This window comes from Cucurbita pepo, chromosome 10 (genome assembly GCF_057944985.1).
Source record: "Cucurbita pepo subsp. pepo isolate OVF chromosome 10, ASM5794498v1, whole genome shotgun sequence".
Lineage (NCBI taxonomy): Eukaryota > Viridiplantae > Streptophyta > Magnoliopsida > Cucurbitales > Cucurbitaceae > Cucurbita > Cucurbita pepo.
This window is the reverse complement of record NC_141807.1, coordinates 10070789-10214967: the sequence shown is the minus strand read 5'-3', so window position 1 is coordinate 10214967 and position 144179 is coordinate 10070789. Positions and strand designations below refer to the sequence as shown.

General features: G+C 35.8%; 1 protein-coding gene, 8 non-coding genes and 1 pseudogene across 9 annotated transcripts; 6 read left to right on the top strand and 4 right to left on the bottom strand.

Moving 5' to 3' along the window:
• Positions 1–7377: 7377 nt before the first annotated feature.
• On the top strand, positions 7378–8415 carry LOC147790663 (uncharacterized; annotated as a pseudogene).
• Positions 8416–13197: 4782 nt separating this feature from the next.
• TRNAQ-UUG (transfer RNA glutamine (anticodon UUG)) lies at positions 13198–13269 on the bottom strand. The gene has a single exon. It is a non-coding gene; the product is annotated as a tRNA-Gln (tRNA).
• Positions 13270–28835: 15566 nt separating this feature from the next.
• On the bottom strand, positions 28836–28908 carry TRNAF-GAA (transfer RNA phenylalanine (anticodon GAA)). The gene has a single exon. It is a non-coding gene; the product is annotated as a tRNA-Phe (tRNA).
• Positions 28909–56106: 27198 nt separating this feature from the next.
• Positions 56107–110350, top strand: LOC147790657 (uncharacterized). Its single transcript, XM_087127639.1, has 2 exons — positions 56107–56895; positions 110183–110350. The coding sequence occupies exons 1-2, from the start codon at positions 56107–56109 to the stop codon at positions 110348–110350; spliced, it is 957 nt and encodes a 318-aa protein (XP_086983765.1).
• TRNAF-GAA (transfer RNA phenylalanine (anticodon GAA)) lies at positions 76644–76716 on the bottom strand. Its single transcript has one exon. It is a non-coding gene; the product is annotated as a tRNA-Phe (tRNA).
• Positions 101690–101762, top strand: TRNAA-AGC (transfer RNA alanine (anticodon AGC)). The gene has a single exon. It is a non-coding gene; the product is annotated as a tRNA-Ala (tRNA).
• Positions 106631–106702, top strand: TRNAE-UUC (transfer RNA glutamic acid (anticodon UUC)). The gene has a single exon. It is a non-coding gene; the product is annotated as a tRNA-Glu (tRNA).
• Positions 110351–115068: 4718 nt separating the features above from the next.
• TRNAF-GAA (transfer RNA phenylalanine (anticodon GAA)) lies at positions 115069–115141 on the bottom strand. The gene has a single exon. It is a non-coding gene; the product is annotated as a tRNA-Phe (tRNA).
• A 22817-nt stretch (positions 115142–137958) lies between these two features.
• On the top strand, positions 137959–138031 carry TRNAA-AGC (transfer RNA alanine (anticodon AGC)). The gene has a single exon. It is a non-coding gene; the product is annotated as a tRNA-Ala (tRNA).
• A 4825-nt stretch (positions 138032–142856) lies between these two features.
• TRNAE-UUC (transfer RNA glutamic acid (anticodon UUC)) lies at positions 142857–142928 on the top strand. Its single transcript has one exon. It is a non-coding gene; the product is annotated as a tRNA-Glu (tRNA).
• The last annotated feature ends 1251 nt before the right edge of the window (positions 142929–144179 follow it).

The following is a 144179-nucleotide window of genomic DNA, read 5'->3' as shown; positions in this document are numbered from 1 at the left end:
GAGTGTTCATCCATTGGGTGGATCCATTTGCTCCGAGGGGGTGAGACGAGGTGTAGCGCAGTCTGGTCAGCGCATCTATTTTGGGTATGTTGTCCGCTAAAGGTTTTAAGAAATGGGGTACAAATTTTCTACATAGGTCATCTGTGGTCACAATCCTTTTAAGGAAGATGCTCACAAATAATCGGTGAACAATAGCCTTTAAAGAAGTTTCAGAGAGCAAGAAGAGGCAGAACAGAGAATAGGAGTGAGTCGTGCAAGGAAGAAGGAACTAGTAGGTTTAATTTGGGTTCGTTTGAACTAAAAAACGAACCAAAATTTAAGACTCACTAGCCCAAAGTCCATATGTGGTAAAAAAAAAAAACCTTCCGTGGTTCAACCCTTATTCGCAATCCGCATCCAACCATTTCTTTTTCAACCTACACATATGCTCCAGGCCAAACTAACTAGTCAGAAGATGCGGCCCACAACTGAACGGAAGACAAGTGTCACAATCGCACTCTTGCAGTAGTGAGACAATGATTATGTGACATTTGTTCTAATCCAATGAACAAGTCAACCATGCAAAATTTAGACTGAACGAACAATAGCAGTGTATGCTCGAATCACATTTAGAAGAAATATTTTAGAAAACGTGAGTGAGAAAATACATTAAAAACAATTTCAAATAAAGCAATGTTATAAGCTAAAAGTGAAGAAACAACAACTGGTCACGTTCTCCTATAGTACATTTTGGGACATTTTAGTCCTGATGGGTGTAGATATGATTTCGAGGACTAATCATACACCCCGTATTGGCACAACAATAATAGTAAAAGCCTATCTAAGATGAAAGCAAGTAAAAGGTGTTTGGAATGAGCATGCCATCATGAACCACAAATCGTTTACAAGAATAGCTGAGACATCTAACATGCAGCCACAGGCAACATGCCTCGGCCAATCATGACCGCGACATCTACCCTTACACAATTTGTCAATATCTCTATCAACCGGCTCTTCATAAACTCAACGTTGTAGGATGAGGCTGACTTTAGGTCTCGCGATGCACTTCTAGCTGATCTCAGTATTGAGGAGTCTTTTCCAACCAACTAGGAGCTATTGAAAATCACTTCTCGGTTTGTTAACTCTTCAAGCCTTCTCTGTTGTTGTTTATTCTACTTTCTTCGCTTTAAACAATTTCTTCTTTGCATAACGTCATACCACCTGCGTTTACTTGATGTTTTCTTGGTCGGAATAATAACGTTTCAAGTTACTGACGTGGACAACAGGGTTAGTCTGTATCTATAGGAGCAATTGGATCCTATATGATGTCTTCCTAATCTTGTGGATAACTTCGACTAGTCCATAGAATTTTCGCACACGTCTTTGGTTCTTGTTGCTTTGAACTCAAAGTTGATCTGACCTTAACTTATCATAACTCTCTATTTGCTTTGAAATTATCGTGGTCGACCCTTCTCTACATCCGTCTGGATGGTATTTTTGTGTGAACATGTGTTGCTTTAGTGGTTTGTTTTTGTCTCCCTTCTTCAGTAGAGGTGTTGGCTTGGTGGCTTTGCTAAGCATTTGAGTGATCACTGACAAGAGCCTTTGCAGGTCAAATAAACCCGACTGTGAACATGCCATTTTGCTATTTGTAGAATTCAACTAGCTTAGGCTGAGCCGCATGACATCTATTTGTGGTAGGCGACATAAAACTAATCTTGTGATGTATCTCTCTTGGTGGGGTTAAAACCCAATATCTGACCTTCTTGTTTTGGGTCGTGGTGTTCATGTAGTGGCAATAAAGTTTTTGTTGAGGTTGGCACACTTGAGCTCCCCCTTTATCTGACCTTCTTGTTTTGGGTCGTGGTGTTCATGTAGTGGCAATAAAGTTTTTGTTGAGGTTGGCACACTTGAGCTCCCCCTTTTTAAATACAACAATGGCAGCAAGTGTAGATTCATCATGGCTAAGATTCTTTCTCAACTGTACTATCGTAATCATTTTCACCCCTCTTGGTTGATGGATGTTTGTCTGAATGATCGTTGGGTTAGACTGCGTTACTACTAGGCATTTTTCTAGGGGCATGTATATGACTTTGTGTTCTAGCAGGATGTCAATCCCTGACTATTTGGGCTCTAGAAGGTTGAATATGAAGGCTGACTATTTATATAAAAATCTGATAGAGATATATATACTAAATAATTATATATAGTAGGCGGTTACATATAGTGAAGCTATATATAATAAACTGAAATCATAGGTATACCCATTAGTCAGTGCTTCCTTAATGTATATTTCTCATTCTCCATATCCCCTCTTTGCATAACAGAAGTCATTAATACAAAATCATTAGTCAATATTTCTTCTTACATTTTCTCTATCATGTTCTTTGTGTTCATTTAGATCAAGTGTGTGCGTTGTTGTGTGATTCTAATAACTCGTATCAGAGCGAGGAGAGATTCACCACGATCTGTGAAGATGGAAAGTTCAAAAACTGAAATTGAAAAGTTTGATGGATTCGATATCAGTTTCTAGAAGATGCAGATTGAAGATTATCTGTACGAAAAAGATATTCAGGAACCCATTTTGGGGGTGAAGCTGGACACCATGACCACGGAGGAGTGGAAGCTCAAGGATTGTCACGCCGTAGGGTTAATCTGGTTGACGCTGCCAGGGAACCAAAGAAAGTGCGATTGGAAATGGTCCATACAGACGTTTGGGGACCATCTCCAGTTTCTTCATTTCTAGTACAAAAATTTCATGGATTAGAGGTCTCGCCCTGTGCAACGACAATTACTCTATGAAATAATGAGCGAAGATATTTTTCATTTTCACAATTACTGATGACGGGAGGTTTATGATTTTTTAATTTAAGAATCGTGGGGATGTAGCTCAGATGGTAGAGCGCTCGCTTCTGATGTGGAAAGTACGGAGATCGATATCTTGCATCTCCAAATGAATCGATCACTAAATATATTATTTCTTTTCAATTTTTTCTTATTTACGACATAATGAGCAGGGATGGTTTTTCATGTCACTATTATTGATGACGAGACGTTTAGGATTTTGTGACGTGAGAATCGTGGGGATGTAGCTTAAATGGTAGACTGCTTGCTTTGCATGCGAGTGGTACGGGGATAGATACCACACGCATCTCCAAAATAAAACTATCTATTATTAAATATATTGTTGAAAATTATTTCTTTTCAATTTTTCCTTATTCATGACAGGTTGAGTAGCGATATTTCTTCATTTTCACTATTATTGATGATGAAAAATTTAGGGTTTTGTGATGCAAGAATTGTGGGGATGTATCTTCGCTTAGCATAAGAGAGGTACGACTTAGCATATGAGAGGTACGAGGATCAATACCTCGCATCTCCAAAAGAAACTATTTATTATTAATATTTTATTTCTATTCAATATTTTCTTATTTATGACATAATATGCAGAGGATGTAGTTCAAATGGTAGAGCGTTAATTTCCCATGTGGAAAGTACGGGGATCAATATCTTCAATACCTTGCATCTCAATTGAATTGATTACTAAATATATTATTTCTTTTCAAATTTTTCTTATTTAGGACTTAATGAGCTGGGTTAGTTTTTCATTTTCACTATTACTCATGTCGAGATGTTTAGGACTTTGTCACATAATAATTCTGGGGATATAGCTTAGATGGTAGAGCACTCGCTTTGCATGCGGAAGGTATGGGGATCAATACCTTGCATCTCTCTAGATTTTCTTCATTTTCACTATTATTGATGATGGGTAATTTAGGGTCTTATGATGTAAGAATTGTAGGGATGTAGCTTAGATGGTAGAGCTCATTTAGCATGTTAGAGGTAAAGGATATCCCGCATTTATGACATAATTAGTGGAGATATTTTTTCATATTTTTTCATTTTCACTAGAATTGATGACGGGACATTTAGGGTTTTTTGATATAAGTATTGTGGGAATGTAGCTTAGATGGTAGATTGCTTGCTTAGCATGCAAGAGGTACGGGGATCGGATCGATACCCCATATCTCCTAAAGAAACTATTCGTTATTACTATTTTATTTCTATTCAATTTTTTCTTATTTATGACATAATGAATAGCGTTATTTTTTTATTTTCACTATTATTGATGACGAGATGTTTAGGATTTTGTGACGTAAGAATCTTGAGGATATAACTTAGATGTAGAGCGTTTGCATCCCATGTGAGAAGTACTGGGATCAATACCATGCATCAACAAAGGAAACGATTACTAAATATATTAGTTCTTTTAAATTTTTCCTTATTAATGACATAATGAGCAGGGATAGTTTTTCATTTCAATATCATTGATGACGGGAAGTTTAGAGTTTTTTGATGTAAAATCGTGGGATTGTAGCATGCGAGAGATACGGGGATCGATACCTCGCATCTCCAAAAGAAACTATTCGTTATTACTATTTTATTTCTATTCAATATGTCCTTGTTTATGACATAATGAGTAGCGATATTTTTCATTTTCACTATTATTCATGACGAGACGTTTAGGGTTTTGTGACGTAAAAATTGTGGAGATGTAGCTTAGATGGTAGAGCGCTCGCTTTGCATGCGAGTTGTACGGGGATTGATAACCCGCATCTCCAAAAGAAAGTATTTAATTTGTTAATATATTTTTTCATTTTCACAATTATCGATGCCCCCGCATCACCAAACCAAACTATTTGTTATTAATATTTTGATATTTTTTTTATTTTCACTATTATTGATGATGGGACATTTAGGTTTATGATGTAAAAATCATGGGGATGTAGTTCAGATTGTCGAGCGCTCGCTTTGCATGCGAGCCGTACGGGGATCGATACCCCGCACCTCCAAAAAATAAGACTATTTATTATTAAATATATTGTTTCTTTTCAATTTTTCCTTATTCATGACATGTTGGGTAGCAATATTTCTTCATTTTCACTATTATTGATGATGGGAAATTTAGGATTTTGTGATGCAAAAATTGTGGGGATGTAGCTCAGATGGTAGAGCGCTCGCTTAGCATGCGAGAGGTGCGGGGATCGATAAGTATGAGTTAATTTAACATGTTATGTATCCGTGGGTACGAGAGAAAAAGAAAAGATACTTATATAAGGATTATTATATCATTATGGCTATGCCATTTTTATAGATAAAAGAGAGTAATGTCCCACAAGCACATATAGAGAAAGGAAAGATACTTATATAAGAATTATTATATCATTATGGCTATGCCATTTTTATAGATAAAAGAGAGTAATGTCCCACAAGCACGTATAGAGAGAGGACTTATTGTAAGTAAAGAAAGCAATCTAGTAGTTATACTGCTACTTCTGAAGAGGGAATTTGATGAATTCCTCAAAAGATAAGAGCTTATAGGATGACGGTAGCGTCCGATGCATATGACGAAACTTCTTCACAATTGCAATATCTGACCAATTTATATTATTGTCATTTATAGCTTTTATCACAATACTATAAAATTTGGGGTCAAAGCCTATATGGGACTGAAAAGACCATTCACCACACGCTCGTAAATTAAATTATATCTACCACCTCTGAAATTTTCCACGGCAAACCTTCCAACAGCTTTCACTTCTTCATCATTGACATCCTTAATTGGAACTAGATTTTAAGGCAAATCTTCTCCACAACTCACTTTGGAACACTTTTATAGATAGTTTCAACAAACTTACTTTGCTCGTGAATACTTTGGAGTTCAATATTTATAGTTGGAGAACGCTATTCAAATTGATATGGTCGAATCTTACAACAAAGTCTAATTGAGCCTCACTATATTAGGAGATAGCCTCAAATCAAATTCTTTAGTTTGGACAATGGTTGCATTGTTTTAGTCAAACAACCGTGACTAGTGTATTACCAATAGTATAAACATTTTGTACGTGTATTTTCTTACATATTAACAATTGTATACAAATAATAATTAAATTTATGAGTAGAAGTTTGGATGGAGTTTTATTAAATAGGTACTTAAATTATATCTAAAATATAAAATTTTTATTTTTTATTTTTTTTATATACATTTAGGAGAACAAAACAAAGATACAAAGATTCAAGAAGATGTCATTCCTGCCATGTTTTAAGTTTTATTCTTTTTTATTTCTCCAAGATTAAAAAAAAAAAAAAAAAGTTATCCTCTCTCAAATATGGTTCGTTATTTGATTATTTTCTCTTGAGTGAATTTTAAGTGAAACACATTCTCTACCCAAGTAATTGCAAGATGCAAGCTTCACACCAAGAGGAATCAAAGTCCCAAGTATCAACGTTCTTAAGTGTCGATTTTTATTCTCCATCTCAACATAAATTAAACTTATTTTCGTGAAAATATCTATTTATAAAAGCAAAATATCTCAGAGTCACAAAAATAAAAATGAGATAGAGATACGAGACATAAATATGATACCAAATAGATATGATAAATGTAAGGATTAGATTTGATCGAGTTATTTGGATTAGATTTTATCTAGTTATTTGAATTAGATTTGATTTAGTCATTCTTCAATTGGATGAGAGATCTCTCCCGATTCTTCTGATCTTTCCAGTTTTCTTTTTCTGTTCCTAACATTTTGGTATCAGAGTCATGCCCTAAACTAGTTAAAACTAGAAGCAGCAGTCTTCTACGTGTGTCATAATAAAAGTATGTCGATGGAGAGTCCACTTGTGCAGTCTGCTGGAGGAAGAAGTCAAGGTCGTGGAAGCTTTAGAGGCAAAGGAAGGGGACGAGGCAGACAAACCTTCAACAAGGTCATAGTGGAGTGCTATAACTATCACAAGCTAGGACATTTTCAATGGGAATGTCAAAGCAATACCAGACGAGGCAGACAAACCTTCACAAGGCCATAGTGGAGTGCTATAACTGTCACAAGCTAGAACATTTTCAATGGAAATGTCAAAGCAATACCAGACGAGGCAGACAAACCTTCAACAAAGCCACAGTGGAGTACTATAGCTGTCACAAGCTAGGACATTTTCAATGGGAATGTGAAAGCAAGGAGAAGGAGACAAACTATGCAGAGAGTCAAGAAGAGATGTCGCTGAGGCTTACGTGAATATGAATAAGGCCAATAGAGAAGATATGTGGTTCCTTGACTCGGGATGTAGCAATCATATGTGTGGGAAGAAGGAATATTTTTCAGATTTTGATGGAAGTTTCAGAGATTCAGTGAAGCTGGGCAACAACTCAAGCATGGTTGTAACCGGAAAGGGTAATGTACTGCTAGAAGTGAATGGAATCATAATGATAATCACAAGAGTGTTCTATGTGCCAGACCTGAGGAACAATTTGTTGAGTATTGGTAAATTGCAAGCAAAGGGGTTACCTTTTTGTTTCAAAATGGAACATGCAAGGAGTTTCATCCTGAGAGAGGCTTAATCATGGAGACAAAGATGTCTTTGAATCGAATGTTCGTATTGCATGCTATATCTCAGCCTGTAGCAGCCGTTCGAACTCAATTGAAACATATGGGGAGAAGTGGTTCAAGGTCTCTGTCGTACACTCACCGCTCCAATTCCTATCGCCATAGTCAGAGAAGCATAAGGGACCCAAGTTCTTCCCCCTATCATTCCACTACCAATTCCAGGAGAAGCAGCCGTTCAAGTTCCCTCAGCCGCCAACGCAGAAGTAGGTCTTCCTCGTTATCTCCTTTCCCCAAATCGTCTAGTTCTAGTCCTAGTCGTGCATCCATTGATCGGAATCATTCCATAGAGAAGCTTAAGAAAGAGGAAGAAGAGAAGAAAAGGCGTGAAACAGAGTTGAAGAAGTTAGAAGAAGATGCAGCTAGGAGGATGGAAGAACTAATTCAGAAGAATGTTGAAGAAAGGCTAAACTCTGAAGAGACTAAATTAGAAATACAGAGATGAATAGAGGAAGGTCGCACGAAGTTGTTTGATGATGTTGATGTGCAGCTTGAGAAAGAGAAAGAAGCCGCTCTTACTGCTACAAGACAAAAAGAAAAACAAGCACGAAAAGAGAGAGAAGAGCTAGATAAAATGCTAGAAGAGAATAGAAGAAGGGTAGAAAAACCACAGCGACGATTAGTTCTGGAGCTGCAGCGGAAGGAAGAATAACAATATTGTGGGCTCGAGTTGATTCAGAGACAAAAAGAGGAGGCAGCTCCGAGAACTAAGCTAGATGATAAGAGTTTGAGTTATGTTTTGCTGGGAGTTAGTGAAGAGTCAAAAGCTTACAGACTTTATGATATAGTAACGACAGATGAAAATAAGGATATAAAAGCGGCAGATGAAAATACTGCAGAGAAAAATATTTCATCTGGCTCTTTTGCTGAAGCAAGCTCTCCTAGCTCGAATAAGGCAAGGAATAAGAGACCACCAGTCTTGATGAGAGACTATGTAATAGGAGAAGTTTTTTTTGAAAAGAAGATGATGAAGCTCAGCCATGTTTACCCCTACTGAACCTGCAAACTGTGAACTTTAGAGAAGTATTGAAGAGTGAGAAATGGAGGCAAGCAAGGGATCTAGAGCAATAAACAGAAATGGCACATGGGAATTGATGAAGTTACCTGGTGGAAGTTTTGTCTGAGATCGTAGATATAAACTGATTACTATTCGTGTTCAGTTTAAGGGAGGGATTGTTAGGATTAGATTTGATTGAGTTATTTGGATTAGATTTGATCTAGTTATTTGAATTAGATTTGATTTAGTCATTCTTCAATTGGATGAGAGATTTCTCCCCATTCTTATGATATTAGAATTTTCTTTTTCTGTTCCTAACAGTAACATGCCATTCTTACTAGGACATCGATGTGACAATGATACATTAATTAAAAAGAATTATTTCAAAAAATTTATATATTTGTATACTTACAAAAAAGCTTAATGTATGTTTCACTCTCAAAATATATTCAAAGTCAAGTGTCTGATACGATGGATTATAAATTTGTAATGTATCCATCGTATTAACAAGTGTTCAGTACATGCCCAACACGTGTCAGATTAGTGAAACTAAGTTATTCTCATGCTCTCTTTACACCCATTTAAAGTAGTTTGAAAACTAGCACGTCAAATATTATAATTGACTAACTACAATTTCAATTTTGTGCTTTAAGGATGGTTTTGACCCAAGAGAAATAAAATCCTTAATTTAGTATATGGTAGCAAAGATGGACATGAGAATGAGTTATTCTCAGATGGAGAGACATTTAACCTTAAGTTATATCTCATATCCTCTCTTGACCAATTATTTAGTTTTATTTAGTATGTTTTAGAAAGATACGTCCATCAATAGCAAAAAAATAAAATAAAATAAAATAAATAGAATAGATTAAATTAGCAAAAAGTAATGACTAACATAATTAAAAAAAGAAAGAAACATAAAGGATGAATTGATTATTGGCTAATTTCTAACATAATTAAAAAAAATGTAACAAACACAAAGTAAGATTAGGAACACAAGTTAAAAAAAAAAAAAAAAAAAAAAAAAAAAAAAAAAAAAAAGCACAAACATCCAAAAAAATCAAGATTTGGAAAGTGTTAAACAGTTTTGATATATAGACATTTCAAGACCTTACTCGTGCAATTTTCCCATGAAATCTAACACTAGAGCATCATAAAATTTAGAGAAATGATTGAAATTGATGTCATGTTCATATAGGTTGACGTTAATACAAAAGACAAATCGAACTTTCTTAAGGATAAATTGGGGACACCAGCCTAAGCTAATCAGGTAGGTGGCCTTACCATCCGTATGGTTATATTTGATGTTGACTGTGCTCGTTGTTCTGCAAGTGACATATATATTGATATGTGTGAAATGTTTGTGAATTGATATGCTTATGATATGTTATAATATGTGAATTGTATGATAATACTTACGGTACCATGTGTTCGATGGTATATTTGAGATAGGATACGAGAAGGATGCACTAAACGTAATGTAACGATAGGAGTAAGACATGTTCATGAAACGTTATGGTTTGGTTACGTATCGAAGTGCTATGGGTATGACAGATTGATAACAACAATATGGTCACGATGGATTCATAAAACAATACGTTCCTGTAACGTTATGGGTAGAAAGGGATAGGATTATGATAGATTGATAGAACGATAGCGTTAGGATACGTTCCTGTAACGTTAAGACTAAGGTACGTTCAGGTAACGACACAACTATGATATGTCTAAGGACGTTAAGGCTATGATAAATTAGGGAAGGATATAATCACGAAGTTTTTATGACATGATATGATTATGATACGACATGTGAAGGACGGATATATATCCAACAAGTGTCTAAGAGGGACGTGAGAATAAATTATTCTCGAGCTTTCTTTACATCAGTAAAAGAGTATTTGATAAGCTTTCAAAATGAAGGGTTTTCTCTTTTCTTCTTCCTTCTTTCTCCCTTTTCACGTTTATTTTTTTTTAAATAAAAAAAAGTTTAATGTGAGAATGAAGAAGTTAGAAAGGAGAAAGAAATGAATGTAATAAAACTTTTCCGTAGGTAGGAATGGAAATGGTGAATTGGTCCTTGACGATAGTCGACCGCTATACTCTTTTTTTGGATGTAAGTGATGGAAATGGTGAAACCATGTCTATACTTCTTTGCTTTAATCACAGGTAACTAAAGATATATAAGTACAACAGAATATGGCATGGCCAGTCAAAACATAAAAAATTTCTTGCCATGTTATAGTTAATGAATATGGTATGCACAAAGATCCGATGTCACACTTCGTGATTGGAGACCAATACAGTGACCTATGGTCATCCATAACGTCCTTTGGTCCAATTATGTCAAGCAAATGTTGTAGCAAGCAAAGAGTTTTTAATAAGTTTGCTATTGCATTGAGCTCGGTTTAAGGCACAAATGTCTCTGATGTGAAAGGCGCACCAATTCAACGAGATTTAAGTAACCATGAATAAGACACATGATGTAGCTTGTAAACAAAACGATGTCCATGACTCTTGTTATTTTCTTCCACTACAAACCTTCTAGCCTCTTGCACTTTTTTGTCATTGACATCCTTAATTGAAATTAGAATTGAAGGAAACACTTCTCCACAACTCATTATGGAACACCTTTGATAGATAGTTTCAACAGATTTACTTTGCCGCGGAATACTTTAAAATTCGATATTTATAGTTGAACGCTACTTAAATTGATGAAGTGAAATTTTAATAAATCGTTAACAAATGTTAATAAATCGTTTCAACATATGTTAATAAATCGTTTCAACAGATGTTAATAAATCGTTTGTCTATTAGAAGAGAGCTTGGAATTAAATTCTTTATGGTTGGGATAAGGGATGTTTTAGTCAAATTAAGTATACTTTTTAGTTTTAAAATAAATTAATTTTTTAGTTTAAAATAAATTGATTTTTTAGTGTTTAAAAAAAAAGATAGATAGGGAGAAAATTCTTTATATTTAATTTTTTACGCTAATTAAATTTTACGCTAAGATAGATGGGGAGGTTAATAAATTTTACGCTAATTAAATTCTTTATATTTATTTATTTTTTGTTTTTTTTTTGTTTTTTTTGTTTTTTTTGTTTTTTTTTTTTTTTTTTAAAAAAAGCTTCAAAACTACTAGTTAACTTTCAAAAGTGTTTTAAAAAAAAAAGATAGATAGGGAGAAAATTGTGTTCATGGGGAGAAAATTGAAGGTTATTTTAGGAGAAGGTTTTGAAGATCAGTATAAGATCCTGAAAACATAACAAGAAGTAATATCCTAGCTTAAGGTCGCCATTAAGAACCTACTAGTAGGCTACTTACTAAGTTTTACTCACTCCATGTTTATCAATTTTTTTTCAAGTAACTAAGAGTTGGTCGTGGATGAGAGCGGACTTTGGAGTGTGGGCCATGGACTAACCTCTGTTTTTAATCTAGTATTTTTTGTTCTTCTTTTAAGTCTGCTTATTATTTTGTGTTTGTAAGGAGTATGTATATGTAACACCCAAAAAATGAAGGAAATTATCTCCCATGGATAGAAAGGAAAAAAATTAAAGGATTAAGCAAGAACAAAGGACTTAGTCAAGTCACTCGTGTACCCTAACAAGTGATTTCAAGGAGTTAAAGGCCTTTTAAAAAGGATTGGAAAAGAAAAAGTAAATCAAAAGGACAAAAAAGTCATTTTATCAATTATAAAAAATCTTTCCGGATTTGTAATTCCTTATCTAGAAGGAATCTCAAGATTTAAAAAAAAAAAAAGAAGGGAAAAATGATAAAAAAGCCATGAGAAATTTGTAGAAATTTTTTGGATTTTTCAAGAAAAAATAATAATAAAATATTCGGAAAGTGGCAAATTACCAAAATACCCCTAGAAGATTGGATTATTACAGAAATGCCACTCTAATTAGAATCAGAGCATCTACCGTGACCATCCGAGCAAAATCTTTGGAACTCAAATCTCAACCATCGGATCTCCTCCAAAATTTGATATGATCTAGAACGAACACGCACGGATCATCACATCCAACGACTAGTATGCAAAGCCAAGGTCGATAAGGCCCTGATCAGAGTTGATATCACCAAAAAATTATCCAGAAAGATCGATCTCTAAATAACGAAGATTCTGAATCTCTCAATGTTGGTTTAAGCACCTCCTATAAAGTCGGAAGTAGGAGCAACAATACGGAATAAGAATTGAGAAAGGTCAATCCCCCAATTGAAGGCAATAAACGTTTAGATTGTGTTTGTCCTACTCTCAGATTTCTTCCAAATTCGAGAGCAATCCTCCACCATTTCTCTTCAAACTTCTAAATAACGAAGAATCTGGAGCTCTCATTGTCGGTTTAAGCTCCTCCTATAAAGTCTAAAGTAGGAGCAACAATATGGAATAAGATTCGAGAAAGGTCGATCCCCCAATCGAAGGCAATAAGCGTTTAGATTATGGGTCTCCTACTCTCAGATTTCTTCCAAATTCGAGAGCAATCCTCCACCATTTCTCTTCAAACTTATTCCTACCGTTTCTCAACAAGATCCATTCCCCCAATTCAATACATACCATTCCCCCAATTCAATCTGCCATTGAAGAACTTTAAGAAAGAGGATACATGATGACTCGTTGAGCAAGAATGATTCCAATCAGTTTCTGTACCTCCACGATTTGCTAGCAGGATGCCACGAGTATGACAACGCCACCTATGCACTCAATGAAGGTGGTAACACCGTTTTGTTTTAAAATGTCTTGCGTTGTCGTTCCTTATTCTGTGTTTTCACATCAAGGTCATTTCATAAAGGTCCTACCGGGAGTTGAACCCAGGTCGTTGGATTCAAAGTCCAAAGTGCTAACCACTACACCATAGAACCCCTTGTAAAAATTTATTTTGGAATGGTTTTCCTATTTTATGCCGATTCCACAAGAAGGGAGATCCTATCATGAGTCAAACTCAAGTTATTGGATTCAAAGTTCTAGAGCTGTTTTATCTAACTCGTTGTGATCTTGAGCACCTTTAGAGTGGTTGCAGAAGTAACCCTCCGGTGTTGATTGAAGCTCGTGGAGAACATGTAATTTTATATATTTCTTATAGTTAATTTATATATTGTTGTATATTACAAAAAAATTGAAATAATACTTTACATCCCCGTCTTTCTTTCTTCCGTGCAAAACTTAACATGAAAACTATATTATTTCAATATTCACTCGAGAAACAAGGGGTGAAAACTATATTATTTCAAACCCTCCATTATTGCTTCTACTTTGCGTGAAAATGCTTCCTCTAAATCATGCTAACTACTTGGTTTGGTTCAATTCTTGGGTCCACTAGATTGAATTGACGTAGCTCAATTAAACTCTTGATAATATAAAAATCAAAAGTTTCTTAAATTAAGTTAACTTAAAAGTTTAACCCCTAATCTTTTTTAGAATGTTTAGCTTTGTGTCTAGTTGATCTCTAAATTCTTAGAAGTATCTAATAAGACTTCTATTTAAGGAACTTTTCACTATAAAAGAGGTAAGACTTCAGGCTTATTATTAAGGAATTTCAAATGAGTGATTTGATATATCATAGAGGACAAAATATTCATTTGTTTCAAATATCTTACGTTGACCATTCTTTTTTGTCAAGTATTTTGAATATTATCATTGTGAATTACTAATGGCATTAGATTGAATCTCATTAATAACAATATAGCAAAACTCAGGTAAAGATGGCATCAAAATTAATACTTTAATTTCATCTTCAAAATTTATTTCCACTTAACTCAGTTGACTAATAATCATAATAGTCACCGGTGCACAAATATTTACAACCTTAAAAGGTAAAATTATAAGGAGTAGAAGAAAAAAGTGTTTAAAATAGTTTCAAAATATAGAAAAAAAATAGTAGGAATTGGTCAAAGTCAACATCCATTGATCACTTATGGCACAGCACAACACAGATGTGGGTAACATTTTTTTATTTCTCTACTATATTAGGCCCTTTGGTTTATTCGCTTTACAAGATGGAGACATGAAGTTTTGTATGTTCGAAATAAATTTGGTTGATTGTTTTCTGGTTAGCATTGGTACCATCAAAACTTATTTATTTCTTTGAAATGTTACAATTTACATGTTTTCATTTTTCTACTTTGTCTGCTTGCATTTAGAAATGAAGCAAAATTAGTCTGAGGGTTTTACGCAGATTGTTATAATTCTAATTTTTAACTAAAAAAAAAAAATTAGTCTCGTTGTCACGCTTAAAACTACTCTATAGGTATAATCGACCTATTATCCTTCCACCAATAGGAGCAAAAGGCAACGTTACTATGTGAAACTAGTTTCATGTCATTTATTCAACAATAAGGGTGTTAGCATGCATTTGGAAATGAACCCATATTTAAAAAATTTATATAAAATTGAAAAGAATTGTTATATCAAAGACAATGAGAAAACCAACGGTTCCTTCACCCAAGACCCATGGCCCGACTCCCAACATGGAAGGGATAATCTAGAGAATCATTCCAAGAACCCTAACGGATGGGTTACAAACTCACATTTCGGTGGGTTCTCCAAGCACGATTGCAAGTTAAAAGAAAGAGGTTGAAAACAAAGTAAAATGATAAAAGGGCCCAACCAAATTCGAACGGGTGACCTCTTGATCTGCATGCTTTACCACTGAGCTATGGACCCATTTTGCATGATTTCAACCTGAGTGATCCCTTCTACAGAGTGTCAGTCTAAAAGTGTAAAAAGTGTCTCTCCAAAATAAAAGGGCCCAACCAAGTTCAAACGGGTGACCGGTCAAATTCTCTACCACTGAGCCATGGATCCATTTTGTAGGATTTTAACCTTAGTGACCCCTTAGACATAGTGTCGGTCCAAAAAGTGTAACAAATTTCTATCCAAGATAGAAGAGCCTGATAGGATCGCACAACAACGCACACGCTCAATCTAGATGAACACAAAGAACAGGATAGAGAAAAGTGCAAGGAGAACTCTGGCTAAAAGAATTTTTCTATTGATGACTTCACGTATGTACAGTAAGAGAGAATTACAGAGAATAGAAAGTACTCTTCAAAGCTATAGGGAACGAGATATATATATAGTTCAGTTTACTATATATATGGGTTTACCAGATTTAACCATTTACTATATATAGTCATTTACTATATATAGCTTTACCCGATTTAACCATCTACTATATATAGCTATTTACCATATATAGGTTTACCGGATATAGTTTTACCAAATATAGCTTTACTAAATATAGCTTTACCGAATATAACCGTTGACCAAGCTATAAATAAGCCGCAGTCTCCATAACCTAACAATTCTCCCACCTGGAGACTGATCTAGTCAACCAAGAATTTCATTCTCAAATGACTATGAGCATCTTCATGGTCGTCATGGCACCATATCAATTGAGGCTTTGCACAACCTCAATATTCCAACATCAACACATTTTGTCAACATGTTTGCTGGATTCTTTGCACCCTCTATCTTCTCCAAACACATCACCATCTTTCACTAACCTGCAAGTGAAATGGTATCGTCTTATGTGTTTTCTCTTTAAATGATAGACCGGGTTCCTTCGCCAACTGTATGACACTCTGACTATTTCTGTTAAGAATCTTCGTGCTGCTTCTTGCCCATTCTTCCAGATAGTCAGTCATCCATATCGTCATCTTTCCAGCTTCAACTATTGCCACGTACTCAATCTCAGTACAACGCATTTTTGAAGCCTAGACGTCCCATCATCCATGGCTTGCTTCTACTTGGTTGTATCCTCCAACTGTAGGGTCTCATCAAAGGGTTGTGGTTCCCTTTCATCAGCAATAGATAGTGTAATGAAGGTACATACATATCTGGTACTCTGATAGTACAGGATGATCTTCTCAACACCAGTTCAGGTGTCCTCCAACTGTAGGGTCTCATCAAAGGGTTGTGGTTCCCTTTCATCAGCAATAGATAGTGTAATGAAGGTACATACATATCTGGTACTCTGATAGTACAGGATGATCTTCTCAACACCAGTTCAGGTGTCAGTTGCTCCACTGCTGTTTCCTCCGCAACAACCTCAGGAGTTTGTTGAGTATCTGCTACAAGATCACTTGGTGATTTTCTCCGCAACTCAACCTCAACTCCCACTTGCTTTGTTGTCTTGGAACCTTGCTCCACATTTGGTTCCTCAGCAGTAGTCTCAGGAGTTTCTTGAGTATCTGCTACAACATCACTAGGTGAGTTTCCCTGCAACTCAAGTTCAACTCCCACTTGCTTCGTGGTCTTGAAACCTTGCTCCACATCTAGTTCCATTTCCAATCGCACTTTCTTCAATTCTCTAGTGGTTCTTGTGAAGCTAACTCGTTTCTGCTTGCTCATAACGTAGTTCTCACAACGACCCACATCAACAAGTTTCAGACCCTTTAAAACTCCTTTCGCAGCCAGCCTCTTCATTTCTTTCGCCCTCATAGGTTCAAGTTTATTGTGTTGTAGACTTGAATTCAAAGCTTTAGTGGATGGTATATATATATAGTTCAGTTCACTATATATAGGTTTACCAGATTTAATCATCTACTATATATAGCAATTTACTATATATAGCTTTACCCGATTTAACCATCTACTATATATAGCTATTTATCATATATAGTTTTACAAGATATAGCTCTACAAAATATAACTTTACAAAATATAGTTTTACCGGATATAGCTTTACCAAATATAGCTTTATCGGATATAACCGTTGACCAAGCTATAAATAAGCAGCAGACTCCATAACCTAACAGGGCCCAACTAGGTTCGAATTGGTGACCTCTTGATCTGCAATCAAATGCTCTAACATTGAGCTATGGTCCCATTTTGTATGATCTCAACCTTAGTGACCCCTTCTACAGATTATCGGTCTAAAAGTGACCCTACTGAATCGGCTATGGACCAATTTTGTATAAATTGGTGGATTACCTATCGGAAATTAAACACAGGTCGTTAGATTCAAAGTCGAAAGTGCTAACCACTACACCATAGAACCACTTGTTAAACTTTATTTTGGCAGCGATTTTGATAAGCGCCAACAACGTTGGATTTTGCAAAGCTAGAGGTCGTAGTATCCTTAGATACTTTCACAAGGTGTTTTCAACTTCTTTTATAGGTAATTGAACTTTTGAGTCCATGTAAATGATTGGTTGTTTTAGTATCAGTTTAAGAAGACAAAGGAGAGAAGAGAGACTTTGTTAGAAATTCTCCCATACGTAATCCCCCAAGATGTTTTCAACTTCTTTTATAGGTCGAATTTTAAAATCAAACCACACCAAAATTTACTTCTATCTAGCAAAATTATCTTTTTCTTAAACTAAATTTGACTGTGGAATAGATTTTAATAGTTTTGTTAATTAAATTTTCTTTAAAATAATATATATATATATATATATATATATATATATTTTTTTTTACTATTTTGTAATTTGTATGGTATTATTGGAGGCTTTTGAATGAAATATGATAATTGATTCTCTGTCCTCTTTGACAATTTTAGATACCTCCATATCCGATATTTGATGCGTCACGTTTCATTATGAGATCTGCCCTTGGGTCAATAAGACTTAAGCAGAGAGTTTATTTGACTAATGAATTTATTTTTTTGGGTTGTAGAGATATCCCTTACAAATCAAGACTTTGTATTATTTTGAAGACACTCATCAAGACACTCATCAAGACACGTAATTGAGAGAACCTAAATTTTTTTTAAAGTTTGCTTTTCTAGGATACGTCATCACCAAAGTTTGAGACAAAGACCATTGGATGGGTTTTAATAAGGCTCAAATAAATTTAAAATCCAAGAAAACGTATATGAGTTTGATATTATTTGATTTTAGGTATGGACACAACTAGCTGATTTCTTTTGATTACATTAATGAATGTATGTAGATGTTTAAAGTGTTGATCTTAATGGATTTAGAAAATATCAACACATCATCGATATAAACTTTCGATTTTTTTTTAAAGGATTTAAAATATCATTCATAATCTTCTGAAATTCGGATTGAGCGTTATTTAGCCTAAGTGGCATGACGTACCTCTCATATTTTCTAAATTGGACATTAAATGCTATTTTATATTTGTCCTTTTAGGAAATTAAAATTTTCCGAAATCCCAATTTCATGTCGAATTTTATAAAAACATTTGACTCTAAATTCTTTTTATCAAATCATTTTTGTTTTTGATTGGATATCTTATTTATTCTAAAACCTTATTCAAAGGTTTGTAGTTTATTACCAGTATTAGAATTTCTGGTTTCTTTTCACAATGTTGCTAACCTAAAATGCCAGACATGACTACATGCTCTTTGAAGACCTTATCAGCTTCCTCGGCAAAATATCATCTAAAATGTCACAGTATTTAGTGTTCGATGCTTTTTGACTTAAACTAGGGTTCTATTTAAAGTGAACTTGTGATAATTTTTGTCAAATTATATATTTGAATACCTAATACATTAAGATATAATATCTTATTTCAATAATATTAAAATGTCGTAGAATATCATAATATATGTTTAATTAATATGAATCTCATTCAAATTTCAAATATATATTTTTATTTAATGTTTATAATACACATCAATTATTTTAATATTTAACATATCAAATACGTTAATATGTTTTGATATTATACTTCAAGACTATAGGAACTTGCTCAGAGGACCTGAGAGTTACATTGGCCTATAATGCATCTCATGGACGATGCAAAACTATGGTGGCGCTTGAAGGTGAATTGTATAAAAAACTGGTCATGCACCAAAAAATCATGGGAAGACCATTGATGGAATTGAAGCAATCGACGCTCCCCTGTATGGGTTTCCAATTAAAAACCTAATGTTTGATGTTGACTCTTTTGAAGAAAGAGCCACATGATCAAACAACAAAAAACGTGGCGGTATCTCTGAGAACTCTATCACACACATAAAAAAAACGTGGCGGTATCTCTGAGAACTCTATCACACACATAAAAAAAACGTGTCGAAGAGTTAGACATTACATAGAAGATCTAGCTTTCATCAAGGAGACCCGAGTTCGATTCTCGAAAATGAAATTTTATTTTCTTATTTCGTTTATTTTATAGTTCATCTTTTGTCACCAATTATATTTAAACTTTACCTAGGTTTGAGAAACACTATAATGGATGAGTTCAATAGTATCTTAAATTCAAAAGACTTTTATGAACTTGGTTTGAGAGGCACTATAATGGTCAAGTTCAATAGTATCTTAGATTAAAAGGACTTTTATGGACTTTGAACCTTTAATAGTGTTATGTCATAGATATTTGGTTCAATTTCAACAAGTGAGGTTGAGGTCATTCAAATGATTAATGTGATAATCCGGTCATTTTCAAGGTCTCTTTTGTTGAACGCCATCATGGCTGAGATGACTGAGATGAGCACCAAAGTGAGTTTGACAAGGAGGGTCGTAGAGAACCACACCCCAAGCCAAACTCATGTTGGGCTTAACAAACTGAAAATCCAAAAACACAAACCCTTAAATGGCCACCAGGATGTAAGGAATTAAAAAAACTTTATTTTTGACCTAGAACAATACTTGAGGGTTACAGGAACTTGCTCATAGGTTACGTTGGCCACAATGCATCTCATGGACGGTGGCGCTCGAAGGTGGATGATATAAAAAATGGGTCATGCACCATAAACTCATGGGAAGACCGTTGATGGAATCGATGCAATCGACACTCCCCTTGTTGGGTTGCCAATTAAAGACCTGACGTTTGATGTTGACTCTTTTGAAGAAAAAGCCACACGATCGAATATCTCGAAATGTCGCGGTAGCTCTAAGAACTCTATCATACGACCTGAGAGTTGAGGGCTACAGAAACTTTCTCATACGACCTGAGAGTTACGTTAGCCGCAATGCATCTCATGGACAATGCAAAACTATGGTAGTTCTCGAAGGTGAATGGTATAAAAAATGGGTCATGAACCATAAACTCATGGGAAGATCGTTGATGGAATCGATGCAATCGACACTCCCCTGGATGGGTTGCCAATCAAAGACCTAACATTTTATATTGACTCTTTTGAAGAAAGAGCCACACAATCGAACAGCTGGAAACGTCGCGGTAGCCTTGAGAACTCTAACACACACAGAGAAGGACGTGTCGAAGAGTTAGAAATTGAGCAAAAGATCATGCTAAAACTCTTCAGCGATCTGACAAAAGTCTTCAGGACATCTACACCAAAAATCCATTGTCGTCCAGCGGTAAGGATATATGGCTTTCACCCAGGAGACCCGGGTTCAATTCCTGGCAATGGAATATTATTTTCTTATATCATTTTATTTTACAGTTTCTATCTTAGACTAAAAAGACTTTTATGATCTTCGTACCTTTGTTAGAGTTATGTTATAGATATTTTGTTCAATTTCAAATGGTTAATGCGATAATCCAGTCGTTTTTGAGGTCTCTCTTGTTGAACGACATCATGGTTGAGATGAGAAGGTAATTCAAATGGTTAATGCGATAATCCAGTCATTTTCGAGGTCTCTCTTGTTGAACGACGTCATGGTTGAGATGAGCAGGTGATTCAAATGGTTAATGCGATAATCTAGTCGTTTTCGAGGTCTCTCTTGTTGAACGACATCATGGTTGATGAGCACCCGAGTGAGTTTGACAAGTTGGGCTGTAAAGTACCACACCTCAAGCCAAGTTCATGTGGGCTTAACAAACTTAAAATCCAAGAACACAACCCCTTAAATGAAAACCGGGATGCTAAGGAATTAAAAAGCTTTATTTTTTATGTAGAACAATACTTGAAGGTTACTTGAACTTGCTCATAGGACCTAAGAGTTACGTTGGTCGCAATGCATCTCATGAACGATGCAAAACTATGGTGGCGCTCGAAGGTGAATGGTATAAAAAATGGGTCATGCACCATAAACTCATGGGAAGACTGTTCATGGAATCAATACAATCGACGCTCCTTCTTATACAAAATTTGGATCAACCAAGAGATAAAACTAGAATTAGATTATGGAACCTTTTTCTAAATTGAGTCACTCCACAATCAAACTTGATCAAGACTTGATTGAATGACTCAGATGCAATCTACCACAAGAATGGCATAAAACTTAGAAATGACAAAGATATGCTCAAATTTCTACACAGGGGATCATCTCAACTTGAGAGATCAATTTCATTGATCACAAATATGCTTTTACATAATAATGTGTGGGTATTTATAGTCTCCCCACAAAAGAAGTCAGTGGCCGTGATTTAATCTTGATCCCTTTAGATCTCCACAGAAGACGAAGTGAATTTGAGCATTACAAACTTTATGAAATTAAAATAAGAAATAAAGTTTTCTAACCACTCATGAAATGATGCTTGCAACTTCATTCGCTACTTCAACCATGCAAATATTTACTTTTGAATCTCCAAATGGTCTTGACTCAAACGAATCAGCTTGTCACACATGAAATGATGGTTGAACCTAGCCTATCCAATTTTGTAGATGAAGTATGAATGCTTGTTGAATCTTCTTGGCCTTGGGTTGTGTAATAGGTCCAGTTGAAACACCGTGATTCTTATCATCATCCCCCTCTTCAAAAGGATTCGTCCTCGAATCAGAAAAATCATCACCTACATCAAAAGGACTTAACTCAGCAACATTGAAAGTAGAATGTACACTGTGATTCTTATCATCATCCCCCTCTTTAGGATTTGTCCTCGAATAAGAAAAATCATCACCTACATCAGAAGAACTCAACTTAGCAACATTGAAAGTAGAATGTATTGAAAATTCTAAGGGAAGATCAATTTTATTGTTCCATGCAATAAAATGAGTCATTTTACTAAATGTCTTATAGAGCATTTATAGTCAAATAAAGAATTAGGAATCCACGCTATGTACAAACGCACTCTCAATTGAGCTATCCACGCTAACATTAAAATTAAAATTCATCATTAAAATTATTTACACTAACTCATTGAAATTTTAAAAAGAAATCATCTCTAAGATAGTAAGTTATATTACTTGAATCAAGTGTGGTGAAGGTCGAATAACACCTGACCTTCAAATCTTCAATATTAAGTTCTCCCAACCAAGCTATCCCTTGTAACATTGAAAATGAAAATTCTCGAATTTTAAAAAGAAATAATCACTAAATTTAGATTAAATAGTCAAGTAGTTTTAAAAAGAAATAATCACTAATTTTAGATTGAATATTTAGGTTATGCAAGTTAGTCAACTTGAATTAGGTGCAGTGAGCGTGGATCAAACACATGACTTTCAGATCTTCAGTGATGCTCTCACGTGACTTTCAGATCTTCAGTGACGCTCTCCAAACTGAGCTATCCCCGCTAACATTAAAAATAAAAATTCATCGATTAATAAGATATTTTCACTACTTCATTGAGATTTTAAAAAGAAATAATAACTAATTTTAGATTGAATAGCGAGGTTATGCAACTTAGTCAACTTGAATTAGGTGCAGTGAACCACGATCAAACACATGACCTAATCACTAATTTTAGATTGAATATTTAGGTTATGCAAGTTAGTCAACTTAAATTAGGTGCGGTGTGAACGTGGATCAAACATGTGACTTTCAGATCTTCAGTGATGCTCTCACGTGACTTTCAGATCTTCAGTGACGCTCTCCAAACTGAGCTATCCCCGCTAACATTAAAAATAAAAATTCATCGGTTAAGATATTTTCACTACTTCATTGAGATTTTAAAAAGAAATAATCACTAATTTTAGATTGAATATTAAGGTTATGCAACTTAGTCAACTTGAATCAGGTGAAGGGAACGTGGATCAAACACGTGACCTTGAGATCTTCAGTGACGCTCTCCCAACTAAGCTATCCCGGCTAACATTAAAAATGAAAACTCATTAGTAAAGTATTTAGCTAATTCATTGATATTTTAAAAGGAAATAATCACTAATTTTAAATTGAATAGTCACGAGTGAAGTTATGTGACTTGAATCAGGTGCGGTGAACGTGGATCGAACACGTGACCTTCACATTTCCAGTCTGACGCTCTCAAAACTAAGTTATCTTCGCTAATATTTGAAAAAAAAAATCATAAGTAAAGGTATTTCCGCTAATTCATTATATTTTAAAAAGAAATAATCACTAATTTTAGATTGAATAAAGTTATGCAACTTAATGAACTTATGCAACGTAAACCTAAGTGCGGTGAACGTGGATTAAACATGTAACCTTCAGATATTCAGTCCGAACTAAGCTATCCCCGCTAACATTAAAAATCAAAATTCATGTGTAAAGGTATTTCCGCTAATTCATTATTCGTTGAAATTTTAAAAATAAATAATAACTAGTTTATTTTTTATGCAACGTAAACCAAGTGCGGTGAACGTGGATTAATATTAAGAGGATATTTTGGAGATATATTTTAATAATTAGTTAGAATATATCTGAGATATTTAGGAAGTTGCTAGTATAGATTTGATTTACGGTATATTTTATTTATTTACAAGATTTAGTTAGTTATATATTCTTTTTCTATTTTTAGGTATTAGTTGATAGTTTGTATCGTATTTAAACGTGGTAAACCTGAATGAAGATCATACTTTCGATCCCAATTCTATTTCTATTTCTCATTCTTAACATGGTATCAGAGCACCGATTTTGGTGTTCTTAAATATCAAAATTTCCTTCATGGCGGAATCAGCCAAATCCAGCTTCAAAATTTTGGATGTTGATTTAACACATCCTTACTATATTCATCACTCTGATCAGCCAGGATATTCACTTGTTCCAATCAAATTAAATGGAGCAAATTACCAATCCTGGAGTAAATCAGTTATGCATGCTCTTATTGCCAAGAAGAAAATTGGCTTCATTGATGGCACAATTGAGGAACCGTCCCAAGATGCAAATTCAACCGAATTCGAACTATGGAATTAGTGCAACAGTATGATAATATCTTGGTTAACTCATTCCGTTGAAGCAGATATTGCTAAAGGCATTATTCATGCCAAGACAGCTCATCAAGTGTGGGTTGATCTTCACGATCAATTCTCACAAAAGAATGCTCCAGCAATTTTTCAAATACAAAACTCGATAGCAACGATGTCACAAGGAACCATGGCACTGTCAACATATTTCACCAATCTCAAAGCACTCTGGGATGAGCTGGAAGCGTACCGCACACCATTTACCTGTAATCAACGTCAAATATATATTGATCAACGCGAAGAAGACAAGTTGATGCAATTGCTCATGGGGCTCAATGAGTCTTATAAAACGGTGAGATCTAACATATTGATGATGTCTCCATTACCTAATGTGAGGCAAGCCTATTCATTACTTGTACAAGAAGAGATGCAGCGTCAGGTAACTTCTAAACCTACTGAGAATTTCTCGATTGCATCAGCAGTGCAGAAGAAAACAATATATTCAAAATTCGCCAAGGACAAATCGTGTGAACACTGTAATAAAAGTGGTCATACAATCAATGAGTGTCAAATTCTTAAGTTTCACTGTAAGTTTTGTGATAGAAGGGGCCATACAGAAGATCGGTGTCGATAGAAAAATAATTCTGGAAGGACAAAACAAGTCAATCAACACAATAATCGTGGATATCGATCATCTGCAAATATGACCGATGTTTCACAGTTGAATACAGAAGAACAGTCACCTAATTCCATTCCAAATTTTTCTTCTGAGCAATTACGACAGATAGCACAAGCCTTATCTGCAATCAATCATCACCCTTCTGGTAATTCTGACAATCACATCAATGTTGCAGGTTTGTTTCCCATATCTACATTATCTATTAACTCTACGAGTTCTAATTCATGGATTCTCGATAGTGGAGCTACGGATCATATAGTATCAAAATCTTCTGTTATAACTGAACCAAAGGCTGCCATCATGTCTACAATAAATTTGCCTAATGGAGAGACAGCACGTGTGTCACATACTGGCAATATTTCCCTTAGCCCTAACCTTAAATTAAACAACGTTTTATGTGTGCCTTCATTCAATTTAAATCTAATTTCGATCAGCAAACTTACCAATAACTTGAATTGTTATGTCACCTTCTATCCTGATTCTTGTGTTATGCAGGACTTGGCTACAGGGAAGATGATTGGCTCGAGTAAACAATTTGGAGGTCTCTATCATATTTCTTCATCTCCAATCAAATCTTCAGCTCATCAAGTATCTCAGTCATCTGATTTGTGGCATTTACGCCTAGGTCATCCTTGTGTTTTCGTAGGATATCCTTGTGGTCATAAAGGTTACAAGTTGTATGACATGCAATCTCACAAATTCTTTATCAGCCGTGATGTTAAATTTTGTGAAGATGATTTTCCTTTTTCATCAGCTTCACAAACTTCGACATTAGCTCCTTCGACTCCTGTTGTACCACTTCATGATCCATCCTACTCAAACATCCATCCTCCACCTTCTATTCCTTCACCTCCTATTCCTCCTTCACCTCCTATCCCTTCACCTACTACTTCGTCGTCTCCTCCACCATCTTCAGATTCACCCACTAATTCCAATCCTATCCCACCTAATATATCAGCTCCACTCCGACGTTCTACTCGTACTAAACAACCTCCAGCTTGGCATAAGAATTATGAGATGTCTTCTGGAGCCAATCATTTAACCTCTAGCTCAAGTCCCGGCACTGGCACTAGGTATCCCCTTCATCATTACCTTTCATTCTCTCGTTTTTCTCTACTCAACGTGCTTTTCTAGCTCTTATTACATCCCAGATAAAACCTAAAACCTATGACGAGGCAGTTGGCGACCTGTTATGGCAGTAGGCTATGAATGATGAAATTGCAGCTTTGGAAGTAATCATACATGGTCTCTCGTTCCTCTACCACCTGGTCATATAGCTATTGGTTGTCGTTGGGTGTACAAAATTAAATACAACTCTGATGGTTCTGTTGAACGTTATAAAGCTCGACTTGTAGCAAAGGGATACACTCAGGTTGAAGGTATTGATTACACAGAAACATTTTCCCCTACAGCGAAACTTACTACACTTCGTTGCTTACTCACTATTGCTGCTGCTCGAAAATGGTTCACCCATCAGTTGGATGTTCAAAATGCCTTTCTCCATGGTAATCTAGACGAGGAAGTTTATATGTCTTTACCACCAGGTCTTCGCCGACAGGGGGAGAATACAGTATGTCGGCTCCATAAATCTCTTTATGGATTAAAACAGGCTTCTCGTAATTGGTTCTCCATATTTTCTACAACTATACAAAATGCAGGCTACACTCAGTCAAAAGCAGATTACTCCTTGTTTACTAAGAGTAAAGGTACTTCTTTCACTGCAGTTCTAATCTATGTTGATGATATTCTGTTGACAGGCAATGATCTCAAAGAAATTCAATATCTCAAGACTAGTTTACTCCAGAAATTTCTTATCATAGATTTAGGAAATTTGAAATATTTTCTAGGCATTGAATTTTCTCGATCTAGAAAAGGAATTTTTATGTCTCAAAGGAAGTATTCTCTAGACATTCTTCAAGACACAGGTCTTACAGGAGCACGTCCAGAAAAATTTCCTATGGAGCAAAATCTGAAACTTTCTTTAACTGAAGGAGAGAAGTTGAATGATCCAAGTAAATATAGACGGTTGATTGGCAGATTAATATATTTGACCGTTACTAGGCCTGACATAGCTTATTCAGTTCGTATGCTTAGCCAATTTATGCATGAACCAAGAAAACCACATTGGGAGGCAGCTCTTCGAGTTCTAAGGTACATCAAAGGCACTCCTGGTCAAGGACTCTTACTGCCATCTGGAAACAATTTAAGATTACAAGCATATTGCGATTCTAACTGGGGTGGTTGTCAAACTTCCAGACGGTCTATTTCTGGGTTCTGCATTTTCCTCAGAAATTCAATTATTTCTTGGAAGTCTAAAAAGCAGACTAATGTGTCCAGATCATCAGCAGAAGCCGAGTATAGAGCTATGACAAAAACTTGTTTAGAGTTAACTTGATTAAGATACATTCTTCAAGACTTGAATGTTCCACTGTCCGAACCAGCATTATTATATTGTGATAATCAAGCAGCATTACATATAGCAGTCAATCCAGTTTTTCACGAACGTACGAAATACATTGAAATAGATTGTCATATAGTTCGAGAAAAGTTACAATCTGGAATCATCAAACCGTGTTATGTTTCGACCAAAATACAATTGGCAGATGTTTTTACTAAAGCTTTGGGAATACAGCAGTTTGACTTTTTGAAGGACAAGTTGGGTGTGATCGACATACACTCTCCAACTTGAGGGGGAGTATTAGGAGGATATTTTGAAGATATATTTTAATAATCAGTTAGAATATATCTTAGATATTTAGGAAGTTGTTAGTATAGATTTGATTGACCGTATATTTTATTTATTTACAAGATTTAGTTAGTTATATATTCTTTTTCTATTTTTAGGTATTAGTTGATACTTTGTATCCTATCTAAACGTGGTAAATCTGAATGAAGATCATACTTTCGATCCCAATTCTATTTCTATTTCTCATTCTTAACAATTAAACATGTAACCTTCAGATATTCAGTCCGAACTAAGCTATCCCCGCTAACATTAAAAATCAAAATTCACGTGTAAAGGTATTTCCGCTAATTCATTATTCATTGAAATTTTAAAAATAAATAATAACTAGTTTATTTTTTATTGAATAGTCAGCTTATGCAAATGGAAACAGGTGCGGTGAACGTGGAGATTAAACATGCGACCTTCAAATCTTTAATTTGACACTCTCCCAACTGAGCTATCCCCGCTAACATTAAAAATAAAAATGCATAAAACTATAAGGTGCGATGAATGCAGATTGAACATAATACCTTCCAATATTCAATTTGATGCTCTCCCAACTAAGCCATCCTAGATAACATAAAAAATAAATAATCACATGTTTTAGATTGAATAGTAAAGTTATGCAACTTAGTCAACTTATGCCAGTTGGATAAAAAACGTGACAGATCTTATGCTAATTCATTGAGATTTTAAAAAGAAATAATCGATCTTCTGCTAATTCATTGGGATTGAGATTTTAAAAAGAAATAATCGCTAATGTAGTGAACCTGGATCAAACGTTACCTTTAAATCTTCCTTCTACTAATTAATTGAGATTGAGATTTTAAAAAGAAATAATTGCTAATGCAGTGAACGTGGATTTACCTTTAAATCTTCAATATGACGCTCTCAATTAAATCTTCAATATGACGCTCTCAATTAAATCTTCAATATGACGCTCTCAATTAAATCTTCAATATGACGTGGATTTACCTTTAAATCTTCAATATGACGCTCTCCTTGAGACGCTAATATTAAAATTGAAAATTCATAAGTAAAGGTATTTCCACTAATTCATTATATTTTAAACATAAATAATCACTAATTTTAGAAAGAATAGTCAAATTATGCAACATGAACAAAGTGCGGTGAACGTGGATCGAACACATGACCTTCAGATCTTCAGTCTGACGCTCTCCCACCTGAGCTATCCCCACAATCATTGGAAATTAAAATTTATCATTAAAGGTATTTTCGCTGATTCATTGAGATTTTAAAAAGAAATAATGACTAATTTTTTATTGAATAGTCAGGTTATGCAAAAAGAAACAGGTGCGGTGAACGTGGAGATCAAACACGTGACCTTCAAATCTTAAATCTGACGCTCTCCAAACTGAGCTATCCCCGCTAACATTAAAAATGAAAGTTTTTAAGTTTTAAGTAAATAATTACTAATTTTAGATTGAATAGTCAAATTATGCACCGTGAACCATGTGTGGTGAACATGGATCGAACATGGTGAACATGGATCGAACACAAGACCTTCAGATCTTCAATCTAACGCTATCTCAACTGATCTATTCACACTAACATTAAAAATGAAAATTCATTAGTAAAGGTATTTTCGCTAATTCATTGAAATTTTAAATAGAAATAATCACTAATTTTTAATATGATATTCAAGTTATCCAACTTGTATAAGGTGCGGTGAACTAGAACACGTTAGGTATTTCCGATAATTCATTGAGATTTCAGAAAGGAATAATGACTAATTTTAGATTGAATAGTCGGGTTATGCAACTAGAATTAGGTGCGGTGAACGTGGAGATCAAACACGTGACCTTCAAATCTTCAGTCTGACGCTCTCCCAATAGAGTTATCCCTGCTAATATTAAAAATGAAAATTCATAAGTAAAGGTATTTCCGCTAATTCATTATATTTAAAAAAGAAATATCACTAATTTTAGATTGAATGAGCAAGTTATGATTTTAGATTGTATAGCCTGGTAATAAACTTGTATTAGGTGCGTTGAACGTGGATAAAACACGTGTGACCTTCAAATCTTCAGTCTAACAATCTCCCAACTGAGCTACTCTTGCTAACATTAAAAATGAATATTTATCCGTAAAGGTATTGGGTACGCTTCTGGAAATTCAACAAAAGGTAATAGTATTAGACCGAGATGCAAGATTTAAATCTCGCTTCTGGAAAATTCAACTAAGGCATTGGGTACGCAGTTATAGTACGACATTCCACCCATAAACAGATGGTCAAACAGAAGTGCTCAAGCAAATATTGGAAGACATGTTGAGGGTATATGTGATGGATTCTGCAGGAAGCTCGGATAAGTACCTACCCCTTATGAAATTCACTTATAATAATACGTGCCAAGCCACCATACAAATGGCCACATACGAGGTTCTCTATGGACGAAGATTTCGATCCCTTATCTTTTGGGAAGAAGGGGGGCAAACGACAACTATTGGGCCAGAGTTGGTGCAAAGTACCAACGCCGCAGTCCAGAAGATTAAAGCTAGGATACAAACCGCACAAAGCCGAGAGAAAAGCTATGCAGACCTAAGGCGCAAGGACATGGAATTGTAGGTAGGGGATCATATATTCCTAAAGGTAGCACCCCATGAGAGGGGTGCTCAGGTAGGGTAAAAAGGGGAAGCTAAGCCCTAGGTTTAATCGTCCCTTTGAGATATTAGAAAGGATTGGATCTGTGGCCTATAGAATCGGGCAATGCCCAAACTTGTCTGCAGTACATAATATCTTTCATGTATCCATACTACGGAAGTATACCCTAGATCGTTCGCACGTACTAGCTCATGAAACTCTCTTCTTGAGAGATGACCCAACGTATAAAGAAGACCCGATTCAAATAATAGACAAGAAAGTCAAATGATTGAGAAACAAGGGAATCTCTCTTGTTAAGATCCTATGGAAGAATTATAGAGTAAAAGAAACCACTTGGGAAACAGAAGGCAAATAAGAACCTTGTACCTTGACCTATTTTCGAATAAGCACTTTCGATGACTGAAAGTTTTCAAAGGGGAGGAGAATTTGCAACACTCAAGGTCTCCAATAAGAGACAGTGTATAATCCCTACTAGGTTGTATCTAGAAGTAAAGAACAAGTAAAATTGAAAAAACATTGAGAAAATGGTACTTTTTCTAATTTGTATAAACTTCCCCGATCATTAAATTTTTTATAGAATAAGAATTACAAGTTGCTTAAAAAAGGAAGGCTCCGATTGGAGAAGACTTTTCTGGCAGAAGATTCATAAAAATGAAGAATGAAATTATAGAAATTCTAGATGTTTCAATGGTAGTGGAAAATCCGTCTATAAATTATGAATAAGGGTAGACTATTAGGGGCAAGAAGCAAGCTTAATCGAGTACCCAATCGAGAGATACAAGTTTTTTGTTTTGGGGTATCGTGTTCATGGGTTTACCTAGAATTCGAGAACTATAGTCCACTATTCATTTACAAACTTGTTCCTGCACCTTCAAAATAAGTTTACCCATAAGTTTGGTGAAGGAAAGAGGTCCTCAAAGTGCTAGTAGGTTTTCACACGAATTAGTCCACGTTAGGTTACCTTCTAATGTTTTCCTAAGCTAAAACCTCAACTCCTAAAGCCTAACCCATGACATTATGTATAAACCTAGGTTCATCAATAATCCATGTACCAAGTACCTAGAACTATGTGAATAACATGCTAAATAAGTTGCTAGGATCCATACCCATAAGTAACCATTATCTGCATTACGATGTGTACTAAAAGGCCCCTATTCCTCTTTAGGTAGGATGTCCTGCAATATGTATCATGATTTGGATGTTATGATAGGCCTACCTTTCCCATCAGCTAAACGAGATGTCCTGCACCACGATTTACCAGTAGGATTACATGATTATTACGACACCACTCATGTGTTCATGGGGAGAAAATTGAAGGTTATTTTAGCGGAAGGTTTTCAAGATCAGTATATGATACATGACACGATGACCTCTAAGTTCTAAGATCCTGAAAACATAACAAGAAGTAATATCCTAGCTTAAGGTCGCGATTAAGAACCTACGAGTAGGCTACTTACTAAGTTTTACTCACTCCATGTTTATCATTTTTTTTTTCAAGTAACTAAGAGTTGGTCGTGGATGAGAGTGGACTTTGGAGTGTGGGCCAATGACTAACCTCTATTTTTAATCTAGTATTTTTTTGTTCTTTTGAGTCTACTTCTTATTTTATGTTTGTAACGAGTATGTATATGTAACACTCCAAAAAAATGAAGGAAATTAGCTCCCATAAGAATAAGCCACTCATGAAAGACCCAAAGGATAGAAAGGAAAAAAATTAAAGGATTAAGCAAGAACAAAGGACTTAGTCAAGTCACTCGTGTACCCTAACAAGTGATTTCAAGGAGTTAAAGTTCTTTTTTAAAAGGATTGGAAAGGAAAAAGTAATTATCAAGAATCTTTCTGGATTTGTAATTCCTTATTTAGAAGGAATCTCTAGATTCAAAATAAGCAAAAAATGATAAAAAAGGATGAGAAATTAGAAAAATTATGGATTTTTCGAGAAAAATAATAATAAAATATTCGAAAAGTGGCAAATTACCAAAATACCCCTATAAGAATAGATTATTACAGAAATGCCACTCTAATTAGAATCAGAGCATCTACCGTGACCATCCGAGCAAAATCCTTCGAACACAAATTTTAATCATCGGATCTCCTCCAAAATTTGATATGATCTAGAACGAACACGCACGAATCATCACATCCAACGACTAGTATTCAAAGCCAAGGTCGGTAAGGCTATGATCGGAGTTGATATCTCCGAAAAACTATCAAGAAAGTTCGATCTCTAAATAACGAAAATTCTGGAGCTGTCAATGTCGATTTAAGCTCCTCCTATAAAGTCTGAAGTAGGAGCAACAATACGGAATAAGAATCGAGAAAGGTTGATCCCCCAATCGAAGGCAATAAGCGTTTAGATTGTGGGTCTCCTACTCTCAGATTTCTTCCTAATTCGAGAGCAATCCTCCACCATTTCTCTTCAAACTTCTAAATAACGAAGAATCTGAAGCTCTCAATGTCGGTTTAAGCTCCTCCTATAAAGACTTAAGTAGGAGCAACAATACGGAATAAGAATCGAGAAAGGTCGATCCCCCAATCGAGGGCAATAAGCGTTTAGATTATTGGTCTCCTACTCTCAGATTTCTTCGAAATTTGAGAGCAATCCTCCACCATTTCTCTTCAAACTTATTCCTACCATTTCTCAACAAGATTACCCACAAGTTCTATGAAGGAATATAGTGCTGAAAGAGCCTAGAAACCATTCCCCCAATTCAATCAACCATTGAAGAACTTCAAGAAAAACTTGAAAATCCAATCCGAGGATACATGATGATTCGTCGAGCAAGAAAGATTCCAATAAGTTTCTACACCTCCAAGGAATGCTTCCATAGAAGACCACAAAGAAAAGTAACCTCGAGAGCGTGTCGAATTGAAGGAAATAGGTTTCGAAATTAAATTGGGGATAAGAGTCGAATTCCTATCTACGATCTCTTTTCCTTCAAATTAAGGATCCTCCAGCTTCAGAGGAAGAAGTTGAGTAAACTTGATGAAGGAATCGAGAGAGGAAACATCTTAAAACAAGCTACCCAAGAGATCGAAATATCTGGCGTTTCGAGTGAGTTGCATACCGAGAATGATTTTTGGAAATTAACGTCTTACATTCAAAGACGTTCCTCCAAACCAATTCCTTTAGCCTAAAGAAAGGATATGGAAGAGGTTCGATGAAGAAATAGGGCCTTGAAACCCCTAGAATCGGCTACCCAATAAGAAATCCTTTGTTTTATCTCCAGCGATAAATCAGATTTTGGATGAACTTTGGAAGCGAATATCTTAGGCTACGATCCACGAGAAGGTATCAAATCAATCACTAGCCCTTCCTTGTAATACCCATCTTTAAGTTTCACGAAGAAATCGAGGAGAGAAACGCTGTAAATGTGGCTGTACAGGCCGAGTTTCAGATGGCGGCGACGCGAAAAATGCGCATCTTCTTCCTGTTCAGAGGAAGAAAACGATGATATGGCCAGTTCAACTGAACTGTCCAAGTCAACTCAAAATTTGACCTTTTCTCGGATTTTCTCAATTTTAACCCCATTCCAGACCGATTCTCATAGAAAATCTTATGGTTTCAGGAACTAGACACAATAAGGAGTACGTGGAAGGAAATTTTGAAGTAATTTAGATACTGGAAGCTCAAGAATGGACGTCCCAAACGTCGACGACGAGGCAAGTAGCCACCTTGGACTTTTTGTTAAGAAATACTTGTAGAAATTGCTTGGATTTTCATATGAACTCTAAACCAAGTATGAATTAAGGATATATGAAAGAAAAACCCAAAGAACTGTGAGTTAAGACCCTGAACCAATCAAATAGCTCGAGATTTAAGTAACGTTAAAATAACCCACTATATGAGCTCCGCTGCCTATCAAATTTTAATACTGAGTATATTATAGTATGTTGAGGTTAGATATGAAATTTGGTGGTCATTAGATAAGGATAAGTAGGTAAACCAAGAAACAGTGTAAAATGACTATAGTGCCCCTAAGGTAATTTACCTTTGGTTCATGACCTAGATGACCTTTAAATGCTATGAAATTCATCGGTAGATCTTATTTTATGAAATGTTATATGAATCTTTATCCCAAGAAGTTATATAAGGTAATGAAGTTTGGGAGTTATTGGAAAACTTTAGCGAAACCAAGATATGGGAGAAAATGCTCATCACGATCCATATGACCTTTGCCATGAACCACGATGTTTATAAGTTTTGTAGTCAATGTTGCCAATGTTTGCTGCACACAAAAAAAGATAGGGATGTTAAATTTTTAAGTCACTTTTGAAATATTAAGTCATAAATTGGGTAACAAAATATTAGGAGCATTGCTTAGAGCTATTATTTATAAGAATATTAAGTCATAAATTGGGTAACAAATTATTGTTTTCAACTACATGTCATCTTCAGATTAACGAGCAAACTAAGGTGGTTAATAGAACGTTAGGAGCATTGCTTAGGGCTATTAACAACAACTCTTTAATAAACTAAAATCATACCGTCAACATACTTAAACTATATAAAACTCTCTCGCCTCCCCTATTAAGTTTAGCTCTCCATACAAACTGAATTAAACAGAGAAATCCACATCTTCATCATGTAAAATTGATGGAATAAGGAAATAGAATAAGGAAATAGAGAGTTATCCTGGTTTGTTGCCGTTCGTCAATGGAAGTTCCCTTCTCTTGAGCTCTCACGTCCACCTCTTTGCCCTAATCAATCCTTGTTGGTCTCCTTTTCTTTCTGCTGTCAACAGCTGCTAGATTAGTGTTTTCTTCTTCTTCTCTGGTTTCACAGCAGAGGCTGCTGCTGTGTAATTCGATTTTCTCCCCAAAATGTGGCTTCTCTTCGTCTTCCTTTTCCTTTTATATTGAGCATGGGTTCCCCTTTAGGGCTGAAAAGGAATAAGTAGTCCACATACGATGTTTCTCATTGGGTAGTCAATGACCCACTTGGACTGATGATATGGATTTAAAATTTTCATGTCATCCCCCATTTGTTTCCAAATTTGCTACTCCTACATGGTTTAGCATAAATGTCTGAAATTTTACCATATAACTCAACTAAATATACAATTAAGATCGATTTATGCCAAACCATATTTTTTTTCATGTTAGACCGCAATAAACGATTTCATGCTCACTAGGTAGAATAAATGGGTAATAAATGAGAAAATTGTGAATAAGGGTGCAATATTAATTATAAAAAGATTTGATATAACTCTACTTTTAGAGAGTTATCAATATTATAATGGCTACTACCTAAATTATAACCTAAAGTTGATAATTGATGTCCAATTAGCCAACCCTAAATTTGTAATCATTGTGGAGTGATTGAAATTACAATGGAAGTAGTTTAAACTCCTAGTACCTTAACTGAAGTTGGTCTCTTCTAATAAAACACGAATTTCTCTTTAATATCATTAATACAATTATGCTTCATCTTGAACCTACTAAACATGAAACTAAAATTGCGTTCAATTTAACTCAATTGTATTGTCATCTTGAATGACGTGTAGGATATATTCTTGATTTACCTCGATATTTCATATTAGTTAAGCTTTTTGCAAAATCACAATTAGACAACAACAAAGATGAACTTGGGTCTATTTATTATTTTAAAGAAAATTTCTTTCTCCATCTTATTCCTAAAAACTTTGCAACTAAATTCATATTATGCGAAGAAACAAATTTTTTACTCGCAAGAAGTAAAATATGCAACTTTAACTAAAATTTCATCTAAACAAATTTTATTGCCATACAACATAGATGACAATTATAGCCTTCAAACAAAAACTAGAATAGTTGTGGTGAACGGGATAGAAACTCTAGTGTTCATCCATAATATACAACCACTACCTAAATTATGACCTAAAAATTTGAAAACATAAGTTGTAGTTGAAAATTACATAAAACAATCCCCTAAATCCAAGAACTCTGTCCAATTAGTAAATCCTAAAGATAGTAGCTAACATAGAGTAATTGAAGCTCCACATGAAGTAATTTAAAGTTCCAGTTACTTAACTAAAGTTTATCTCGTCTTTAATGAAGCATGAGTTGCACTTAAGTTCATGAAATGTTTATAGACTCCAACTCTTAGTACTATTAATGCAATTATATTTCATATGAGTTTGTCATAAATCAAACTATGGTACATTCAATACAACTTCATTTTCTTGTCATACGAAGCAAAATAGAATAATTAAACCAAACAAACTGATGAACTGAGCCGAATAAATCCAACCCAACCCAAAGTGATTAGTTTGATTCATTTGTTGGGTTGTAGTTTATTTGATAACACTTGCATATTAGAACAATTCAATATTACAAGCCTTACCAGTAAAATACTAGACCATGAACTTTTTGTTTTATAGTCCCACAACCGCTCAAGAAAATAGATTTCAAACTTGAGAGAAAAAAATATATTGAGTAGGAGTTAAAAATGTTGCATTTTTTTTAGAAAGGGCATTTTGTCTAGTGGTATGATTCTCGCTTAGGGTGCGAGAGGTCCCGAGTTGAATTCTCGGAATGCCCCTATGTTCATGTCATCAAAAGATGAGCCAACCTTGTTTATTATCATTTAATGATAATTCTCTTTTTTAATATCATTTACTTGTGTACTCCACGATATATGTCTCAACCTAGTATATTATCATTTAATGATAATGCTCTTAATATCATTTACTTGTGTAATATATGTCTATGATAATGCTCTTAATATCATTTACTTGTGTAATATATGTCTCAAATGGAACTATCAAACTAAAACTTACACGAGAAAATAAAAAATAAGAACTCCAAAATACTTGTGTACTCCACGATATATGTCTCAACCTAGTATATTATCATTTAATGATAATGCTCTTAATATCATTTACTTATGTAATATATGTCTCAAATGGAACTATCAAACTATTAACTTCTATTCTTTAAATAACTTCTATTCTTTTATTCTTTAATTAACTTATATTCTTTTATTCTTTAATTAACTTCTATTCTTTAAATAACTTCTATTCTTTTTTCTTCTCTCTACAGTAATTATCGCAAACCCTACGTAAATAATTTAACAGCGGTCTAGATCTAAAAGATATAATAATAATTGCTCATGGATTTCATTAACAAAGAAAATAAATGAAATAATGATGATACATTCCATAAACAACTTAATATATAGTCATTAATAAGGGCATTTGGTCTGGTGGTATGATTCTTGCATTGGGTGCAAGAGGTCTCAAGTTTCGATAATCGAAATGCCCCTCCAAAAGAAAAAAATCACAATTTTGAAAGAAAAAAAAAACAAAAAAAAAACAAAATAGTTATCAATGGGACCTAACCCAAAGGAATGCGTGGCAATGCACCTTCAACTTCTATAAATTTTTCATATATTGAGGCACGGAAAATATATAGACTAACAAATAAGAATTATAAATCTTCTACAAAGTTATTTGGTCTAAGTGGTATGATTATCATTTTGGGTGTGAGAGGTCTGAAGTTCGATTCTCAAAATGCCCCCAACAATATTATATCAAAATGAATTATGCAAGATAATATGATTTAAAATGTGGTTTTTAAACATTGAACCAAGAAGAAGAGAATACAAAATGAAACATATTCTTGGAAGGGTCGGACTTTAAAAAGAGCATTACACAAATTGTTCTATTGTATTCTTTCTAGGAACTTTTCATTATGTTGTCCGCTGTCGTCAAATAGATCATCTGTTGTCACAATCCTTTTATGGAAGATGCGCCCAAATAATCGATAAAAAATTTTCAGAGAGTCATAGGTTTGAATCCTGTCACCTTGATGTGGTATTCTCAGGGGCCGAAGTGCAAAGCTCCATAGTCTATCCGTGGTCAGGAAGGCAGACATGTTGTCCGCTGTCGTCACATAGGTTATCTGTTGTGACAATCCTTTTAAGAAAGATGCGCCCAAATAACCGATGAAGAAGTTTCAGAGAGCCATAGGTTCGAATCCTGTCACCTTGATGTGGTATTCTCAGGGGCCGAAATGCAAAGCCCCGTAGTCCATCCGTGGTCAGGAAGGCAGACATGTTGTCCGCTGTCGTCACATAGGTCATCTGTCGTCACAATCCTTTCAAGAAAGATGCGCCCAAATAACCGATGAAGAAGTTTTAGAGAGCCATAGGTTCGAATCTTGTCACCTTGATGTGATATTCTCAGGGGTCGACGTGCAAAGCCCCGTAGTCTATCCGTGGTAAGGAAGGCATGCATGTTGTCCGCTGTTGTCACATAGGTCATCTGTCGTCACAATCTATTTAAGAAAGATGCACCCAAATAACCGATGAAGAAGATTCAGAGAGCCATAGGTTCGAATCCTGTCACCTTGATGTGGTATTCTAAGGGGCCGAAGTGCAAATCCCCAAAGCCTATCAGTGGTCAGGAAGGCAGGCGAGCCACGTGTCACGGTCATGCTCGTCCAGGGCATGTTGCCCATGGCCGCATGCCCATGACAAGCCAACCCTTGTCATGTCTTTTCATTCTAGTGTTTTTCCTTTTGTAATTCTAGGGCGTATGACGCCTCAAAAATATCATGTCTAGGCTTGCCAGACTTAAAATGGCTCAGAATGTACTATAGGGGGATATGACTAGTTGTCAACTTCTCCCTACCCAAGGTTATATATGCTAAGCCGTTGTTATCTTTCTCTTGCTTGCTTATATAACGTCTCTTTCCAAAATCTCTCTTTCTAAAATCTCTCTCTCTCCTCATTTTCTAAAACCTTCTTTTAAAATCGAGGCTAGAGGCTCGATCGTACGTCGCTTGGCCGTAGGCGATGCAAGAACAAATTGGCTTAAGCTCACTTGTCGCTGGAAAGTGAGTGCCGCACAATCGCTAGTCCGCTGCCTTCGAAAGCGCGATTGTGTCAAGTGGTATCAGAGCTTTGTTAGCTCCGTAACGTCATAAAGACCAAGATCATGTCAACGTCAAAGTCGACACCCAAAGCACAAGCCGACCGGCTTACGCTAATAGAGGAGGAAATGCTGTTCCTCAAAGAAGTCCCTGACACGCTCCGGTTCCTGGAAAAGCGGGTGACCGAACTGAGCGCGAAAGTCGTAGAAGTCGATGCAATGGGCAACCGCCTGGATGGGTTGCCAATCGCAGAACTGATGTTTCGAGAGACCTCGCTCGAAGAAAGAGTTGCTCCTACGAGCAGCCCAAAACCGTCTGGTAGTCCAGATAGCTCTGTCGCGCACAAAGAGGGACGTGGCGAAGAGTTCGACGTACTACAAAATACAATGATGAGTTTGTTCAATGGATTAGCTGATGAATTCAGAACAACAATCGACGACCTCCAAGACAGGATGGCCGCCATGAGCACTCGAATTGAAGTGACCATGAAAGCCATGGAGGGCGTCACGGCTGGGCAAACTAATGCAGGATCCAACAAACTAAGGTTCCCAGACCCTAGAGCCTTCAAAGGGAATCGGGACGCCCAAGAGTTGGAAAACTTCATCTTTGATGTCGAATAGTACTTCAAAGCCACGACGGCTTGTACCGACGACAAGAAGGTGACCGTAGCCGCGATGTATCTCATAGACTACGCCAAACTGTGGTGGCGTACGAAGGTGCAAGACGTCGAGGATGGATTGTGCACCATCGACTCATGGGAGGACCTCAAGAGAGAGTTGAGGGAACAATTCCTCCCCGAAAATGCAGAACATATAGCAATGGAGAAAATAGTAGCCCTAAAACACACTGGAAACATACGGGACTATGTCTGACAGTTCTCAACCATGATGCTAGATATCAGGGGCACAGCAGAGAAGGACAATGTGTTCTTCTTTATAAATGGGCTACAGCCATGGGCCAAAACAAAGATACATGAGAATAGGGTCCAAACCCTAGCTGCCGCAATGACCTGCGCCGAGAGACTCGTAGACTGTGGGAACGAAGCAGGATCCCAAAGAAGAATGACACCGGCCCCAAACAATGGGGGCAAAACATACAGGCCACTAGGTCATCGAAATGGAAGCCCCAACAGATCGAGCGGATGGACGGATAGACCTCCTCAGAACAACCAAGCGGGGACATCTCGAGGGCCTTACCATCAAAAGAACCACCCGACGACGCGTTTGCAATGCATACTGTGTAAAGGCCCCCACAAGGTATCCTACTGTCCTCATCAGGCCTCTCTCACTGCGCTCCAAGTGTCCATTCAAGAGTGCAACAAGGCAAGGGTCGAGACTATGCTAGACAAGAAAGAAGATCACGACAACCCCCAAATGGGCGCACTCAAATTCTTGTCAGCCCTCCAACGGAAAGTCAAACCGAAGGAGATAATAGAGAAAGGGCTCATGTTCGTAGACGCAACAATAAATTCTCGACTGAGCAAGAGCACTCTGATAGACTCTGGAGCAACCCACAACTTCATTGCCGATCAAGAAGCCCGAAGATTGGAACTCACCATAGGAAAGGACCCGGGGAAGATGAAAGCTGTCAACTCCGAGGCCTTGCCTATTGTGGGAGTTTCCAAAGGAGTCCCCTTCAAAATAGGGGATTGGACTGGAGAGCTAGACCTTGTCGTGGTTCGCATGGACGACTTCGACGTGGTACTTGGGATGAAGTTCCTCCTAGAACATAAGGTCATCCCAATGCCACTGGCCAAATGCTTGGTGATCACCGACCGCAACCCCACAGTAATACCTGCAAGCATCAAGCAATCGGGTAATCTTTGAATGATCTCGGCCATACAGCTGAAAAGGGGACTCACACGAGAGGAACCTACATTCATGGTCATACCACTGATGGAAGAAGCAACCACCGAAGAGATTGTCCCAGAGGAAATCAAGGAAGTACTAAACAGCTATACCGACATAATGCCAGAGAGTCTACCCCAAACACTACCACCTCGTCGAGGCATTGACCATGAAATCGAACTTCTCCCCGGGAGGCGGGATTCATTCGCCTGGCAAAGGCACCTTATGGAGCCCCCGTACTGTTCCAGAAGAAGAAGGATGGGACGTTGCGTCTGTGCATAGATTATAGAGCCTTACACAAGGTGACTGTACGCAACAAATATCCTCTGCCAATAATATCCGACTTCTTCGACCAACTTCACGGGGCCAAGTACTTCACGAAGTTGGACTTACGATCAGGGTATTATCAAGTACGTATTGCTGAAGGGGACGAACCCAAAACGACGTGCGTGACAAGATATGGGGCCTTTGAATTCCTGGTAATGCCCTTTGGCTTGACGAACGCCCCAGCTACCTTCTGCACGTTGATGAACTAGGTTTTCTACGAATACCTAGATCAGTTCGTCATAGTATACCTCGACGACATCGTTGTTTACAGCACAACCCTCGAGGAACACAAAGTGCACTTGAAGCTAGTGTTTGTCAAGCTACGGCAGAACCAACTGTATGTGAAGAAAGAGAAATGTGCATTCGCACAAACATGCATCAACTTCCTTGGACATGTCGCAAGCTGTGGACAAATTAGTATGGATAGCGACAAGATAAAAGCTATCCAAGACTGGAAGGTTCCTACTTCCGTATCTGAGTTGCGGTCCTTCTTAGAATTAGCCAACTACTATAGGCGGTTTGTCGAAGGGTGTTCACGATGAGCCGCCCCATTGACAGAGCTGTTGAAGAAAGACCACCCTTGGTCGTGGTCGAATGATTATCAAATGACCTTTGAAAATCTGAAATCAACCATGACGAGGGGTCCTGTCCTCGGGTTGGTAGATGTCACAAAGCCATTTGAAATAGAAACCGATGCTTCCGACTTTGCTCTAGGTGGGGTCCTTATTCAAGAAGGTCACCCCATCGCTTACGAAAGTCGAAAGCTCAACGATACCGAACGAAGATACACTGTCTCCGAGAAAGAAATGCTGGCTGTAGTCCATTGCCTTCGAGTCTGGAGACAGTATCTCTTGGGATCACAGTTCGTAGTGAAGACGGATAACAGCGCCACTTGCCACTTTTTTGATCAATCAAAATTAACAGCAAAACAAGCCCGGTGGTAGGAGTCGTTGGCCGAATTCGACTTCAAGTTCGAACACAAAGCAGGAAAGAGTAATCAAGCAGCCAACGCACTGAGTCGGAAGGGCGAACATGCGGCCCTGTGCATGTTAGCCCATATTCACTCAAGTAGAATCGATGGATCGATGTGCAACATCATCAAGAAACATTTACACAAAGACCCATCGGCCAAAGCCGTCGTCGAACTAGCTAAAGCTGGAAAAACACGACAGTTTTGGGTTGAGGGAGACCTCCTGTTGACCAAAGGATACGGATTGTATGTCCCAAGAACGGGGGAACTGAGGAAGAAGCTCATTCAAGAATGTCACGATACCTTATGGGCCGAACACCCTTGGTGGCAAAGAACGTACACCCTAATAAAGAAGGGGTACTTCTGGCCAAACATGCGAGACAACATCATGCAATACACCAAGACGTGCCTCATCTGTCAACAAGACAAAGTCGAGAAAGCCAAAGTCTCTGGACTCTTGGAACCTCTACCTGTGCCGACAAGACCTTGGGAAAGTGTATCTCTGGACTTCATAACACACCTCCCAAAAGTCGGGGAATATGACGCCATCTTGGTTATTGTAGACCGATTCTCAAAATATGCGACATTCATCCCCACTCCAAAATTATGCTCGGCAGAACTCACAGCCCAACTGTTTTTCAAACACGTTGTAAAGCTATGGGGCATTCCGTCAAGCATCATCAGTGATAGAGATGGCAGATTCATTGGGACATTCTGGACTGAGTTATTCGCCTTCTTGGGAACAACCTTAAACATCTCCTTGAGTTATCACCCTCAAACCGATGGACAGACAGAACGGTTCAATTGCTTGCTCGAACAATACTTACGTCACTTCGTCGACGCTCGCCAGAAGAACTGGATACAACTGTTAGATGTCGCCCAATTTTGCTTCAATTGCCAAACAAGCTCGTCTACAGGGAAGAGTCCCTTCGAAATTGTAAGTGGACGACAACCAGCCTTACCCCATATTATTGATCATTCTTATGCAGGGAAAAATCCTCAAGCTCACAACTTTACAAGAGAATGGAAGCAGACGATAGATATAGCCCGGGCATATTTAGAAAAGGCTTCCAAGCATATGAAAAAAATGGGCGGACAAGAAGCGTCGCCCCCTTCAATTCCGAGCAGGAGATCAAGTTCTTATCAAGCTGAGACCAGAACAGATCAGATTTCGCAGCCGAAAGAACCAGAGACTAGTTCAAAAATATGAAGGCCCGATTGAAGTTCTTAAAAAGATCGAGGCTACCTCCTACCGAGTTGCACTACCCGCATGGATGAAAATCAACCCAGTAATTCATGTGAGCAACTTGAAGCCCTATCACCCTGACCAAGACGACGACCAATAGAATGACCACAAGATCGAGCATCGATCTGAAGCAAAAAGAAACGAAAGAAGTAGAAGAGATCCTAGCCGATAGGGTTAGGAAGATAGGAAGACCTGTACGGACGATTCGTGAATTCCTTGTCAAATGAAAGAATCTCCCTACAGAGGAAACAAGCTGGGAACACGCCGAAGATCTGGACTCCGCCGCCACCCACATCGCAAGGTTTGAAAGTAGTCGGTTGATGGGGTCATCAACCAATTAGGTGGGGGAGGATGTCACGGTCATGCTCGTCCAGGGCATGTTGCCCATGGCCGCATGCCCATGACAAGCCAACCCTTGTCATGTCTTTTCATTCTAATGTTTTTCCTTTTGTAATTCTAGGGCGTATGACGCCTCAAAAATATCATGTCTAGACCTGCTAGACTTAAAATGGCTCAGAATGTACTATAGGGGGATATGACTAGTTGTCAACTTCTCCCTACCCAAGGTTATATATGCTAAGCCCTTGTTATCTTTCTCTTGCTTGCTTATATAACGTCTCTTTCCAAAATCTCTCTTTCTAAAATCTCTCTCTCTTCTTGTTTTCTAAAACCTTCTTTTAAAATCGAGGCTAGAGGCTCGATCGTACGTCGCTTGGCCGTAGGCAACGCAAGAACAAATTAGCTTAAGCTCACTTGTCGCTGGAAAGTGAGTGCCGCACAATCGCTAGTCCGCTGCCTTCGAAAGCGCGATTGTGTCACCACGCACACTGAAAAAAAAAAAAGATCTCATTTTCTATCACACGTAGAATTGTCATTCTTTTGTCTTTTGAAACCCCTTACCTTATCAGTCATCAGGCAGGTTTTTGGTATCATATATCGAGATAATTATTATGAAAAATCTATTCCACTAGTGTGACTTAGATACCCTTTCTTTGTGGTATCAGCCATGCTATTTGAATAGCCTGAAGTCATCATAGCCTCTCCACCGGTTCCGAAGACTCCTTCGGCATCAATGTGCTCCAATGAAAGAGATGAGACCCTTTCTTGAACCAGAACCGGGCATAAAATGCCGAGGAGAAAGTCGAAAGCGAACTCTTTTCGCGTATACGCAATCTCGAAACCCAATTAGCTCACGGACTGTCTCCTCAACCCTGGTGAGTATGAGTGCTTGGTAAGAGAGAATGTCGAATGAGAAAGACATTCGATTACGGCAACATTCGCAACTACCAAAGTGCACTAAACCTAGTAGAGATCTTCGACCTAACGACAATGGAACTTCAAGCCCATTTTATCAATCCGCTTTGTACCTTATTGTTGACCGAATCGGATGTATGCCAGGCCTAAATTCTCTCTTAGTCACCCAGAGACGAAAGGATGATCAGATCCAAAGTTTACGAATCGAAGAGAAAGTGGATCTGAGTTCTACACGCTTTCATTTTCTAAAGCTTCGCTTGCCTACGGTACTTTATTCAGGATGTGCAAAAATATGGTCATCTCTCAGCCGTGTATAGAGAATTCCTTGATCATTTCCTTGGCGGATAACACAAATGAAATCGTTTCCCTGACCGCCCATCTTATGAGTCCATTCTTGTCTTGTTGGTTTGTTGTACTATTCTATACCTCTCTCGATTGATAGAAAGACGTTCGGGAGCTGGGAGGGCCTATCGTGAGGGAACTTTCCTTTTCACGGTAGGCAAAGGTAAAGCGGGAGCTGCATATATCCACGGTGATCAAGGCAGAGCGACTCCTTCTTTAAAAGAGGTTGGTTTTATCGAAACTGTTAGATCCGCTTTCGTTAAAGAAAAATAGTAGCTCTTGGTTTGGCCGATGTTGATTCGTATGGCAATGTGGACTCGACTCAGGATGAGGATTTCGCTTTTCATACTGCTACTATGAGCCAAAAGAGCTGGTAAGCTATCTCGCTAAACGAAAGAAAGAAGCACGTATGCGTTGACCTCTTCAGGACCTGCTAAGCCTGCCTTTCTTACCAGGTGTGATTCAATCTTTCAGCTCAAACTTTTCTATCGTCCGACGGAAAAGGTAGAAGTACGACTACCTTTTCCTTTTCTTGCCCGAGCCAAGGGATCATTCAGTTTCTACCAAAAAGTTTGCTATCTATTAGTTGCCGTAATCGAATGTATTTCTCATTTCATGTTAGCTCCTCCAAGAGCTTCCTGGTCCGTAGTAGACGAAATCTTGGACTTCTATCAGACTTATAGCATTGCCTGGTGAGCTCGCCGTTGAGGGTGTGTCTTACAGGAGATCGAGCAGCCATTCTTTTCCTACCTGGTATGCTTTTCCACTTATCATGCAACTAGCCAACTAGCCAAAGAGAGAGGGAGAGGAATCATGTCAATCAATTTGTATGTGCATTTTTTCCGTCCTGTACTTGCTTGCTTAGCTTTCTTAACCAACATCTCCGGTTTTCCTCAAACCAAGAGGTCCTGCTTATCTATACCCAACAGTCACACTTTCAGCCGAAAGACTGATTTTTTCATAAAGTCGGTTCATAGATCAAGAAAGAATGAAGCTGCTTATAGGGACGGTTATGCGATACGTCTTTTCATACTCGCCTTTCCTTTAACCCTGCTATCAACCTAGCCATTCTCGCTTGTTGCTTTAAGGGGTCTCCCCACTGTAGATTACTCGGATTGGTTCTCGCGTCCATGTGCCAAAAAGAATGGGCGAGTTTGGTTTGAGTGTTCATCAATTGGGTGGATCCATTTGCTCCGGGGGGGGGGGGGGGGAGGGTGAGACGAGGTGTAGCGCAGTCTGGTCAGCGCATCTGTTTTGGGTATGTTGTCCGCTAAAGGTTTTAAAAAAGGGGGTACATATTTTCTACATAGGTCATCTATGGTCACAATCTTTTTAAGGAAGATGCTCCCAAATAATCGGTGAACAATAGCCTTTAAAGAAGTTTCAGAGAGCAAGAAGTGGCAGAACAGAGAATAGGAGTGAGTCGTGCAAGGAAGAAGGAACTAGTAGGTTTAATTTGGGTTCGTTTGAACTAAAAAACAAACCAAATTTTTTCAAACGAACCCAAATTCAAGACTCACTAGCTCATAGTCCATATGTGGTAAAAAAAAAACCTTCCGTGGCCCAACCCTTATTTGCAATCAGCATCCAACCATTTCTTTTTCAACCTACACGTATGCTCCAGGCCAAACTCACGTAACTAGTCAGAAGATGCGGCCCACAACTGAACGGAAGACAAGTGTCACAATCGCACTCTTGCAGTAGTGAGACAATGATTATGTGACATTTGTTCTAATCCAATGAACAAGTCAACCATGCAAAATTTAGACTGAACGAACAATAGCAGTGTATGCTCGAATCACGTTTAGAAGAAATATTTTAGAAAACTTGAGCGAGGAAATACGTTAAAAACAATTTCAAATAAAGCAATGTTATAAGCTAAAAGTGAAGAAACAACAACTGGTCACGTTCTTCTATAGTAAATTTTGGGACATTTTAGTCCTGATGGGTGTAGATATGATTTTGAGGACTAATTATACACCCCGTATTGGTACAACAATAATAGTAAAGACCTATCTAAGATGAAACCAAGTAAAACATGTTTGGAATGAGCATGCCACCATGAACCACAAATCGTTTACAAGAATAGCTGAGACATCTAACATGCAGCCACAGGCAACATGCCTCGGCCAATCATGACCGCAACTTCTGCCCTTACACAATTTGTCAATATCTCTCTCAACCGGCTCTTCATAAACTCAACGTTGTAGAATGAGGCTGACTTTAGGTCTCGCGATGCGCTTCTAAATGATCTTAGTATTAAGGAGTCTTTTCCAACCTACTAGGAGCTATTGAAAATCACTTCTCGGTTTGTTAACTTTTCAAGTCTTCTCTGTTGGTGTTTATCCTACTTTCTTCACTTGAAACAATTTCTTCTTTGCATGATGTCATCCACCTGCTTTTACTTGATGTTTTCTTGGTCGGAATAATAACGTTTCAAGTTACTGACGTGGACAACAAGGTTAGTCTGTATCGATAGGAGCAATTGGATCCTATATGATGTGTTCCTAATCTTGTGGATAACATCGACTAGTCCATAGAATTTTCGCACCAGTCTTTGGTTCTTGTTGCTTTGAACTCAAAGTTGATCTGACCTTAACTTATCATAACTCTCTATTTGCTTTGAAATTATCGTGGTCGACCCTTCTCTAAGTTGATGGTATTTTTGCGTGAACATGTGTTGCTTTAGTGGTTTGTTTTTGTCTCCCTTCTTCAGTAGAGGTGTTGGCTTGGTGGCTTTGCCAAGCATTTGAGTGATCACTGACAAGAGCCTTTGCAGGTCAAATAAACCCGACTGTGAACATGCCATTTTGCTATTTGTAGAATTCAACTAGCTCAGGCTGAGCCGCATGACATCTATTTGTGGTAGGCGACGTAAAACTAACCTTGTGATTTATCTCTCTTGGTGGGGTTAAACCCAATATCTGACCTTCTTGTTTTGGGACGTGGTGTTCATGTAGTGGCAATAAAGTTTTTGTTGAGGTTGGCACACTTGAGCTCCCATTTTCAAATACAACAATCGCAGCAAGTGTAGATTCATCATGGCTAAGATTCTTTCTCAACTGTACTATCGTCATCATTTTCACCCCTCTTGGTTGATGGATGTTTGTCTGAATGATCGTTGGGTTAGACTCCGTTACTACTAGACATTTTTCTAGGGGCATGTACATGACTTTGTGTTCTAGCAGGATGTCAATCCCTGACTATTTGGGCTCTAGATTGGATATGAAGGCTGACTATTTATAGTAAAAATCTGATAGAGATATATATACTAAATAATTATATATAGTAGGCGGTTACATATAGTGAAGCTATATATAATAAACTGAAATCATATGTATACCCATTAGTCAGTGCTTTCTAAATGTACATTTCTCATTCTCCATATCCTCTCTTTGCATACCAGAAGTCATTAATACAAAACCATTAGTCAATATTTCTTCTTACATTTTCTCTATCACGTTCTTTGTGTTCATTTAGATCAAGTGTGTGCGTTGTTGTGTGATTGTAATAACTGGTATCAGAGCGAGGAGAGATTCACCACGATCTGTGAAGATGAAAAGTTCAAAGACTTGAATTGAAAAGTTTGATGGATTCGATATCAGTTTCTAGAAGATGCAGATTGAAGATTATCTGTACGAGAAAGATATTCAGGAACCCATTTTGGGGGTGAAGCTGAATACCATGACCACGGAGGAGTGGAAGCTCAAGGATTGTCACGCCGTAGGGTTAATCTGGTTGACGCTGCTAGGGAACAAAAGAAAGTGCTATTGGAAATGGTCCATACAGACGTTTGGGGACCATCTCCAGTTTCTTCATTTCTAGTACCAAAATTTCATGGATTAGAGGTCTCGCCCTGTGCAACGACAACTCTCTGTTTTCCTAAGGCTAGCCAGATATCTCATGACCACTCTTTTCCTCCTCACCATATCTTGACACTATAACGTTGATCCAGTATTGTCTTATATAGTTAACGTTCACTCTTTAACGTCCAAGGACATTTTATAACTACCACGAAAATCAAAACATACAATAAATACATACAAGTTTTACAACATATCATATACTGCTTACTTGGTCGCAGAGAAACGTGTCATCGAGCTGAGTCATAGAGATATACGACTCTTTATCCTAAGAAAAAATCTATATAATTTAAAATCTGGCTGCTCTGATACCAATCTGTCACAACCCAACTTTTAAGGTTTCAAAACTCAAATAGAAACTAAAATTGAGAGTGAAAACAAATAAAAATAAAAGTAAATTAATATAAAATAAAAAAATGTTGTAAAATTAAAATGAGATTGAGAAAACAACACAACATTAAATATAAAATTAAATTAAATTATAAGAAGGTGTTGTTCAAATTTATCCCAACAAAAAAAAAGTGTTTGGGATACAATTACAAAAAATAAAAATAAAAAAGTACAAAAAAACTCAAACGCAAAGACAGACTAACGCTACATAACAACCCCATCTGTGAGTGAACAACCTTTGAAGGCTCCCTCATCTCACGGTAAGTTCTATTACGAACCCATCCAAAATAATCACACCTGTGATCGCATCTCCTAACTTTAAACTGCTAGTCTAAACATGGTTTCGTGACGAAAGCTTTAGAGATAAATCTACCTTTACAAAAACTTTCAAATCTTACTGTTCCTTAACCAGATTCAAATTCAGATTCTTGAACTCCTAGTACCATAAATAAAGTTGGTATCCTCTCATAAAACAGTAATTTCTCTTAAGATCATTAAATTCTTATAGACTCCAGGCTCAATATCATTAATAGAATTATGTTTTATCTTGAACACGCCAAACATGAAACTAAAGTGCGTTCAATTTAACTCCATTTTATTGCCATCTTGAATGATGTGTAGGGTATATTCTTGATTTACCTTAAAGTTCTTGGGACATGACAGTTCATATTAGTTAAGCTTTTTGCAAAATCACAAGTTAAAAGACAACAACGATGAACCTAGGTCTATTAGTCAATTCAAAGACAATTTCTTTCTCCATCTTATGGATAATAATAGTTCAACTAAATTCATTTTATACAAAGAAACAAGTTTACGACTCATAAAAACAACAACCTAAATTATGTCCTAAAAATTTGAAAACATAAGTTGTAGTTGATAATTACACAAAAATTTCCTTAAATCCATGAATTCGTGTCCAATTAGTCAATCCTAAAGATTGTAACTAGCATATAGTAATTGAAGCTCCACATGAAGTAATTTAAAGTTCTCCTTACCTAACTAAAGTTTATCTCCTCTTTAATGAAGCATGAATTGCGCTGAAATTCATGAAATGCTTATAGACTCCAACTCTGAGTACTATTAATGCAATTATGTTTCATATGAGTTTGTCATAAATGAAACTAAGGTGCATTCAATACAACTTTATTTTCTTGTCATACGAGGCAAAATAGAAAAATTAAATCAAACAAACTAATGAACTGAACCGAATCAATCCAACCAAAATTGATTAGTTTGTTTCTTTTGTTGGGTTGTTTGTTTATTTGATAACCCTTGTATATTATAACGATTCAACTTTTCGTTTTCTAGCCCTCCAACTACTAAGAGAAAAATATATTTGAGTAGAAGCTAAAAATATTGGGTATTTAAGAAAAGGCATTTGATTTAGTGGTATGATTCTCACTTGGGGTGCAAGAGGTTTTGAGTTCAATTCTTGAAATGCCCCTATGTCTAAATCTTTTCTTATCTAAAGACTTCATATTCGAAATCAACTTAACTTCATATTCGACATTTTACACTTACCATCATGCTCTTAATACTCATAGTCTTTCTTTACATCCCATCCCAAGGCTTTATTCTCCAAGACAAATTCTACATCCGAGGACTTCATGTGTTTCCTGCAATACGACCTTAATACCTAGGCCTAAGGCTTCATACATACGTTTCAAGTGGTATAATACCTAGGCCTAAGGCTTCATACATACGTTTCAAGTGGTATAACAACAAGGGCATTTGGTCTAGTGCTATGAAAATTAAATTCTCAAAATGCCCCTTCAAGAGATTGTAGTATGAAAGACATTTACCAAGTAAATAAATACATTAAAATAACACAAGTGACACATATGTACACTATGTTATTAGTATTTTATTTCTATTACATCTTTCCTTATTTATGAAATAATGAGCGGAGATATTTTTCATTTTCACAATTACTGATGACGGGAGGTTTAGGATTTTTTAATGTAAGAATCGTGGGGATGTAGCTCAGATGGTAGAGCGCACGCTTCGGATGTGGAAAGTACGGAGATCGATACCTTGCATCTCCAAATGAATCGATCACTAAATATATTATTTCTTTTCAATTTTTTCTTATTTAGGACATAATGAGCCGGGATAGTTTTTCATTTTCACTATTACTGATGACGAGATGTTTATGACTTTGTGACATGAGAATTGTGGGGATATAGCTTAGATGGTAGAGCACTCGCTTTGCATGCGAGAGGTTTGGGGATCAATACCTTGCATCTTTAGATTTTCTTCATTTTCACTATTATTGATGAGCGTTTTATGATGCAACAATTGTGGCATGTAGCTTATGATGGGAATTGTGGGATGTAGCTTATGATGGGAATTGTGGGATGTAGCTTATGATGGGAATTGTGGGATGTAGGTTATGATGGGAAATTTAGGGTTGGGGATCGATACCCCTCCATCTCTAGATTTTCTTCATTTTCACTATTATTGATGATGGGAATTTGAGGGTTTTATGATGCAACAATTGTGAGGATGTAGCTTATGATTGGAAATTTAGGGTCTTATTATGCAAGAATGGTGGGATGTAACTTATGATCGGAAATTTAGGGTTTTATGATGCAAGAATTATGGGGATGTAGCTTAGATGGTAGAGCTCATTTAGCATGTTAGAGGTAAGGAGATATCTCGCATCTCCAAAAGAAACTATTTGTTATTAATATTTTACTTCTATTCAACATTTCCTTATTTATGAGATAATTAGCAGAGATATTTTTTCATTTTCACTAGAATTGATGACAGGACATTTAGGGTTTTTTGATATAAGTATTGTGGGAATGTAGCTTAGATGGTAGATTGCTTGTTTAGCATGCAAGAGGTACGGGGATCGGATCGATACCCCATATCTCCAAAAGAAACTATTCGTTATTTCTATTCAATTTTTCCTTATTTATGACATAATAAATAGCGTTATTTTTTTATTTTCACTATTATTGATGACGAGATGTTTAGGATTTTGTGACGTAAGAATCATGAGGATATAGCTTAGATAGTAGAGCGTTTGCATCCCATGTGAGAATTACTGGGATCGATACCATGCATCAACAAAGGAAACGATTACTAAATATATTAGTTCGTTTAAATTTTTCTTTATAAATGACATAATGAGCAGGGATAGTTTTTCATTTTCAATATCATTGATGACGGGAAGTTTAGAGTTTTTTGATGTAAAATCGTGGGATTGTAGCATGCGAGAGATACGGAGATCGATACCTCGCATCTCCAAAAGAAACTATTCGTTATTACTATTTTATTTCTATTCAATATTTCCTTCTTTATGACATAATGAGTAGCGATATTTTTCATTTTCACTATTATTCATGACGAGACGTTTAGGGTTTTGTGACGTAAAAATTGTGGAAATGTAGCTTAGATGGTAGAGCGCTCGCTTTGCATGCGAGTTGTACGGGGATTGATAACCCGCATCTCCAAAAGAAAGTATTTAATTTGTTATTATATTTTTTCATTTTCACAATTATCGATGCCCTGCATCACCAAACCAAACTATTTGTTATTAATATTTTGATATTTTTTTTTATTTTCACTATTACTAATGATGGGACATTTAGGGTTTATGATGTAAAAATCATGGGGATGTAGCTCAGATGGTCGAGCGCTCGCTTTGCATGCGAGAGGTACATGGGGATTGATACCCCGCACCTCCAAAAATAAGACTATCTATTATTAAATATATTATTTCTTTTCAAATTTTCCTTATTCATGACATGTTGGGTAGCAATATTTCTTTATTTTCACTATTATTGATGACGGGAAATTTAGGATTTTGTGATGCAAAAATTGTGGGGATGTAGCTCAGATGGTAGAGCGCTTGCTTAGCATGCAAGAGGTACGGGGAACGATACCCCACATCTCCAAAAGAGAGAAATTATTTTTTTAAGTATGAGTTAATTTAACATGTTATGTATCCGTGGGTACGAGAGAAAAAGAAACCGCATCTCAAAAAGAGAGAAATTATTTTTTTAAGTATGAGTTAATTTAACATGTTATGTATCTGTGGGTATGAGAGAAAAAGAAACCGCATCTCCAAAAGAGAGAAATTATTTTTTTAAGTATGAGTTAATTTAACATGTTATGTATCCGTGGGTACGAGAGAAAAAGAAAAGATACTTATATAAGGATTATTATCATTATGGCTATGCCATTTTTATAGATAAAAGAGAGTAATGTCCCACAAGCACATATAGAGAGAGGACTTATTGTAAGTAAAGAAAGCAATTTGTAGTTATACTGCTACTTGTGAAGATACTTGTGAAGAGGGAATTTGATGAATTCCTAAAAGATAAGAGCTTTGATGAATTCCTAAAAGATAAGAGCTTATAGGATGACGATAGCGTCCGATGCATATGACGGAACTTCTTCACAATTGCAATATCTGACCAATTTATATTATTGTCATTTATAGCTTCTATCACAATACTATAAAATTTGGGGTCAAGGCCTATATGGGACTGAAAAGACCATTCACCACACGCTTGTAAATTAAATTATATCTACCACCCTTGAAATTTTCCACGGCAAACCTTCCAACAGCTTGCACTTCTTCATCATTGACATCCTTAATTGGAACTAGATTTTAAGGCAAATCTTCTCCACGACTCACTTTGGAACACTTTTATAGCTAGTTTCAACAAACTTACTTTGCTCGTGAATACTTTGGAGTTCAATATTTATAGTTGGAGAACGCTATTCAAATTGATATGGTCGAATCTTACAACAAAGTCTAATTGAGCTTCACTCTATTAGGAGATAGCCTCGAATCAAATTCTTTAGTTTGGACAATGGTTGCATTGTTTTAGTGAAACAATCGAGACTAATGTATTACCAATAGTATAAACATTTTGTACGTGTATTTTCTTACATATTAACAATTGTATACAAATAAAAATTAAATTTATGAGTAGAAGTTTGGATGGAGTTTTATTAAATTATATCTAAAAATATATAAGATTTTTATTTTTTATTTTTTTATATACATTTAGGAGAACAAAACAAAGATTAAAGAAGATGTCATTCCTGCCATGTTTAATTTTTATTCTTTCTTATTTTTCGAAGATTTAAAAAAAAAAAAAGTTATCCTCTCTCAAATATGGCAGATTGCAAAAGAGGGGAAATCGGCTACATTCAAATTACACCTTCTCTTCTGGGGAGATACGTTTGATATCCGAAAATGGCTGGCTCAGCAATAGTTGGACAAGTGGGGAATGCTGGGGTAACCCAGAAAAGTGTGGGTTGGGAAGAGCCTGATCTAAATGTTGGCTAGGTAAGCATCCTGTAGTAAGAGGAGTAGTTATGAACCCTGTAGACGAGAACCCCATGGCGGTGGTGAAGGGAGGGCCCCAATTGGTTGAAAAAGAAAGAATAGTAACTTGGTCCGGACGGAGCATCTACCATTATACCCACATGGGGCATACTATTTTTATTCATAAGGGCCCATTTGCCTATTTATATAACGGATCGCCTGGTAGGTCATAAATTCGTAGAATTGGCACCCACTGGGCAGTTATTTGATTATTTTCTCTTTGAGTGAATTTTAAGTGAAACACATTCTCTACCCAAGTAATTGCAAGATGCAAGCTTCACAGCAAGAGGAATCAAAGTCCCAAGTATCAACGTCCCTAAGTGTCAATTTTTATTCTCCATCTCAACATAAATTAAACTTATTTTCGTGAAGATATCTATTTATAAAAGCAAAATATCTTAGAGTCAAAAATAAAAATGAGATATAGATACGAGACATAAATATGATACCAAATAGATATGATAACTGTAAGGATTAGATTTGATCGAGTTATTTGGATTAGATTTTATCTAGTTATTTGAATTAGATTTGATTTAGTCATTCTTCAATTGGATGAGAGATTTCTCCCGATTCTTCTGATCTTTCCAATTTTCTTTTTTTGTTCCTAACATTTTGGTATCAGAGTCATGCCCTAAACTAGTTAAAACTAGAAGCAACTGTCTTCTACGTGTGTCATAATAAAAATATGTCGATGGAGAGTCCACTTGTGTAGTTTGCTGGAGGAAGGAGTCAAGGTCGTGGAAGCTTTAGAGGCAGAGGAAGGGGACGAGGCAGACAAACCTTCAACAAGGTCATAGTGGAGTGCTATAACTGTCACAAGCTAGGACATTTTCAATGGGAATGTCAAAGCAATACCAGACGAGGCAGACAAACCTTCACAAGGTCATAGTGGAGTGCTATAACTGTCACAAGCTAGGACATTTTCAATGGGAATGTCAAAGCAATACCAGACGAGGCAGACAAACCTTCAACAAGGCCACAGTGGAGTGTTATAACTGTCACAAGCTAGGACATTTTCAATGGAGAAGATATGTGGTTCCTTGACTCGAGATGTAGCAATCATATGTGTGGGAAGAAGGAATATTTTTCAGATTTTGATGGAAGTTTCAGAGATTCAGTGAAGCTGGGCAACAACTCAAGCATGGTTGTAACTGGAAAGGGTAATGTACTGCTGGAAGTGAATGGAATCATAATGATAATCATAGGAGTGTTCTTTGTGCCAGATTTGAGGAACAATTTGTTGAGTATTGGTAAATTGCAAGCAAAGGCGTTACCTTTTTGTTTCAAAATGAAACATGCAAGGTGTTTCATCCTGAGAGAAGCTTAATCATGGAGACAAAGATGTCTTTGAATCGAATGTTCGTATTGCATGCTATATCTCAGCCTGTAGCAGCCGTTCAAACTCAATTGAAACTTATGGGGAAAAGTGGTTCAAGGTCTCTATCGTACACTCACCGCTCCAATTCCTATCGCCATAGTCAGAGAAGTAGAAGGGACCCAAGTTGTTCCCCCTATCATTCCACTACCAATTCTAGGAGAAGCAGCCGTTCAAGTTCCCTCAGCCGCCAACGCAGAAGTAGGTCTTCCTCGTTATCTCCTTTCCCCAAATCGTCCAGTTCCAGTCCTAGTCGTGCATCCACTGATCGGAATCATTCCATAGAGAAGCTTAAGAAAGAGTTAGAAGAGAAGAAAAGGCAGGAAACAGAGTTGAAGAAGTTAGAAGAAGATGTAGCTAGGAGGATGGAAGAACTAATTCAGAAGAATGTTGAAGAAAGGCTAAACTCAGAAGAGACTAAATTAGAAATACAGAGGCGAATAGAGGAAGGTCGCACGAAGTTGTTTGATGATGTTGATGTGCAGCTTGAGAAAGAGAAAGAAGCCGCTCTTACTGCTACAAGACAAAAAGAAGAACAAGCACGAAAAGAGAGAGAAGAGCTAGATAAAATGCTGGAAGAGAATAGAAGAAGGGTAGAAAAAGCACAGCGACGATTAGTTCTGGAGCTGCAGCGGAAGAAAGAAGAACAATATTGTGACCTCGAGTTGATTCAGAGACAAAAAGAGGAGGCAGCTCAGAGAACTAAGCTAGATGATAAGAGTTTGAGTTATGTTTTGCTGGGAGTTAGTGAAGAGTCAAAAGCTTACAAACTCTATGATATAGAAACGGCAGATGAAAATAAGGATATAGAAGCGGCAGATGAAAATACTGCAGAGGAAAATATTTCATCTGGCTCTTTGGCTTAAGCAAGCTTGCCTAGCTTGAATAAGGCAAGGAATAAGAGACCACCAGTCTAGATAAGAGACTATGAAATAAGAGAAGTTTTTGTTTGTAAAGAAGATGATGAAGCACAGCCATGTTTACCCCTACTGAACCTGCAAACTTTGTAAACTTTAGAGAAGTATTGAAGAGTGAGAAATGGAGGCAAGCCAGGGATCTGTTGCAATAAACAGAAATGACACATGGGAATTGATGAAGTTACCTGGTGGAAGTTTGGTATGAGGTCGTAGATATAAACTGATTACTATTCGTGTTCAGTTTTAGGGAGGGATTGTTAGGATTAGATTTGATTGAGTTATTTGGATTAGATTTGATCTAGTTATTTGAATTAGATTTGATTTAGTCATTCTTCAATTGAATGAGAGATTTCTCCCAATTCTTCTAATCTTACCGTTTTCTTTTTCTGTTACTAACAGTAACATGTCATTCTTAAAAAACTAGAATACCGATGTGACAATGATACATTAATTAAAAAGAATAATTTCAAAAAATTTATCAATTTTATATTAGAAATAAATTCATATAAATAAGTTTATATATTTGTATACTTAAAAAAAAGCTTAATGTATGTTTCACTCTCAAAATATATTCAAAGTCAAGTGTCTGATACGATGGATTATAAATTTGTAATGTATCCATCGTATTAACAAGTGTTCAGTACATGCCCAACACGTGTCAGATTAGTGAAACTAAGTTATTCTCATGCTCTCTTTACACCCATTTAAAGTAGTTTGAAAACTACCACGTCAAATATTATAATTGACTAACTACAACTTCAATTTTGTGCTTTAAGGATGGTTTTGACCCAAGAGAAATAAAATCCTTCATTTAGTATATGGTAGCAAAGATGGACATGAGAATGAGTTATTCTCATATGGAAAGAGATTTAACCTTAAGTTATATCTCATATCCTCTCTTGACCAATTATTTAGTTTTATTTAGTATGTTTTAGAAATATACGTCCATCAATAGAAAAAAAAAAAATAAATAAATAGAATAGATTAAATTAGCGAAGAGTAATGACTAACATAATTAAAAAAAAACATAAAGGATGAATTGATTAAATTGTGTAACAAACACACCGAAGTAAGATTAGGAACACAAGTAAAAAAAAAAAAAGAAGAAAACACAAACAACCAAAAAATCAAGATTTGGAAAGTGTTAAACAATTTTGATATATAGACATTTCAAGACCTTACTCGTGCAATTTTTCCATGAAATCTAACACTAGAGCATCATAAAATTTAGAGAAATGATTGAAATTAATGTCATGTTCATATAGGTTGACTTTAATACAAAAGACAAATCGAACTTTCTTAAGGATAAATTGGGGACACCAGCATAAGCTAATCAGGTAGGTGGCCTTACCATCCGTATGGTTATATTTGATTTTGACTGTGCTCGTGGTTATGCAAGTGTCATATATATTGATATGTGTGAAATTTTTTTGAATCGATATGCTTATGATATGTTATAATATGTGAATTGTATGATAATACTTACGGTACCATGTGTTCAATGGTATATTTGAGATAGGATACGAGAAGGATGCACTAAATGTAATGTAACGATAGGAGTAAGACATGTTCATGAAACGTTATGGTTTGGTTACGTATCGAAGTGCTATGGGTATGACAGATTGATAACAACGATATGGTCACGATGGATTCATAAAACAATACGATTAGGTTATGGGTAGAAAGGGATAGGATTATGATAGATTGATAGAACGATAGCGTTAGGATACGTTCCTGTAACGTTAAGACTAAGGTACGTTCAGGTAATGACAGACCTATGATATGTCTAAGGACGTTAAGGCTATGATAAATTAGGGAAGGATATAATCACGAAGATTTTATGACATGATATGATTATGGTACGACATGTGAAGGACGGATATATATCCAACAAGTGTCTAAGAGGGACGTGAGAATAAATTATTCTCGAGCTTTCTTTACATCGGTCAAAGAGTATTTGATAAGCTTTCAAAATGAAGGGTTTTCTTTTTTCTTCTTCCTTCTTTCTCCCTTTTCACGTTTATTTTTTTTTTAAATAAAAAAAAGTTTAATGTGAGAATGAAGAAGTTAGAAAGAAGAAAGAAATGAATGTAATAAAACTTTTCCGTCGGTAGGAATGGAAATTGTGAATGAGTCCTTAACGATAGTCGACCGCTATACTCTTGCTTTGGCTGTAAGTGATGATTATTAGCAATATGAGTTGTGTCAATACCACACCGTTATCAAGAGGAAGTAAAGTAGAGTAGAATAGATCAAGCGATCCATTTATTGAGAGTACCGTAAGAGACACACAATTAAGAATATTTAATAACTAATCATTTTAATATTTATACTCAAATATACTAATAGTACTAGTAACACTAGTCTCGATGACTTAAAGAATACAACTATTATCTCAAACTATAAAGAATTTAATTCCAACCTATTCTAATGGACAAACTCTTTATTAGACTCTATTGTAAGATTTCACTTCATCAATTTAAGTAGCGTTCAACTACAACTATAAATATCAAATTCTTAAGTATTCATGAACAAAATCGGCCTAACAATGTCTCTTGGAACTATTTACCAAAGGTGTTAGAATGAGCTGTGTGGAAGGGTTGCCTTTAGATGCTTTAGTACCGATTAAGGATTTCAATATCCTAGTAGTGCAGAATGCAGGAAGGTTCGTAGTTGAAAAGAATAACGAGAATAGTGGACATCGTTTCATCTACAAGCGTGTGGTGAACGGTCTGGTTGGAATGACTAGAGAACGTCGTCCTCGCAGAATTTATATTATTGTGATAGAAGTTATAAATAACGATGATATTTCTTGGTCTTTTATTACAAAGGTGCAGAACTTTTAAAGAAGTTCTCGAGTTCCTTGTCCCCAAGTAGAAATACAACTACTAGAATGCTATCTCTACTTATAATAAAGCCCTCTCTCTCTCGAAATATATGTGTGTGTGTTTGTGGATGTATTACTCTCTTTTATTAATGAAATATGGCATAGTCGTAATGATATTATGAGTATCTTTTCTATCCCTCCCTTCCTTATCGCTATATAAAGAATATGAAGATTATAAGTAAAAGATGTACAAGTAATATGAAGATTATAAAGAATATGAAGAATATGAAGATTAATGAAATATGGCATGTCTCCAAAAAAAAATGGAATGAGGAGTTTCGTCTTAGTTTACCGTTCAATCTGGTTAATCAGTATCAGTAATAGCCTAGGGGAGAAAGAAGAAATAGGAATCGGATCATGAATCGGACAGAAAGAGTCCGGGACTTCCTTGAGGAACCACATCTTTCCAACCCAGTTCATCGGATTCATTCGGCCCAGCTTCTTCTTCTTCTTTTCATATTGGGTTTCGGACTCAGCCACTGACTTCTCTTCCATTTTCTCAAAAGGCAGGGTCTGACAGCGAGGACTAAATAAGACCCCAACCAACCAAAACCAAATTCGCGCAAGGTGCCCGGTCTAGCTGTCTGTCTGAGGTCGATGGTGCATCCGGTAAGCTCTTTCGGTATTCATCTCCAGAGCCCAGGGTCAGATGCTTCAATCCTTCATTCATATTCTGTCTCCTTCTTATTTTGATGTATATATTGCAAGTTTACAGGAGTTTCCTTTGTAATAAGGACCCCCTACGGATCATGGACTGGATCCATCCGGCCCGGAATCCAATGAACTGATGGTATAATGCTTATAATTCAATATATCTTTGTTATCAACAATAATTATCAAACGGTATATAATTTTGTCCAAGTAAGGTCGCTTCTCATTTCCTGTATGATATCATAACACAAAATCGAGCGGAAGGGTTAACGATAAAATGATAACAAAAACCCATTCGTTGAACTAACTATAAAGGAAGGGTTGGTTGGAAACCATGTCTATACTTCTTTGCTTTAATCACAGGTAACTAAAGATATATAAGAACAACAGAATATGGCATGCCTAGTCAAAACATAAAAACTTTCTTGCCATGTTATAGTTAATAAATATGGTATGCACAAAGATCCGATGTCACACTTCATGATTGGAGACCAATACAGTGAGCTATGGTCGTCCATAACGTCCTTTGGTCCAATTATGTCAAGCAAATGTTGTAGCAAGCAAAGAGTTTTTAATAAGTTTGCTATTGCAAAGAGCTCGGTTTAAGGCACAAATGTCTCTGATGTGAAAGGCGCACCAATTCAACGAGATTTAAGTAACCATGAATAAGACACATGATACAGCTTGTAAACAAAACGATGTCCATGACTCTTGTTATTTTCTTCCACTACAAACCTTCTAGCCTCTTGCACTTTTTTGTCATTGACATCCTTAATTGAAATTAGAATTGAAGGAAACACTTCTCCACAACTCATTATGGAACACCTTTGATAGATAGTTTCAACAGATTTACTTTGCCGAGGAATACTTTAAAATTCGATATTTATAGTTGAACGCTACTTAAATTGATGAAGTGAAATTTTACAACAGATGTTAATAAATCGTTTGTCTATTAGAAGAGAGCTTGAAATTAAATTCTTTATAGTTGGTATAAGGGATGTTTTAGTCAAATTAAGTATACTTTTTAGTTTTAAAATAAATTATTTTTTTAGTTTAAAATAAATTAATTTTTTAGTTTTAATTTTATTCCTAATAAATTAATTTTGATGTGGTGTTATTTATTTTAATAAAATTAATATTAACTTAATCAACAAAAAATTTGTATTTTTTTTTTAAATTATAAGCTAAATTAATAAAAATACCATTGAACTTTGCACTTTATCTAAAAAATACTCATAATTTTTTTAGAAGTTTCAATAATACACTTAATCTTTAAAAAAAAAAAAAAAAAAAAAAAATCTATAGAAACTATTAATTTGTTTTTTAAGAAAATACGGTTGAATTTTCAAAAAAAAAAAAAAAAAAGCTTCAAAACTACTCGTTAACTTTCAAAAGTGTTTAAAAAAAGATAGATGTGGAGAAAATTGTGTTCACGGGGAGAAAATTGAAGGTTATTTTAGGAGAAGGTTTTCAAGATCAGTATAAGATCCTCAAAACATAATAAGAAGTAATATCCTAGCTTAAGGTCCCATTAAAAACCTACTAGTATGCTACTTACTAAGTTTTACTCACTCCATGTTTATCATTTTTTTTCAAGTAACTAAGAGTTGGTCGTGGATGAGAGCGGACTTTGGAGTGTGAGCCATGGACTAACCTCTGTTTTTAATCTAGTATTTTTTGTTCTTCTTTTAAGTCTGCTTCTTATTTTGTGTTTGTAACGAGTATGTATATGTAACACCCAAAATATGAAGGAAATTATCTCCCATAACAATAAGCCACTCATGAAAGACCCAATGGATAGAAAGGAAAAAAATTAAAGGATTAAGCAAGAACAAATGACTTAGTTAAGTCACTCGTGTACCCTAACAAGTGATTTCACGGAGTTAAAGGCCTTTTGAAAAGGATTGGAAACGAAAAAGTAAATCAAAAGGGCAAAAAAGTCATTTTATCAATTATAAAAAATCTTTTCGGATTTGTAATTCCTAATCTAGAAGGAATCTCAAGATTAAAAAAAAAAAGGAATAATGATAAAAAAGCTATGAGAAATTTGTAGAAAATTTTTGGATTTTTCAAGAAAAATAATAATAAAATATTCATAAATTGGTAAATTACCAAAATACCCCTAGAAGAATGGATAATTACAGAAATGTCACTCTAATTAGAATCAGAGCATCTACCGTGACCATCCAGCAAAATCTTTCGAACTCAAATCTCAACCGTCGGATGTCTTCCAAAATTTGATATGATCTAGAACGAACACGCATGGATCATCACATCCAACGACTAGTATGCAAAGCCAAGGTCGATAAGGCCATGATCGGAGTTGATATAACCAAAAAATTATCGAGAAAGATCGATCTCTAAATAATGAAGATTCTAGAGCACTCAATGTCGGTTTAAGCTCCTCCTATAAAGTGGGAAGTAGGAGCAACAATACGGAATAAGAATCGAGAAAGGTCGATCCCCCAATTGAAGGCAATAAACGTTTAGATTGTGTTTCTCCTACTCTCAGATTTCTTCCAAATTCCAGAGCAATCCTCCACCATTTCACTTCAAACTTCAAAATAACGAAGAATCTGGAGCTCTCAATGTCGGTTTAAGCTCCTCCTATAAAGTCTAAAGTAGGACCAACAATATGGAATAAGAATCGAGAAAGGTCGATCCCCCAATCGAAGGCAATAAGCGTTTAGATTATGAGTCTCCTACTCTCAGATTTCTTCCAAATTCGAGAGCAATCCTCCACCATTTCTCTTCAAACTTATTCCTACCGTTTCTCAACAAGATTACCCACAAGTTCTATGAAGGAATAGAGTGCTGAAAGTGCCTAGAAACCATTCCCCCAATTCAATCCGCCATTGAAGAACTTCAAGAAAAACTTGAAAATCCAACCCGAGGATACATGATGACTCGTCGAGCAAGAATGATTCCAATCAGTTTTTGTACCTCCAAGGAATGCTTCCATAGAAGACCACGAAGAAAAATAACCTCGAGAGCATGCCAAATGGAAGGAAATAGGTTTCAAAATTAAATTGGGGATGAGAGTCAAAATTCCTATCTACGATCTCTTTTCCTTCAAATTAAGGATTCCTCTAGCTTCAGAGGAAGAAGTTGAGTAAACTTGATGAAGGAATCCAGAGCTAAAACGTCGTAGAATAAGCTACCCACGAGATCAAAAATCTGGCGTTTCGAGTGAGTTGCATACCGAGAACGATTTCTAGAAATTAAGGTCCTACACTCAAAGACGTTCCTCCAAACAAATTCCTTTAGTCTGAAGATAGGATATGGAAGAGGTTCAATGAAGAAATAGGGCCTTGAAACCCCTAGAATCGGCTACCCAATAAGAAATTCTTTGTTTTATCTCCAGCGATAAATCAGATTTTGGATGAACTTTGGTAGCGAATATCTTAGGCTACGATCCACGTTCTTCCTGTTCAGAGGAAGAAAACGATGATACGGCCAATTCAACTGAACTGTCCAAGTCAACTCAAAAGTTGACCTTTTCTCGGGTTTTCTCAGTAGATCTTATTTTATGAAATGTTGTATGAATCCTTTTCCCGAGAGGTTATATAAGGTAATGAAGTTTGGGAGTTATTTGTAAACTTTAGTTAGCGAAACCAAGATATGGGAGAAAATGCTCATCACGATCCATATGACTTTACCTCCTAGGATAACTAAGTTATCCCTAAAGTAATAGATTCCCCGGGCTCCTAGGATAACTAAAGTGATATCCCTAAAGTAATAGATTCCCCAGATGTACCCTTGGTCTATACTACGTGCACAATATCATGCTTGGCTATTCCTAAGAACTTATAAGTTCCAAGCTTGACCCAAAACATTATGCATAGAGGCCGCTATTTCTCTTTAGGTGGGATGCTATGGTATATGTACCATGAGCAGCCTGCACCACGTTTTGCTAGCAGGATGCCACGATTATGACAACACCACCTATGCACTCATGGGAAGTGGTAACACTGTTTTGTTTTAAAATGTCTTGTGTTGTCAAAAGGATGCCACGACTATGACAACACCACCTATGCACTCATGGGAAGTGGTAACACTGTTTTGTTTTAAAATGTCTTGTGTTGTCAAAGGTCCTACCGGGAGTAGAACCACAGTGGTTGGATTCAAAGTCCAAAGTGCTAACCACTACACCATAGAACCCCTTGTAAAAATTTATTTTGGAATGGTTTTCCTATTTTATGCAGATTCCACAAGAAGGGAGATCCTATCATGAGTCAAACTCAAGTTATTGGATTCAAAGTTCTAGAACTGTTTTATCTAACTCGTTGTGATCTTGAGCACCTTTAGAGTGGTTGCAGAAGCAACCCTCCGATGTTGATTGAAGCTCTTGGAGAACATGTAATTTTATATATTTCTTATAGTTAATTTATATATTGTTGTATATTACAAACAAATTGAAATAATACTTTACATCCCCGTCTTTCTTTCTTCTGTGCAAAATTAACATGAAAACTATATTATTTCAATATTCACTCGAGAAACAAGGGGTGAAAACTATATTATTTCAAACCCTCCATTATTGCTTCTACTTTGCGTGAAAATGCTTCCACTAAATCATGTTACTAACTAGTTGGTTTGGTTTGGTTCAATTCTTGGGTCCACTAGATTGAATTGACGTAGCTCAATTAAACTCTTGATAATATTAAAATCATAAGTTTCTTAAATTAAGTTAACTTAAAAGTTTAACCCCTAATCTTTTTTAGAATGTTTAGCTTTGTGTCTAGTTGATCTCTAAATGCTTAGAAGTATCTAATAAGACTTCTATTTAAGGAACTTTTCACTATAAAAGATGTAAGACTTGACGCTTATTATTAAGGAATTTCAAATGAGTGATTTGATATATCATAGAGGACAAAATATTTATTTGTTTCAAATATCTTACGTTGACTGTTCTTTTTTGTCAAGTATTTTGAATATTATCATTGTGAATTAGTAATGGCATTAGATTGAATCTCATTAATAACAATATCCCAAAACTCAGGTAAAGATGACATCAAAATTAATACTTTAATTTCATCTTCAAAATTTATTTCCACTTAACTCAGTTGACTAATAATCATAATAGTCCACTGAACTCAGTTGACTAATAATCTCACCGGTGCACAAATATTTACAACCTTAAAAAGGTAAAATTATAAGGAGTACAACAAAAAGTGTTTAAAATAGTTTCAAAATATAGAAAAAAAAGAGTAGGAATTGGTCAAAGTCAACATCCATTGATCACTTATGAAACAACACAACACAAATGAGGGTAACATTTTTTTTATTTCTCTATATTAGGCCCTTTGGTTTATTGGCTTTACTAGATGGAGACATGAAGTTTTCTATGTTCCAAATAAATTTGGTTGATTGTTTTCTCGTTAGCATTGGTACCATCAAAACTTATTTATTTCTTTGAAATGTTTGAGTTTACAATTTACATGTTTTCATTTTTCTACTTTTTCTGCTTGCATTTAGAAATGAAGCAAAATTAGTCTGAGGGTTTTAGGCAGATTGTTATAATTCTAATTTTTAACTAAAAAAAAAAAATTAGTCTCGTTGTCACGCTTAAAACTACCCTATAGATATAATCGACCTATTATCCTTCCACCAATAGGAGCAAAAGGCAACGTTACTATGTGAAACTAGTTTCATGTCATTTATTCAACAATAAGGGTGTTAGCATGCATTTGTAAATGAACCCATATTTAAAAAATTTATATAAAATAGAAAAGAATTGTTATCTCAAAGACAATGAGAAAACCAACGGTTCCTTCACCCAAGACCTATGGCCCGACTCCCAACATGGAAGGGATAATCTAGAGAATCATTCCAAGAACCCTAACAGATGGGTTACAAACTCACATTTCGGTGGGTTCTCCAAGCACGGATTGCAAGTTAAAAGAGGTTGAAAACAAAGTAAAATGATAAAAGGGCCCAACAAAATTCGAATGGGTGACCTCTTGATCTGTAGTCAAATGCGCTATGGACCCATTTTGCATGATTTCAACCTGAGTGACCTCTTCTATAGAGTGTTAGTCTAAAAGTGTAAAAAGTGTCTCTCCAAAATAAAAGGGCCCAACCAAGTTCAAACGGGTGACCGGTCAAATTCTCTACCTTAGTGACCCCTTAGACATAGTGTCGGTCCAAAAAGTGTAACAAATTTCTATCCAAGATAGAAGGGCCTGTTAGGATCGCACAACAACGCACACGCTCGATCTAGATAAACACAAAGAACAGGATAGAGAAAAGTGCAAGGAGAACTCTAGCTAAAAGAATTTTTCTATTGATGACTTCACGTATGTACAGTAAGAGAGAATTACAGAGAATAGAAAGTACTTTTCAAAGCTCTAGCGGATGGGATATATATATAGTTCAGTTTACTATATATAGGTTTACCAAATTTAACCGTCTACTATATATAGCTATTTACTATATATAGCTTTACCCGATTTAACCATCTACTATATATAGCTATTTACGTTTATCGGATATAGTTTTACCAAATATAGCTGTACCGGATATAGCTTTACCAAATATAACTTTACCGGATATAACCGTTGACCAAGTTATAAATAAGCCGTAGGCTCCATAACCTAACAATTCTTCCACTTGGAGACTGATCTAGTCAACCAAGAATTTCATTCTCAAACGACCATGAGCATCTTCATGGTCTTCATGTCACCATATCAATTGAGGCTTTGCACAACCTCAATATTCCAACATCAACACATTTTGTCAACATGTTTGCTGGATTCTTTGCACCCTCTATCTTCTCCAAATACATCATCATCTTTCACTAACCTGCAAGTGAAATGGTATCGTCTTATGTGTTTTCTCTTTAAATGATAGACCGGGTTCCTTCGCCAACTGTATGACACTCTGACTATTTCTGTTAAGAATCTTCGTGCTGCTTCTTGCCCATTCTTCCAGATAGTCAGTCATCCATATCGTCTTCTTTCCAGCTTCAACTATTGCCACGTACTCAATGTCAGTACAACGCATTTTTGAAGCCTAGACGTCCCATCATCCATGACTTGCTCCTACTTTGTTGTATCCTCCAACTGTAGGGTCTCATCAAAGGGTTGTGGTTCCCTTTCATCAGCAACAGATAGTGTAATGAAGGTACATACATATCTGGTACTCTGATAGTACAGGATGATCTTATCAACACCAGTTCAGGTGTCAGTTGCTCCACTGCTGATTCCTCCGTAACAACCTCAGAAGTTTGTTGAGTATCTGCTACAAGATCACTTGGTGATTTTCTCCGCAACTCAACCTCAACTCCCACTTGCTTTGTTGTCTTGGAACCTTGCTCCACATCTGGTTCCTCAGCAGTAGTCTCAGGAGTTTCTTGAGTATCTGCTACAACATCACTAGGTGAGTTTCCCTGCAACTCAAGCTCAACTCCCACTGTCTTCGTGGTCTTGGAACCTTGCTCCACATCTGGTTCCATTTTCAATCGCACTTTCTTCAATTCTCTGGCGATCCTTGTGAAGCTAACTCGTTTCTGCTTGCTCATAACGTAGTTCTCACAACAACCCACATCAACAGATTTCAGACCTTCTAAAACTCCTTTCGCAACCAGCCTCTTCATTCCTTTCGCGCTCATTGGTTCAAGTCTATTGTGCTGTAGACTTGAATTTGAAGCACTCTCAGCAACAGCAGCTATGTTCATACACCCTGCAGTGGTGTATAAGGTTCCAGATTTTGAGCCACGTGCTACCACCGTAGCACCCTTCATAATCTTCCACGAACTCTTCCCTAACTTTGTTGCATAACCTGTGCTGTCCAACTGACCAATAGAGATCAGGTTCCTTCAGAGACCAGGAATATATCTGACATCCTTTAATGTCCACTCATTTCCTGCCGGAGTTTTTATGCAGACATCTCTTTTTCCTTTAATCTCCAAATCTTTGTTGTCAGCAAAGTACACCTTCTCGAAATTTCTAGACTTGAAATTCCAAAACAACTCTTTATTTGGAGACGAATGAAAAGATGCACATGAATCCAAAATCCAGGATTCAATCGAACTGTCCATGCTGAGGATTAGAGCATCCCCAATGTCTTCTGATGAAAAGATGCATCTTTGGTCTTGTACAACCTGTCCAAAAGTGATCTTTTTCTCCACAATTCCAACACGTTACGTTTGGTCTATTTGAAGATTTTTCTCGGTTCTTTGATTTTGATCGCCCTTTGTTTGGGCCCTTCAGTTTACTTCTTCCCCTTCAATCAACACTGAGAGCATTGCCTGATGAATCTCCAGTTTCCCGTTTGCGAATACTTTCGCTGAGAACTACATCTCGAATTTCATAAAACTTCAGTTTATCAGATCCTCGAGAACAACTGATTGCGGCAACAACAGTATCCCATGACTCGGGTAAGAATGACATCAAAATCAACGCTTTAATTTCATCTTCGAAATTAATTTCCACCGAACTCAGTTGACTTATGATCATATTGAATTCATTTATATGATCAGCAACAGGTCCACCTTCAGATATCTGTAGATTGAACAATCTCCACATCAAATACACCTTGTTCATAGCCGATGGTTTTTCATACATATTTGATAGCGCCTTCAATAGATCTGACGTTGTCTTCTACTTGATAATGTTGAACGCCACGTTTCTGGATAGCGTCAACCGAATCAGCCCCAAGGCTTGTTGATCCTTGAGCTTCCATTATTCCATGGTCATGGATTCCGGCTTCACTCCCAACAGAGGTTCGTGAAGATCTTTCTGGTACAGATAATCTTCAATCTGCATCATCCAGAAACCGAAATCGGATCCATCGAACTTCTCAATTCCAATCTTTGAACTTTCCATCTTCACAGATCGTGGTGAATTTCGCCTAGCTCTGATACTAGTTGTTGGGATCGCACAACAACGCACACGCTCGGTCTAGATGAACACAAAGAACAGGATAGAGAAAAATGCAAGGAGAACTCTAGGTAAAAGAATTTTTCTATTGATGACTTCACGTATGTATAGTAAGAGAGAATTACATAGAATAGAAAGTACTTTTCAAAGCTCTAGCGGATGGTATATATATATAGTTCAGTTTACTATATATAGGTTTACCAGATTTAACCATCTACTATATATAGCCATTTACTATATATAGCTTTACCCGATTTAACCATCTACTATATATAGCTATTTAAGATATATAGCTTTACAAAATATAGCTTTACCGGATATACCTTTACCAAATATAGTTTTACCGGATAGAACCGTTGACCAAGCTATAAATAAGCAGCAAGCTCCATAACCTAACAGGGCCCAACTAGGTTCGAATTGGTGACCTCTTGATCTGCAATCAAATGCTCTAACATTGAGCTATGGTCCCATTTTGTATGATCTCAACCTTAGTGACCCCTTCTACAGATTATCGGTCCAAAAGTGACCCTACCGAATCGGCTATGGACCAATTTTGTATAAATTGGTGGATTACCTATCTGGAATTAAACACAGGTCGTTAGATTCAAAGTCGAAAGTGCTAACCACTACACCATAGAACCACTTGTTAAACTTTATTTTGGCAGCGATTTTGATAAGCGCCAACAACGCTGGATTTTGCAAAGCTAGAGGTCATAGTATCCTTAGATACTTTCACAAGGTGTTTTCAACTTCTTTTATAGGTAATTGAACTTTTGAGTCCATGTAAATGATTGGTTGGATTAGTATCAGTTTAAGAAGAGAGACTTTGTTAGAAATTCTCCCATAGGTAATCCCCCAAGGTGTTTTCAACTCCTTTTATAGGTCGAATTTTAAAATCAAACCACAACAGAATTTACTTCTATCTAGCAAAATTATTTTTTAGTTTGAAACAAGATTATTCCCTTCTTTCTCTAAAACTAAATTTGACTCTCGAATAGATTTTAATAGTTTTGTTAATTAAATTTTATTTAAAATTTTTGTACAAAGAGTACCATGGAAATAATACTTTTTTTTTACTATTTTGTAATTTGTATGGTATTATTGGAGGCTTTTGAATGAAATATGATAATTGATTCTCTATTCTCTTTGACAATTTTAGATACCTCCATATCCGATATTTGATGCGTCACGTTTCATTATGAGATCTGCCCTTGGGTCAATAAGACTTAAGCAGAGAGTTTATTTGACTAATGAATTGATTACATTAATGAATGTATGTAGATGTTTTAAGTGTTGATCTTAATGGTTTTAGAAAATATCAACACATCATCGATATAAACTATCGAATTTTTTTGAAAGGATTGAACATATCATTCATAATCTTCTGAAATTCGGATGGAGCGTTAAATGCTATTTTATATTTGTCCTTTTAGGAAACTAGAATTTTCCGAAATCCCAATTTCATGTCGAATTTTATAAAAACATTTGACTCTAAATTCTTTTTATCAAATCATTTTTGTTTTGGATTGGATATCTTATTTATTCTAAAACCTTATTCAAAGGTTTGTAGTTAATTACCAGTATAAGAATTTCTGGTTTCTTTTCACCATGTTGTTAACCTAAAATGCCAGACATGACCACATGCTCTTTGAAGACCTTATTAGCTTCCTCTGCAAAATATCACCTAAAATGTCACAGTATGTAGTGTTCGATGCTTTTTGACTTAACCCTAGGGTTCTATTTAAAGTGAACTTGTGATAATTTTTGTCAAATTATATATTTGAATACCTAATACATTAAGATATAATATCTTATTTCAATAATATTAAAATATCGTAGAATATCATAATATATATTTAATTAATATGAATCTCATTCAAATTTAAAATATATATTTTTATTTAATGTTTATGATACACATCAATTATTTTAATATTTAACATATCAAATACGTTAATATGTTTTGATATTATACTTCAAGAGTATAGGAACTTGCTCAGAGGACCGGAGAGTTACATTGGCCTACAATGCATCTCATGGACGATGCAAAACTATGGTGGCGCTTGAAGGTGAATTGTATAAAAAACTGGTCATGCACCAAAAAATCATGGGAAGACCATTGATGGAATTGAAGCAATCGACGCTCCCCTGTATGGGTTTCCAATCAAAGACCTAATGTTTGATGTTGACTCTTTTGAAGAAAGAGCCACATGATCAAACAACAAAAAACGTGGTGGTATCTCTGAGAACTCTATCACACACATAAAAAAAACGTGTCGAAGAGTTAGACATTACACAGAAGATCTAGCTTTCATCGAGGAGACCCGTGTTCGATTCTCGAAAATGAAATTTTATTTTCTTATTTCGTTTATTTTATAGTTTCATCTTTTGTCACCAATTATATTTATACTTTACCTAGGTTTGAGAAGCACTATAATGGATGAGTTCAATAATATCTTAAATTCAAAAGACTTTTATGAACTTGGTTTGAGAGGCACTATAATGGTCAAGTTCAATAGTATCTTAGATTAAAAGGACTTTTATGAACTTTGAACCTTTAATAGTGTTATGTCATAGATATTTGGTTCAATTTCAACAAGTGAGGTTGAGGTCATTCAAATGGTTAATGTGATAATCCGGTCATTTTCAAGGTCTCTTTTGTTGAGCACCATCATGGCTGAGATGACTGAGATGAGCACCAGAGTGAGTTTGACAAGGAGGGTCGTAGAGAACCACACCCCAAGCCAAGCTCATGTTGGGCTTAACAAACTGAAAATCCAAAAACTCAAACCCTTAAATGGAACCAGGATGCTAAGGAATTAAAAAGCTTTATTTTTGACGTAGAACAATACTTGAAGGTTACAAGAACTTGCTCATAGAACCTAAGAGTTACGTTGGCCACAATGCATCTCATGGACGGTGGCGCTCGAAGGTGGATAATATAAAAAATGGGTAATGCACCATAAACTCATGGGAAGACCGTTGATGGAATCGATGCAATCAACGCTCCCCTTGATGGGTTGCCAAATAAAGACCTGACATTTGATGTTGACTCTTTTGAAGAAAAAGCCACACGATCGAACACCTCGAAATGTCGCGGTAGCTCTAAGAACTCTATCATACAACCTGAGAGTTGAGGGCTACAAGAACTTTCTCATACGACCTGAGAGTTACGTTAGCCGCAATGCATCTCATGGACAATGCAAAACTATGGTAGTTCTCGAAGGTGAATGGTATAAAAATTGGGTCATGAACCATAAACTCATGGCAAGATCGTTGATGGAATCGATGCAATCGACACTCCCCTGGATGGGTTGCCAATCAAAGACCTAACATTTTATATTGACTCTTTTGAAGAAAGAGCCACACAATCGAACAGCTTGAAACGTCGCGGTAGCCCTGAGAACTCTAACACACACAGGGAAGGACGTGTCGAAGAGTTAGACATTAAGCAAAAGATCATGTTAAAACTCTTCAGCGATCTGACAAAAGACTTCAGGACATCTATACCAAAAATCCATTGTCGTCCAGCAGTAAGGATATTTGGCTTTCACCCAAGAGACCCGGGTTTGATTCCCGGCAATGGAATATTATTTTTTTTATTTCATTTTTGTTAAGGATATTTAGTAATAAATTATACTTTTCCGTATATTTTATATTTGATATTTTATTATAAGACAAATATTCCATTTATTACAATTTCCATATCCTTGTAATTTATTTGATTATAAATAAGATAACTTTCACACCATTTAGGTGTGGTGGATTAATCAAACATTCACAATTCAGAAGTAGGTCTTCCTCGTTATCTTCTTTCCCCAAATCGTCCAGTTCCAGTCCTAGTCGTGCATCCACTGATCGGAATCATTCCATAGAGAAGCTTAAGAAAGAGGAAGAAGAGAAGAAAAGGCGTGAAACAGAGTTGAAGAAGTTAGAAGAAGATGCAACTAGGAGGATGGAAAAACTAATTCAGAAGAATGTTGAAGAAAGGCTAAACTCTAAAGAGACTAAATTAGAAATACAGAGGCGAATAGAGGAAGGTCGCACGAAGTTGTTTGATGATGTTGATGTGCAGCTTGAGAAAGAGAAAGAAGTCGCTCTTACTGCTACAAGACAAAAAGAAGAACAAGCACGAAAAGAGAGAGAAGAGCTAGATAAAATGCTGGAAGAGAATAGAAGAAGGGTAGAAAAAGCACAGCGACGATTAGTTCTGGAGCTGCAGCGGAAGGAAGAAGAACAATATTGTGAGCTCGAGTTGATTCAGAGATAAAAAGAGGAGGCAGCTCAGAGAACTAAGCTAGATGATAAGAGTTTGAGTTATGTTTTGCTGGGAGTCAGTGAAGAGTCAAAAGCTTACAGACTCTATGACATAGAAACGGCAGATGAAAATAAGGATATAGAAGCGGCAGATGAACGGCAGATGAAAATAAGGATATAGAAGCGGCAGATGAAAATACTGCAGAGGAAAATATTTCATCTGGCTCTTTGGCTGAAGCAAGCTCTCCTAGCTCGAACAAGGCAAGGAATAAGAGACCACCAGTCCGGATGAGAGACTATGCAATAGGAGAAGTTTTTTTTTGTAAAGATGATGATGAAGCTCTCCCATGTTTACCCCTACTGAACCTGCAAACTTTGTAAACTTTAGAGAAGTATTGAAGAGTGAGAAATGGAGGCAAGCCACGGATCTAGAGCAATAAACAGAAATGGCACATGGGAAGAAGTTAGTGGCCGTGATTTAATCTTGATCCCTTTAGATCTCCACAGAAGACGAAGTCAATTTGAGCATTACAAACTTTATGAAATTAAAATAAGAAATAAAGTTTTCTAACCACTCATGAAATGATGCTTGCAACTTCATCTGCTACTTCAACCATGCAAATATTTACTTTTGAATCTCTAAATGGTCTTAACTCAAACGAATCAGCTTGTCACACAAGAAATGATGGTTGAACCTAGCCTATCCAATTTTGTAGATGAAGTATGAATGCTCGTTGAATCTTCTTGGCCTTGGGTTGTGTAATAGGTCCAGTTGGAACACCGTGATTCTTATCATCATCCCCCTCTTCAAAAGGATTCGTCCTCGAATCAGAAAAATCATCACCTACATCAAAAGGACTCAACTCAGCAACATTGAAAGTAGAATGTACACTGTGATTCTTATCATCATCCCCCTCTTTAGGATTCGTCCTCAAATAAGAAAAATCATCACCTACATAAGAAGGACTCAACTTAGCAACATTGAAAGTAGAATTTATTGACAATTCTAAGGGAAGATCAATTTTATTGTTCCAGGCAATAAAATGAGTCATTTTACTAAATGTCTTATAGAGCATTTATAGTCAAATAAAGAATTAGGAATCCACGCTATCTACAAAAGCACTCTCATTGAGCTATCCATGCTAACATTAAAATGAAAATTCTGAAATTTGAAAAAGAAATAATCACTAAATTTAGATTAAATAGTCAAGTAATTTAAAAAGAAATAATCACTAATTTTAGATTGAATATTTAGGTTATGCAAGTTAGTGAACTTGAATTAGGTGCGGTGAACGTGGATCAAACACGTGACTTTCAGATCTTCAATGATGCTCTCAGACTTTCAAATCTTCAGTGATGCTCTCCAAACTGAGCTATCCCCACTAACATTAAAAATAAAAATTCATCGGTTAAGATATTTTCACTACTTCATTGAGATTTTAAAAAGAAATAATCACTAATTTTAGATTGAATAGCCACGTTATGCAACTTAGTCAACTTGAACGCTCTCCAAACTAAGCTATCCCCGCTAACATTAAAAATAAAAATTCATCCGTTAATAAGATATTTCACTAATTCATTGAGATTTTAAAAAGAAATAATCACTAATTTTAGATTCAATAGCCAGGTTATGCAACATAGTCAACTTGAATGAGGTGCAGTGAACGTGGATCAAACACGTGACCTTGAGATCTTTAGTGACGCTCTCCCAACGAAGCTATCCCAGCTAACATTAAAAATGAAAACTCATTAGTAAAGTATTTAGCTAATTCATTGATATTTTAAAAGGGAATAATCACTAATTTTAAATTGAATAGTCACGAGTGAAGTTATGTGACTTGAATCAGGTGCGGTGAACGTGGATCGAACACGTGACCTTCACATTTTCAGTCTGACGCTCTCAAAACTAAGTTATCTTCGCTAATATTTGAAAAAATAATCATAAGTAAAGGTATTTCCGCTAATTCATTATATTTTAAAAAGAAATAATCACTAATTTTAGATTGAATAAAGTTATGCAACTTAATGAACTTATGCAACGTAAACCAAGTGCGGTGAACGTGGATTAAACATGTAACCTTCAGATATTTAGTCCGAACTAAGCTATCCCCGCTAAGACTAAAAATCAAAATTCATGTGTAAAGGTATTTCTGCTGATTCATTATTCGTTGAAATTTTAAAAATAAATAATAACTAGTTTATTTTTTATGAAACGTAAACCAAGTGCGGTGAACGTGGATTAAACATGTAACCTTCAGATATTCAGTCCGAACTAAGCTATCCCCGCTAACATTAAAAATCAAAATTCATGTGTAAAGGTATTTCCGCTAATTCATTATTCATTGAAATTTTAAAAATAAATAATAACTAGTTTATTTTTTATTGAATAGTCAGCTTATGCAAATGGAAACAGGTGCGGTGAAAGTGGAGATTAAACATGCGACCTTCAAATCTTTAGTTTGACACTCTCCCAACTGAGCTATCCCCGCTAACATTAAAAATCAAAATTCATAAAACTATAAGGTGCAATGAATGCAGATTGAAAACAAGACCTTCCAATATTCATTCTGATGCTCTCCCAACTAAGCCATCCTCGATAACATAAAAAATAAATAATAAAATGTTTTAGATTGAATAGTAAAGTTATGCAACTTAGTCAACTTATGCCAGTTGGATAAAAAACGTGACAGATCTTCTGCTAATTCATTGAGATTTTAAAAAGAAATAATCGATCTTCTGCTAATTCATTGAGATTGAGATTTTTAAAAAGAAATAATCGCTAATGTAGTGAACGTGGATCAAACGTTACCTTTAAATCTTCAATATGACGCTCTCCCTGAGCTATCCACGCTAATATTAAAATTGAAAATTCATAAGTAAAAGTATTTCCACAAAAGTGTGGTGAACGTGGATCAAACACGTGGCCTTCAGATCTTCAGTCTGACGCTCTCCCAACTGAGCTATCCCCGCAATCATTGGAAATGAAAATTCATCAGTAAAGGTATTTTCGCTGATTCATTGAGATTTTAAAAAGAAATAATGACTAATTTTTTATTGAATAGTCAGGTTATGCAAAAATAAATAGGTGCGGTGAACGTGGAGATCGAACACGTGACCTTCAAATCTTAAATCTTACGCTCTCCAAACTGAGCTATCCCCGCTAACATCAAAAATGAAGGTTTTTAAGTTTTAAGTAAAGGTATTTCCACTAATTAATTGAAATGTTAGAAAGAAATAATCACTAATTTTAGATTGAATAGTCAAATTATGCACCGTGAACCATGTGTGGTGAACATGGATTGAACACGAGACCTTCAGATCTTCAATCTAACGCTATCTCAACTGAGCTATCCACACTAACATTAAAAATGAAAATTCATCAGTAAAGGTTCGCTAATTCATTGAAATTTTAAATAGAAATAATCACTAATTTTTAATAAGATATTCAAGTTATCCAACTTGTATAAGGTGCGGTGAACTAGAACACGTTAGGTATTTTCGATAATTCATTGAGATTTCAGAAAGGAATAATGACTAATTTTAGATTAAATAGTCGGGTTATGCAACTAGAATCAGGTGCGGTGAACGTGGAGATCAAACACGTGACCTTCAAATCTTCAGTCTGACGCTCTCCCAACAGAGTTATCCCGGCTAATATTAAAAATGAAAATTCATAAGTAAAGGTATTTCCGCTAAATTCATTATATTTAAAAAAGAAATAATCACTAATTTTAAATTGAATAAGCAAGTTATGTTTTTAGATTGTATAGTCAGGTAATAAACTTGTATTAGGTGCGTTGAACGTGGATAAAACACGTGTGACCTTCAAATCTTCAGTCTAACAATCTCCCAACTGTGCTACATTTGCTAACATTAAAAATGAATATTTATCAGTAAAGGTATTGGGTACGCTTCTGGAAATTCAACAAAAGGCAATAGTATTAGACCGAGATGCCAGATTTAAATCTCGCTTCTGGAAAATTCAACTAAGGCATTGGGTACGCAGTTATAGTACGACATTCCACCCATAAACAGATGATCAAACAGAAATGCTCAAGCAAATATTGGAAGACATGTTGAGGGTATATGTGATGGATTTTGCAGGAAGCTCGGATAAGTACCTACCCCTTATAAAATTCACTTATAATAATACTTGCCAAGCCACCATACAAATGGCCACATACGAGGTTCTCTATGGACGAAGATTTCGATCCCTTATCTTTTGGGAAAAAGGGGGGCAAACGACAACTATTGGGCCAGAGTTGGTGCAAAGTACCAAAGCCGCAATCCAGAAGATTAAAGCTAGGATACAAACCGCACAAAGCCGAGAGAAAAGCTATGCAGACCTAAGGCGCAAGGACATGGAATTGTAGGTAGGGGATCATATATTCCTAAAGGTAGCACCCCATGAGAGGGGTGCTCAGGTAGGGTAAAAAGGGGAAGCTAAGCCCTAGGTTTATCCTTCCCTTTGAGATATTAGAAAGGATTGGATTTGTGGCCTATAGAATCGGGCAATGCCCAAACTTGTCTGCAGTACATAATATCTTTCATGTATCCATACTACAGAAAGTATACCCTAGATCGTTCGCACGTACTGGCTCATGAAACTCTCTTCTTGAGAGATGACCTAACGTATAAAGAAGATCCCATTCAAATAATAGACAAGAAAGTCAAATGATTGAGAAACAAGGAAATCTTTCTTGTTAAGGTCCTATGGAAGAATCAAAGAGTAAAAGAAGTCACTTGGGAAACAGAAGGCAAATAAGAACCTTGTACCTCGACCTATTTTAGAATAAAAACTTTCGATGACTGAAAGTTTTCAAAGGAGAGGAGAATTTGCAACACTCAAGGTCTCCAATAAGAGACCGTGTATAATCCCTACTAGGTTGTATCTAGAAGTAAAGAACAAGTAAAATTGAAAAAACATTGAGAAAATTGTACTTTTTCTAATTTGTATAAACTTCCCGAATCATTAAATTTTTTATAGAATAAGAATTACAAGTTGCTTAAAAAAGAAAGGCTCCGATCGGAGAAGACTTTTCTGGTAGAAGATTCAGAAAAATCAAGAATGAAATTATAGAAATTGTAGACGTTTCAATGGTAGTGGAAAATCCATCTATAAATTATGAATAAGGGTAGACTATTAGGAGCAAGAAGCAAGCTTAATCGAGTACCCAATCAAGAGATACAAGTTTTTTGTTTTGGGGTATCGTGTTCATGGGTTTATCTAGAATTCGAGAACTATAGTCCACTATTCATTTCCAAACTTGTTCCTGCACCTTATAAATAAGTTTACCCATAAGTTTGGTGAAGGAAAGAGGTCCTCAAAGTGCTAGTAGGTTTTCACACGAATTAGTCCACGTTAGGTTACCCTCTAATGTTTTCCTAAGCTAAAACCTCAACTCCTAAAGCCTAACCCATGAAATTATGTATAAACCTAGGTTCATCAATAATCCATGTACCAAGTACCTAGAACTATGTGAATAACATGCTAAATAAGTTGCTAGGATCCATACCCATAAGTAACCATTATCTGCGTTACGATGTGTACTAAAAGACCCCTATTCCTCTTTAGGTAGGATGTCCTGCAATATGTATCATGAGTTGGATGTTATGATAGGCCTACCTTTCCCATCAGCTAAACGAGATGTCCTACACCACGATTTACCAGTAGAATTACATGATTATGACGACACCACTCATGTGTTCATGGGGAGAAAATTGAAGGTTATTTTAGGGGAAGGTTTTCAGGATCAGTATATGATACATGACACGATGACCTTTAAGTTCTAAGATCCTGAAAACATAACAAGAAGTAATATCCTAGCTTAAGGTCGCGATTAAGAACCTACGAGTAGCCTTCTTACTAAGTTTTACTCACTCCATGTTTATCATTTTTTTTCAAGTAACTAATAGTTGGTGGTGGATGAGAGTGGACTTTGGAGTGTGGGCCATGGACTAACCTCTATTTTTAATCTAGTATTTTTTGTTCTTCTCTAGATTCAAAATAAGCGAAAAATGATATAAAAGCGATGAGGAATTTGTAGAAAAATTGTGGATTTTTCGAGAAAAATAATAATAAAATATTCGGGAAGTGGAACATTACCAAAATACCCCTGGAAGAATGGATAATTACAGAAATGCGACTGTAATTAGAATCACAGCATCTACCGTGACCATCCGAGCAAAATCCTTCGAACACAAATTTCAACCGTCGGATCTCCTCCCAATTTTGATATGATCTAGAACAAACACGCATGGATCATCACATCCAACGACTAGTATTCAAAGCCAAGGTCGGTAAAGCTATGATCGGAGTTGATATCTCTGAAAAATTATCCTAAAAGTTCGATCTCTAAATAACGAAGATTCTGGAGCTCTTAATGTCGGTTTAAGCTCCTCCTATAAAGTCTGAAGTAGGAGCAACAATATGGAATAAGAATCGAGAAAGGTCGATCCCCCAATCAAAGGCAATAAGCGTTTAGATTGTGGGTCTCCTACTCTCAGATTTCTTCCAAATTCGAGAGCAATCCTCCACCATTTCTCTTCAAACTTATAAATAACGAAGAATCTGGAGCTCTCAATGTAGGTTTAAGCTCCTACTATAAAGTCTGAAGTAGGAGCAACAATACGGAATAAGAATCGAGAAAGGTCGATCCCCCAATCGAGGGCAATAAGCGTTTAGATTATGGGTCTCCTACTCTCAAATTTCTTCCAAATTTGAGAGCAATCCTCCACCATTTCTCTTGAAAGTTATTCCTAACATTTCTCAACAAGATTACCCACAAGTTCTATGAAAGAATATAGTGCTAAAAGAGCCTAGAAATCATTCCCCCAATTCAATCAACCATTGAAGAACTTCAAGAAAAACATGAAAATCCACTCCGAGGATACATGATGATTCGTCGAGCAAGAATGATTCCAATCAGTTTCTACACCTCCAAGGAATGCTTCCATAGAAGACCACAAAGAAAAGTAACCTCGAGAGGTGTCGAATTGAAGGAAATAGGTTTCGAAATTAAATTGGGGATAAGAGTCGAATTCCTATCTACGATCTCTTTTCCTTCAAATTAAGGATCCTCTAGCTTCAGAGGAAGAAGTTGAGTAAACTTGATGAAGGAATCGAGAGAGGAGACATCATAAAACAAGCTACCCAAGAGATCAAAAAATCTGGCGTTTCGAGTGAGTTGCATACCGAGAATGATTTTTGGAAATTAACGTCTTACATTCAAAGACGTTCCTCCAAACCAATTCCTTTAGCCTGAAGAAAGGATATGGAAGAGGTTCGATGAAGAAATAGGGCCTTGAAACCCCTAGAATCGGCTACTCAATAAGAAATCTTTTGTTTTATCTCCAGCGATAAATCAGATTTTGGATGAACTTTGGAAGCGAATATCTTAGGCTACGATCCACGAGAAGGTATCAAATCAATCACTAGCCCTTCCTTATAATACCCATCTTTAAGTTTCACAAAGAAATTGAGGAGAGAAACGCTGTAAATGTGACTGTACAGGCCGAGTTTCAGATGGCGGCGACGCGAAAAATGCGCATCTTCTTCCTGTTCAGAGGAAGAAAACGATGATATGGCCAGTTCAACTGAACTGTCCAAGTCAACTCAAAATTTGACCTTTTCTCGAGTTTTCTCAATTTTAACCCCATTCTAGACCGATTCTCATAGAAAATCTTATAGTTTCAGAAACTAGACACAATAAGGAGTACGTGGAAGGAAATTTTGAAGTAATTTAGATACTGGAAGCTCAAGAATGGACGTCCCAAACGTCGACGACGAGGCAAGTAGCCACCTTGGATTTTTTGTTAAGAAATACTTGTAGAAATCGCTTGGATTTTCATATGAATCCTAAACCAAGTATGAATTAAGGATATATGAAAGAAAAACCCAAAGAACCGTGAGTTAAGACCCTGAACCAATCAAATAGCTTGAGATTTAAGTAACGTTAAAATAACCCACTATATGAGCTCCGCTGCCTATCAAATTTTAATACTGAGCATATTATAGTATGTTGAGGCCAGATATGAAATTTGGTGGTCATTGGATAATGATAAGTAGGTAAACCTAGAAACAGTGTAAAATGACCATAGTACCCCTAAGGTAATTTACCTTCGGTTCATGACCTAGATGACCTTCAAATGCTATGAAATTCATCGGTAGATCTTATTTTATGAAATGTTATATGAATCCATATCCCAAGAGGTTATATAAGGTAATGAAGTTTGGGAGTTATTGGAAAACTTTAGTTAGCGAAACCAAGATATGGGAGAAAATGCTCATCACGATCCATATGACCTTTGCCATGAAGCACGATGTTTAGAAGTTTTGTAGTCAATGTTGCCAATGTTTGCTACACAAAAAAAAAAAAAAAAAAAAGAGATAGGGATGTTAAATTTTTAAGTCACTTTTGGAATATTAAGTCATAAATTGGGTAACAAAATATTAGGAGCATTGCTTAGGGCTATTATTTATAAGAATATTAAGTCATAAATTGGGTAACAAATTATTGTTTTCAACTACATGTCATCTTCAGATTAACGAGCAAACTAAGGTGGTTAATAGAACGTTAGGAGCATTGCTTAGGGCTATTAACAACAACTCTTTAATAAACTAAAATCATACCATCAACATACTTAAACTATATAAAACTTTCTCGCCTCCCCTATTAAGTTTAGCGCTCCATACAAACTGAATTAAACAGAGGAATCCGCATCTTCATCATGTAAAATTGATGGAATAGGAAAGAGAATAAGGAAATAGAGAGTTCTCCCGGTTTGTTGCCGTTCGTCAATGGAAGTTCCCTTCTCTTGAGCTCTCACGTTCACCTCTTTGCCCTAATCAATCCTTGTTGGTCTCCTTTTCTTTCTGCTGTCAACAGTGACAATGGAACTTCAAGCCCATTTAATCAATCCTCTTTGTACCTTATTGTTGACCGAATCGGATGCACGCCAGGCCTTAATTCTCTCTCAGTCACCCGGAGACGAAAGAATGATTAGATCCGAAGTTTACGAATCGAAGAGAAAGTGGATATGAGTTCTACACGCTTTCATTTTTAAAAGCTTCGCTTGCCTACGACACTTTATTCAGGATGTGCAACAATACGGTCATCTCTCAGCCGTGTATAGAGAATTCCTTGATCATTTCCTTGGCGGGTAACACAAATGAAATCGTTTCCCTGACCGCCCATCTTATGAGTCAATTCTTGTCTTGTTGGTTTGTTGTACTATTCTATACCTCTCTCGATTGATAGAAAGACGTTCGGGAGCTGGCAGGGCCTATCGTGAGGGAACTTTCCTTTTCACGGTAGGCAAAGGTAAAGCGGGAGCTGCATATATCCACGGTGATCAAGGCAGGGCGACTCCTTCTTTAAAAGAGGTTGGTTTTATCGAAACTGTTAGATCCGCTTTCGTTAAAGAAAAATAGTAGCTCTTGGTTTGGCCGATGTTGATTCGTATGGCAATGCCGACTCGACTTAGGATGAGGATTTCGCTTTTCATACTGCTGCTATGAGCCGAAAGAGCTGGTAAGCTATCTCGCTAAACGAAAGGAAAAAGCACGTACGCGTTGACCTCTTTAGAACCGGTTGCTTCCTCTTTTTGTTTATACATTTTGAGAAACCTGCTAAGCCCGCCTTTCTTACCAGGTGTGATTCAATCTTTCAGCTCAAACTTTCCTATCGTCCGACGGAAAAGGTAGGAGTACGACTTCCTTTTCCTTTTCTTGCCCGAGCCAAGGGATCATTCAGTTTCTACAAAAAAATTCGCTATCTATTAGTTGCCGTAATCGAATGTATTTCTCATTTCATGTTAGCTCCTCCAAAAGCTTCTTGGTCGATAGGAGCAATTGGATCCTATATGATGTCTTCCTAATCTTGTGGATAACTTCGACTAGTCCATAGAATTTTCGCACCAGTCTTTGGTTCTTGTTGCTTTGAACTCAAAGTTGATTTGACCTTAACTTATCATAACTCTCTATTTGCTTTGAAATTATCGTTGTAGACCCTTCTCTACATTCGTCTGGATGGTATTTTTGCGTGAACATGTGTTGCTTTAGTGGTTTGTTTTTGTCTCCCTTCTTCAGTAGAGGGGTTGGCTTGGTGGCTTTGCCAAGCATTTGAGTGATCACTGACAAGAGCCTTTGCAGGTCAAATAAACCCGACTGTGACCATGCCATGTTGCTATTTGTAGAATTCAACTAGCTCAGGCTGAGCCGCATGACATCTATTTCTTGTAGGCGACATAAAACTAATCTTGTGATTTATCTCTCTTGGTGGGGTTAAACCCAATATCTGACCTTCTTGTTTTGGGTCGTGGTGTTCATGTAGTGGCAATAAAGTTTTTGTTGAGGATGGAACACTTGAGCTCCCCCTTTTCAAATACAACAATGGCAGCAAGTGTAGATTCATCATGGCTAAGATTCTTTCTCAACTATACTATCGTCATCATTTTCACCCCTCTTGGTTGATGGATGTTTGTTTGAATGATCGTTGGGTTAGACTCCATTACTACTAGGCATTTTTCTAGGGGCATGTACATGACTTTGTGTTCTAGCAGGATGTCAATCCCTGACTATTTGGGCTCTAGAAGGTTCGATATGAAGGCTGACTATTTATAGTAAAAATCTGATAGAGATATATATACTAAATAATTATATATAGTAGGCGGTTACATATAGTGAAGCTATATATAATAAACTGAAATCATATGTATACCCATTAGTCAGTGCTTCCTAAATTTACATTTCTCATTCTCCATATTCTCTCTTTGCATACCAGAAGTCATAAATACAAAACCATTAGTCAATATTTCTTCTTACATTTTCTCTATCACGTTCTTTGTGTTCATTTAGATCAAGTGTGTGCGTTGTTGTGTGATTCTAATAACTGGTATCAGAGTGAGGAGAGATTCACCACGATCTGTGAAGATGGAAAGTTCAAAGACTGGAATTGAAAATTTGATGGATTCGATATCAGTTTGTAGAAGATGCAGATTGAAGATTATCTGTACGAGAAAGATATTCAGGAACCCATTTTGGGGGTGAAGCTGGATACCATGACAACGGAGGAGTGGAAGCTCAAGGATTGTCACGTCGTAGGGTTAATCTGGTTGACGCTGCCAGGGAACAAAAGAAAGTGCGATTGGAAATGGTCCATACAGACGTTTGGGGACCATCTCCAATTTCTTCATTTCTAGTACAAAAATTTCATGGATTAGAGGTCTCGCCCTGTGCAATGACAACTCTTTGTTTTCGTAAGGCTAGTCAGATATCTCATGACCACTCTTTTCCTCCTCACCATATCTAGACACTATAATGTTGATCCAGTATTGTCTTATATAGTTAACTTTCACTCTTTAACGTCCAAGGACATTTTATAACTACCACGAAAATCAAAACATACAATAAATTCATACAAGTTTTACAACATATCATATACTGCTTACTTGGTCGCGGAGAGACGTGTCATCGAGCTGAGTCATAGAGATATACGACTCTTTATCCAAAGAAAAAATCTATATAATTTAAAATCTGGCTGCTCTGATACCAATCTGTCACAACCCAACTTTTAAGGGTTCAAAACTCAAATAAAAACTAAAATTGAGACTAAAAAAAATAAAAATAAAAGTAAATTAATATAAAATAAGAAAATGTTGTAAAATTAAAATGAGATTGAGAAAACAACACAACATTATATATAAAATTAAATTAAATTATAAGACGGTGTTGATCAAATTTATCGAAACAAAAAAAAAGTGTTTGGGATACAATTACAAAAAAAAAAAAATACAAAAAAACTCAAACACAAAGACAGACTAACGCTACATAACAACCCCATCTGTGAGTGCACAACCTTTGAAGGCTCCCTCATCTCAACGGTAAGTTCTATTACGAACCCATCCAAAATAATCACACCTGTGACCGCATCTCCTGACTTTAAATTGCTAGTCTGAACATGGTTTCGTCACCAAAGCTTTAGAGATAAATCTATCCTTATAAAAATATTTTTCTCTTAAGTTATAATTAGTCATAAAAAGAAATAATTAGGTACAAATTTGGTCTAGAATTCAAAACTTTCAAATTTTACTGTTCCTTAACCAGATTCAAATCTAGATTCTTGAACTCCTAGTACCATAAATAAAGTTGGTATCCTCTAATAAAACTGGAATTTCTCTTAAGATCATTAAATTCTTATAGATTCCAGGCTCAATATCATTAATACAATTATATTTTATCTTGAACACGCCAGACATGAAACTAAAGTACGTTCAATTTAACTCCATTTTATTGCCATCTTGAATGATGTGTAGGGTATATTCTTGATTTACCTTAAAGTTCTTGCGACATGACAGTTCATATTAGTTAAGCTTTTTGCAAAATCACAAGTTAAAAGACAACAACGATGAACCTAGGTTTATTAGTCAATTCAAAGACAATTTCTTTCTCCATCTTATCGATAATAATAGTTCAACTAAATCCATATTATGCAAAGAAACAAGTTTACGACTCATAAAAACAACTACCTAAATTATGTCCTACAAATTTGAAAACATAAGTTGTAGTTGATAATTACACAAAAATTTCCCTAAATCCATGAATTCGTGCCGAATTAGTCAATCCTAAAGCTTGTAACTAGCATATAGTAATTGAAGCTCCACATGAAGTAATTTAAAGTTTCCCTTACCTAACTAAAGTTTATCTCCATTTGAATGAAGCATGAATTGCACTGAAGTTCATGAAATGCTTATAGACTCCAACTCTGAGTACTATTAATGCAATTATGTTTCATATGAGTTTGTCATAAATGCAATTATGTTTCATATGAGTTTGTCATAAATGAAACTAAGGTGCATTCAATACAACTTTATTTTCTTGTCATACGAGGCAAAATAGAAAAATTAAATCAAACAAACTGATGAACTGAACCGAATCAATCCAACCAAAATTGATTAGTTTGTTTCTTTTGTTGGGTTGTTGGTTTATTTGATAACCCTTGTATATTATAACAATTCAACTTTTCGTTTTATAGCCCTCCAACTACTAAGAGAAAAATATATTTGAGTAGAAGCTAAAAATATTGGGTGTTTAAGAAAAGGCATTTGGTTTAGTGGTATGATTCTCACTTGGGGTGCAAGAGGTTTTGAGTTCAATTCTTGAAATACCCCTATGTCTAAGTCTTTTCTTATCTAAGTACTTCATATTTGAAATCAACCTAACTTCATATTCGACATTTTATACTTACCATCACGCTCTTAATACTCATAGTCTTTCTTAATACCTAGGCCTAAGGCTTCATACATACTTTGGTCTAGTGGTATGAAAGTTCGATTCTCAAAATGCCCCTTCAAGAGATTGTAGTATGAAAGACATTTACCAAGTACATAAATACATTAAAATAACACAAGTGACACATATGTAAACTATGTTAGAACGAGCGGAGATATTTTTTATTTTCACAATTATGATGACGGGAGGTTTAGGATTTTTTAATGTAAGAATCGTGGGGATGTAGCTCAGATGGTAGAGCGCTCGCTTCCGATGTGGAAAGTACGGAGATCGATACCTTGCATCTCCAAATTAATCGATCACTAAAGTTATGAAATAATGAGCAGAGATATTTTTTCATTATCACTAAATATATTATTCAATCTTTCCTTAGTTATGAAATAATGAGCATAGATATTTTTAATTTTTACAATTATTGATGACGGGAGGTTTAGGATTTTCTAATATAGTCGTGGGGATGTAGTTCAGATAGTAGAGCGCTCACTTCTGATGTGGAAAGTACGGGGTTGATACCTTGCATCTCCAAATGAATCGATCACTAAATATATTATTTCTTTTCAATTTTTTCTTATTTACGACATAATGAGCATGGATAGTTTTTCATGTCACTATTATTGATGACGAGACATTTAGGATTTTGCGACATAAGAATCGTGGGGATGTAGCTCAAATGGTAGACCGCTTGCTTTGCATGCGAGAGTTACGGGGATAGATACCACGCATCTCCAAAATAAAACTATCTATTATTAAATATATTCTTGAAAATTATTTCTTTTCAATTTTTCCTTATTCATGACAGGTTGAGTAGCGATATTTCTTCATTTTCACTATTATTGATGATGGAAAATTTAGGGTTTTGTGATGCAAGAATTGTGAGGATGTAGCTTCGCTTAGCATGCGAGAGGTACGGCTTAGCATACGAGAGGTACGGCTTAGCATACGAGAGGTACGGCTTAGCATACGAGAGGTACGAGGATTGATACCTCGCATCTCCAAAAGAAACTATTTATTATTAATATTTTATTTCTATTCAATATTTCCTTATTTATGACATAATATGCAGAGATACTTTTTTATTTTCACAATTATTGATGAAGGGATGTTTAGGGTTTTCTGATATAAGAATCGTAGGGATGTAGTTCAAATGGTAGAGAGTTCATTTCCCATGTGGAAAGTACGGGGATCAATACCTTGCATCTCCAATTGAATCGATTACTAAATATATTATTTCTTTTCAATTTTTTCTTATTTAGGACATAATGAGGCGGGATAGTTTTTCATTTTCACTATTATTGATGACGAGATGTTTAGGACTTTGTGACATAAGAATTGTGGGGATATAGCTTAGATGGTAGAGCACTCGCTTTGCATGTGAGAGGTATGGGGATTGATACCTGCATCTCTAGATTTTCTTCATTTTCACTATTATTGATGATGGGAATTTGAGGGTTTTATGATGCAACAATTGTGGGGATGTAGCTTATGATGGGAAATTTAGGGTTTTATGATGCAACAATTGTGGGGATGTAGCTTAGATAGTAGAGCTCATTTAGCATGCAAGAGGCAAAGGGATATCCCCATCTCCAAAAGAAACTATTTGTTATTAATATTTTACTTCTATTCAACCTTTCCTTATTTATGACATAATTAGCGGAGATATTTTTTCATTTTCACTAGAATTGATGACGGGACATTTAGGGTTTTCTGATATAAGTATTGTGGGAATGTAGTTTAGATGGTAGATTGCTTGCTTAGCATGCGAGAGGTACGGGGATCGGATCAAAACCCCATATCTCCAAAAGAAACTATTCGTTATTACTATTTTATTTCTATTCAATTTTTTCTTATTTATGACATAATGAATAGCGTTATTTTTTTTATTTTCACTATTATTGATGACGAGATGTTTAGGATTTTGTGACATAAGAATCTTGAGGATATAGCTTAGATGGTAGAGCGTTTGCATCAAATGTGAGTAGTATTGGGATCGATACCATGCATCAACAAAGGAAACGATTACTAAATATATTAGTTCTTTTAATTTTTTCCTTTATTTACGACATAATGAGCGGGGATAGTTTTTCATTTTCAATATCATTGATGACGGGAAGTTTAGAGTTTTTTGATGTAAAATCGTTAGAATGTAGCATGCGAGAAATACGGGAATCGATACCTCGCATCTCCAAAAGAAACTATTTGTTATTACTATTTTATTTCTATTCAATATTTCCTTATTTATGACATAATGAGTAGCGATATTTTTTCATTTTCACTATTATTCATGATGAGACGTTTAGGGTTTTGTGACGTAAAAATTGTGGAGATGTAGCTTAGATGGTAGAGCGCTCGCTTTGCATGCGAGTTGTACAGGGATTGATAACCCCATCTCCAAAAGAAAGTATTTAATTTGTTATTATATTTTTTCATTTTCACAATTATCAATGCCCGCATCAACAAACCAAACTATTTGTTATTAATATATTGATATTTTTTATTTTCACTATTATTGATGATGGGATATTTAGGGTTTATGATGTAAAAATCATTGGGATGTAGCTCAGATGGTAGAGTGCTCGCTTTGCATGCGAGAGGTACAGGAATAGATACCCTGCATCTCCAAAAAAGAGAAATATTTGTTATTATTTTATGGTTTGCTTTACATGTAAAAATCATTATTTTTGAAAGTTATCCTCTACCCAAGTATTTGATTATATGGTTTGTTTATGGTTGGTTTGTTTATGGTTTCCTTTACATGTAAAAATCATTATTTTTGAAAGTTATCCTCTACCCAAGTATTTGATTATTTTCTCTTGAGTGAATTTTAAGTGAAACACATCCTCTACACAAGTATTTGATTATTTTCTCTGGAGTGAATTTTAAGTGAAACACATCTTCTTCCCAAGTAATTGCAAGATGCAAGCTTCACACTAAGAGGAATCAAAGTCCCAAGTATCAACGTTCTTAAGTGTCAATTTTTATTCTCCATCTCAACATAAATTAAACTGATTTTCGTGAAGATATCTATTTATAAAAGAAAAATATCTCAGAGTCACAAAAATAAAAATGAGATATAGATACGAGACATAAATATGATACTAAATAGATATGGTAACTGTTAGGATTAGATTTGATTGAGTTATTTGGATTAGATTTGATCTAGTTATTTGAATTAGATTTGATTTAGTCATTCTTCAATTGGATGAGAGATTTCTTCCAGTTCTTCTGATCTTTCGAGTTTTCTTTTTCTGTTACTAACATTTTGGTATCAGAGCCATGCTCTTTCCAGTTTTCTTTTTCTGTTCCTAACATTTTGGTATCAGACCCATGCCCTAAACTAGTTAAAACTAGAAGCAGCAATCTTCTACGTGTGTCATAATAAAAGTATGTCGATGGAGAGTCCACTTGTGCAGTCTGCTAGAGGAAGGAGTCAAGGTTGTGGAAGCTTTAGAGGCAGAGGAAGGGGACGAGGTAGACAAACCTTCAAGAAGGCCATAGTGGAGTGCTATAACTGTCACAAGCTAGGACATTTTCAATGGGAATGTCAAAGCAATACCAGACGAGGCAGACAAACCTTCAACAAGGCCACAGTGGAGTGTTATAACTGTCACAAGCTAGGACATTTTCAATGGAAATGTCAAAGCAAGCAGAAGGAGACAAACTATGCAGAGAGTCAAGAAGAGATGTCACTGATGGCTTACGTGAATATGAATAAGGCCAATATAGAAGATATGTGGTTTCTTGACTCGGGATGTAGCAATCATATGTGTGGGAAGAAGAAATATTTTGCAGATTTTGATGGAAGTTTCAGAGATTCAGTGAAGCTGGGCAACAGCGACGATTAGATTTGATTGAGTTATTTGGATTAGATTTGATCTAGTTATTTGAATTAGATTTGATTTAGTCATAGTTGAATTGGATGAGAGATTTCTCCAATTCTTTTTATCTTTCCAGTTTTCTTTTTCTGTTCCTAACAGTAACATGTCATTCTTAAAAAACTAGGACACCGATGTGACAATGATACATTAATTAAAAAGAATTATTTCAAAAAATTTATCAATTTTATATTAGAAATAAATTCATATAAATAAGTTTATATATTTGTATACTTAAAAAAAAAAGGTTAATGTACGTTTCACTCTCAAAATATATTCAAAGTCAAGTGTCTGATAGGATGGATTATAAATTTGTAATGTATCCATTGTATTAACATGTATTTAGTACATGCCCAACACGTGTCAGATTAGTGACACTAAGTTATTCTCATGCTTTCTTTACCCCCATTTAAAGTAGTTTGAAAACTAGCACGTCAAATATTATAATTGACTACCACTTCAAATTTGTGCTTTAAGGAAGGCTATGACCAAAGAGAAATAAAATCCTTAATTTAGTACACGGTAGTAAAGATGGACATGAGAATGAGTTATTCTCATACGGAAAGAGATTTAACCTTAAGTTATATCTCATATCCTCTCATAACCAATTATTTAGTTTTATTTAGTATGTTTTAGAAAGATACGTCCATCAATAGCAAAAGAAAAATAAAATAACATAAAATAAAATAAATAGAATAGATTAAATTAGCCAAAATTAATGACTAACATAATTATTAAAAAAAAAAAAAAAGAAACATAAAGGATGAATTGATTAAATTGGCTCATTGCTAACATAATTATAAAAAAAAATGTAACAAACATACCAAAGTAAGATCAGGAACACAAGTAAAAAAAAAAAAAAAAAAAACACACAAACGGCCAAAAATCAAGATTTGGAAAGTGTTAAACAGTTTTGATATATAGACATTTCAAGACTTTACTCATGCAATATTCCCATGAAATCTAACACTAGAGCATCATACAATTTAGAGAAATGATTGAAATTGATGTCATGTTCATATAGGTTGACTTTAATACAAAGGACAAATCAAACTTTCTTAAGGATAAATTGGGGACACTAGCCTAAGCTAATCAGGTAGGTGGCCTTACGATCCGTATGGTTATATTTGATGTTGACTGTGCCCGTAGTTTTGCAAGTGTCATATATATTGATATGTGTGAAATATTTGTGAATCGATATGCTTATGATATGTTATAATATGTGAATTGTATGATAATACTTACGGTACCATGTGTTCAATGGTATATTTGAGATAAAATACGAGAAGGATGCACTAAACGTAATGTAACGATAGGAGTAAGACATGTTCATGAAACGTTATGGTTTGGTTTCGTATCGAAGTGCTATGGGTATGACAGATTGATAAAAACGATATGGTTACGATGAATTCATAAAACAATACGATTAGGTTATGGGTAGAAAGGGATAGGATTATGATAGATTGATAGAACGATAGCGTTACGATACGTTCCTGTAAAGTTATGACTAAGGTACGTTCAGGTAACGACACAACTATGATATGTCTAAGGACGTTAAGGCTATGATAAATTAGGGAAAGATATAACCACGAAGTTTTTACGATATGATATGATTATGATATGACATGTGAAGGACGGATATATATCCAACAAGTGTCAAAGAGGGACGTGAGAATAAATTATTCTCAAGCTTTCTTTACATCGGTCAAAGAGTATTTGATAAGCTTTCAAAATTAAGGGTTTTCTTTGTTCTTCTTCTTCTTTCTCTCTTTTCACGTTTAATTTTTTTTTAAATAGAAAAAAGTTTAATGTGAGAATGAAGAAGTTAGAAAGGAGAAAGAAATGAATGTAATAAAACTTTTCCGTCGGTAGGAATGAAAATGGGGAATGGGTCCTTGACGATAGTCGACCGCTATACTCTTGTTTTGGATGTAAGTGATGATTATCAGCAATATGAGTTATGTCAATACCACACCGTTATCAAGAGGAAGTAAAGTAGAGTAGAATAGATCAAGCGATCCATTTGTTGAGAGTACTGTAAGAGGCATACAAGTAAGAATGTTGGATATAATTACTCTTTCACATCTGAGGGATAAGTCTCATAGATCCAACTACAATATCAAAAAAACTTCGGGTGGTAGTGATTGCTTGCATTGGTGGCTCCGTGGTATCCCAGACAAATGTAACATGATGTTTCTTGCTCAAATATAGCTTCATTTGTCTTAAAAGTTCACTTTTGAGTAATTGTGAAAGGCTTCTTAATTTGCCGCCTTTGGTGAAGATGATCACTCCCAGGTGGGTTTGTTAGTGAAGATGCAATTATATAATCAGGGTTTTATATCAATGGTTCCATTTATATCTATAAATGAAATTTGTGGTGTATTTTTTGGAAATTCAACAATAATCATCGATTATTTGGTTACCATTCTAAAGAAATTCAACTTTCGACCTTTTGTGAATGCTCAAAGCTACGTGCAAAGTACTGTCGATTATGATCCATAATACTCACCGACTCGAAATTGAGGTTTGTTCATGTTTGAAAATGTGACAAACCAAAAGACAAAATGCTAATTAATATTGTTTGTGATTGTTGTTGTGAATTCTTCATCTTTGAATACATATATTGGTTGGCTTATGAACTTTTCCCTCCTTTAAAAATATTATTTTTTTAGTTCGGGTCTAATTTCATAATAGGCGATTGAATCACAATATTGCAATATTTTAAGTTAATTTTAAGATTAAAGGTCTATGAATAAAGTAATTACCACAAGTTCTTTTTATGCATCTTATTTTGATCTAGCACATAAATGCTTCCTAATTATTTATTTTTTTTTTTTATGAATTAGGTTATGAAGATCATTTGAATTATAAACACTTTAATTCAAACAATATTTAATGACTAATCATTTTAATATTTATACTCAAATATACTAACAAGTACTCGTAACACTAGTCTCAATGACTTAAAGAATACAACTATTATCTCGAACTATAAAGAATTTAATTCCAACCTATTCTAATGGACAAACGCTTTATTAGACTCTAATGTAAGATTTCACTTCATCAATTTAAGTAGCGTTCAACTACAACTATAAATATCAAATTCTTAAGTATTCATGAACAAAATCGGCCTAACAATGTCTCTTGGAACTATTTACCAAAGGTGTTAGAATGAGCCGTGTGGAAGGGTTGCCTTTTGATGCTTTAGTACCAATTAAGGATGTCAATATCCTAGTAGTGCAGAATGCAGGAAGGTTCGTAGTTGAAAAGAATAACGAGAATATTGGACATCGTTTCATCTACAAGCGTGTGGTGAACGGTCTGGTTGGTATGACTAGAGAACGTCGTCCTCGCAGAATTTATATTATTGTGATAGAAGTTATAAATAACGATGATATTCCATGGTCTTTTATTACAAAGCTGCAGAACTTTCTTTTTGTGCATGTGATATATCCATCGCCACCTACTCATAAGCTCTCATCTTTTAAAGAAGTTCTTGAGTTCCTTGTCCACAAGTAGCAATACAACTACTAGAATGCTATCTCTACTTATAATAAGCCCTCTCTCTCTCTCTCGAAATATATGTGTGTGTTTGTGGATGTATTACTCTCTTTTATTAATGAAATATGGCATAGTCATAATGATATTATGAGTATCTTTTCTATCCCTCCCTTCCTTATCGCTATATAAAGAATATGAAGATTATAAGTAAAAGTGTACAAGTAATTTGTTACTTTTGAACTTAAAATGCTTATAATTCAATTTATCTTTGTTATCAACAATAATTATCAAACGGTATATAATTTTGTCCAAGTAAGGTCGCTTCTCATTCCCTGTATGATATCATAATACAAAATCGAGCGGAAGGGTTAAAGATAAAATGATAACAAAAACCCATTCGTCGAACTAACTATAAAGGAAAGGTTGGTTGGAAACCATGTCTATACTTCTTTGCTTTAATCACAGGTAACTAAAGATATATAAGAACAACAAAATATGGCAAGCCCAGTCAAAACATAAACAATTTCTTGCCATGTTATAGTTAATGAATATGGTATGCACAAAGATCCGACGTCACACTTCATGATCCGTCGTCCATATCGTCCTTTGGTCCAATTCTGTCAAGCAAATGTTGCAGCAAGCAAAGAGTTTTTAATAAGTTCGCTATTGCAAAGAGCTCGGTTTAAGGCACAAATGTCTCTGATGTGAAAGGCGCACCAATTCAACGAGATTTAAGTAACCATGAATAAGACACATGATACAACTTGTAAACGAAACGATGTCCATGACTCTTGTTATTTTCTTCCACTACAAACCTTCTAGCCTCCTGCACTTTTTTGTCATTGACATCCTCAATTGAAATTATAATTGAAGTTTACGAATCGAAGAGAAAGTGGATCTGAGTTCTACACGATTTCATTAGCTTCGCTTGCCTACGGTACTTTATTTAGGATGTGCAACAATATGGTCATCTCTCAACCGTGTATAGAGAATTCCTTGATCATTTTCTTGGCGGATAACACAAATGAAATCGCTTCCCTAACCGCCCATCTTATGAGTCTATTCTTGTCTTGTTGGTTTGTGTACTATTCTATACCTCTCTCGATTGATAGAAAGACGTTCGGGAGCTGGGAGAGCCTATCGTGAGGGAACTTTCCTATTCACGGTAGGCAAAGGTAAAGCGGGAGCTGCATATGTCCACGGTGATCAAGGCAGAGCGACTCCGTCTTTAAAAGATGTTGGTTTTATCGAAACTGTTAGATCCGCTTTCATTAAAGAAAAAATAGGAGCTCTTGGTTTGGCCGATGTCAATTCGTATGGCAATGTGGACTCGACTCAAGATGAGAATTCTGCTTTTCATACTGCTGCTATGAGCCGAAAGAGCTGGTAAGCTATCTCTCTAAAAGAAAGAAAAAAGCACGTACGCATTGACCTTGTTACAAGGGGCGGGGGCCAGCCAAAGAAGGTCCGTCGGACTAGGTTAGGACCCTTGATCCGGTTCAGCTAGGTTATTCCATGCGAGAATGTATGCGTATCGGTATCCTCTTTAGAACCGGTTGCTTCCTCTTTTTATTTATACGTTTGGAGAAACCTGCTAAGCCCGCCTTTCCAATCAGGTGTGATTCAATCTTTCAGCTCAAACTTTCCTATCGTCCGACGGAAAAGGTAGGAGTACGACTACCTTTTCCTTGCCCGAGCCAAGGGATCATTCAGTTTCTACCAAAAAGTTCGCTATCTATTAGTTGCCGTAATCGAATGTATTTCTCATTTCATGTTAGCTCCTCTAAGAGCTTTCTGGTCTGTAGTAGACGAAACCTTGGACTTCTATTGAACTTATAGCATTACCTGGTGAGCTCGTTGTTGAGAGTTGGCCTTAAAGAAGATCGAGCAGCCTTTCTTTCCCTACGTGGTATGCTTTCCCGCTTATCGTGCAACTAGCCAACTAGCCAAAGAGAGAGGGAGAGGGATCATGTCAATCAATTTGTATGTGCATTTTGTCCGTCCTGTACTTGTCTGCTTAGCTTTCTTACCCAACATCTTCGGTTTCCCCTGAACCAAGAGGTCCTGCTTATCCATACCCAACAGTCACACTTTCAGCCGAAAGACTGATTTTTTTCATAAAGTCGGTTCATAGATCAAGAAAGAATGAAGCTGCTTACAGGGATGGTTATGCGATACGTCTTTTAATACTTGCCTTTTATTTAACCCTGCTATCAACCTAGCCATTCTCGCTTGTTGCTTTAAGAGGTCTCCCCACTGTTGATTACTCGGATTGGTTCTCGAGTCCCTGTGCCAAAAAGGATGAGCGAGTTTGGTTTAAGTGTTCATCGATTGGGTGGATCCATATGCTCCGAGGGGAGGGGGGGTTGAGACGAGGTGTAGCGCAGTCTAGTCAGCGCATCTGTTTTGGGTATGTTGTCCGCTAAAGGTTTTAGAAAAGGGGGTACAAATTTTCTACATAGTTCATCTGTGGTCACAATTCTTTTAAGGAAGATGCTCCCAAATAATCGGTGAACAATAGCCTTTAAAGAAGTTTCAGAGAGCAAAAAGAGGCAGAATAGAGAATAGGAGTGAGTCGTGCAAGAAAGAAGAAACTAGTAGGTTTAATTTGGGTTCGTTTGAACTAAAAAACGAACAAAAAATTTTCAAACGAACCCAAATTTAAGACTCATTAGCCCAAAGTCCATATGTGTTAAAAAAAATAAACCTTCCGTGGCCCAACCCTTATTTACAGTCCACATCCAACCATTTCTTTTTCAACCTACACGTATGCTCCAGGCCAAACTCACGTAACTAGTCAGAAGATGCGGCCCACAACTGAACGGAAGACAAGTGTCACAATCGCACTCTTGCAGTAGTGAGACAATGATTATGTGACATTTGTTCTAATCCAATGAACAAGTCAACCATGCAAAATTTAGACTAAACGAACAATAGCAGTGTATGCTCGAATCACGTTTAGAAGAAATATTTTAGAAAACTTGAGCGAGGAAATACGTTAAAAACAATTTCAAATAAAGCAATGTTATAAGCTAAAAGTGAAGAAACAACAACTGGTCACGTTCTCCTATAGTACATTTTGGGACATTTTAGTCCTGATGGGTGTAGATATGATTTTGAGAACTAATTATACACCCCGTATTGGCAAAACAATAATAATAAAGACCTATCTAAGATGAAACCAAGTAAAACATGTTTGGAATGAGCATGCCACCATGAACCACAAATCGTTTACAAGAATAGCTGAGACATCTAACATGCAGCCACAGCCAACATGTCTCGGCCAATCATGACCGCGACATCTGTCCTTACACAATTTGTCAATATCTCTCTCAACCGGCTCTTCATAAACTCAACGTTGTAGAATGAGGCTGACTTTAGGTCTCGCGACGCGCTTCTAGATGATCTTAGTATTGAGGAGTCTTTTCCAACTTACTAGGAGCTATTGAAAATCACTTATCGGTTTGTTAACTCTTCAAGTCTTCTCTGTTGGTGTCTTTCCTACTTTCTTCGCTTGAAACAATTTCTTCTTTGCATGACGTCATACCACCTGCTGTTACTTGATGTTTTCTTGGTCAGAATAATAACGTTTCAAGTCACTGACGGATGAAGAGAAGGGTCGACCACGATAATTTCAAAGCAGTCTTTGGTTCTTGTTGCTTTGAACTCAAAGTTGCTTTGAAATTATCGTGGTCGACCCTTCTCTTCATCCGTCTGGATGGTATTTTTGGGTGAACATGTGTTGCTTTTAGTGGTTTATTTTGTCTCCCTTCTTCAGTCGTGGTGTTGACTTGGTGTCTTTGCCAAGCATTTGAGTGATTAGTGACAAGAGCCTTTAGAGGTCAAATAAACCCGACTGTGAACATGCCATTTTGCTATTTGTAGAATTCAACTAGCTCAGGCTCAGCCGCATGACATCTATTTGTGGTAGGGGACATAAAACTAATCTTGTGATTTATCTCTCTTGGTGGGGTTAAAACCCAATATCTGACCTTCTTGTTTTGGGTCGTGGTGTTCATGTAGTGGCAATAAAGTTTTTGTTGAGGTTGGCACACTTAAGCTCCCCCTTTTCAAATACAACAATGGCAGCAAGTGTAGATTCATCATGGCTAAGATTCTTTCTCAACTGTACTATCGTCATCATTTTCACCCCGCTTGGTTGATGGATGTTTGTCTGAATGATCCTTGGGTTAGATTACATTACTACTAGGCATTTTGCTAGGGGCATGTAAATGACTTTGTGTTCTAGGAGGATGTCAATCCCTAATTATTTGGGCTCTAGAATGTTGGATATGAAGGCTGACTATTTATAGTAAAAATCTGATAGAGATATATATACTAAATAATTATATATAATAGGCGGTTACATATAGTGAAGCTATATATAATAAACTGAAATCATATGTATACCCATTAGTCAGTGCTTCCTAAATGTACATTTCTCATTCTCCATATCCCCTCTTTGCATAACAGAAGTCATTAATACAAAATCATTAGTCAATATTTCTTCTTACATTTTCTCTATCATGTTCTTTGTGTTCATTTAGATCAAGTGTGTGCGTTGTTGTGTGATTCTAATAACTGGTATCAGAGCGAGGAGAGATTCACCACGATCTGTGAAGATGGAAAGTTAAAAGACTAAAATTGAAAAGTTTGATGGATTCGATATCAGTTTCTAGAAGATGCAGATTGAAGATTATCTGTACGAAAAAGATATTCAGGAACCCATTTTGGGTGTGAAGCTGGATACCATGACCACGGAGGAGTGGAAGCTCAAGGATTGTCACGCCGTAGGGTTAATCTGGTTGACGCTGCCAGGGAACCAAAGAAAGTGCAATTGGAAATGGTCCATACAGATGTTTGGGGACCATCTCCAGTTTCTTCATTTCTAGTACAAAAATTTCATGGATTAGAGGTCTCGCCCTGTGCAACGAGAATTACTCTATGAAATAATGAGCGGAGATATTTTTCATTTTCACAATTACTGATGATGGGAGGTTTATGATTTTTTAATTTAAGAATCGTGGAGATGTAGCTCAGATGGTAGAGCGCTCGCTTCTGATGTGGAAAGTACGGAGATCGATATCTTGCATCTCCAAATGAATCGATCACTAAATATATTATTTCTTTTCAATTTTTTCTTATTTACGACATAATGAGCAGGGATGGTTTTTCATGTCACTATTATTGATGACGAGACGTTTAGGATTTTGTGACGTGAGAATCGTGGGGATGTAGCTTAAATGGTAGACCGCTTGCTTTGCATGCGAGTGGTACGGGGATAGATACCACACGTATCTCCAAAATAAAACTATATATTATTAAATATATTATTGAAAATTATTTCTTTTCAATTTTTCCTTATTCATGACAGGTTGAGTAGCGATATTTCTTCATTTTCACTATTATTGATGATGAAAAATTTAGGGTTTTGTGATGCAAGAATTGTGGGGATGTAGCTTCGCTTAGCATAAGAGAGGTACGACTTAGCATATGAGAGGTACGAGGATCAATACCTCGCATCTCCAAAAGAAACTATTTATTATTAATATTTTATTTCTATTCAATATTTTCTTATTTATGACATAATATGCAGAGATACTTTTTCATTTTCACAATTATTGATGAAGGGACGTTTAGGGTTTTCTGATGTAAGAATCGTAGGGATGTAGTTCAAATGGTAGAGTGTTAATTTCCCATGTGGAAAGTACGGGGATCAATACCTTCAATACCTTGCATCTCAATTGAATCGATTACTAAATATATTATTTCTTTTCAATTTTTTCTTATTTAGGACATAATGAGCTGGGTTAGTTTTTCATTTTTCACTATTACTGATGTCGAGATGTTTAGGACTTTGTAACATAATAATTGTGGGGATATAGCTTAGATGGTAAAGCACTCGCTTTGCATGCGAGAGGTATGGGGATCAATACCTTGCATCTCTATATTTTCTTCATTTTCACTATTATTGATGATGGGTAATTTAGGGTCTTATGATGTAAGAATTGTGGGGATGTAGCTTAGATGGTAGAGCTATGTTAGAGATTTAGCATGTTTGAGGTAAAGGGATATCCCGCATTTTCAAAAGAAACTATTTGTTATTAATATTTTACTTCTATTCAACCTTTCCTTATTTATGACATAATTAGTGGAGATATTTTTTCATTTTCACTAGAATTCATGACGGGACATTTAGGGTTTTTTGATATAAGTATTGTGGGAATGTAGCTTAGATGGTAGATTGCTTGCTTAGCATGCAAGAGGTATGGGGATCGGATCGATACCCCATATCTCCTAAAGAAACTATTCGTTATTACTATTTTATTTCTATTCAATTTTTTCTTATTTATGACATAATGAATAGCGTTATTTTTTTTATTTTCACTATTATTGATGACGAGATGTTTAGGATTTTGTGACGCAAGAATCTTGAAGATATAGCTTAGATGTAGAGCGTTTGCATCCCATGTGAGAAGTATTGAGATCAATACCATGCATCAACAAAGGAAACGATTACTAAATATATTAGTTCTTTTAAATTTTTCCTTATTAATTTAAATTTTTCCTTATTAATGACATAATGAGCGGGGATAGTTTTTCATTTCAATATCATTGATGACGGGAAGTTTAGAGTTTTTTGATGTAAAATCATGGGATTGTAGCATGCGAGAGATACGGGGATCGATACCTCGCATCTCCAAAAGAAACTATTCGTTATTACTATTTTATTTCTATTCAATATTTCCTTGTTTATGACATAATGAGTAGCGATATTTTTCATTCTCACTATTATTCATGACGAGACGTTTGGGGTTTTGTGACGTAAAAATTGTGGAGATGTAGCTTAGATGGTAGAGCGCTCGCTTTGCATGCGAGTTGTACAGGGATTGATAACCCGCATCTCCAAAAGAAAGTATTTAATTTGTTATTATATTTTTTCATTTTCACACTTATGGATGCCCCCGCATCACCAAACCAAACTATTTGTTAATAATATTTTGATATTTTTTTTATTTTCACTATTATTGATGATGGGACATTTAGGGTTTATGATGTAAAAATCATGGGGATGTAGTTCAGATTGTTGAGTGCTCGCTTTGCATGCGAGCGGTACGGGGATCGATACCCCGCACCTCCAAAAAATAAGACTAACTATTATTAAATATATTATTTCTTTTTAATTTTTCCTTATTCATGACATGTTGGGTAGCAATATTTCTTCATTTTCACTATTATTGATGATGGGAAATTTAGGATTTTGTGATGCAAAAATTGTGGGGATGTAGCTCAGATGGTAGAGCGCTCGCTTAGCATGCGAGAGGTACGGGGATCGATACCCCGCATCTCCAAAAGAGAAATTATTTTTTTAAGTATGAGTTAATTTAACATGTTATGTATCCGTGGGTATGAGAGAAAAAGAAAAGATACTTATATAAGGATTATTATATCATTATGGCTATGCCATTTTTATAGATAAAAGAGAGTAATGTCTATGCCATTTTTATAGATAAAAGAGAGTAATGTCCCACAAGCACATATAGAGAAAGGAAAGATACTTATATAATGATTATTATATCATTATGGCTATGCCATTTTTATAGATAAAAGAGAGTAATGTCCCACAAGCACATATAGAGAGAGGACTTATTGTAAGTATAGAAAGCAATCTAGTAGTTATACTGCTACTTGTGAAGAGGGAATTTGATGAATTCCTCAAAAGATAAGAGCTTATAGGATGACGGTAGCGTCTGATGCATATGACGAAACTTCTTCACAATTGCAATATCTGACCAATTTATATTATTGTCATTTATAGCTTCTATCACAATACTATAAAATTTGGGGTCAAAGCCTATATGGGACTGAAAAGACCATTCACCACACGCTTGTTAATTAAATTATATCTACCACCTCTGAAATTTTCCATGGCAAACCTTCCAACAGCTTGCACTTCTTCATCATTGACATCCTTAATTGGAACTAGATTTTAAGGCAAATCTTCTCCACGACTCACTTTGTAACACTTTTATAGATAGATTCAACAAACTTACTTTGCTCGTGAATACTTTAGAGTTCAATATTTATAGTTGGAGAACGCTATTCAAATTGATATGGTCGAATCTTACAACAAGGTCTAATTGAGCCTCACTTTATTAGGAGATAGCCTCAAATCAAATTCTTTAGTTTGGACAATGGTTGCATTGTTTTAGTCAAACAACCGAGACTAGTGTATTACCAATAGTATAAACATTTTGTACGTGTATTTTCTTACATATTAACAATTGTATACAAATAATAATTAAATTTATGAGTAGAAGTTTGGATGAAGTTTTATTAAATAGGTACTTAAATTATATCTAAAAATATATAAGATTTTTATTTTTTATTTTTTTTATATACATTTAGGAGAACAAAACAAAGATTCAAGAAGATGTCATTCCTGCCATGTTTTAAGTTTTATTCTTTCTTATTTCTCGAAGATTAAAAAAAAAAAAAAAAAGTTATCCTCTCTCAAATATGGTTCGTTATTTGATTATTTTCTCTTGAGTGAATTTTAAGTGAAACACATTCTCTACCCAAGTAATTGCAAGATGCAAGCTTCACACCAAGAGGAATCAAAGTCCCAAGTATCAACGTTCTTAAGTGTCAATTTTTATTCTCCATCTCAACATAAATTAAACTTATTTTCGTGAAAATATCTATTTATAAAAGCAAAATATCTCAGAGTCACAAAAATAAAAATGAGATAGAGATACGAGACATAAATATGATACCAAATAGATATGATAAATGTAAGGATTAGATTTGATCGAGTTATTTGGATTAGATTTTATCTAGTTATTTGAATTCGATTTGATCGAGTTATTTGGATTAGATTTTATCTAGTTATTTGAATTAGATTTGATTTAGTCATTCTTCAATTGGATGAGAGATCTCTCTCGATTCTTGTTATCTTTCCAGTTTTCTTTTTCTGTTCCTAACATTTTGGTATCAGAGTCATGCCCTAAGCTAGTTAAAACTAGAAGCAGCAGTCTTCTACGTGTGTCATAATAAAAGTATGTCGATGGAGAGTCCACTTGTGCAGTCTGCTGGAGGAAGAAGTCAAGGTCGTGGAAGCTTTAGAGGCAGAGGAAGGGGACGAGGCAGACAAACCTTCAACAGGCCATAGTGGAGTGCTATAACTATCACAAGCTAGGACATTTTCAATAGGAATGTCAAAGCAATACCAGACGAGGCAGACAAACCTTCACAAGGCCATAGTGGAGTGGTATAACTATCACAAGCTAGGACATTTTCAATGGAAATGTCAAAGCAATACCAGACGAGGCAGACAAACCTTCAACAAAGCCACAGTGGAGTACTATAGCTGTCACAAGCTAGGACATTTTCAATGGGAATGTCAAAGCAAGGAGAAGGAGACAAACTATGCAGAGAGTCAAGAAGAGATGTATGGTATTATTGGAGGCTTTTGAATGAAATATGATAATTGATTCTATGTCCTCTTTGACAATTTTAGATACCTCCATATCTGATATTTGATGCGTCACGTTTCATTATGAGATCTGCCCTTGGGTCAATAAGACTTAAGCAGAGAGTTTATTTGACTAATGAATTGATTTTTTTGGGTTGTAGAGATATCCCTTACAAATCAAGACTTTGTATTATTTTGAAGACACTCATCAAGACATTTGTAAATGTGCCAGATATCTTGAAGGATATAAGACACGTAATTGAGAGAACCTAAATTTTTTTTGAAGTTTGCTTTTCTAGGATACGTCATCACCAAAGTTTGAGACAAAGACCATTGGATGGGTTTAAATAAGGCTCAAATAAATTTAAAATCCAAGAAAACGTATATGAGTTTGATATTATTTGATTTTAGGTATGGACACAACTAGCTGATTTCTTTTGATTACATTAATGAATGTATGTAGATGTTTAAAGTGTTGATCTTAATGGTTTTAGAAAATATCAACACATCATCGAAATAAACTATCGATTTTTTTAAAGGATTTAAAATATCATTCATAATCTTCTGAAATTCGGATTGAGCGTTATTTAGCCTAAGTGGCATGACCTACCTCTCATATTTTCTAAATTGGACATTAAATGCTATTTTATATTTGTCCTTTTAGGAAATTAAAATTTTCCGAAATCCCAATTTCATGTCGAATTTTATAAAAACATTTGACTCTAAATTCTTTTTATCAAATCATTTTTGTTGTTGATTGGATATCTTATTTATTCTAAAACCTTATTCAAAGGTTTGTAGTTAATTACCAGTATCAGAATTTCTGGTTTCTTTTCACAATGTTGCTAACCTAAAATGCCAGACATGACCACATGCTCTTTGAAGACCTTATCAGCTTCCTCGGCAAAATATCATCTAAAATGTCACAGTATTTAGTGTTCGATGCTTTTTGACTTAACCCTAGGGTTCTATTTAAAGTGAACTTGTGATAATTTTTGTCAAATTATATATTTGAATACCTAATACATTAAGATATAATATCTTATTTCAATAATATTAAAATGTCGTAGAATATCATAATATATGTTTAATTAATATGAATCTCATTCAAATTTCAAATATATATTTTTATTTAATGTTTATAATACACATCAATTATTTTAATATTTAACATATCAAATACGTTAATATGTTTTGATATTATACTTCAAGACTATAGGAACTTGCTCAGAGGACCTGAGAGTTACATTGGCCTACAATGCATCTCATGGACGATGCAAAACTATGGTGGCGCTTGAAGGTGAATTGTATAAAAAACTGGTCATGCACCAAAAAATCATGGGAAGACAATTGATGGAATTGAAGCAATCGACGCTCCCTGTATGGGTTTCCAATCAAAGACCTAATGTTTGATGTTGACTCTTTTGAAGAAAGAGCCACATGATCAAACAACAAAAAACGTGGTGGTATCTCTGAGAACTCTATCACACACATAAAAAAAACGTGTCGAAGAGTTAGACATTACACAGAAGATCTAACTTTCATCAAGGAGACCTGAGTTCGATTCTCGAAAATGAAATTTTATTTTCTTATTTCGTTTATTTTATAGTTCATCTTTTGTCACCAATTATATTTAAACTTTACCTAGGTTTGAGAAACACTATAATGGATGAGTTCAATAGTATCTTAAATTCAAAAGACTTTTATGAACTTGGTTTGAGAGGCACTATAATGGTCAAGTTCAATAGTATCTTAGATTAAAAGGACTTTTATGGACTTTGAACCTTTAATAGTGTTATGTCATAGATATTTGGTTCAATTTCAACAAGTGAGGTTGAGGTCATTCAAATGGTTAATGTGATAATCCGGTCATTTTCAAGGTCTCTTTAGTTGAACGCCATCATGGCTGAGATGACTGAGATGAGCACCAGAGTGAGTTTGACAAGGAGGGTCGTAGAGAACCACACCCAAGCCAAGCTCATGTTGGGATTAACAAACTGAAAATCCAAAAACACAAACCCTTAAATGGGAACCAGGATGCTAAGGAATTAAAAAGCTTTATTTTTGACGTAGAACAATACTTGAAGGTTACAGGAACTTGCTCATAGAACCTAAGAGTTACGTTGGCCACAATGCATCTCATGGACGGTGGCGCTCGAAGGTGGATGATATAAAAAATGGGTCATGCACCATAAACTCATGGGAAGACCGTTGATGGAATCGATGCAATCGACGCTCCCCTTGATGGGTTGCCAATTGAAGACCTGACGTTTGATGTTGACTCTTTTGAAGAAAAAGCCACACGATCGAATACCTCGAAATGTCGCGGTAGCCCTAAGAACTCTATCATACGACCTGAGAGTTGAGGGCTACAGAAACTTTCTCATACGACCTGAGAGTTACGTTAGCCGCAATGCATCTCATGGACAATGCAAAACTATGGTAGTTCTCGAAGGTGAATGGTATAAAGAATGGGTCATGAACCATAAACTCATGGGAAGATCGTTGATGGAATCGATGCAATCGACACTCCCCTCGATGGGTTGCCAATCAAAGACCTAACATTTTATATTGACTCTTTTGAAGAAAGAGCCACATAATCGAACAACTGGAAACGTCACGGTAGCCTTGAGAACTCTAACACACACAGGGAAGGACGTGTCGAAGAGTTAGCCATTGAGCAAAAGATCATGCTAAAACTCTTCAGCGATCTGACAAAAGACTTCAGGACATCTACACCAAAAATTCATTGTCGTCCAGCGGTAAGGATATCTGGCTTTCACCCAGGAGACCCGGGTTCAATTCCCGGCAATGGAATATTATTTTCTTATATCATTTTATTTTACAGTTTCTATCTTAGACTAAAAAGACTTTTATGAACTTCGTACCTTTGTTATAGTTATGTTATAGATATTTTGTTCAATTTCAAATGGTTAATGCGATAATCCAGTCGTTTTCGAGGTCTCTCTTGTTGAACGACATCATGGTTGAGATGAGCAGGTAATTCAAATGGTTAATGCGATAATCCAGTCATTTTCGAGGTCTCTCTTGTTGAACGAAGTCATGGTTGAGATGAGCAGGTGATTCAAATGGTTAATGCGATAATCCAGTCGTTTTCGAGGTCTCTCTTGTTGAACGACATCATGGTTGATGAGCACCCGAGTGAGTTTGACAAGTTGGGCTGTAAAGAACCACACCTCAAGCCAAGTTCATGTGGGCTTAACAAACTTAAAATCCAAGAACACAACCCCTTAAATGAAAACCGGGATGCTAAGGAATTAAAAAGCTTTATTTTTGACGTAGAACAATACTTGAATGTTACTTGAACTTGCTCATAGGACCTAAGAGTTACGTTGGTCGCAATGCATCTCATGGACGATGCAAAACTATGGTGGCGCTCGAAGGTGAATGGTATAAAAAATGGGTCATGCACCATAAACTCATGGGAAGACTGTTGATGGAATCAATGCAATCGACGCTCCTTCTTATACAAAATTTGGATCAACCAAGAGATAAAACTAGAATTAGATTATGGAACCTTTTTCTAAATTGAGTCACTCCACAATCAAACTTGATCAAGGCTTGATTGAATGACTAAGATGCAATCTACCACAAGAATTGCATAAAACTTAGAAATGACAAAGATATGCTCAAATTTCTACACAGGGGATCATCTCAACTTGAGAAATCAATTTCATTGATCACAAATATGCTTTTACATAATAATGTGTGGGTATTTATAGTCTCCCCACAAAAGAAGTTAGTGGCCGTGATTTAATCTCGATCCCTTTAGATCTCCACAGAAGACGAAGTCAATTTGAGCATTACAAACTTTATGAAATTAAAATAAGAAATAAAGTTTTCTAACCACTCATGAAATGATGCTTGCAACTTCATCCGCTACTTCAACCATGCAAATATTTACTTTTGAATCTCCAAATGGTCTTGACTCAAACGAATCAGCTTGTCACACATGAAATGATGATTGAACCTAGCCTATCCAATTTTGTAGATGAAGTATGAATGCTTGTTGAATCTTCTTGGCCTTGGGTTGTGTAATAGGTCCAGTTGGAACACCGTGATTCTTATCATCATCCCCCTCTTCAAAAGGATTCGTCCTCGAATAAGAAAAATCATCACCTACATCAAAAGGACTTAACTCAGCAACATTGAAAGTAGAATGTACACTGTGATTCTTATCATCATCCCCCTCTTTAGGATTCGTCCTCGAATAAGAAAAATCATCACCTACATCAGAAGAACTCAACTTAGCAACATTGAAAGTAGAATGTATTGAAAATTCTAAGGGAAGATCAATTTTATTGTTCCATGCAATAAAATGAGTCATTTTACTAAATGTCTTATAGAGCATTTATAGTCAAATAAAGAATTAGGAATCCACGCTATCTACAAACACACTCTCAATTGAGCTATCCACGCTAACATTAAAATTAAAATTCATCATTAAAATTATTTACACTAACTCATTGAAATTTTAAAAAGAAATCATCTCTAAGATAGTAAGTTATATTACTTGAATCAGGTGTGGTGAAGGTCGAATAACACCTGACCTTCAAATCTTCAATATTAAGTTCTCCCAACCAAGCTATCCCCGTTAACATTGAAAATGAAAATTCTGAAATTTTAAAAAGAAATAATCACTAAATTTAGATTAAATAGTCAAGTAGTTTTAAAAAGAAATAATCACTAATTTTAGATTGAATATTTAGGTTATGCAAGTTAGTCAACTTGAATTAGGTGCGGTGAGCGTGGATCAAACACATGACTTTCAGATCTTCAGTGATGCTCTCACGTGACTTTCAGATCTTTAGTGACGCTCTCCAAACTGAGCTATCTCCGCTAACATTAAAAATAAAAATTCATCGATTAATAAGATATTTTCACTACTTCATTGAGATTTTAAAAAGAAATAATCACTAATTTTAGATTGAATAGCGAGGTTATGCAACTTAGTCAACTTGAATTAGGTGCAGTGAACGTGGATCAAACACATGACCTAATCACTAATTTTAGATTGAATATTTAGGTTATGCAAGTTAGTCAACTTGAATTAGGTGCGGTGAACGTGGATCAAACATGTGACTTTCAGATCTTCAGTGTTGCTCTCACGTGACTTTCAGATCTTCAGTGATGCTCTCACGTGACTTTCAGATCTTCAGTGACGCTCTCCAAACTGAGCTATCCCCGCTAACATTAAAAATAAAAATTCATCGGTTAAGATATTTTCACTACTTCATTGAGATTTTAAAAAGAAATAATCACTAATTTTAGATTGAATAGCCAGGTTATGCAACTTAAGTCAACTTGAATCAGGTGAAGGGAACGTGGATCAAACACGTGACCTTGAGATCTTCAGTGACGCTCTCCCAACTAAGCTATCCCGGCTAACATTAAAAATGAAAACTCATTAGTAAAGTATTTAGCTAATTCATTGATATTTTAAAAGGAAATAATCACTAATTTTAAATTGAATAGTCACGAGTGAAGTTATGTGACTTGAATCAGGTGCGGTGAAGGTGGATCGAACACGTGACCTTCACATTTCCAGTCTGACGCTCTTAAAACTAAGTTATCTTCGCTAATATTTGAAAAAAAAAATCATAAGTAAAGGTATTTCCGCTAATTCATTATATTTTAAAAAGAAATAATCACTAATTTTAGATTGAATAAAGTTATGCAACTTAATGAACTTATTCAACGTAAACCAAGTGCGGTGAACGTGGATTAAACATGTAACCTTCAAATATTCAGTCCGAACTAAGCTATCCCCACTAACATTAAAAATCAAAATTTATGTGTAAAGGTATTTCCGCTAATTCATTATTCGTTGAAATTTTAAAAATAAATAATAACTAGTTTATTTTTTATGCAACGTAAACCAAGTGCGGTGAACGTGGATTAACATTAAGAGGATATTTTGGAGATATATTTTAATAATAAGTTAGAATATATCTCATATATTTAGGAAGTTGTTAGTATAGATTTGATTGACCGTATATTTTATTTATTTACAAGATTTAGTTAGTTATATATTCTTTTTCTATTTTTAGGTATTAGTTGATAGTTTGTATCCTATTTAAACGTGGTAAACCTGAATGAAGATCATACTTTCGATCCCAATTCTATTTCTATTTCTCATTCTTAACATGGTATCAGAGCACCGATCTTGGTGTTCTTAAATATCAAAATTTCCTTCATGGCGGAATCAGCCAAATCCAGCTCAAATTTTTGGATGTTGATTTAACACATCCTTACTATATTCATCACTCTGATCAGCCAGGATATTCACTTGTTCCAATCAAATTAAATGGAGCAAATTACCAATCCTGGAGTAAATCAGTTATGCATGCTCTTATTGCCAAGAAGAAAATTGGTTTCATTGATGGCACAATTGAGGAACCGTCCCAAGATGCAAATTCAACCGAATTCGAACTATGGAATTAGTGCAACAGTATGATAATATCTTGGTTAACTCATTCCGTTGAAGCAGATATTGCTAAAGGCATTATTCATGCCAAGACAGCTCATCAAGTGTGGGTTGATCTTCACGATCAAATCTCACAAAAGAATGCTCCAACAATTTTTCAAATACAAAACTCGATAGCAACGATGTCACAAGGAACCATGGCACTGTCAACATATTTCACCAATCTCAAAGCACTCTGGGATGAGCTGGAAGCGTACCGCACACCATTTACATGTAATCAACGTCAAATATATATTGATCAACGCGAAGAAGACAAGTTGATGCAATTGCTCATGGGGCTCATTGAGTCTTATAAAACGGTGAGATCTAACATATTGATGATGTCTCCATTACCTAATGTGAGGCAAGCCTATTCATTACTTGTACAAGAAGAGATGCAGCGTCAGGTAACTTCTGAACCTACTGAGAATTTCTCGATTGCATCAGCAGTGCAGAAGAAAACAATATATTCAAAATTCGCCAAGGACAAATCGTGTGAACACTGTAATAAAAGTGGTCATACAATCAATGAGTGTCAAATTCTTAAGTTTCACTGTAAGTTTTATGATAGAAGGGGCCATACAGAAGATCGGTGTCGACAGAAAAATAATTCTGGAAGGACAAGACAAGTCAATCAACACAATAATCGTGGATATCGATCATCTGCAAATATGGCCGATGTTTCACAGTTGAATACAGAAGAACAGTCACCTAATTCCATTCCAAATTTTTCTTCTGAGCAATTACGACAGATAGCACAAGCCTTATCTGCAATCAATCATCACCCTTTTGGTAATTCTGACAATCACATCAATGTTGCAGGTTTGTTTCCCATATCTACATTATCTATTAACTCTGCGAGTTCTAATTCATGGATTCTCGATAGTGGAGCTACGGATCATATAGTATCAAAATCTTCTGTTATGACTGAACCAAAGGCTGCCATCATGTCTACAATAAATTTGCCTAATGGAGAGACAGCACGTGTGTCACATACGGGCAATATTTCCCTTAGCCCTAACCTTAAATTAAACAACGTTTTATGTGTGCCTTCATTCAATTTAAACCTAATGTCGATCAGCAAACTTACCAATAACTTGAATTGTTATGTCACCTTCTATCCTGATTCTTGTGTTATGCAGGACTTGGCTACGGGGAAGATGATTGGCTCGAGTAAACAATTTGGAGGTCTCTATCATATTTCTTCATCTCCAATCAAATCTTCAGCTCATCAAGTATCTCAGTCATCTGATTTGTGGCATTTACGCCTAGGTCATCCTTCTTTTTCTCGTTTTAAATTTCTAGCTGATCAATTGCATCTTAATAATGCGAGTTATTCTCATAATTGTAGTATCTGCCCGTTAGCAAAACAAACTAGGTTGTCTTTCCCAAGAAGTTCAATAACAACCCATTCTGCCTTTGATCTGATACATTGTGATGTTTGGGGACCACATAAAATTTACTACCCATTCTGGTTTGCATTTTTTTCTCACTATTGTTGATGATTTTACTCGATGTACTTGGGTTTTTCTAATGCAACATAAGTCAGAAGTACATCATTTGTTAATGAATTTTGTTAAATTCGTTCAAACTCAATTTCATACTACTATCAAGATAGTTCGATCAGACAATGGGACTGAGTTTCTATCTTTGCAACCATTCTTTACTTCTTGTGGTATTGAATTTCAGCGCACTTGTGTCTATACTCCACAACAAAATGGAGTCGTAGAACGTAAGCATCGCCATATCCTAAATGTAGCTGGGTCTCTTCTTTTTCAGTCACAGGTTCCACTTAATTTTTTGGGAGAGTGCATTTTAACGGCTGTTTATCTTATAAATAGAACGCCATCACCATTGTTATCTAACAAGACACCCTTTGAAACACTCTACAAATGACCACCTACCTTTCATCATCTTAAAGTTTTTGGTTGTAAATGTTATGCAACTAGAGTACATCTTAAGCAAAAATTTGAACCTCGGGCAATTCCTTGTGTTTTCGTAGGATATCCTTGTGGTCATAAAGGTTACAAGTTGTATGACATGCAATCTCACAAATTCTTTATCAGCCGTGATGTTAAATTTTGTGAAGATGATTTTCCTTTTTCATCAGCTTCACAAACTTCGACATTAGCTCCTTCGACTCCTGTTGTACCACTTCATGATCCATCCTACTCAAACATCCATCCTCCACCTTCTATTCCTTCACCTCCTATTCCTCCTTCACCTCCTATCCCTTCACCTACTACTTCGTCGTCTCCTCCACCATCTTCAGATTCGCTCACTAATTCCAATCCTATCCCACCTGATATATCAGCTCCACTCCGACGTTCTACTCGTACTAAACAACCTCCAGCTTGGCGTAAGGATTATGAGATGTCTTCTGGAGCCAATCATTTAACCTCTAGCTCAAGTCTCGGCACTGGCACCAGGTATCCCCTTCATCATTACCTTTCATTCTCTCATTTTTCTCTACTCAACGTGCTTTTCTAGCTCTTATTACATCCCAGACAAAACCTAAAATCTATGACGAGGCAGTTGGCGACCCGTTATGGCAGCAGGCTATGAATGATGAAATTGCAGCTTTGGAACGTAATCATACATGGTCTCTCGTTCCTCTACCACCTGGTCATATAGCTATTGGTTGTCGTTGGGTGTACAAAATTAAATACAACTCTGATGGTTCTGTTGAACGTTATAAAGCTCGACTTGTAGCAAAGGGATACACTCAGGTTGAAGGTATTGATTACACAAAAACATTTTCCCCTACAGCGAAACTTACTACACTTCGTTGCTAGGCATTGAATTTTCTCGATCTAGAAAAGGAATTTTTATGTCTCAAAGGAAGTATGCTCTAGACATTCTTCAAGACACAGGTCTTATAGGAGCACGTCCAGTAAAATTTCCTATGGAGCAAAATCTGAAACTTTCTTTAACTAAAGGAGAGAAGTTGAATGATCCAAGTAAATACAGACGGTTGATTGGCAGATTAATATATTTGACCGTTACTAGGCCTGACATAGCTTATTCAGTTCGTATGCTTAGCCAATTTATGCATGAACCAAGAAAACCACATTGGGAGGCAGCTCTTCGAGTTCTAAGGTACATCAAAGGCACTCCTGGTCAAGGACTCTTACTGCCATCTGGAAACAATTTAAGATTACAAGCATATTGCGATTCTAACTAGGGTGGTTGTCAAACTTCCAGACGGTCTATTTCTGGGTTCTGCATTTTCCTCGGAAATTCAATTATTTCTTGGAAGTCTAAAAAGCAGACTAATGTGTCCAGATCATCAGCAGAAGCCGAGTATAGAGCTATGGCAAATACTTGTTTAGAGTTAACTTGGTTAAGATACATTCTTCAAGACTTGAATGTTCCACTGTCCGAACCAGCATTATTATATTGTGATAATCAAGCAGCATTACATATAGCAGCCAATCCAGTTTTTCACGAACATACGAAACACATTGAAATAGATTGTCATATAGTTCGAGAAAAGTTACAATCTGGAATCATCAAACCGTGTTATGTTTTGACCAAAATGCAATTGGCAGATGTTTTTACTAAAGCTTTGGGAATACAGCAGTTTGACTTTTTGAAGGACAAGTTGGGTGTGATCGACATACACTCTCCAACTTGAGGGGGAGTATTAAGAGGATATTTTGAAGATATATTTTAATAATTAGTTAGAATATATCTGAGATATTTAGGAGTTGTTAGTATAGATTTGATTGACCGTATATTTTATTTATTTACAAGATTTAGTTTGTTATATATTCTTTTTCTATTTTTAGGTATTAGTTAATAGTTTTTATCCTATTTAAACGTGGTAAATGTGAATCAGATCATACTTTCGATCCCAATTCTATTTCTATTTCACATTCTTAACAATTAAACATGTAACCTTCAGATATTCAGTCCGAACTAAGCTATCCCCGCTAACATTAAAAATCAAAATTCATGTGTAAAGGTATTTCTGCTAATTCATTATTCATTGAAATTTTAAAAATAAATAATAACTAGTTTATTTTTTATTGAATAGTCAGCTTATGCAAATGGAAACAGGTGCGGTGAACGTGGAGATTAAACATGCGACCTTCAAATCTTTAGTTTGACACTCTCCCAACTGAGCTATCCCCGCTAACATTAAAAATAAAAATGCATAAAACTATAAGGTGCGATGAATGCAGATTGAACATAATACCTTCCAATATTCAATTTGATGCTCTCCCAACAAAGCCATCCTAGATAACATAAAAAATAAATAATCACATGTTTTAGATTGAATAGTAAAGTTATGCAACTTAGTCAACTTATGCCAGTTGGATAAAAAACGTGACAGATCTTATGCTAATTCATTGAGATTTTAAAAAGAAATAATCGATCTTCTGCTAATTCATTGGGATTGAGATTTTAAAAAGAAATAATCGCTAATGTAGTGAACCTGGATCAAACGTTACCTTTAAATCTTCCTTCTACTAATTAATTGAGATTGAGATTTTAAAAAGAAATAATTGCTAATGCAGTGAACATGGATCAAACGTTACCTTTAAATCTTCAATATGACCCTCTCCTTGAGCTATCCACGCTAATATTAAAATTGAAAATTCATAAGGTATTTCCACTAATTCATTATATTTTAAACATAAATAATCACTAATTTTAGAAAGAATAGTCAAATTATGCAACATGAACAAAGTGCGGTGAACGTGGATCGAACACGTGACCTTCAGATCTTCAGTCTGACGCTCTCCCAACTGAGCTATCCCCACAATCATTGGAAATGAAAATTCATCATTAAAGGTATTTTCGCTGATTCATTGAGATTTTAAAAAGAAATAATGACTAATTTTTTATTGAATAGTCGGTTATGCAAAAAGAAACAGGTGCGGTGAACGTGGAGATCGAACACGTGACCTTCAAATCTTAAATCTGACGCTCTCCAAACTGAGCTATCCCCACTAACATTAAAAATGAAAGTTTTTAAGTTTTAAGTAAAGGTATTTCCACTAATTAATTCAAATGTTAGAAAGAAATAATTACTAATTTTAGATTGAACTAACATTAAAAATGAAAGTTTTTAAGTTTTAAGTAAAGGTATTTCCACTAATTAATTCAAATGTTAGAAAGAAATAATTACTAATTTTAGATTGAATAATCAAATTATGCACCGTGAACCATGAGTGGTGAACATAGATCGAACACAAGACCTTCAGATCTTCAATCTAACGCTATCTCAACTGAGCTATTCACACTAACATTAAAAATGAAAATTCATCAGTAAAGGTATTTTCGCTAATTCATTGATATTTTAAATAGAAATAATCACTAATTTTTAATAAGATATTCAAGTTATCCAACTTGTATAAGGTGCGGTGAACTAGAACACGTTAGGTATTTCCGATAATTCATTGAGATTTCAGAAAGGAATAATGACTAATTTTAGATTGAATAGTCGGGTTATGCAACTAGAATTAGGTGCGGTGAACGTGGAGATCAAACACGTGACCTTCAAATCTTCAGTCTGACGCTCTCCCAACAGAGTTATCCGTGCTAATATTAAAAATGAAAATTCATAAGTAAAGGTATTTTCGCTAATTCATTATATTTAAAAAAGAAATATCACTAATTTTAGATTGAATGAGCAAGTTATGTTTTTAGATTGTATAGCCTGGTAATAAACTTGTATTAGGTGCGTTGAACGTGGATAAAACACGTGTGACCTTCAAATCTTCAATCTAACAATCTCCCAACTGAGCTACTCTTGCTAACATTAAAAATGAATATTTATCCGTAAAGGTATTGGGTACGCTTCTGGAAATTCAACAAAAGGTAATAGTATTAGACCGAGATGCCAGATTTAAATCTCGCTTCTGGAAAATTCAACTAAGGCATTGGGTACGCAGTTATAGTACGACATTCCACCCATAAACAGATGGTCAAACAGAAGTGCTCAAGCAAATATTGGAAGACATGTTGAGGGTATATGTGATGGATTTTGCAGGAAGCTCGGATAAGTACCTACCCCTTGTGAAATTCACTTATAATAATACGTGCCAAGCCACCATACAAATGGCCACATACGAGGTTCTCTATGGACGAAGATTTCGATCCGTTATCTTTTGGGAAGAAGGGGGGCAAACGACAACTATTGGGCCACAGTTGGTGCAAAGTACCAACGCCGCAGTCCAGAAGATTAAAGCTAGGATACAAACCGCACAAAGCCGAGAGAAAAGCTATGCAGACCTAAGGCGCAAGGACATGGAATTGTAGGTAGGGGATCATATATTCCTAAAGGTAGCACCCCATGAGAGGGGTGCTCAGGTAGGGTAAAAAGGGGAAGCTAAGCCCTAGGTTTAATCGTCCCTTTGAGATATTAGAAAGGATTGGATCTGTGGCCTATAGAATCGGGCAATGCCCAAACTTGTCTGCAGTACATAATATCTTTCATGTATCCATACTACGGAAGTATACCCTAGATCGTTTGCACGTACTAGCTCATGAAACTCTCTTCTTGAGAGATGACCCAACGTATAAAGAAGACCCGATTCAAATAATAGACAAGAAAGTCAAATGATTGAGAAACAAGGAAATCTCTCTTGTTAAGGTCCTATGGAAGAATCATAGAGTAAAAGAAACCACTTGGGAAACAGAAGGCAAATAAGAACCTTGTACCTTGACCTATTTTAGAATAAGCACTTTCGATGACCGAAAGTTTTCAAAGGGGAGGAGAATTTGCAACACTCAAGGTCTCCAATAAGAGAGTGTATAATCCCTACTAGGTTGTATCTAGAAGTAAACAACAAGTAAAATTGAAAAAACATTGAGAAAATGGTACTTTTTCTAATTTGTATAAACTTCCCCAATCATTAAATTTTTTATAGAATAAGAATTACAAGTTGCTTAAAAAAGGAAGGCTCCGATCGGAGAAGACTTTTTTGGCAGAAGATTCAGAAAAATGAAGAATGAAATTATAGAAATTCTAGATGTTTCAATGGTAGTGGAAAATCCGTCTATAAATTATGAATAAGGGTAGACTATTAGGGGCAAGAAGCAAGCTTAATCGAGTACCCAATCGAGAGATACAAGTTTTTTGTTTTGGGGTATCGTGTTCATGGGTTTACCTAGAATTCGAGAACTATAGTCCACTATTCATTTACAAACTTGTTCCTGCACCTTCTAAATAAGTTTACCCATAAGTTTGGTGAAGGAAAGAGGTCCTCAAAGTGCTAGTAGGTTTTCACACGAATTAGTCCACGTTAGGTTACCTTCTAATGTTTTCCTAAGCTAAAACTTCAACTCCTAAAGCCTAACCCATGACATTATGTATAAACCTAGGTTCATCAATAATCCATGTACCAAGTACCTAGAACTATGTGAATAACATGCTAAATAAGTTGCTAGGATCCATACCCATAAGTAACCATTATCTGCATTACGATGTGTACTAAAAGGCCCCTATTCCTCTTTAGGTAGGATGTCCTACAATATGTATCATGATTTGGATGTTATGATAGGCCTACCTTTCCCATCAGCTAAACGAGATGTCCTGCACCACGATTTACCAGTAGGATTACATGATTATGACGACACCACTCATGTGTTCATGAGGAGAAAATTGAAGGTTATTTTAGCGGAAGGTTTTCAGAATCAGTATATGATACATGACACGATGACCTCTAAGTTCTAAGATCCTGAAAACATAACAAGAAGTAATATCCTAGCTTAAGGTCGCGATTAAGAACCCACGAGTAGGCTACTTACTAAGTTTTACTCACTCCATGTTTATCATTTTTTTTTCAAATAACTAAGAGTTGGTCGTGGATGAGAGTGGACTTTGGAGTGTGGGCCAATGACTAACCTCTATTTTTAATCTAGTATTTTTTTGTTCTTCTTTTGAGTCTACTTCTTATTTTATGTTTATAACGAGTATGTATATGTAACACTCCAAAAAATGAAGGAAATTAGCTCCCATAAGAATAAGCCACTCAGGAAAGACCCAAAGAATAGAAAGGAAAAAAATTAAAGGATGAAGCAAGAACAAAGAACTTAGTCAAGTCACTCGTGTACCCTAACAATTGATTTCAAGGAGTTAAAGTTCTTTTTGAAAAGGATTGGAAAGGAAAAAGTAAATGAAATGGGCAAAAAAGTCATTTTATCAATTATCAAGAATCTTTCTGGATTTGTAATTCCTTATCTAGAAGGAATCTCTAGATTCAAAATAAGCGAAAAATGATAAAAAACAGGGATGAGGAATTTGTAGAAAAATTATGGATTTTTCGAGAAAAATAATAATAAAATATTCGAAAAGTGGCAAATTACTAAAATACCCCTAGAAGAATGGATTATTACAGAAATGCCACTCTAATTAGAATCAGAGCATCTACCGTGACCATCCGAGCAAAATCCTTCGAACACAAATTTTAATCATCGGATCTCCTCCAAAATTTGATATGATCTAGAACGAACACGCACGAATCATCACATCCAACGACTAGTATTCAAAGCCAAGGTCGGTAAGGCTATGATCGGAGTTGATATCTCTGAAAAATTATCCTGAAAGTTCGATCTCTAAATAACGAAGATTCTGGAGCTCTTAATGTCGGTTTAAGCTCCTCCTATAAAGTCTGAAGTAGGAGCAACAATATGGAATAAGAATCGAGAAAGGTCGATCCCCCAATCAAAGGCAATAAGCGTTTAGATTGTGGGTCTCCTACTCTCAGATTTCTGTCAAATTCGAGAGCAATCCTCCACCATTTCTCTTCAAACTTATAAATAACGAAGAATCTGGAGCTCTCAATGTAGGTTTAAGCTCCTACTATAAAGTCTGAAGTAGGAGCAACAATACGGAATAAGAATCGAGAAAGGTCGATCCCCCAATCGAGGGCAATAAGCGTTTAGATTATGGGTCTCCTACTCTCAAATTTCTTCCAAATTTGAGAGCAATCCTCCACCATTTCTCTTGAAAGTTATTCCTAACATTTCTCAACAAGATTACCCACAAGTTCTATGAAAGAATATAGTGCTAAAAGAGCCTAGAAATCATTCCCCCAATTCAATCAACCATTGAAGAACTTCAAGAAAAACATGAAAATCCAATCCGAGGATACATGATGATTCGTCGAGCAAGAATGATTCCAATCAGTTTCTACACCTCCAAGGAATGCTTCCATAGAAGACCACAAAGAAAAGTAACCTCGAGAGGTGTCGAATTGAAGGAAATAGGTTTCGAAATTAAATTGGGGATAAGAGTCGAATTCCTATCTACGATCTCTTTTCCTTCAAATTAAGGATCCTCTAGCTTCAGAGGAAGAAGTTGAGTAAACTTGATGAAGGAATCGAGAGAGGAGACATCGTAAAACAAGCTACCCAAGAGATCAAAAAATCTGGCATTTCGAGTGAGTTGCATACCGAGAATGATTTTTGGAAATTAACGTCTTACATTCAAAGACGTTCCTCCAAACCAATTCCTTTAGCCTGAAGAAAGGATATGGAAGAGGTTCGATGAAGAAATAGGGCCTTGAAACCCCTAGAATCGGCTACTCAATAAGAAATCTTTTGTTTTATCTCCAGCGATAAATCAGATTTTGGATGAACTTTGGAAGCGAATATCTTAGGCTACGATCCACGAGAAGGTATCAAATCAATCACTAGCCCCTTCCTTATAATACCCATCTTTAAGTTTCACAAAGAAATTGAGGAGAGAAACGCTGTAAATGTGACTGTACAGGCCGAGTTTCAGATGGCGGCGACGCGAAAAATGCGCATCTTCTTCCTGTTCAGAGGAAGAAAACGATGATATGGCCAGTTCAACTGAACTGTCCAAGTCAACTCAAAATTTGATCTTTTCTCGAGTTTTCTCAATTTTAACCCCATTCTAGACCGATTCTCATAGAAAATCTTATAGTTTCAGAAACTAGACACAATAAGGAGTACGTGGAAGGAAATTTTGAAGTAATTTAGATACTGGAAGGTCAAGAATGGACGTCCCAAACGTCGACGACGAGGCAAGTAGCCACCTTGGATTTTTTGTTAAGAAATACTTGTAGAAATCGCTTGGATTTTCATATGAACCCTAAACCAAGTATGAATTAAGGATATATGAAAGAAAAACCCAAAGAACCGTGAGTTAAGACCCTGAACCAATCAAATAGCTTGAGATTTAAGTAACGTTAAAATAACCCACTATATGAGCTCCGCTGCCTATCAAATTTTAATACTGAGTATATTATAGTATGTTGAGGCCAGATATGAAATTTGGTGGTCATTGGATAATGATAAGTAGGTAAACCTAGAAACAGTGTAAAATGACCATAGTACCCCTAAGGTAATTTACCTTCGGTTCATGACCTAGATGACCTTCAAATGCTATGAAATTCATCGGTAGATCTTATTTTATGAAATGTTATATGAATCCATATCCCAAGAGGTTATATAAGGTAATGAAGTTTGGGAGTTATTGGAAAACTTTAGTTAGCGAAACCAAGATATGGGAGAAAATGCTCATCACGATCCATATGACCTTTGCCATGAAGCACGATGTTTAGAAGTTTTGTAGTCAATGTTGCCAATGTTTGCTGCACACAAAAAAAAAAAAAAAAAGATAGGGATGTTAAATTTTTAAGTCACTTTTGGAATATTAAGTCATAAATTGGGTAACAAAATATTAGGAGCATTGCTTAGGGCTATTATTTATAAGAATATTAAGTCATAAATTGGGTAACAAATTATTGTTTTCAACTACATGTCATCTTCAGATTAACGAGCAAACTAAGGTGGTTAATAGAACGTTAGGAGCATTGCTTAGGGCTATTAACAACAACTCTTTAATAAACTAAAATCATACCATCAACATACTTAAACTATATAAAACTTTCTCGCCTCCCCTATTAAGTTTAGCGCTCCATACAAACTGAATTAAACAGAGGAATCCGCATCTTCATCATGTAAAATTGATGGAATAGGAAAGAGAATAAGGAAATAGAGAGTTCTCCCGGTTTGTTGCCGTTCGTCAATGGAAGTTCCCTTCTCTTGAGCTCTCACGTTCACCTCTTTGCCCTAATCAATCCTTGTTGGTCTCCTTTTCTTTCTGCTGTCAACAGTGACAATGGAACTTCAAGCCCATTTAATCAATCCTCTTTGTACCTTATTGTTGACCGAATCGGATGCATTCCAGGCCTTAATTCTCTCTCAGTCACCCGGAGACGAAAGAATGATTAGATCCGAAGTTTACGAATCGAAGAGAAAGTGGATCTGAGTTCTACACGCTTTCATTTTTAAAAGCTTCGCTTGCCTACGACACTTTATTCAGGATGTGCAACAATACGGTCATCTCTCAGCTGTGTATAGAGAATTCCTTGATCATTTCCTTGGCGGGTAACACAAATGAAATCGTTTCCCTGACCGCCCATCTTATGAGTCAATTCTTGTCTTGTTGGTTTGTTGTACTATTCTATACCTCTCTCGATTGATAGAAAGACGTTCGGGAGCTGGCAGGGCCTATCGTGAGGGAACTTTCCTTTTCACGGTAGGCAAAGGTAAAGCGGGAGCTGCATATATCCACGGTGATCAAGGCAGGGCGACTCCTTCTTTAAAAGAGGTTGGTTTTATCGAAACTGTTAGATCCGCTTTCGTTAAAGAAAAATAGTAGCTCTTGGTTTGGCCGATGTTGATTCGTATGGCAATGCCGACTCGACTTAGGATGAGGATTTCGCTTTTCATACTGCTGCTATGAGCCGAAAGAGCTGGTAAGCTATCTCGCTAAACGAAAGGAAAAAGCACGTACGCGTTGACCTCTTTAGAACCGGTTGCTTCCTCTTTTTGTTTATATATTTTGAGAAACTTGCTAAGCCCGCCTTTCTTACCAGGTGTGATTCAATCTTTCAGCTCAAACTTTCCTATCGTCCGACGGAAAAGGTAGGAGTACGACTTCCTTTTTCTTTTCTTGCCCGAGCCAAGGGATCATTCAGTTTCTACAAAAAAATTCGCTATCTATTAGTTGCCGTAATCGAATGTATTTCTCATTTCATGTTAGCTCCTCCAAAAGCTTCTTGGTCGATAGGAGCAATTGGATCCTATATGATGTCTTCCTAATCTTGTGGATAACTTCGACTAGTCCATAGAATTTTCGCACCAGTCTTTGGTTCTTGTTGCTTTGAACTCAAAGTTGATCTGACCTTAACTTATCATAACTCTCTATTTGCTTTGAAATTATCGTTGTAGACCCTTCTCTACATTCGTCTGGATGGTATTTTTGCGTGAACATGTGTTGCTTTAGTGGTTTGTTTTTGTCTCCCTTCTTCAGTAGAGGGGTTGGCTTGGTGGCTTTGCCAAGCATTTGAGTGATCACTGACAAGAGCCTTTGCAGGTCAAATAAACCCGACTGTGACCATGCCATGTTGCTATTTGTAGAATTCAACTAGCTTAGGCTGAGCCGCATGACATCTATTTCTTGTAGGCGACATAAAACTAATCTTGTGATTTATCTCTCTTGGTGGGGTTAAACCCAATATCTGACCTTCTTGTTTTGGGTCGTGGTGTTCATGTAGTGGCAATAAAGTTTTTGTTGAGGATGGAACACTTGAGCTCCCCCTTTTCAAATACAACAATGGCAGCAAGTGTAGATTCATCATGGCTAAGATTCTTTCTCAACTATACTATCGTCATCATTTTCACCCCTCTTGGTTGATGGATGTTTGTTTGAATGATCGTTGGGTTAGACTCCATTACTACTAGGCATTTTTCTAGGGGCATGTACATGACTTTGTGTTCTTTTGTTGGGTTGTTGGTTTATTTGATAACCTTTGTGTATTATAACTATTCAACTTTTCGTTAGAAAAATATATTTTAGTAGAAGCTAAAAATAATTAGTATACAAGAAAGGGCATTTGGTTTAGTGGTATGATTCTCACTTGGGGTGCAAGAGGTTTTGAGTTCAATTCTTGAAATGCCCCTATGTCTAAATCTTTTCTTATCTAAGAACTTCATATTTGAAATCAACCTAACTTCATATTCGACATTTTACACTTACCATCATGCTCTTAATACTCATAGTCTTTCTTAACATCTCATCCCAAGGCTTTATTCTCCAAGACAAATTCTACCTTCAGGTGTTTCCTGCAATACAATACGACCTTAATACCTAGGCCTAAGGCTTCATACATACGTTTCAAGTGGTATAATACCTAGGCCTAAGGCTTCATACATACGTTTCAAGTGGTATAATACCTAGGCCTAAGGCTTCATACATACGTTTCAAGTGGTATAACAAGGGCATTAGGCTAAGGCTTCATACATACGTTTCAAGTGGTATAATACCTAGGCCTAAGGCTTCATACATACGTTTCAAGTGGTATAACAAGGGCATTAGGCTAAGGCTTCATACATACGTTTCAAGTGGTATAACAAGGGCATTTGGCCTAGTGCTATGAAAGTTCGATTCTCAAAATGCCCCTTCAAGAGATTGTAGTATGAAAGACATTTACCAAGTAAATAAATACATTAAAATAACACAAGTGACACATATGTAAACTATGTTATTAATATTTTATTTCTATTACATCTTTCCTTATTTATGAAATAATGAGCGGAGATATTTTTCATTTTCACAATTACTGATGACGGGAGGTTTAGGATTTTTTAATGTAAGAATCGTGGGGATGTAGCTCAGATGGTAGAGCGCTCGCTTCCGATGTGGAAAGTACGGAGATCGATACCTTGCATCTCCAAATGAATCGATCACTAATATATTATTTATTTTCAATTTTTTCTTATTTACGACATAATGAGCAGGGATAGTTTTTCATATCACTATTATTGATGACGAGACGTTTAGGATTTTGTGACGTGAGAATCGTGGGGATGTAGCTCAAATGGTAGACCGCTTGCTTTGCATGCGAGAGGTACGGGGATAGATACCACGCATCTCCAAAATAAAACTATCTATTATTAAATATATTATTAAAAATTATTTCTTTTCAATTTTTCCTTATTCATGACATGTTGAGTAGCGATATTTCTTCATTTTCACTATTATTGATGATGAAAAATTTACGGTTTTGTGATGCAAGAATTGTGGGGATGTAGCTTCGCTTAGCATGCGAGAGGTACGGCTTAGCATACGAGAGGTACGAGGATTGATACCTCGCATCTCCAAAAGAAACTATTTATTATTAATATTTTATTTCTATTCAATATTTCCTTATTTATGACATAATATGCAGAGATACTTTTTTATTTTCACAATTATTGATGAAGGGATGTTTAGGGTTTTCTGATATAAGAATCGTAGGGATGTAGTTCAAATGGTAGAGAGTTCATTTCCCATGTGGAAAGTACGGGGATCAATACCTTGCATCTCCAATTGAATCGATTACTAAATATATTATTTCTTTTCAATTTTTTCTTATTTAGGACATAATGAGGCGGGATAGTTTTTCATTTTCACTATTATTGATGACGAGATGTTTAGGACTTTGTGACATAAGAATTGTGGGGATATAGCTTAGATGGTAGAGCACTCGCTTTGCATGTGAGAGGTATGGGGATTGATACCCTGCATCTCTAGATTTTCTTCATTTTCACTATTATTGATGATGGGAATTTGAGGGTTTTATGATGCAACAATTGTGGGGATGTAGCTTATGATGGGAAATTTAGGGTTTTATGATGCAACAATTGTGGGGATGTAGCTTAGATAGTAGAGCTCATTTAGCATGCAAGAGGCAAAGGGATATCCCCATCTCCAAAAGAAACTATTTGTTATTAATATTTTACTTCTATTCAACCTTTCCTTATTTATGACATAATTAGCGGAGATATTTTTTCATTTTCACTAGAATTGATGACGGGACATTTAGGGTTTTCTGATATAAGTATTGTGGGAATGTAGTTTAGATAGTAGATTGCTTGCTTAGCATGCGAGAGGTACGGGGATCGGATCAAAACCCCATATCTCCAAAAGAAACTATTCGTTATTACTATTTTATTTCTATTCAATTTTTTCTTATTTATGACATAATAAATAGCGTTATTTTTTTTTATTTTCACTATTATTGATGACGAGATGTTTAGGATTTTGTGACATAAGAATCTTGAGGATATAGCTTAGATGGTAGAGCGTTTGCATCAAATGTGAGTAGTATTGGGATCGATACCATGCATCAACAAAGGAAACGATTACTAAATATATTAGTTCTTTTAATTTTTTCCTTTATTTACGACATAATGAGCGGGGATAGTTTTTCATTTTCAATATCATTGATGACGGGAAGTTTAGAGTTTTTTGATGTAAAATCGTTAGAATGTAGCATGCGAGAAATACGGGAATCGATACCTCGCATCTCCAAAAGAAACTATTTGTTATTACTATTTTATTTCTATTCAATATTTCCTTATTTATGACATAATGAGTAGCGATATTTTTTCATTTTCACTATTATTCATGATGAGACGTTTAGGGTTTTGTGACGTAAAAATTGTGGAGATGTAGCTTAGATGGTAGAGCGCTCGCTTTGCATGCGAGTTGTACAGGGATTGATAACCCCATCTCCAAAAGAAAGTATTTAATTTGTTATTATATTTTTTCATTTTCACAATTATCAATGCCCGCATCAACAAACCAAACTCTTTGTTATTAATATTTTGATATTTTTTATTTTCACTATTATTGATGATGGGATATTTAGGGTTTATGATGTAAAAATCATTGGGATGTACCTCAGATGGTAGAGTGCTCGCTTTGCATGGGAGAGGTACAGGAATAGATACCCTGCATCTCCAAAAAAGAGAAATATTTGTTATTATTTTATGGTTTGCTTTACATGTAAAAATCATTATTTTTGAAAGTTATCCTCTACCCAAGTATTTGATTATATGGTTTGTTTATGGTTGGTTTGTTTATGGTTTCCTTTACATGTAAAAATCATTATTTTTGAAAGTTATCCTCTCCCCAAGTATTTGATTATTTTCTCTTGAGTGAATTTTAAGTGAAACACATCCTCTACACAAGTATTTGATTATTTTCTCTGGAGTGAATTTTAAGTGAAACACATCTTCTTCCCAAGTAATTGCAAGATGCAAGCTTCACACTAAGAGGAATCAAAGTCCCAAGTATCAACGTTATTAAGTGTCAATTTTTATTCTCCATCTCAACATAAATTAAACTGATTTTCGTGAAGATATCTATTTATAAAAGAAAAATATCTCAGAGTCACAAAAATAAAAATGAGATATAGATACGAGACATAAATATGATACTAAATAGATATGGTAACTGTTAGGATTAGATTTGATTGAGTTATTTGGATTAGATTTGATCTAGTTATTTGAATTAGATTTGATTTAGTCATTCTTCAATTGGATGAGAGATTTCTTCCAGTTCTTCTGATCTTTCGAGTTTTCTTTTTCTGTTACTAACATTTTGGTATCAGAGCCATGCTCTTTCCAGTTTTCTTTTTCTGTTCCTAACATTTTGGTATCAGACCCATGCCCTAAACTAGTTAAAACTAGAAGCAGCAATCTTCTACGTGTGTCATAATAAAAGTATGTCGATGGAGAGTCCACTTGTGCAGTCTGCTAGAGGAAGGAGTCAAGGTTGTGGAAGCTTTAGAGGCAGAGGAAGGGGACGAGGTAGACAAACCTTCAAGAAGGCCATAGTGGAGTGCTATAACTGTCACAAGCTAGGACATTTTCAATGGGAATGTCAAAGCAATACCAGACGAGGCAGACAAACCTTCAACAAGGCCACAGTGGAGTGTTATAACTGTCACAAGCTAGGACATTTTCAATGGAAATGTCAAAGCAAGCAGAAGGAGACAAACTATGCAGAGAGTCAAGAAGAGATGTCACTGATGGCTTACGTGAATATGAATAAGGCCAATATAGAAGATATGTGGTTCCTTGACTCGGGATGTAGCAATCATATGTGTGGGAAGAAGGAATATTTTGCAGATTTTGATGGAAGTTTCAGAGATTCAGTGAAGCTGGGCAACAGCGACGATTAGATTTGATTGAGTTATTTGGATTAGATTTGATCTAGTTATTTGAATTAGATTTGATTTAGTCATAGTTGAATTGGATGAGAGATTTCTCCAATTCTTTTTATCTTTCCGGTTTTCTTTTTCTGTTCCTAACAGTAACATGTCATTCTTAAAAAACTAGGACACCGATGTGACAATGATACATTAATTAAAAAGAATTATTTCAAAAAATTTATCAATTTTATATTAGAAATAAATTCATATAAATAAGTTTATATATTTGTATACTTAAAAAAAAAAGGTTAATGTACGTTTCACTCTCAAAATATATTCAAAGTCAAGTGTCTGATAGGATGGATTATAAATTTGTAATGTATCCATTGTATTAACATGTATTTAGTACATGCCCAACACGTGTCAGATTAGTGACACTAAGTTATTCTCATGCTTTCTTTACCCCCATTTAAAGTAGTTTGAAAACTAGCACGTCAAATATTATAATTGACTACCACTTCAAATTTGTGCTTTAAGGAAGGCTATGACCAAAGAGAAATAAAATCCTTAATTTAGTACACGGTAGTAAAGATGGACATGAGAATGAGTTATTCTCATACGGAAAGAGATTTAACCTTAAGTTATATCTCATATCCTCTCATAACCAATTATTTAGTAGAGCATCATACAATTCCCATGAAATCTAACACTCATTTGGAAAGTGTTAAACAGTTTTGATATATAGACATTTCAAGACTTTACTCATGCAATATTCCCATGAAATCTAACACTAGAGCATCATACAATTTAGAGAAATGATTGAAATTGATGTCATGTTCATATAGGTTGACTTTAATACAAAGGACAAATCAAACTTTCTTAAGGATAAATTGGGGACACTAGCCTAAGCTAATCAGGTAGGTGGCCTTACGATCCGTATGGTTATATTTGATGTTGACTGTGCCCGTAGTTTTGCAAGTGTCATATATATTGATATGTGTGAAATATTTGTGAATCGATATGCTTATGATATGTTATAATATGTGAATTGTATGATAATACTTACGGTACCATGTGTTCAATGGTATATTTGAGATAAAATACGAAAAGGATTCACTAAACGTAATGTAACGATAGAAGTAAGACATGTTCATGAAACGTTATGGTTTGGTTTCGTATCGAAGTGCTATGGGTATGACAGATTGATAAAAACGATATGGTTACGATGAATTCATAAAACAATACGATTAGGTTATGGGTAGAAAGGGAGGATTATGATAGATTGATAGAACGATAGCGTTACGATACGTTCCTGTAAAGTTATGACTAAGGTACGTTCAGGTAACGACACAACTATGATATGTCTAAGGACGTTAAGGCTATGATAAATTAGGGAAAGATATAACCACGAAGTTTTTACGATATGATATGATTATGATACGACATGTGAAGGACGGATATATATCCAACAAGTGTCAAAGAGGGACGTGAGAATAAATTATTCTCAAGCTTTCTTTACATCGGTCAAAGAGTATTTGATAAGCTTTCAAAATTAAGGGTTTTCTTTGTTCTTCTTCTTCTTTCTCTCTTTTCACGTTTAATTTTTTTTTTTAAATAGAAAAAAGTTTAATGTGAGAATGAAGAAGTTAGAAAGGAGAAAGAAATGAATGTAATAAAACTTTTCCGTCGGTAGGAATGAAAATGGTGAATGGGTCCTTGACGATAGTCGACCGCTATACTCTTGTTTTGGATGTAAGTGATGATTATCAGCAATATGAGTTATGTCAATACCACACCGTTATCAAGAGGAAGTAAAGTAGAGTAGAATAGATCAAGCGATCCATTTGTTGAGAGTACTGTAAGAGGCATACAAGTAAGAATGTTGGATATAATTACTCTTTCACATCTGAGGGATGAGTCTCATAGATCCAACTACAATATCAAAAAAACTTCGGGTGGTAGTGATTGCTTGCATTGGTGGCTCCGTGGTATCCCAGACAAATGTAACATGATGTTTCTTGCTCAAATATAGCTTCATTTGTCTTAAAAGTTCACTTTTGAGTAATTGTGAAAGGTTTCTTAATTTGCAGCCTTTGGTGAAGATGATCACTCCCACGTGGGTTTGTTAGTGAAGATGCAATTATATAATCAGGGTTTTATATCAATGGTTCCATTTATATCTATAAATGAAATTTGTGGTGTATTTTTTGGAAATTCAACAATAATCATCGATTATTTGGTTACCATTCTAAAGAAATTCAACTTTCGACCTTTTGTGAATGCTCAAAGCTACGTGCAAAGTACTGTCGATTATGATCCATAATACTCACCGACTCGAAATTGAGGTTTGTTCATGTTTGAAAATGTGACAAACCAAAAGACAAAATGCTAATTAATATTGTTTGTGATTGTTGTTGTGAATTCTTCATCTTTGAATACATATATTGGTTGGCTTATGAACTTTTCCCTCCTTTAAAAATATTATTTTTTTAGTTCGGGTCTAATTTCATAATAGGCGATTGAATCACAATATTGCAATATTTTAAGTTAATTTTAAGATTAAAGGTCTATGAATAAAGTAATTACCACAAGTTCTTTTTATGCATCTTATTTTGATCTAGGGCATAAATGCTTCCTAATTATTTTATTTATTTTTTTATGAATTAGGTTATGAAGATCATTTGAATTATAAACCCTTTAATTCAAACAATATTTAATGACTAATCATTTTAATATTTATACTCAAATATACTAACAAGTACTAGTAACACTAGTCTCAATGACTTAAAGAATACAACTATTATCTCGAACTATAAAGAATTTAATTCCAACCTATTCTAATGGACAAACGCTTTATTAGACTCTAATGTAAGATTTCACTTCATCAATTCAAGTAGCGTTCAACTACAACTATAAATATCAAATTCTTAAGTATTCATGAACAAAATCGGCCTAACAATGTCTCTTGGAACTATTTACCAAAGGTGTTAGAATGAGCCGTGTGGAAGGGTTGCCTTTAGATGCTTTAGTACCAATTAAGGATGTCAATATCCTAGTAGTGCAGAATGCAGGAAGGTTCGTAGTTGAAAAGAATAACGAGAATATTGGACATCGTTTCATCTACAAGCGTGTGGTGAACGGTCTGGTTGGTATGACTAGAGAACGTCGTCCTCGCAGAATTTATATTATTTTGATAGAAGTTATAAATAACGATGATATTCCATGGTCTTTTATTACAAAGCTGCAGAACTTTCTTTTTGTGCATGTGATATATCCATCGCCACCTACTCATAAGCTCTCATCTTTTAAAGAAGTTCTTGAGTTCCTTGTCCACAAGTAGCAATACAACTACTAGAATGCTATCTCTACTTATAATAAGCCCTCTCTCTCTCTCTCGAAATATATGTGTGTGTTTGTGGATGTATTACTCTCTTTTATTAATGAAATATGGCATAGTCATAATGATATTATGAGTATCTTTTCTATCCCTCCCTTCCTTATCGCTATATAAAGAATATGAAGATTATAAGTAAAAGTGTACAAGTAATTTCTTACTTTTGAACTTAAAATGCTTATAATTCAATTTATCTTTGTTATCAACAATAATTATCAAACGGTATATAATTTTGTCCAAGTAAGGTCGCTTCTCATTCCCTGTATGATATCATAATACAAAATCGAGCGGAAGGGTTAACGATAAAATGATAACAAAAACCCATTCGTCGAACTAACTATAAAGGAAAGGTTGGTTGGAAACCATGTCTATACTTCTTTGCTTTAATCACAGGTAACTAAAGATATATAAGAACAACAAAATATGGCAAGCCCAGTCAAAACATAAACAATTTCTTGCCATGTTATAGTTAATGAATATGGTATGCACAAAGATCCGACGTCACACTTCATGATCCGTCGTCCATATCGTCCTTTGGTCCAATTCCGTCAAGCAAATGTTGCAGCAAGCAAAGAGTTTTTAATAAGTTCGCTATTGCAAAGAGCTCGGTTTAAGGCACAAATGTCTCTGATGTGAAAGGCGCACCAATTCAACGAGATTTAAGTAACCATGAATAAGACACATGATACAACTTGTAAACGAAACGATGTCCATGACTCTTGTTATTTTCTTCCACTACAAACCTTCTAGCCTCCTGCACTTTTTTGTCATTGACATCCTCAATTGAAATTATAATTGAAGTTTACGAATCGAAGAGAAAGTGGATCTGAGTTCTACACGATTTCATTAGCTTCGCTTGCCTACGGTACTTTATTTAGGATGTGCAACAATATGGTCATCTCTCAACCGTGTATAGAGAATTCCTTGATCATTTTCTTGGCGGATAACACAAATGAAATCGCTTCCCTAACCGCCCATCTTATGAGTCTATTCTTGTCTTGTTGGTTTGTGTACTATTCTATACCTCTCTCGATTGATAGAAAGACGTTCGGGAGCTGGGAGAGCCTATCGTGAGGGAACTTTCCTATTCACGGTAGGCAAAGGTAAAGCGGGAGCTGCATATGTCCACGGTGATCAAGGCAGAGCGACTCCGTCTTTAAAAGATGTTGGTTTTATCGAAACTGTTAGATCCGCTTTCATTAAAGAAAAAATAGGAGCTCTTGGTTTGGCCGATGTCAATTCGTATGGCAATGTGGACTCGACTCAAGATGAGAATTCTGCTTTTCATACTGCTGCTATGAGCCGAAAGAGCTGGTAAGCTATCTCTCTAAAAGAAAGAAAAAAGCACGTACGCATTGACCTTGTTACAAGGGGCGGGGGCCAGCCAAAGAAGGTCCGTCGGACTAGGTTAGAACCCTTGATCCGGTTCAGCTAGGTTATTCCATGCGAGAATGTATGCGTATCGGTATCCTCTTTAGAACCGGTTGCTTCCTCTTTTTATTTATACGTTTGGAGAAACCTGCTAAGCCCGCCTTTCTAATCAGGTGTGATTCAATCTTTCAGCTCAAACTTTCCTATCGTCCGACGGAAAAGGTAGGAGTACGACTACCTTTTCCTTGCCCGAGCCAAGGGATCATTCAGTTTCTACCAAAAAGTTCGCTATCTATTAGTTGCCGTAATCGAATGTATTTCTCATTTCATGTTAGCTCCTCTAAGAGCTTTCTGGTCTGTAGTAGACGAAACCTTGGACTTCTATTGAACTTATAGCATTACCTGGTGAGCTCGTTGTTGAGAGTTGGCCTTAAAGGAGATCGAGCAGCCTTTCTTTCCCTACGTGGTATGCTTTCCCGCTTATCGTGCAACTAGCCAACTAGCCAAAGAGAGAGGGAGAGGGATCATGTCAATCAATTTGTATGTGCATTTTGTCCGTCCTGTACTTGTCTGCTTAGCTTTCTTACCCAACATCTTCGGTTTCTCCTGAACCAAGAGGTCCTGCTTATCCATACCCAACAGTCACACTTTCAGCCGAAAGACTGATTTTTTTCATAAAGTCGGTTCATAGATCAAGAAAGAATGAAGCTGCTTACAGGGATGGTTATGCGATACGTCTTTTAATACTTGCCTTTTATTTAACCCTGCTATCAACCTAGCCATTCTCGCTTGTTGCTTTAAGGGGTCTCCCCACTGTTGATTACTCGGATTGGTTCTCGAGTCCCTGTGCCAAAAAGGATGAGCGAGTTTGGTTTAAGTGTTCATCGATTGGGTGGATCCATATGCTCCGAGGGGAGGGGGGGTTGAGACGAGGTGTAGCGCAGTCTAGTCAGCGCATCTGTTTTGGGTATGTTGTCCGCTAAAGGTTTTAGAAAAGGGGGTACAAATTTTCTACATAGGTCATCTGTGGTCACAATTCTTTTAAGGAAGATGCTCCCAAATAATCGGTGAACAATAGCCTTTAAAGAAGTTTCAGAGAGCAAAAAGAGGCAGAATAGAGAATAGGAGTGTGTCGTGCAAGAAAGAAGAAACTAGTAGGTTTAATTTGGGTTCGTTTGAACTAAAAAACGAACAAAAAATTTTCAAACGAACCCAAATTTAAGACTCATTAGCCCAAAGTCCATATGTGGTAAAAAAAATAAACCTTCCGTGGCCCAACCCTTATTTACAGTCCACATCCAACCATTTCTTTTTCAACCTACACGTATGCTCCAGGCCAAACTCACGTAACTAGTCAGAAGATGCGGCCCACAACTGAACGGAAGACAAGTGTCACAATCGCACTCTTGCAGTAGTGAGACTTGCAGTAGTGAGACAATGATTATGTGACATTTGTTCTAATCCAATGAACAAGTCAACCATGCAAAATTTAGACTAAACGAACAATAGCAGTGTATGCTCGAATCACGTTTAGAAGAAATATTTTAGAAAACTTGAGCGAGGAAATACGTTAAAAACAATTTCAAATAAAGCAATGTTATAAGCTAAAAGTGAAGAAACAACAACTGGTCACGTTCTCCTATAGTACATTTTGGGACATTTTAGTCCTGATGGGTGTAGATATGATTTTGAGAACTAATTATACACCCCGTATTGGCAAAACAATAATAATAAAGACCTATCTAAGATGAAACCAAGTAAAACATGTTTGGAATGAGCATGCCACCATGAACCACAAATCGTTTACAAGAATAGCTGAGACATCTAACATGCAGCCACAGGAAACATGTCTCGGCCAATCATGACCGCGACATCTGTCCTTACACAATTTGTCAATATCTCTCTCAACCGGCTCTTCATAAACTCAACGTTGTAGAATGAGGCTGACTTTAGGTCTCGCGACGCGCTTCTAGATGATCTTAGTATTGAGGAGTCTTTTCCAACCTACTAGGAGCTATTGAAAATCACTTATCGGTTTGTTAACTCTTCAAGTCTTCTCTGTTGGTGTCTTTCCTACTTTCTTCGCTTGAAACAATTTCTTCTTTGCATGACGTCATACCACCTGCTGTTACTTGATGTTTTCTTGGTCAGAATAATAACGTTTCAAGTCACTGACGGATGAAGAGAAGGGTCGACCACGATAATTTCAAAGCAGTCTTTGGTTCTTGTTGCTTTGAACTCAAAGTTGCTTTGAAATTATCGTGGTCGACCCTTCTCTTCATCCGTCTGGATGTTATTTTTGGGTGAACATGTGTTGCTTTAGTGGTTTATTTTGTCTCCCTTCTTCAGTCGTGGTGTTGACTTGGTGTCTTTGCCAAGCATTTGAGTGATTAGTGACAAGAGCCTTTAGAGGTCAAATAAACCCGACTGTGAACATGCCATTTTGCTATTTGTAGAATTCAACTAGCTCAGGCTCAGCCGCATGACATCTATTTGTGGTAGGGGACATAAAACTAATCTTGTGATTTATCTCTCTTGGTGGGGTTAAAACCCAATATCTGACCTTCTTGTTTTGGGTCGTGGTGTTCATGTAGTGGCAATAAAGTTTTTGTTGAGGTTGGCACACTTAAGCTCCCCCTTTTCAAATACAACAATGGCAGCAAGTGTAGATTCATCATGGCTAAGATTCTTTCTCAACTGTACTATCGTCATCATTTTCACCCCGCTTGGTTGATGGATGTTTGTCTGAATGATCCTTGGGTTAGATTACATTACTACTAGGCATTTTGCTAGGGGCATGTAAATGACTTTGTGTTCTAGGAGGATGTCAATCCCTAATTATTTGGGCTCTAGAATGTTGGATATGAAGGCTGACTATTTATAGTAAAAATTTGATAGAGATATATATACTAAATAATTATATATAGTAGGCGGTTACATATAGTGAAGCTATATATAATAAACTGAAATCATATGTATACCCATTAGTCAGTGCTTCCTAAATGTACATTTCTCATTCTCCATATCCCCTCTTTGCATAACAGAAGTCATTAATACAAAATCATTAGTCAATATTTCTTCTTACATTTTCTCTATCATGTTCTTTGTGTTCATTTAGATCAAGTGTGTGCGTTGTTGTGTGATTCTAATAACTGGTATCAGAGCGAGGAGAGATTCACCACGATCTGTGAAGATGGAAAGTTAAAAGACTAAAATTGAAAAGTTTGATGGATTCGATATCAGTTTCTAGAAGATGCAGATTGAAGATTATCTGTACGAAAAAGATATTCAGGAACCCATTTTGGGTGTGAAGCTGGATACCATGACCACGGAGGAGTGGAAGCTCAAGGATTGTCATGCCGTAGGGTTAATCTGGTTGACGCTGCCAGGGAACCAAAGAAAGTGCAATTGGAAATGGTCCATACAGATGTTTGGGGACCATCTCCAGTTTCTTCATTTCTAGTACAAAAATTTCATGGATTAGAGGTCTCGCCCTGTGCAACGAGAATTACTCTATGAAATAATGAGCGGAGATATTTTTCATTTTCACAATTACTGATGATGGGAGGTTTATGATTTTTTAATTTAAGAATCGTGGAGATGTAGCTCAGATGGTAGAGCGCTCGCTTCTGATGTGGAAAGTACGGAGATCGATATCTTGCATCTCCAAATGAATCGATCACTAAATATATTATTTCTTTTCAATTTTTTCTTATTTACGACATAATGAGCAGGGATGGTTTTTCATGTCACTATTATTGATGACGAGACGTTTAGGATTTTGTGACGTGAGAATCGTGGGGATGTAGCTTAAATGGTAGACCGCTTGCTTTGCATGCGAGTGGTACGGGGATAGATACCACACGTATCTCCAAAATAAAACTATCTATTATTAAATATATTATTGAAAATTATTTCTTTTCAATTTTTCCTTATTCATGACAGGTTGAGTAGCGATATTTCTTCATTTTCACTATTATTGATGATGAAAAATTTAGGGTTTTGTGATGCAAGAATTGTGGGGATGTAGCTTCGCTTAGCATAAGAGAGGTACGACTTAGCATATGAGAGGTACGAGGATCAATACCTCGCATCTCCAAAAGAAACTATTTATTATTAATATTTTATTTCTATTCAATATTTTCTTATTTATGACATAATATGCAGAGATACTTTTTCATTTTCACAATTATTGATGAAGGGACGTTTAGGGTTTTCTGATGTAAGAATCGTAGGGATGTAGTTCAAATGGTAGAGTGTTAATTTCCCATGTGGAAAGTACGGGGATCAATACCTTCAATACCTTGCATCTCAATTGAATCGATTACTAAATATATTATTTCTTTTCAATTTTTTCTTATTTAGGACATAATGAGCTGGGTTAGTTTTTCATTTTTCACTATTACTGATGTCGAGATGTTTAGGACTTTGTAACATAATAATTGTGGGGATATAGCTTAGATGGTAAAGCACTCGCTTTGCATGCGAGAGGTATGGGGATCAATACCTTGCATCTCTATATTTTCTTCATTTTCACTATTATTGATGATGGGTAATTTAGGGTCTTATGATGTAAGAATTGTGGGGATGTAGCTTAGATGGTAGAGCTATATGTTAGAGATTTAGCATGTTTGAGGTAAAGGGATATCCCGCATTTTCAAAAGAAACTATTTGTTATTAATATTTTACTTCTATTCAACCTTTCCTTATTTATGACATAATTAGTGGAGATATTTTTTCATTTTCACTAGAATTCATGACGGGACATTTAGGGTTTTTTGATATAAGTATTGTGGGAATGTAGCTTAGATGGTAGATTGCTTGCTTAGCATGCAAGAGGTACGGGGATCGGATCGATACCCCATATCTCCTAAAGAAACTATTCGTTATTACTATTTTATTTCTATTCAATTTTTTCTTATTTATGACATAATGAATAGCGTTATTTTTTTATTTTCACTATTATTGATGACGAGATGTTTAGGATTTTGTGACGCAAGAATCTTGAAGATATAGCTTAGATGTAGAGCGTTTGCATCCCATGTGAGAAGTATTGGGATCAATACCATGCATCAACAAAGGAAACGATTACTAAATATATTAGTTCTTTTAAATTTTTCCTTATTAATTTAAATTTTTCCTTATTAATGACATAATGAGCGGGGATAGTTTTTCATTTCAATATCATTGATGACGGGAAGTTTAGAGTTTTTTGATGTAAAATCGTGGGATTGTAGCATGCGAGAGATACGGGGATCGATACCTCGCATCTCCAAAAGAAACTATTCGTTATTACTATTTTATTTCTATTCAATATTTCCTTGTTTATGACATAATGAGTAGCGATATTTTTCATTCTCACTATTATTCATGACGAGACGTTTGGGGTTTTGTGACGTAAAAATTGTGGAGATGTAGCTTAGATGGTAGAGCGCTCGCTTTGCATGCGAGTTGTACAGGGATTGATAACCCGCATCTCCAAAAGAAAGTATTTAATTTGTTATTATATTTTTTCATTTTCACACTTATGGATGCCCCCGCATCACCAAACCAAACTATTTGTTAATAATATTTTGATATTTTTTTTATTTTCACTATTATTGATGATGGGACATTTAGGGTTTATGATGTAAAAATCATGGGGATGTAGTTCAGATTGTTGAGTGCTCGCTTTGCATGCGAGCGGTACGGGGATCGATACCCCGCACCTCCAAAAAATAAGACTAACTATTATTAAATATATTATTTCTTTTTAATTTTTCCTTATTCATGACATGTTGGGTAGCAATATTTCTTCATTTTCACTATTATTGATGATGGGAAATTTAGGATTTTGTGATGCAAAAATTGTGGGGATGTAGCTCAGATGGTAGAGCGCTCGCTTAGCATGCGAGAGGTACGGGGATCGATACCCCGCATCTCCAAAAGAGAAATTATTTTTTTAAGTATGAGTTAATTTAACATGTTATGTATCCGTGGGTATGAGAGAAAAAGAAAAGATACTTATATAAGGATTATTATATCATTATGGCTATGCCATTTTTATAGATAAAAGAGAGTAATGTCCCACAAGCACATATAGAGAAAGGAAAGATACTTATATAATGATTATTATATCATTATGGCTATGCCATTTTTATAGATAAAAGAGAGTAATGTCCCACAAGCACATATAGAGAGAGGACTTATTGTAAGTATAGAAAGCAATCTAGTAGTTATACTGCTACTTGTGAAGAGGGAATTTGATGAATTCCTCAAAAGATAAGAGCTTATAGGATGACGGTAGCGTCTGATGCATATGACGAAACTTCTTCACAATTGCAATATCTGACCAATTTATATTATTGTCATTTATAGCTTCTATCACAATACTATAAAATTTGGGGTCAAAGCCTATATGGGACTGAAAAGACCATTCACCACACGCTTGTTAATTAAATTATATCTACCACCTCTGAAATTTTCCATGGCAAACCTTCCAACAGCTTGCACTTCTTCATCATTGACATCCTTAATTGGAACTAGATTTTAAGGCAAATCTTCTCCACGACTCACTTTGTAACACTTTTATAGATAGATTCAACAAACTTACTTTGCTCGTGAATACTTTAGAGTTCAATATTTATAGTTGGAGAACGCTATTCAAATTGATATGGTCGAATCTTACAACAAGGTCTAATTGAGCCTCACTTTATTAGGAGATAGCCTCAAATCAAATTCTTTAGTTTGGACAATGGTTGCATTGTTTTAGTCAAACAACCGAGACTAGTGTATTACCAATAGTATAAACATTTTGTACGTGTATTTTCTTACATATTAACAATTGTATACAAATAATAATTAAATTTATGAGTAGAAGTTTGGATGAAGTTTTATTAAATAGGTACTTAAATTATATCTAAAAATATATAAGATTTTTATTTTTTATTTTTTTTATATACATTTAGGAGAACAAAACAAAGATTCAAGAAGATGTCATTCCTGCCATGTTTTAAGTTTTATTCTTTCTTATTTCTCGAAGATTAAAAAAAAAAAAAAAGTTATCCTCTCTCAAATATGGTTCGTTATTTGATTATTTTCTCTTGAGTGAATTTTAAGTGAAACACATTCTCTACCCAAGTAATTGCAAGATGCAAGCTTCACACCAAGAGGAATCAAAGTCCCAAGTATCAACGTTCTTAAGTGTCAATTTTTATTCTCCATCTCAACATAAATTAAACTTATTTTCGTGAAAATATCTATTTATAAAAGCAAAATATCTCAGAGTCACAAAAATAAAAATGAGATAGAGATACGAGACATAAATATGATACCAAATAGATATGATAAATGTAAGGATTAGATTTGATCGAGTTATTTGGATTAGATTTTATCTAGTTATTTGAATTCGATTTGATCGAGTTATTTGGATTAGATTTTATCTAGTTATTTGAATTAGATTTGATTTAGTCATTCTTCAATTGGATGAGAGATCTCTCTCGATTCTTGTTATCTTTCCAGTTTTCTTTTTCTGTTCCTAACATTTTGGTATCAGAGTCATGCCCTAAGCTAGTTAAAACTAGAAGCAGCAGTCTTCTACGTGTGTCATAATAAAAGTATGTCGATGGAGAGTCCACTTGTGCAGTCTGCTGGAGGAAGAAGTCAAGGTCGTGGAAGCTTTAGAGGCAGAGGAAGGGGACGAGGCAGACAAACCTTCAACAGGCCATAGTGGAGTGCTATAACTATCACAAGCTAGGACATTTTCAATGGGAATGTCAAAGCAATACCAGACGAGGCAGACAAACCTTCACAAGGCCATAGTGGAGTGGTATAACTATCACAAGCTAGGACATTTTCGATGGAAATGTCAAAGCAATACCAGACGAGGCAGACAAACCTTCAACAAAGCCACAGTGGAGAAATATAGCTGTCACAAGCTAGGACATTTTCAATGGGAATGTCAAAGCAAGGAGAAGGAGACAAACTATGCAGAGAGTCAAGAAGAGATGTATGGTATTATTGGAGGCTTTTGAATGAAATATGATAATTGATTCTATGTCCTCTTTGACAATTTTAGATACCTCCATATCTGATATTTGATGCGTCACGTTTCATTATGAGATCTGCCCTTGGGTCAATAAGACTTAAGCAGAGAGTTTATTTGACTAATGAATTGATTTTTTTGGGTTGTAGAGATATCCCTTACAAATCAAGACTTTGTATTATTTTGAAGACACTCATCAAGACATTTGTAAATGTGCCAGATATCTTGAAGGATATAAGACACGTAATTGAGAGAACCTAAATTTTTTTTGAAGTTTGCTTTTCTAGGATACGTCATCACCAAAGTTTGAGACAAAGACCATTGGATGGGTTTAAATAAGGCTCAAATAAATTTAAAATCCAAGAAAACGTATATGAGTTTGATATTATTTGATTTTAGGTATGGACACAACTAGCTGATTTCTTTTGATTACATTAATGAATGTATGTAGATGTTTAAAGTGTTGATCTTAATGGTTTTAGAAAATATCAACACATCATCGAAATAAACTATCGATTTTTTTAAAGGATTTAAAATATCATTCATAATCTTCTGAAATTCGGATTGAGCGTTATTTAGCCTAAGTGGCATGACGTACCTCTCATATTTTCTAAATTGGACATTAAATGCTATTTTATATTTGTCCTTTTAGGAAATTAAAATTTTCCGAAATCCCAATTTCATGTCGAATTTTATAAAAACATTTGACTCTAAATTCTTTTTATCAAATCATTTTTGTTGTTGATTGGATATCTTATTTATTCTAAAACCTTATTCAAAGGTTTGTAGTTAATTACCAGTATCAGAATTTCTGGTTTCTTTTCACAATGTTGCTAACCTAAAATGCCAGACATGACCACATGCTCTTTGAAGACCTTATCAGCTTCCTCGGCAAAATATCATCTAAAATGTCACAGTATTTAGTGTTCGATGCTTTTTGACTTAACCCTAGGGTTCTATTTAAAGTGAACTTGTGATAATTTTTGTCAAATTATATATTTGAATACCTAATACATTAAGATATAATATCTTATTTCAATAATATTAAAATGTCGTAGAATATCATAATATATGTTTAATTAATATGAATCTCATTCAAATTTCAAATATATATTTTTATTTAATGTTTATAATACACATCAATTATTTTAATATTTAACATATCAAATACGTTAATATGTTTTGATATTATACTTCAAGACTATAGGAACTTGCTCAGAGGACCTGAGAGTTACATTGGCCTACAATGCATCTCATGGACGATGCAAAACTATGGTGGCGCTTGAAGGTGAATTGTATAAAAAACTGGTCATGCACCAAAAAATCATGGGAAGACCATTGATGGAATTGAAGCAATCGACGCTCCCTGTATGGGTTTCCAATCAAAGACCTAATGTTTGATGTTGACTCTTTTGAAGAAAGAGCCACATGATCAAACAACAAAAAACGTGGTGGTATCTCTGAGAACTCTATCACACACATAAAAAAAACGTGTCGAAGAGTTAGACATTACACAGAAGATCTAGCTTTCATCAAGGAGACCTGAGTTCGATTCTCGAAAATGAAATTTTATTTTCTTATTTCGTTTATTTTATAGTTCATCTTTTGTCACCAATTATATTTAAACTTTACCTAGGTTTGAGAAACACTATAATGGATGAGTTCAATAGTATCTTAAATTCAAAAGACTTTTATGAACTTGGTTTGAGAGGCACTATAATGGTCAAGTTCAATAGTATCTTAGATTAAAAGGACTTTTATGGACTTTGAACCTTTAATAGTGTTATGTCATAGATATTTGGTTCAATTTCAACAAGTGAGGTTGAGGTCATTCAAATGGTTAATGTGATAATCCGGTCATTTTCAAGGTCTCTTTAGTTGAACGCCATCATGGCTGAGATGACTGAGATGAGCACCAGAGTGAGTTTGACAAGGAGGGTCGTAGAGAACCACACCCAAGCCAAGCTCATGTTGGGATTAACAAACTGAAAATCCAAAAACACAAACCCTTAAATGGGAACCAGGATGCTAAGGAATTAAAAAGCTTTATTTTTGACGTAGAACAATACTTGAAGGTTACAGGAACTTGCTCATAGAACCTAAGAGTTACGTTGGCCACAATGCATCTCATGGACGGTGGCGCTCGAAGGTGGATGATATAAAAAATGGGTCATGCACCATAAACTCATGGGAAGACCGTTGATGGAAAATCGACGCTCCCCTTGATGGGTTGCCAATTGAAGACCTGACGTTTGATGTTGACTCTTTTGAAGAAAAAGCCACACGATCGAATACCTCGAAATGTCGCGGTAGCCCTAAGAACTCTATCATACGACCTGAGAGTTGAGGGCTACAGAAACTTTCTCATACGACCTGAGAGTTACGTTAGCCGCAATGCATCTCATGGACAATGCAAAACTATGGTAGTTCTCGAAGGTGAATGGTATAAAAAATGGGTCATGAACCATAAACTCATGGGAAGATCGTTGATGGAATCGATGCAATCGACACTCCCCTGGATGGGTTGCCAATCAAAGACCTAACATTTTATATTGACTCTTTTGAAGAAAGAGCCACATAATCGAACAACTGGAAACGTCACGGTAGCCTTGAGAACTCTAACACACACAGGGAAGGACGTGTCGAAGAGTTAGCCATTGAGCAAAAGATCATGCTAAAACTCTTCAGCGATCTGACAAAAGACTTCAGGACATCTACACTAAAAATTCATTGTCGTCCAGCGGTAAGGATATCTGGCTTTCACCCAGGAGACCTGGGTTCAATTCCCGGCAATGGAATATTATTTTCTTATATCATTTTATTTTACAGTTTCTATCTTAGATTAAAAAGACTTTTATGAACTTCGTACCTTTGTTAGAGTTATGTTATAGATATTTTGTTCAATTTCAAATGGTTAATGCGATAATCCAGTCGTTTTCGAGGTCTCTCTTGTTGAACGACATCATGGTTGAGATGAGCAGGTAATTCAAATGGTTAATGCGATAATCCAGTCATTTTCGAGGTCTCTCTTGTTGAACGAAGTCATGGTTGAGATGAGCAGGTGATTCAAATGGTTAATGCGATAATCCAGTCGTTTTCGAGGTCTCTCTTGTTGAACGACATCATGGTTGATGAGCACCCGAGTGAGTTTGACAAGTTGGGCTGTAAAGAACCACACCTCAAGCCAAGTTCATGTGGGCTTAACAAACTTAAAATCCAAGAACACAACCCCTTAAATGAAAACCGGGATGCTAAGGAATTAAAAAGCTTTATTTTTGACGTAGAACAATACTTGAATGTTACTTGAACTTGCTCATAGGACCTAAGAGTTACGTTGGTCGCAATGCATCTCATGGACGATGCAAAACTATGGTGGCGCTCGAAGGTGAATGGTATAAAAAATGGGTCATGCACCATAAACTCATGGGAAGACTGTTGATGGAATCAATGCAATCGACGCTCCTTCTTATACAAAATTTGGATCAACCAAGAGATAAAACTAGAATTAGATTATGGAACCTTTTTCTAAATTGAGTCACTCCACAATCAAACTTGATCAAGGCTTGATTGAATGACTAAGATGCAATCTACCACAAGAATTGCATAAAACTTAGAAATGACAAAGATATGCTCAAATTTCTACACAGGGGATCATCTCAACTTGAGAGATCAATTTCATTGATCACAAATATGCTTTTACATAATAATGTGTGGGTATTTATAGTCTCCCCACAAAAGAAGTTAGTGGCCGTGATTTAATCTCGATCCCTTTAGATCTCCACAGAAGACGAAGTCAATTTGAGCATTACAAACTTTATGAAATTAAAATAAGAAATAAAGTTTTCTAACCACTCATGAAATGATGCTTGCAACTTCATCCGCTACTTCAACCATGCAAATATTTACTTTTGAATCTCCAAATGGTCTTGACTCAAACGAATCAGCTTGTCACACATGAAATGATGATTGAACCTAGCCTATCCAATTTTGTAGATGAAGTATGAATGCTTGTTGAATCTTCTTGGCCTTGGGTTGTGTAATAGGTCCAG

Excerpts from the sequence above, each read along its gene's own strand:
- LOC147790657 (XM_087127639.1), top strand. The coding sequence starts at position 56,107 with ATGGAGACAAAGATGTCTTTGAATCGAATGTTCGTATTGCATGCTATA. Across the intron at positions 56,896-110,182 it reads TGAGTTATGTTTTGCTGGGA|CCAGGATATTCACTTGTTCC; the intron begins GTTAGTGAAGAG and ends CACTCTGATCAG.